This window comes from Salvia miltiorrhiza, chromosome 8 (genome assembly GCF_028751815.1).
Source record: "Salvia miltiorrhiza cultivar Shanhuang (shh) chromosome 8, IMPLAD_Smil_shh, whole genome shotgun sequence".
In the NCBI taxonomy this organism is placed as follows: domain Eukaryota; kingdom Viridiplantae; phylum Streptophyta; class Magnoliopsida; order Lamiales; family Lamiaceae; genus Salvia; species Salvia miltiorrhiza.
This window is the reverse complement of record NC_080394.1, coordinates 13079618-13219608: the sequence shown is the minus strand read 5'-3', so window position 1 is coordinate 13219608 and position 139991 is coordinate 13079618. Positions and strand designations below refer to the sequence as shown.

The following is a 139991-nucleotide window of genomic DNA, read 5'->3' as shown; positions in this document are numbered from 1 at the left end:
CCGCCAAAAGTATTCCACAATTACTATATTTGGCGTCAGCAAAAAGTATTCCACTTTCCCTTTTAAGCCATGGTCCCACCATCCACCTTTATATTTTATCCTTACAAACACTCTTTATTTACAAAAAACTCACCCCAAATTCAATCTCAACCACACATATCATAAAGTGGTGGGACTCTTTCTCCACTACATCAACATCATCACACATTTTATTAAACTCCGTGCCCGGCCAAAGTGGAATACTTTTGGCGGACGGAGGGAGTATTACTTTTTATGGAAACAAGTCTATATAAATGAGACAATTTCAAAAAGGAAAACAAGCCTAAGCATATAGGACAGAGGGAGTAATCACATACCTACGAAGCCGCACTACTATACATATGTTAAAAATAAAATGTACGAAAGATTATAAATTACTACTTTATTTATATTAACAATAATGCTATTTGGACAAAATTTGTCCGAACAAAATATGATGAAATACTTTATAAAATAAATTTATTTAAAAATTTTGATTCAAAATAAAATAGAATTTAACTAGTTTTATTGTTTTCTTTATATTGTAATCTTATACTCCATCCGTCCCACTGTATCTGAGACTCTTTCTATTTTGGGCGTTCCACTGTAAGTAAGACTCTTTCCTTTTTGAGTAAAAGTTTTTCCCTTTAAACACTTTTTCACTTTTTCACCTACACACAAAATACACCTTTCTTAATTTTCGTGCCTAAAAAAATGTCTCACTTACAGTGGGACGGAGGGAGTATTAATTAAGCCGATTACTCTAAAAGACAATAGTGATGACGTTATACTCACCTCGATATTTGAAGAAAAAGTAAGTAAATATGCAGCCCCCAATTTGTTAAACGCAAATTAAGAAAAAGGATATTTTTTGATCCCTCACTTATCATCGTGTTAAATAATAACTTAAATGATAGCTTACTTTATGAGGGGTGACCACATGGTGTAAAGAGGCTGCATTGGGGTTACATGATAGCCTACATGATTTTTTTAGTTTTGATTATTCCATTTTTCATTTAAGTTTAATTTCATAAATTTAAATCACACAATTTACTTCAAATTTAAATTGCATTAATATTGAAATCCTAAAAATTACATAAAACTTAATAAAATAAAAACAAATCCTACGGTCAAATTTTCAAACGGTCAAATTTTCGAATTGTGGAGTGAAAGTGAGGAAGAAGAAGGAGGAAGAGAGAATATAAAGAGAAGAAAAAATTATAAAATATATATATATATATATTTCGAACGGTCAAATTTTCGTTTTTTTTTTTATTGGCGCGTGTTTCACACGCGCCTTTCTTCAACGGCAAAATGGGCTACACGTTTTCGTGTAGGCAAGGCCCGCGTCGCCTTACACGATAGCGGCCTTACACGAGTAGGCCGCATCGTGTAAGCGATGCGGATGCTCTAAGTATACATTATTTGATGGTTCTCAAAAACAAAAAGTATACATTATTTGATAAATTGGGTGTAGATCGTTATTAGAATATTGCCCACTTTCTCAATCACTTAGGTACTAAAATAATTGCCATTCAAGATGCAGTATATAAAGTAATTTAAAAAAAATTAAACAAATAATACAATTAAACCCACCCATTAATTTTTAGTCTCGAGGCAACCGAGATACCAACTAGACCGCTCTATCAAGACACCAAAGTCATTTCTTTAAAAAAATATTGTCGTTAATTGAAAAGTCAAAATATGGATTAATAAATAAGCTACTGTTAAGTGGGGAGTGATGGAAATGATGTGAATTGAATTATCTTTACAAGCACTATATCTCACTTTTGGAAACCAGTCGGAATGACGATTTCTGAAAATTAAGAATATTATCTAAATATTGTAAGTGGAACTTTCTAAATATGTATATAAATAGTGGCTTTTGCACAAATACATTAGCTACCACTTATATTTTTATCAGTTTTTTTCTTGTTAGGTTACGTTCTCTTTGGTTGTAAATTTATCTTGGAAAAAGGAAGGATAAAATTTCATCTTTTAAATTCTTACTTTCTTTTCTCACATTTCCTACTTGACCTTTACTCATTCCTCATTTACACTACAAAAGAGGGATAATATTATCACACCATTTTTGGAGGGATAATATTATCCTTCCTTTGTAGTGTAAATGAGGAATTAGTAAGGATCAAGTAGGAAATGTGGGAAAAGAAATGAAGAATTTAAAGGGTGAAATTTTGTTTATCCTTCATTTTCCCATGATAAATTTACAACCAAAGAGAACGCACCTTAGAGAACATATTATACTTTGGGCCCATTCCATGCACAAAGAATATTAACTTTCAGATAAAATAATAAAATTATAGATTTTGCAATCGGATAAATCATTGGATATCTAGAGTTCGTATATAGGTCTACGTCCTCTCAATAAAATTATGCCCCAATTAAGGTATATTAATAAAAGAGCTTAATCATAAAAAAGTACCCTTTTTAGGATAATAAAAACAAATAATATCCATAAAAATTAAAACATATAAAAAGAATTTATTTTAACTGCTTTTAGACAAAATTGCCCTTATTTTAATAATTTTTTTTAATTCCTAATCAATTCACTACAAACAAATTACTATAACTCATTTTAATTAAGGAGTAAAAAAAAATTAATCCATTGAAGAAAAACCCTAACACTTCCACAACCCACCACCACACTGCCACTCGTGCACCCTTTCCTTACCACCACCGTCGAAACCTTAACCTCCCACCGGTATTAACATCCCCTCTATGTCGTCGTTGGTGAACCCACCGCCATGTCGTGCATCTATCAATGTTGTTGGCTTCTGTTGATGCTTTTGGACAGAGTTCGTCGCTGCCGTTGGAGAGAGCTCGATGCCGCAGTCATTGCTTGTCAATTTAAAGTTTGTCTATGTGTAATTACATGTTAAATTATATTCCATCTGTCCACGAAAAGTATGACACTTTTGTCATTTTGGGTGTCCACAAAAAGTATGACACTTTCCATTTTAAGACATGACCCCACCACTTTTTCTTATTTTTTTATCATTACAAACACCTCTTATTTACAAAAAATCAATCTTAATTTAATCTCAACCACTCATTTTAAATTTGGGTGGGACCCTTTCTCCACTACATAAAAATCACCACTATTTTTATTAAAACTTGTGCCCACCAAAAGTGTCATATATACTTTTTGTGGAATGAGAGAGTAGTTAATAATTAGATGTAAAATTGAAATTAATAATTTGTTAAATTATGTGAATTCCAATACAGTTGTAGTAATGTCATATGAGGGTAGCGTGGAAAGGTTTTCAAATCCAGACGGTGAAGAAGTAAATGAATAGGTAATTCATGTCCTTGTATGCACGCACGTACGATGGTACACCACTTTGAGTGAGTATGTATTCGTGCATTGTTTGTACACCATTCATAGTACTATGCACACACGAACGACACCACATCATTTTTGTGCGAGCGTACTGTCGTGCCACATACGATTGTTTATACAAAACATTATGCACACGCGCACGAGTGCACACAACTTTAAGTGAGCGCACATTGTATATTGTCTGTAAGAAGTAGTTTGTATGTGGAGAAATTATGGAATTGTGTTGATTTTGTATCGTTTATGTGATATTTCTTCTATGGTATATGTCTCATTACTTGAGTTGATGTCGTTTGGTATTCACACTTTATTGTTATATTTTTATCTTCTAATTCCTCATTACTACTAATAATATAATGTTTTTTGTGATTTTTCGGTTATTTTATTGTGCAAAGAATGAATAAAAATTAAAAAAGGCTTTTGTGGATTGGTATCACTCAAAAATTCAATATGAATGAACGACACAACATTATTGGTGACATTCGTCATAAACTAGCGGCAATGAGAGATAATGCATTACAATAATTTAGGATCAATTTTTATTTAATGTATTTGGAAGGATTTAATTTTCTTATAAAACTAGTTATTTGTTATGAATTAATTTCTGTTTAAAAATATTTGTTGTGGATGAAATGAATTTTAAACGCTTATGTTTACATGCTTGGAGGTAATTCACGCGTACATGCTGAAGTCTACATTTGTGTTTTGAAGTGTTTTGAACCATGTTCATATTTGTGTTTTGAGCATTGAGCAAATTAGCAAAACTTTGATTAACATGAGGACGTATGAAACTTGATGAAGGAGCATTTGATATATGACATAATGAGCTAGACACAAAGAGTTTGGGCACTTCAGAAGAATTCATGATCAAACTTCGAATCATCATCATCCTTTATTTTGAATCTCAAAGTTTCATCCGATCCTTAGGAGATTTTATAAGTGAATATATTCGATAAGAATAAATCTTCTTATCTGCACATACAATCCCCTCAATTTGACTTAACAACCTAGAATATGTCATACCAACCGTTGGAATATTTATATATTGTCATTGTACACCCTCATAAGTGTTGTTGTTCTATATCCCTTTGCGTGTCAAAATAATGCATACCGGCGCCATCTATCCAAAAAATATACTCCCTTCGTCCCTCAAAAGTTTGCCCCAAGAGGAACGACACATGTTTTAATAAAAGTTGATAAAAATTTACCACCTTCGTCCACGATATCATTTTCACTTTCGCCATTTTGGTCCGTTCACGATATCGTTTCCACTTTCATTTATAACAATATGATCCACAAATTAATTCCCACTCACAATAATAATGGGACTTAAACTCCACTTACAACAATATCACTATTATCAACTACTTTGTTAAAACTCATGCCGTCCACAAAGTGGAAACGATATCATGGATGGAAGGAGTATTTGATAGTGGATTACTGGGGTCATGTACAAAGATAGTGTTTAAAGGGTTGTAATTATAAAGTTGATAGTGGGGTCATGTATAAAAATAGAAAGTAAAGAGATTGGGGCAAACTATTTGGAGACACCCTTAAAGGAAATTGGGGCTAACTTTTTTGGGGACGTAGGGAGTAATATAATTAAGAAAACAATACAAAAAATATTCTCTGTCGTAAACATCTATACAATATACTATTTGAATAATATAAAATATATGAATGTGTAAATATATAGAAAAATAAAAATTTAGGAGACTAAATGATATGATTCTAATGCACGCTTACATGAAATCATGTCAGCGTGCATGAATGTTATAATTATAATTGTCTTATTATACGCCTACACATTTACACGATGAAATATTTAGTGTGTAAGTTGTGCATGCCGGCATTAACACCTAATGCACGCTTACAAGATAGCAGAACCACGAGTTCTAGCATGCAAGAGTGTTGTTCTCTATTCATGCAAAGATGAGATGAACACAAACTGAAAATACGAAATTTCTTCGATTCAATACGCCACATGTAAAACAATTTGTTGCAACAAATCGAGAACATAAATAAAGTATTTAAACCTAAAAGAACGTTTAATCGTTTATTTATATTTTAAATGAGACTGGATATATGGATTAGTGTTAGACCTTATCATATTCGTTTATTTATAATGTCTTCACGATAAGGACAAGATAACTAAATTCGTGTCAAGTTCGTATAACCTATTATCATTAATGATGTGGATGATACTATACTTTTTCTATTGGCTATGCCATCTAACCCAATAGGAAGAGATTGGGGCCGGAAAGTCCAAAATTTGTATGAAGGGAGATTTTGTAAGAGGTGGTGGACCAAAATACTGAAAAATCGATATATTGCACTTATTATACCAAAAAAATATCGAAATTATACCGAATTTTGGTAGGTATAGCACCATATCAAAAAGTTTATCAATATATATAGAAATAATATACTCACATGACCATTTTGAAGAAGGAAACACAATATTTGGCCACTAATTGAACAAACACAAAATCTGACCATTTTTTATGTTTTATGATTGTTTTGCCCTTAATTAGGGCGGATCGAATTTAGGTCGGATTCGGGTTTACGCGCGAGTTAGACACGCATGGCACTATTAGTGCCATTAGTGCCATATACTCAGTGTTGCATGAATGGTACTTATGGCATATTAGTGTCATTTGTGCCATATGAATGGTACTTATGACCATATCAGTGTCATTAGTGTCATATACTTATGTGCTGATATTATTTAGATGGGTACACTGATATGGCCATTTTGAACACTTCTCTGTAGAATTTAAATTATCCATTTAGGGTTTAGATTATCATTTAGGGTTTAGATTCCACATTTAGGGTTTAGATTCTTCATTTATTTTGCTACACAAATGGTACTTATGGTCATATTAGTGTCATTAGTGCTATATACTCTCTTATGTAGTGTTGCACGAATGATACTTATGGCCATATTATTGTCATATACTTAGATTTTTTTTTTGGGTTGGCACATATGGCACTAATAGTGTCATATGTGCCAAACCCGCGCGCAAACCCGAATTCGACCCGAATCCAGTCCGCCCTAATTAAGGGCAAAACAGTCTTTACATGTAATAAATGGCCAGATTTTATGTTTTTTCAATTAGTGGCCAAATATTGTGTTTCCTTCTTCAAAATGGCTATTTCAAAAGCGCTCTCTCTCTCTCTCTCTCTATATATATATATATATATATATATATATATATATATATATATATATATATAGGGTGTGGTTCTAGAGAGAACTATATTATTTGTGAGAACGGGAGAACCATCAAATCTAATGCATTCACTGTAAAAATTAATGCATCCGCTGTTAAAATTAATGCACTAAAAAAAATAAAAAAAATGCTCCCTTCAGGATTCGAACCCAGGATCTGCATTCATCCAACAAGATGATGCATCCACCGTAGATCTTGATGATCGAATGGCTGAGAATGGTTCTCCGGTCTTCTTTTATTTATGGTTCTTTCCTGAACCTCTCCCTATATATATATATATATATATATATATATATATATACCGTTGTTTAGGTATATACCATGGAATATTTCAAACCGGTATGTTGTACCATTTGAAATAAACTTTATATATATATATATATATATATATATGTGTGTGTGTGTAATTAGTGATAAATAATAATAAAAAAAATATAATTAATGACGACTTACAAAATACTTTACATATTTATTAATGGTTAAAAACATGAAGAAGATTTTTAATACATAATAATAATCATAATGAAAATAAGTTATATCTAAATTATTTAACTAATTAACTATGAGAATAAAATAATTATAAGTTTATAACTTATAATAGACTTTAAAAAGTAAACAAATTGAGTAAAAAGTAAAATAAGTTACATCTTTATTATTTAACTGAAGAACTTTAAAAGGTAAACAAATATATTATATAAATATACAAGTATGAGCTAAATATTTAAATCACACTATAGTAATAATTCTAGAATATTAACTGTAAATTTAGAGTAAGTTATATCTATGTTATATGAATAACTAACTATATAAAGATAATTATAAGTTATAAGTAGATTTGAAAAAGTAAATTAATGAATGGAGTAAATACAGAACACACACAATAATTACATATTACATTATTTACTAAGTTATTAATGAAGTTTAAATATTAATATAGTCAATTAATTATAACATATAAATATATAAGTATATATGAGCTACCGATATATCTGTAGACTATAACTATAATTCTAGAATAAGTTGCATTTATGTTATATAACTAACTAACTGTAAGATTGTGAAAAGATATATCTGTAGACTATAACTATAATTCTAGAATAAGTTGCATTTATGTTATATAACTAACTAACTGTAAGATTGTGAAAAGTAAATGAATGGGATAAATATAATTAAATGATTATTAAATAGAATAATATAGACTGTAACTATAATAGAATGATAAATATTCAACTTTTATGTATAATTAGAGTTGACATCCGTGCAATACACGGTAATAACTACTCCCTTCGTCCCATGATTCATTGCTCAAAACTTTTCGGCACGAGTATTTAGGAGAGTTAAAGTAGTAGGGACCACAAGATTAAGGTATTTCTTTCAACTATTTCATTCCTTAACACTTTAGCTTAATAAAGTGCTTTATACAATAAAATAAATAAAAATAATTGAAAATTCAGACAAAAAATGGGGCTGGAATAGAAACGAAAATTTGCTCTTAACGGCGGACCAAATTCCATCGCCTACGCGGTGGTGCTCGACTCCTACGCCTGCCCTAAGTTCGGCGATGACAAATGGTTGGTGTTGGAAATGAGAGGACGGCAACGGCGAGGCGGCAGTGGAGGCTTTGCGATTTGAAGGATCTAGGGTTTGGGGAGAAGGGGTGGCCGCGCTAACTCTTCCCTTTTCTGGGCATACACAACAATCCAAGCTATGGCTTCAACCGCCGCCGCGAACCCGCCAGGAAAACAGTGGAGGCATGAGGCGGTGGATGGTGGAGGTGGAGGTGGAGGCGCTATGGCTTCAGCCGCCACCGCGAATCTTAATGCCGACGAGGCCAGCCCCTTTCTTGTGAAAATTAAGCTATGATACAAAAAGCTCCAAATTACCAGAAATGAAGCTCCGATACAAAAAGCTCCAAAGTACCATATATAAATCAGGCTCTGAGAAAGAAATTCCATAAAAAAAATTGAGGCAGAGGTAGAACACGCCACGGAGGATAGAGGCAGAGGCGGTGGCTGGCAACTGGTGGAGAGAGCAGATGAAATTGAGAGGGAGAGATGAGAGAGCGGCTGAGAAGAGAGAGAATTGATGGGGTGAAAATCTAGGTAGAATTTAAGGTTTTATTCAACTATTAATTAAGTAACTAATCTACACCTAATTATGGCCTAAAAAAGAAACGAGCCAAGTAACATGGGACGGTTCAAAAAAGAATATGACCCATAAATAATGGGATGGATGTAGTATTTAATAATAATAATTAATAATAATTAAATTTGAAAGAAAATATAAATATGACAACAAAATAGTATAAGAGTTTTAAAATATTTAATTTTATACAACATTCATAGTTGTACTACAAAAAGAATAGAGTATGTAGTACATTAATAAAATAAAAACTTTAATATTTCATAAAATTTTCAAAAATGAAAATTTGCAAATGTGCTGAATAATCATATTTACTATTTTCTCAAAGTCGATCGTAGTTGTTTTTAATATATAAACATAGATATTGATATACACTTACATATATTTTTCATATATCATATAGTATATATCTATTTTCATCATTTTCATGTATTTTTAATTTTATTTCGATGACATATTTAATTTAATTCTTTAAAAGAATTATTGCATTTATTTTCATGAATATAAATAATGATTGTAGGAAAGAGAAAATAAAAGATAAAATGAGCATAGAAATAATCCTACAATTTTATGCTAATTGCAAAATTGCCACGATACAAATAATCCTTTAATTTCAGTTTACTTACAAAATTGCCACTAATTTAATTTAAAAGCAATTTGGAATTGATTTCAAATTGAATGTTGATTTTTAATATCATATAGATTCTATAATAAATTATATAGAAAACAAATTTTTGTAGCAATGGTACAGTGTAGGGAAAAAAATATAATTAATTACATTATTTTTCTAATATAAATAAAAGCAATATCAACCAATAAATTACTTCCTATCTTTTTATTAAATTATTTAATACTCACTAAATCCTAGAATATAATTAAATAAAATATATTAATATATCACTTAACAATATATCTCATAAGAACTACATAAGTTAAAATAAAAACCTTCTTATCATGAAAATATGAGAATCTTTGCAAAGAATATATAGAATACTTGCACCTATGCACTAAAATATAATGTTATCATAGATGAATTACTTTATATATTAAATGCATTTACTTTATATCTTCCATGCAAATACGTTATACATTTTTTTTTTTTGCAAATATATGTTATACTCCCTCCGTTCACCAAAAGTATGACACAATTATTATATTGGGCGTCCACAAAGATTATATCACTTTCCTTTTAAGGCAATGGCCCCACCATCCACTTTTATATTTTATCATTACAAACACTCTTTATTTACAAAAAACACACCCTAAATTCAATCTCAACCACACATCTCATAAAGTGGCGGGATCATTTCTCCACTATATCAAAATCATCACCAATTTTATTAAATCCCATGCCTAGCCAGAGTACCATACTTTTGGCGAACGGAGGGAGTACATTTTATGAAAAGGTGTTCACGTTATCGTGATAAAAAAAAATTTTATTTGAACTCTTTCCTATATATAAAATATATAGTAGTATATGATATATATATATATATATATATATATATATATATATATATATATATATATATAGGGTGTGGTTCTAGAGAGAACTACATTATTTGTGAGAACGGGAGAACCATCAAATCTAATGCATTCACTGTAAAAATTAATGCATTCGCTGTTAAAATTAATGCACTCAAAAAAATAAAAAAAATTGCTCCCTTCAGGATTCGAACCCAGGATCTGCATTCATCCAACAAGATGATGCATCCACCGTAGATCTTGATGATCGAATGGCTGAAAATGGTTCTCCGTTCTTTTTTTATTTATAGTTCTTTCCTGAACCTCTCCCTATATATATATATATATATATATATATATATATATATATATATATATATGGGGCCGCTCCAATGAGACCCCCTAATTTTAGTGAGATCTAGGGCACGATCTGGTGCGTTTATTTTATCAATCCTATGGCTGATATTGTATCTGGAGGGTGATTTTTTTTCGCAGGGTTCGAATCCTGGAGGGAGCAGAATATTTTAAATTTTGTTATTCATCAGTATATACTGCATTGTTCATCAGTATATACGGCTCTGTTCATCAATATATATGTCTTATTCATTACGAATTTTTTAATTTTTATTTTTCATCAGTATATACATCTTGTTCATTAGATATACGTTTTGTTCATTAGTATTATATGTCTTATTCATTGTACTCATGTTACACGAAAAATAGGGGGTCTCACTGGAGCGCGCCCCTATATATATATATATATATATATATATATATATATATATATATATATATATATATATAGGGGGCGCTCCAATGAGACCTCATAATTTTAGTGAGATCTAGGGTACGATCTGGTGTGTTTATTCTATCATTCATATGGCTAATATTGTATTTGGAGAGTGATTTTTTTTTCACAGGGTTCGAATCCTAGAGGAAGCGTAATATTTTAAATTTTGTTATTCATCAGTATATATTGCCTTGTTCATCAGTATATATGTCTTATTCATTACCAATTTTTTAAATTTTATTTTTTATCAGTATATACATCTTGTTCGTTAGATATGCGTTTTGTTCATTAGTATTATATGTCTTATTCATTGTCCTCATGTTACACGAAAAATAGGGGGTCTCACTGGAGCGCGCCCCTATATATATAAGATTTGTAATAGAATACCACCCAACACCAACTCAATTAAATTAAGATGTGCATGAATAATATATACTCCCTCTTTCTCAATATTGTTGGTCACATTCTTTTTGGCACGGAGATTAAGAAAATTGACTGTTATGTTTTAATTGAGTGTGGCCCACCAAAATTAATGAGTTAATTAAGAGACTTTCTTCTTCATCCACCGTCTCCCTCCTCCGGCGAAGTCACCGTCATCCACCCTCACCTCTGGCGAAGTCGACGGAATCAACCACCCTCACCCTTAAACCAGAACACATCCCTCACCTTTTTCTCCATTCTCGCCGCCGCCATCGTTAGATTCAAGAGCACCACCCCCACCACCGTCGCCTTCCTCAAATCTGCCAACAACCACCACCATCGCCACCGCCAATCTGCACTCAATCTCCAAACCCTAAAAATCTCATCTTTCCAAATCCCAAAATTAAAAATTTCCCCCAAAATCGAGAGACGAACAATGGTTGAATTGGGAATCTGGGGATTTAGGGCTCGACCCATGTTTCAGTCTGTGAGGAGAGGTGAGAGAGAGAGAGAGTTGAGGAAGGAAATTGTGGGGACGAAGCCGACCGACCTCGCCGGAAACTTCAGAGGCGGTAGCGAAGGTCCTACTGGTCTGTCGCAAACAAATCCCACAAACGGAATCGGATTCAGAGGAGAACTTAGGGCTCCGACTCCAAATTTACAGAGATCAGTGCTTAGGGCTCCGAATTTACAGAGAATAACAAAAACGAGGGAAAGGGAGGCGAAGGGGAGAGGGAGAGAGCAAAGACGAGGGAGAGGGAGGAGAAAGGGAGGGCCGGCGGCCGGCGCTGCTGTTGGCCGCTGGAGAAGAAGAGAGAAGGGAGAGATTTTGGGTCGTGCGTGTGTTTTGTGTGTGTGTGTGTGTTTTTATTTAAAGAGGGTTTAGGTTTAAGTAGAAATTTAAATTAAATTAATTAATTGAGCTTAATTAGATTAAATGTTTTCATTTTAAAAAAGTGACCAACAATAATGAGACAGATCAAAAAGGAAACGTGGCCAACTTTAATGGGACGGAGGAAGTATTGTGTTACACACCTAAAGGGAGGCAGGCGTGCATGAATCTCTAACACCCAAAAAAATAATAAAATAGAAAAGGACACGATAGACCATACATTTGGTCATAAATTATTAATGAATACATTTGTCTAAACTCTTCTTGAGATGGATAGCCCTCACCAACCCCATTACCTTAAAAAGAAGTCATGAAAATGTTCAACAACTGCTGAAATTTAAAAACATAATATGAGCTGTGAAAAGAAGAAAAATAGCAAATAAAGTGCTAAATCTAATGGAGGCTGCATCGGAGGAGCCATTTCCAGGTGATGATGATCCACCCCCTGCATATAAATGTTACGATGCAACCACGTTATAATTAATCACTGACCGTTCCTACGTTACTATAAATAAATTAACGTAATTAATGAGCCAAGATCAAATCTAATGAACATTTGGATGTTTTTACCTGAATTTGGTGTTGAACCGGGTGGAGAAGCAGCTATAATTTAAAAATGAAATAAATAAATGTAAGCATCTAATAAGTTTTAATCAAGAAATGAATGATTTGAAGGAAATATATGGTACCTTTGCAGTTGGGGGTTTGGACACTACAAGCTTTGGGGAGAGCTTGAGCTTGAGTTTGGTCGACACTCAATCCAAGAGTAGTGCTATTAATTACTTGACATAAGCACTCTGGTCGGGAGCGGGCCACGGTGTTCAGCTGCGCGCAGCACGCGGCGGAAGGGGCGGCGGAGGAGTTGCCGTAGTTGAGGCACGGCGACATGCTCACCACCACATTGGTGCAACCATCCGATTGCGCCGCCGCCCCGGAGGAAACTGCGGCGAGTATGACGAGGCTTGGAATCATTGAGAATTGTAGCTTTGCCATTTTCTGCTTCTTTTCTTCAAAATACAGGAAAAGATATTGCGGTGTTTGATGAGAAGTTTGGTTGTGTTCATATTGGGGGTATTAGTCAAATGAAGAATTGGAGTTGGAAATGGGGGTTGGTTTGGGTTACCAAATATCTCCTACCCTTTGAATACGTGTCTAAGAATTTGAATCGGGATTCTTTTTCTTTTTAATTTGAGGGTTTATTTGACCGTAAATTATCCAACTTCCATCGAATTTTGATTTTACATATAAATTTTAAAAGGCAATGTGGTAATTATTTTATTTTCATCAAATTCTAGTTTTACATACAAATTATAAAAGATAGTGTGGTAATTACTGAACTTTAATTCTTCACATTATTATGATTTTGCATATAAAATTTAAAATGTTGTGTGATAATTATCGAACTATTGATTTGATTTGATTTTGCAATCAATTGAGATTTTGATTAAATTTAATGCTGACTTAACTAGGTGAATAATTGATGTGGCATAATCGATGAGGGGATATAAAACGATGTAACATATGATGGCACACCGCAACCATTATCCGAAATTATATAAAATCATATCATTCGCCTAGCCATGTGAGTGGCGAAGATTAGCTTGAGGAATTGAGATTATGTACCTTGAGATTAGCTAGTGATGAAAGAAAAACTTGAAATGTACTGCTTACAAACTTGAGATCAGTTTACATTTATTATGTAGCATGAAGCCATTTACATTGATGGGTATGAAGTTCTTATCTGGAACTTATTATGTACGATAATTAAAATTGTAATGGATTCTAAAATACATAAACATAATTATTGTAAAGAACTTGTCATCAGATCGATCAATTCATTACACAAGGCTCGGATATTCATGTACTTTAATTTACTTTCTGGGTGGTCAGAGCGGCGCAAGTAAACACAATGCTTAATTAGATTCGAAGTAGCTCAAACAAAAGTTAAGTTATGATTTCATCAAAAAAAATTAATTTATGATGATATTATATATATTTATATATTTCTTAAAATTTAATCACATCCTCGAAGTCATTTTGCAATTAAAGTATTATTTTATACTAATTTTAATCAGGGCATTTCGGCTATATGTACTTCATCGAGCAAATAATCCTCTAAATTTGACAATAAAAAGGATCGGACAGGATGTCCGTTAATATATTTATTTAATCTTAATAAAATAAGATTTACATTAATAAATTCATAGGGATAATGCCAACAAAAGATTGAAATACTATATATTCTAATTTTATTTGTAATACTTTATATTACATGTCTAGTATTTTATATTTTTCATCTTTAAAAAAATTCCTAACTCAAGAAACTCGTTTTGAGTCTGAAAGGATGACTAATCCATGAAACATGTGGTGAAACATAGAAAATGATAACTCAGTTTGGTTAGACAACCTACATCTAGCTAGGGGCTTTGCCCATGAAAAATTATTCACTATATGAAGTTAAGATATACAAAGATTTACACAATAAGACACCATATTACTTAGCCTATACATCTTCCCAAAACCTCATCAACGGTGAATAACTAAAAGCTAGAAAACAATTGCATCTTCCCAAAACCTCATAAACGGTAAATAACTAAAAGCTAGACAACGACTAACTTCCTAGGCGCACCTAATCCCTTGAGAAATAAGAACCAACAACAAAGAAGAGTATATAACTCTTTTTACAATGTACGCTCAAGTATATAACTCACAAACACTCTTCTTCTAGGACAAATAAATGTACAGTACAAGTGAATGTACTATAGACTGCAACAAGTCGGGGGAATACCTAGTAGGAACAAGAATTCTCGACTACATTGCGAGAGTTATTAAGAACAAAATTCTCCAGCCTTCTAGAACGAAATATGGTCTTCTTATATAGCCTTCAAGTCTCTAACTTCTCTTATAGCCCAAATTAATCCTTTCAGTTGTAGATGAGAACATGAGTTTTAGCTTGATGAGATCTCTACTTGGATGATCTTGGTCTATCTGTAATTGTACTCCAATAAGGCTTTCATTACATCTGTAAATTTGTGGTCATGCATATTCATAAAAATCGTATAAAATAACTTCAAAGTATCTGTTAAATTCGCAGATACGAAAGCGCTAAATAGCTCAATCGCAACTTAGAACATCCGAAGATATTGACCAAAATATTGTGCTAACTCAGAGAAGATCATATATAAATATTATCACTTGTTTGCATAATGACAATATAATAGAGTACAATTTTACTATGCTATAGTCCAATTCATATTCAGACCCAAATCACCACCACATTTGACGATTTGCATTTGTGACGCATCCAATCCAAATAACTAAGCGTCTAACATGTCTTTCAAATTCTCCACAGTGCCGTCAATTCACGGGTGCATTGCAGTATAATTATTTTCTAATCACCCATTAGGACAATTTTGTGCATTGCAGTATAATTATTTTCTAATCACCCATTAGTACAATTTTTTCAAGAACTAGCGGAGAGTGTGTGCATTATATCCAATTTATTTATTTTATATGAATAAATTATTAGTTTAATAATCGAAATAATTTCACAATATATATTAGAATAAATCGAAAATAGAAAAATAATCGAAAATAATTTCACAATATATATTAGTTTAATAATCGAAATTATTAGTTTAATAATCGAAAATAAATTATTTATTATACTCTTCTTCTTTTAATAGAAAAATAAAGTGATACCCCCCCCACACACACACACACACATATATATATATATATATATATATATATATATATATATATATATATATATAGGGTGTGGTTCTAGAGAGAACTACATTATTTGTGAGAACGTGAGAACCATCAAATCTAATGCATTCACTGTAAAAATTAATGCATTCGTTGTTAAAATTAATGCACTCAAAAAAATAAAAAAAATTGCTCCCTTCAGGATTCGAACCCAGGATCTGCATTCATCCAACAAGATGATGCATCCACCGTAGATCTTGATGATCGAATGACTGAAAATGGTTCTCCGTTCTTTTTTTATTTATGGTTCTTTCCTGAACCTCTCCCTATATATATATATATATATATATATATATATATATATAATGTAAGATGGAAGATGAAATCAGACAGAATTTTTATGAAAATCTAATAATTTAGATATTTGTGTAATTTTTAAAAAATATATATAAATTAATACAATCTTTTAATTATGTAGAAGAATAGAAGCTGAAATCGGATAGAATTTTAATGTATAAATCTAATGAATCAATATATATATTCTTCTAAATATATTTTATTGGATATGAATATTTATTTATAAGTCTTATCAAATAGCTACAGATATACTCCCTCCGTCCCATTAATAAAGACATAGGTCTTTTGGGCACGGAGATTAAGGAGAGGTAGATTAGTTGTTAAAGTGTTGTGGCCCACCACTATTAGTGTAGTTGATTAGTTTTAATTTAGTGTATTTATTTATTTCTTTTTAATGTTTTAGTTGAATTTTAAATTTTTGTAATTAATTTCATTAATTTCAAAAATTTTAATTAATTTAAATGAATTAAATAAAAAATATTGTCTGGAAACTCAACCCCCACCTCCGACAACCATCGCCGCCGCCTCCGACAACCACCACCGCCACCTCATAAATTCAACCCCCAATTCATACCCAAAATCGACACTACCACCTCCGCCTACGACAACCACCACCACCTCAGAAATTCAACCCCCAAATCAAACCCAAAATCGGGGGAGGCTAAAATAGTTTTAATGTAATATACAATGAATTAATATATTCTTATATATAATATTTCATTTATAAGATTACATGTAATATATATATATATATATATATATATATATATATATATGGGGAAGGCTAAAATAAAAATCAAAGTTAGACTATAAAATATGAATCATTTTCAGCCCTTGGATCATAAAGATCTACGGTTAATTCATCACCTTGTTGGAATAATTCATGATCTTGAGTTCGAATCTCATAGGTAGCAAAAAATTTAATTTTCATAATTTATACATTTACACAGCGGATTCATATATGGGTGTTCTACATATAATTCATACATTTTAATTAGTTTATATATGGGAGGGCTATACAGAAAACTCCTCTTAGACTATAATATAAGAACAAATCTAGACCATTAATATCAAATCTTGGACGGATCAGATTAACTTTTAGTGGGAGGTTACATTCGAAAATGATGCACATATAATTCATAGGTAATTTTCGCATAAGGGTATCTTTGGTAAGTGCGATTTAATCTCTCTCTCTCTACGTTGATTCTCCAATCTTGAAATTAATGCCAAATCTCTCTCTAATAATTCGTACGGTATACTCAAAATATTTGCCTAATAATTCGTACTTATATAATTTTTATAGTTGATAGTTCATACAGTACATTCGAAAATACTTGCCTAATAATTCATATGCATATAATTCTTACAGTTGATAATTCATACATTACATTAAAAAATATTTGCCTAATAATTCATGCGCATATAATGTATATAGTTGATAATTCATATGATAAAAAATGTTTGCCTAATAATTATACGAAATCAAACAAACAATGCACCTATACAATGATAATTCGGTAAACTAATCATGTGAATAGTATAATTCAGGATTAAACCAATTTAATTCATGAGAGTGCATGCTAATTCATAAATAAAACGGACATATATAATTCATGACAGTTCAACAATAAAAATAAATATGTGATTTAATTCGTAGTAGTTCATAAATAAAAATATAGAGTAGTTAGAATTAAAATTGTACTCGTGATGAATTATACGTTTCATTCAGATGTTAAAAATAATTCGTACGATTTCTGGGTTGTCCATAGTCTTCGACGTGAAGTTTTCAATTTCCTAATTATTGTGTTTGATTTTGATTTAGGTATAGAGATAAAAAGGTACATGTTTCCAAGAAAATCCCCATAATTCAGGAAAACATATCTAATAAAAATTTAAAATTACTTGTTTACCCACTAAACAAAAGTAACAAAAAATTGACTGCATACATGATCCAACCGTTAGTTGAGTTAGTTTTTATTTTAGCCTCATATATATATATATATATATATATATATATAATAGGGATATAATAGATAATCTAAATTAGACGTTTTTTATATTAGTATAGATTTGTTTAATATTTCTCATCTATGTGTATATTTATCAACATAATTACTAGTTTATTTATGTATTTTGAATTCAATAGGGAAATAACTAGGAAAACTAGAACACAGAAAGTGTGCTAAAAAAAAAAGACGCGCGTAGCAATTTTTTTTTTCTTCTTCTTAAAAGTCTTATTCAACACCATATGAAGACAAGTGAAACTGGGATTAGTTATGTAGTTGGCCAAACTGCGGTGATCCGTGCAAGGTGTCATGCATATTGTTATAAGAATTGCTTCGTCTACTGTTAAATTAATGCTTAGACTCTTTTTTTAATTAATTAATGGGATAAAGCCGCAATTGATATATGACTACGTGTACATTTTGTATAACTTCGTTTTTATATAATATAGCCCGTCAACAGTACAAAAAAAAAAGTAAAAGATAAATTGTAAATTTGTAAACCATGCATATTGTATTGGAATTTATAAAATTTTATAGTATTTAGCTCAAGAGTGATGTAATATTAAAAGTGTTAGTAACTAAATAAATCTCCCTTTTTCAAATTAATTTATATCTTCTGGATTTTAGGTTCTAAATTTGTGTGTATAGGAAGAATGAGTAAAATAATTAAGATGTTATTCAATTGGCGCCGTAGCACTAAGAAAACCCATCTTAACAATATTAGGATAGTGATGGTCAATTAATCTGAATCCAAAGTAGTTAAGAAGCAACGTCATATTTGTTTGTCCAATTTCGTGGGAATTGCATCCAAGAAAAAAGGATTATCGATCCAGAGAAAACTAGGTAGCAAGGTCACCTAAGCCCCTCTAAAATACAGTTAGGGTAGTTGAGCCACAAAATCCCACTTAATATATTATCCCCTTTTTCTTACAACCTTAAACCATGCAATGTATAATTAAACCCAAGGCCCTCTCTCCTCTCATCATCATATTCACAAGCATCCATGATGAATCTAATGGCAGTGATGATGATAGCTGCTTCCCTGGTGGCTCCTTATGCGGCGGCGCAGTCAAACACGAACACAAACGCCATCTGCACGGGGCCTATGCTGCGCAGCTTCGGGTCGTGCATAGGGTTCCTGAGCACAGGGTCGAACGCGTCGTCGCCGACTTCGGCGTGCTGCAACTCGTTGAGAGACCTGATGAGCAACGGCCAAGATTGCCTGTGCCTCATAGTTACAGGAGGTGTACCTTTCCAAGTTCCCATCAATCGCTCTTTGGCAATCTCTCTTCCTAAAGCATGCAGACAATCTGGAGTCCCAGTTGAATGCAAAGGTAACACTCCTATTAGATACCACTACCACTGCATGCCATTAATTATTAACTTCACCTTAATTATTTCAATTGCAGCCACAGCCAGTCCCGTTCCAGCTCCAGGTAGTATTATATTAATGAATTCCAGAATTATGAATTTTGATGAATTAATCGGATTCATTTAGTGCTTTTTGTTGGTCTAGAACCAAGGAGTTCAACCCCTGGTGCACCAGATACAAATCCTGGATTATCTCCTCCTTCAATTCCTCAAGGTATACACTAATTAAATTTTAATTCCATTTATATGTAAGGTGTAATATAACTTTTGTTCACCACAATTTTAAAAAATATGGACCAATTTATTTGTAGGAGTATTTTACACTAACGTTATCTACTGAAGAATAGCATGCTACCATCTTATTCCATTTTCTTTTTTATTTAATCTAACATGACGATCTTCCATCTTTCCAAATTTTGCAGTTCCATTTATTCCTCAGCCCTTGACACCGCCGTCATCTGGGCGCGATGGCGGCGTGACGCCGCCTCAGACGCCGCAAGGTGGCCTAGTCCCGACGCTTACGCCGCCAGGAATGCGGCCGACATTGTCGGCTGCGCAGCCATCTCCAATTCTTTTTCCATCTCTTCTTGTAGCGATATTGATGGCCGTCTTTCAAGTCTACTTTTGTTGATATATATATATATATATATCTGGTAGTATGATTTTTGTGGATTTTGGATACCATTGATTCATTATTTGTATAAGAATTTCACGATGAAGAATAATATAATATACTTTAAATTTTGTTTAATAGTTGCGCTTCTCTGGACCTAAAAATGTGATGGTATTTGTGAATTGTCATATATTTGCGCTACAAAATTATGTGTTTCGTGTAATTTGTTTTTTATTTTATTTTATGAAATTTTATATTTCGTGTTTTTCAACAGAAGGCATATCTGAAGCACCTTACATAAATAAATAACCATATTTCTTACGTCGGTTTCATTTGCTACATCTTCATGTTTCATTTGACTGAATTTATTTATGATGCACCGAATACATACGATAATACCGTATTCCATAATTATTATACCAGTGATGGTTAAACATAAATTATGGCACAAAATAGAATCATTTTGCTGCAGGGACAGATTTTGGAAAACCATGTGTTAAAAGCATGTTATAGGATATGGGCCTAATGTGAATACATATATCAATGGGTGATTCTATTTGTAGCCTCCATTTTACACTTTATAGCCTATTATTTGATAAAATATTAAAATTATTAATATATATAATATTTTACCCTTATAGCCCCCAATTTAATTTACTTATAATTTCATCCGTAGCCTTAAAAACATGAAGAGAAAACACATTGAGATGGAGTAATTACAAACGCCTAAAGCCTCGTGATCAGTAGGCCGCTTCTCTTCAAAATGCAAACACTCATGTCAATTTCTGCGAAGACTCTAGACTGAGCCAAGAGCTTCAAAAATGAGGAATAAGCAAACACATTCATAACTGTTATGAGAGATGAAATCCTAGAACTTAAGACCCAATATGCAGTCATGAATTTTGTTGAACAATAGGTGGGCAACTTCAGAAAGTGCAATATCCTCTCCAAAGAAACGATTTTGAAGGGACTCTTCCCACTGTTTGTCTTCACTTTGAGAATTTCACAAACTTCATGGGCCAAATTTAGTTAAATCAGGTGGTGGAGGTGGCGAGGGCATCAATCGGCAGAAGATTTTCTCGACAAAATAGAAGTTGAGGGGGATCGGGGGCTGGTGGCGGCGACACCAATTGAGGATGGTAGAGCAAAGTGCGAGGTTGGAGATGATGGCGGAGAAATCTGCAAAGGCGGCACCGTGGAGAGACTACTTGAAGGGATTAATTAGAGATAATAAGGATGAAATAGTCTTTTAATTAATATTTTTAATATTTTATTAAATTAAAGGCTACGAGGAGTAAAATTAGGGCTATGAATAGAATCACCCTATATCAATATATGTGGAGTTGTGTACAGCCCATCTATTTTGGGCTCGACGCAAGCTCATGATTTCATAAACAGATTTCTGTAAAGAAAGCAAATTAAAATGCTCACAATGATAATGTTAAAATTTAAAATACCCATTCTTATAAATTGATGGTTTTTATATTCAAATTATATATCTAAAATAACCTTAATGTCAACATTACATTTGTCATTATGTCTTCCATCATCTTACAAATTTATACCATTTGAACAAAATTCTATGAGGTATGATAAAAAATAATCCTGTTTTACTCCCTCCATCCCACGAATCTTGAGTCACTTTTTTTTTTCAGTCGTCCCACAAATCTTGAGTTATTTTCTTATATGGCAAAAAAAAAAAATCTTTATTCATCTTTTCACTTTTTCACCTACCACACTTATAATACACTAAATACTATTTTCTTAATTTCTGTGCCAAAAAAAATTGCCTCAAAATTCACAGGACGAAGGGAGTATAAACTTCTTGAATTTAATGCACAGGCCACCCAACATTTACATGCCAATAGTTGACATTTTTAGGTTGTCGGCCCCTTGTATTTGAGGTGGCCGTGCGACAAATGTTGCTGAGCTTCACCCAAATTAAATAAAAAATTCTAATCAATATACTACTTCATAAATAGTTAGGTAGTCGGTTTAATTTTACACAAAATCGCTTGTACACCCGGGTCGTACCCGACCCGGGTTTGACCCGGATCTAACTTAACTGGACTATCCTACTCCAAATGTCAAGTGTTAGTGTCATTTTTGAAATAATGTCATTTGTAAAATAGAATAGTGTTAGTGTTATTTTCGAAATAGTGTCATTTGTAAAATAAAATAGTGTTAGTGTCATTCCAAGATCGTGCTCGTGTTAGTGTTAGTGTTAGTGTTAGTGTTAGTGTCAGTGTCATTTCAAGAAAAAATGGGTTAGGATAGTCCAACTGGGTCAGGATCCGAGTCGGGTACAACCGGGTGTACAAGAGACCACCTCTTAATTTTATTGTGAACCATGACATCGTCGTCATCTAGGCACACGACGAGAGCATGCCACCTCAAACGCTGTAAGGTGACCTAGTCTTGACGCTTAGGCCGTCGGGAATGCGTCCGACATTGTCAACTGCGCAATCATTTTCAATAATTAAAAAGATAAACTGACAACAATCACTGAGTTTTGACCGACATCAACAAATTATACAATAATTGTCAATTTTTCTTACAGAATTGTACTTGTGTAAGACTTTTCACAAAAACTAATGATAAACTATCAGTATCTAAGGGTGATTTAGATCCTTCACTTTAATTTGGACATAGAATCAATTTTTTATAAGAATAAACAATTTTAATTACAAATTATAAATGTACATAGACATATTTACCCACCAACACTTCTATAATTGAAATATGAAATCTTTAACCTACGATTTTAATCACTTTATAACTAGGTCAACACACACGCACAAAACATAATAATAATAGTGTAATATGATTTGATTTTCTCAAGATCTAAGTTTTATTGACTCAGAGCCTGAGTGAGAGACTATCGGCATCAATTCAAGAATGACAAAAAAATACTAATCATTTTAGGGCCAAGTTGATTTTGTCAATCTAAGACCAAAGTTTACACATTTTGGTCCTCGTTTTCAGCTTGGAGTTACTTTATAAATTTTCCCGGGAGCATGAGTTATTTTAAAAATTATTTATTGTATTCCATATTTCTAGTAGATCTCTCATTATAACTTTCCTGCAGCTTGAATTAATTCATAAATAAAACAAATGAGTTCATCTGGTGGACGTGCCGGAGTGGTTATCGGGCATGACTAGAAATCATGTGGGCTCTGCCCGCGCAGGTTCGAATCCTGCCGTCCACGTTTTCCTCTTTTTTCTTATTACCTTTCTCTTCAGTTTTGCAAGAGCGACATTTCAATCCACAAATTTTCAGCTAGTTTTTGCGGCCGATGAGCATTGAGCCATTATGGAAAAGTAAAGGGAAGGAATATGCCATATAGTTGGGGAATCAACAAATCTAGCTTCTCCTACAAAATATGATAGTATTAGCCCATATTTGGTTGGCTAATTATTTGAGGGTAATTCAATCACTCAAATTCTTACTCCTCAAAATAGAGAAAAAAAAAATCTCTTACTAGTGATTTCTTTTCATTGTTAAACCAAATACTCAATAAAAGTAATAAATATTGTTATCACCCCACCCTATTTATTTGATTTCATTTCATTTTCATTCTTCTGCTTGAACCAAACTAGCACTTAGAGGAAAAAGGGAGGGGTTGTAAAACTAAAGCTAGATATTGAGTTTATATAAGCAAACCTTACTTATTTAGATTTTATTCAGGCAAATAAAAGTCATTCAATAAAAAGCTCTCCAACAAATGTTATCGCAACAACAAGACGGTGAATAAAGTTCATAAGATTTAGGAAGATAGAAATAATCTATATATAATATAAAACACCAGTTTTTTTCCCATCAATTTGATGGTATTTTTGCAATTATAATATTAATTGAAGATAATATTTTTAAAATTAAAAGAGAGAGGGGAGAGAGGAGAGAGAGAGAGAGAGAGAAAAGAATAAATATGAGAGAAGTTACGGCAAAAGAAGAAATATGAGAGGAGAGAGAGAAGACACCTCACAGAAGAAAAAAAAAATTAGAGAGAAAAGATGAGAGAGGAAAGAGAAAAATGATGATTTTTTGAAAAATTAAAGAATTACTATATTTTATTTATTTTAAATATATTTTTATGCTCCATTAATTTAAAGATTATATCATGATTTTTAATTTGAGATGTATATTGGATATATTTTCGGTAATAACAGAATATATACAATATAGATATATATTTACACAATATATAAAAGTAGAGTTGCAACTTGCAAGATTATATTTTCTCCAACAAATTTCTATCAGTCTTCCTCATTTTTATTCTATTTTATTTTGTCTAAAAAATGTTAAATTTATTCATGAAAAAAAATTCAATATGTATCTTAATTTGGTATAAAAATCTATATATCACACAATTTTTAATTGAAATATTTTACCACTAAAATTTAAAAATTCGGGTTTTTAACCTTTAATTTATTTACTTTTTGTTTTTCTTTTTCTTCTTTATCCTTTCATTAAAAAGTTGTGTAGTTTCACTTATGATAAGATAATCAATATGTTTCTCTAATTAAAAATTATGATAAAAAACTTTAATTCGATATATAATACTCCATCGGTCCATGTTAAGTGTGGTGTGGATGAGAGGGCACAAGTTTAAAAATAGTGGAGAAAGGATTTCATTGACAAAATAATTATCGGTAAAATAGTATAAATTAAAATTTAAACACATACGAAAATAGTTGTTATCATGTTTATTCAAGTTATTTGGCATGTATTCACTCACGATTCACGGATAGCACAATTATTATCAGCTTTCTAATAAAATCGAAATCCAACTAAAATAAGTATAACATTATTAATCAGTGTTATAATTTTTTTCGAATCAATGTTATAAAATTAAATTTAATAAATTGAGCATTTTTTATTTAAAAAATAAATAAATCGTATCTTGTTTGCGAAGTTACATAGAAATAATAAGTGTAACTAAATTTCTTATATAATATTTTTCTGCATAAAAAATGGTCGAATTTAATTACTTACAAAAGATTATAATATATATATATATATATATATATATATATATATATGATAAAATTATAGTTTTTGTTGGGAACTTAATGAAATATCCTAACCCTAGTAAATAAATAAAGCCCCAATTTTATATTGTTTACGAATATGTACTAATTCTTCAAAAATCCAATGAATTCATTTACCAACATTGACATTATGTTGGTTTCTAGCTCATGCTAAGCACATTATTATACTGATTTTGTTTTAATCCAACAATTTCTTTACAATGATGGAATTTATTATTATTATTATTATTATTATTATTATTATTATTATTATTATTATTTAAAAAAACAACACTAAATACTTTGCTCAAGTCCATCAAAAGTATGTATCTATCACATTAATTATTGTCTTTGCATAAGATGAAGTGCATTTTCTTTAGCAGGGAGAGAGATGATTTTCAACTAGCACTCTTGTTATCCCTGCAAAGTAGACAATGACAGTTCTTCTAAAAGATTTAAAGAGAAAGAATCTACAAAAAATAAATTATTAACTTAAGTTATCTGCCAATTATCTTTTTCTTTTTCCTTATTGGCCCTTTATTACTTTTATGGTTCTGATACATTTTCTAATATTGAATATGCAGCAAAAGAAAGCTGTATCTGGGTGCATACTATCGCAATGCTGCATATATAGATGCAAGGTTTTTAATTTAAAGTATCATGTTGTCACTGTCTTATGATTTTATTTTAAAACTTAATAATGCAAATTGATTTGGTTTTCTCAAGAACGACCGACATAATATTGTTTTTTTCTCGTAAATTTCAAAGAGTTCGGACTAATTTTCAATTGTATATGACTACCAGTTCAAACAATATTATTCATGAACTTTTTATCAAGTAAATAACTACTAAAATATGGAGTACTTTCTAATAAAATAAGCAAAGGCCATTAGAATATCTCGTGGACGTGCCGGAGTGGTTATCGGGCATGACTAGAAATCATGTGGGCTCTGCCCGCGCAGGTTCGAATCCTGCCGTCCACGCCTTTTTTTCATCTTGCATTACCCCCTAAATTTTAGCTTCTTTTTTTTTTTTTTTTTTCCTATAGTCAAAATATAGCAATTTGATTAGATGTGATTAATTGCCTAAAAAAATATTAAAATTGATGACTCCCTCCTATTGAGCTTAAAGTTTAAAACTAATTTTTCTATAGTTAAAATATAAGAATCTGTATCCAAATATTTATATTTTATTATCGAACAATTTAATTAAATGTGATGAGTTCCCTAAAAAGAGATTTAAATTGATGGAATGTGTTGGGACCTATTGTTTTGATAATTATATGAGGAGTTACAAATCAACTAAATCCCTTTCACAATTTCATGTGACAACAAATCTAATTATATGAATATCGAACGTATTGTGATTGAATTGGTTGATTTCTTACCTATACTACAATTTTGAATTGATTGACTTCTTACCTATTACTACAATTTCAAATCTCTACCACAAGGACACATCATCTTGCACAAATTTTTATAGTGTGTTGCAAGAAGTACTGCCAAGAACCCTACAACTAAAGCTTATTGAAACAAATATTGTTACTAGTAACATGTTCTTATTGTATAAACTAGACAAAAGAGAATTGCGTAAAGGGAATAAATTTACAAAAACATATTATTATGAGGACTAAATGCCTCTATTTGTAGAGAAATACAAGCCATTCCTAAAAATATGTTGCCTCGTATAAAACCTTATTAGAAAAATTCAATAGGACAAAACCTAATCGAATGAAAAAGAGTACAACTACTTCCGGCTAAACATCATCATCATTGAGATCTTTGAGTCGACACATTCTGATCTTATATACCAATCTTTTGAATATTGATGTTGTTAATATCTTCATGAATAAGTCCGCCAGATTATCACTTGAGTGAATCTTCATGTATCATTTGAGTTGTGTGATACAAACAATTTGTCTCCAAAAAAACTCCTCATTTGACGTTATTGTTTATTTGTTCATGCCTCGTTAAAAATATCACCTTAAAAACCATAGAGAAAAATTTGGTAGAGGAAAAGAGTACAAGACATACATTTACTTATATGTTACATTAGTTATCTCGTTAAAAACCTTAACTAAGAAAACCTCGTAAAAAAAAATTAATAAAGCAAAAAAAAGTACAATTATTCTGCCTTCAGGGCCATTTGACATTCAAGGCCTAATTTTAAGAATTATTTAAAAGATTCCTTTCCTCCTCAAAAATAACAATCTTAAAAGTGTTCAATATAATTTTTGAAATTAGATAAATCATCAACATTAACCATCAATATCGAATTTCTAATATTTTTCATTACATAGATCAATATCATGTTTGTGCGAAAAATATATATTTTCATCACTCACTTTGTAAAATATCAGTCTTACCCGAAACTAAATTTATGTCTAAAACATAGTCATTACATTTATTATTTATAAAACATTGAGTTTCAATATTTTCATTTTTTTTAATCGAGTCATGAGTATTGTACCTTTAGTTGTAAGAAAAGGCCTTAAAATCTCAAGGATTTAGAGACATGAATAGAATAAATAAACAAATTTATGTGATATCAATCAAATTTGAGAAACGAATTAGAGACTGTAGAGTAGTACCTTGAAATACACCAAATGATAATAAAGAAAGGTAGAATTCTTGTGTGATATTATATTTACACTATTACATTTTTTTTTGGTTAAAAAAGGATCATTAATAATTTCTCATTTCCTCATTGATGACTCGAACTCTCAATCTATATATTGATAACATCTTGCTTGTTATGTTCTATTACATTCCACGTCGCATATTCAATTCTTGTACGTACCAATATAAACAAGTTCGAAAACATCCACTGTGCGAACAAATGGGACACATTTGATTAACTTGCAAATATGATGATTTAACAAATGATAGTTAATGCATGATGTAATTTTATGAGATTTTTTTTGGGTAATATTCCCTTTTTACTTAGTTTTTGGTGTAGTGGAACATATATATTCATGTTTTTTGGTTGTTAGTCGAGTTTGGAAGGCTCACGTGTCTTTTTAAGTTTACAAAGATAATTAAAGTCTCGATATATTTCACAAAGTGTAACATCGAAACAAATATGTTCTAACCTGTCTTTTGCTTTTTGTAGGCTCAGAGGATTTTGTTTTTTCTTTTAATTTTCAGACAAAAAGGAAAAGCAGACAGAGAATGAATGTGGAGGCACCAACAAACCAACTTTTCAGTAAAATCATTGGCAACAAGCAACAAGAAGCTTGATATTTCACTTTCATGTTAGAATGAGTGTTTATACATCAAGATTCCAATCCTTTCTTACATTGAAAACTGCAAATTTCTGAATTAAAAAAAAAGGGGGCTGCTTATTTTGAGCATGTCTAGTTCCCCACCTTGTCAAAAATCTATGATCCTATTCTAACTAATCAAAGAATCCTGAAAAAAACAACTTGGAATCTTGAGTTGTTAGGTTACATCCTGCAACAGAAAGATTTGTCTGTTAAATGAATTCAGAGAAGGCCTGAGAGAATGAGAATCTTGAGAGGAAATGTAGCAAGTTAGGAGATGATGAGTCCGCCAAAACTGAATATCTACATCTGGTAGACGAAGGACAGCAATACGGTATGGCAATGCAGCACGTACTGCGTACCCTTTGTCAAAAGAAGCAGAGTTCGGTGTAACTATGCGTGTAGGGCAACAGCTCCTCGACCTCTATTCTGGAGCTCGAGCAGCTCGTGCTTTTCCTGAACCGGTTGGGGACTAGCTCCACCTCAGCCCAGAAAACGCTAGAGACTGACCTGTGATCCGAAAATCTAGATTCGCCTCGTGCATATGATAACTGTTGGAGACCGCCTCCATACCACAAGATTCTGTCACACCTTGAGATGCACACAATGCCAACATCATTTAAATGGATCGTTTTTTCTGAGTCACATTGCTTTTAAATTGAGCGCCTTACCATGCAGGAGTTCGTCTTTTCTCCTTTGGGTGCATATCATCACCGGCATATCTGTCCGAATTGTGTGAGTATTTATACGTTGGTGGGAAGTAGATCTTCCCTTCTTTCCATCCATCAAATACTCGGCCTCGTCTCTGCTCTATCCGGAGCTGTCAGATGATAGAAATCATCAGCCTTTAAGGTTTCGTATCATCATAAAAAGCAGACGTGGTAAAACCTATATCTATAAGAACTAAATGAACAAACAAGAAATGTGTGCTATATAACATACTTGGTCTTTTTCTAACAATGCTCTCCAGTTTTGCATTTCAACAAGTGCTTTGGCAGATCGGTAGGGCAGAGCTATTCGGTAGTTCAGATCTCCGAGCCAAATTATTCGACTGCATTCAAGAATTCAAGCTTAAATCTATGGACGTAATACATCAAATTCTTCAACTTGTTTCACTTGAAACTAGAGGAGATCTTACTCATGTTCAAGGATTGTCTCGGGTGATTTTTCATCATTGATGCTGTTAATCCGCGGAAACCGTGTCTTCCTTAGGATCTCCATGACATCAGCGTTTCTACGAAGCTCGTCACCCTCCTTCTCACCAGATGTCAAGTGACTGCACACGAAGCAAAGGCTGGTCTGGTGCAGCATCATGCTGATTGAGATGGAACCCTGTGATCAAAGGATGGTGATGCCTTCTTAGTTTAATCAATGTAACTAGACAAGATTCAATTTTTTGTTATGTGATAACATAAATCAACTACCTTGTTACCAAGATAGCCCATTAATCCTCTTCCAACACAGGAAATCTTTATGTTTCTCACATGTTCCTTCATCTCACTCCGAACCCAAACAGTGAGAAAAATGCCAACCATTTGTTTACTTGCAACCAAAGAGTATCTCGATCTTCCCGGCTCTGTGTATGCATCTTCTGCGGGTGCACAACCCCTCGACTGCAAGACTGTACTAGGCGATTCGCCAGTCAGATATTCCTCGAAGTCACTAGGCCTTCTGCTGGAAGAGTAGTCACTTGGCCGGGGTCCAGACGAGTAGTCACTGGGACGAGGGCCACAAGAGAAGTCGCTCGTCCTCTGGCTAGACGAGCAATCGCTAGGTCTACAACCCCATCTCACATTCGCACCAAAGTCACTCTGCCTGTGACCAAAAATCACGCGGTCACACACACTAAGTCGCCTATCAAGGGGAGGCTGTGGGATTGACATGTCATTATCCATGTTCCAGCGTTGTGGTGGTGTTTGGAATGACCTACGTGGCAAGAAGGTCGAGGCTTTGTTCCTAGATGATCCCTCGAAATCTGCATTCCACTCAGCAACAGGATCAGGCATCGGAGATGATGTGTAGCAGCCCCCGACTCCACTAGTGCCTGGAGCATTGTCCAGTGTTCGTTTGATTAGGGCGAGCCACTTCTTAGCCGGGCCGTTGTCCTCTGCTCCAAGAATGTTGCCAGCATTCAAAGGAACTATTTCTTGAAAACTTCAAGATTGAAAAACAAAAGTCTTTAGAAGCCATAGATGAATAATTTGTAGTAGCATCAACTGCAAAAAATGATGATCATGATCATACCCTAGAACATATACATCTGCAGAAGGAGCTGAGTGCAGCCAATCGTCTAAGTTCATATTGCTCCTAGGTGGTTTTCCTCCTACATTCCACGTTGACACGAAAACACTGCTCGAAAAATAACAAGATTCTACAACATCAACCAAGAGCTGCAAACACAGTCAGTGAATCAGAATGCCTGTCACTGAGAAGAATCAAACCTGTAGTTTTGGATGTTTAAAATCTGTGGGTGATCAAGATAGCCTCTCCCTCGCCTGGACCGGGACCTTGAACGCGAAAAGGAACGCTCCATGTTCTTTGCTGAATCTTCTAGAAAACCAAGATAACAACAAAATATTCAGCATCAAAAAGACTAATGCATTTCGTGTGCAGTTTTAGGCATAAATCAATCACCTGTTTTACTTTTCTTGATTGTAAATGGCTCCCTTTCAGAGAAGCAACTTCTCCACTCCATTTCACCCCCTAAAATGAAAGCCATCAACACTTAAACCAATTTGGATGCTACTCTAATTTTGCAAAATTTCATCATTTAGCACTAACGAAGCAGAAGAGACAAGAGGTAATAAAATTTCATCATTTAGCACTAATGAAGCAGAAGAAAATGAGAAAAAAGTAGCTAATTTTTAATTGCTTGATAACAGACAAACAAGTGAGAGACAAAAGAAGACAATAAAAGATCATAAAATTGTTTCTTTCATAAGGATTTTGCTGCAGCTAATCATTAAAATATTAAGAAGTTCAAAAATTGAGGTAAAAAGAAAGAGAAATCACGGAATCACCACAAAAGGCAAAGAGAAAGTTTAGCAAAATGCGAAGAGAAATTCACTCTCACCTCCATAAACAGCTTCTTCATCAGCCTGAAATTCCTCACCTTTGCACTTAATATTGAACCATTTCCTAACCAGTTTCTTTGACCAAGAGAGCTTTACATAATACCAAAAAGAGATGAAATTTAGCATTAATTAAGTAAAAAAATCATTTCATTTTTTCAATTCAAGAATTGTTGAACCAAGTAGTAAAGTAGAAAACCTTGCTCTGTCTGCAATTTTCATCTTTCATGGCTTCCACTTATTGCTTCATGCGCAATCTTCACACACCTCCACTACCTTTCTCTCTCTGCAATGGCTTCTACATCCAACTCTTAAGTGGGCGTTCTCAAATTGCAACAAATCTTCATTTCTCCATTCTTGTTTCTGCACTCACCAATAAAGATGGAATTTTTATGCTTGAATTGCCTCTGTGATCCTCATACAATTAGCCTACACACACTGAAATATGAGTGCAGGGGAGAAGGAAAAAGGTTAAGATACCCAAATGCGAGTGACACCAAAAACACGAAAAGACCAACTTACGAACATGACAATGCAAATATAGAGAGAGGGAGAGAGGGGACCTTCTTTATTTTCTTTTTCTTTGAAAAACAGCCTCGTTCTCAGCAGCAAAATAGTTATACCAAAGTGTCGAAAACTATAACTTGAATAGAATAAAGTTCAGCCGTTGCCCCCCCTCTCTCTCTCTCCTTTACACGAAGCCCAAGGCAGGCCCAGCAGGTCGATTTGCCAATTAGACAACAGGTTACTCCATGCCATTTTTCTCTACTCAAATCAAAATTCATTAACTATCACAAACAATCCAACACATAATTTTTATTACTAATCAAACATAATGGTCGATTTCTTTGATGGAACTCACATTCCATCTTCATAAACAAAAGTCCAAACACATATCCTTCAAATTCTGATTAAAATCTCGAATTATTTTTCACAAACTTGTGCTGGTCAGCAAGAAGAGTGTAGATATGACAAAAAGGGCTAAATACAAATCCTTTTTTCAGCTGTATGTATATATCTTGTTTTGTCTTTGCCATTTGGTCTCACAAAACAAAGTTGAAAAAAAAGCAATTAAAAGAGGCACATTGTTATATGTAAAGATAAAGCTTAGTCTTCAGAGATTAACAGTGCTGCAAATCTCTGATTTTTTTTCATCTTTTCTTTTATTGGACTTTTTTAATGTTGTACTGTTGCTTTATACAATGTTGTAGAATTGTAGTAATTCTTTTTCTTGGGTTTTGGTGTTGGTTGTCTGTGAGAATTTAGGAATGTTTGGAGATGGGTTTTTGCAGTTTGTTTGTGTTTGTGTTTGTGTGTTAAGGATTCTCTTTTTATTTTAAAGTGGGATTTAGCATTAGTTATTTTCTTTTTAATGCCTTTTTGTAGACATAAATCGAATTGCTCAGATTCTGGTGATATTGGGGTTTTTTAGTGCCCATTTATCCTCAAAGAGTGATTGTGTTTCCTTCATCTAGAAAAAGGAAAGGGTACATTTAGTTTCAATTCAACATTTTTATACAACTCATAGTTAACAAGATAGGTCAAAATTGGAGCACTTTTAGTTTTAGTAGGTCCAAACCCTACTCGAATCGGACTCCAATATAATAAATGTTTTTAATTAAAACTATACCAAGATTTTATAAAGAGGACACCTGCCAATTTGACTGAATTTATCAGTGCAACATCAATATAAATTTAGTACACAATGGGCAATAATCTCTTACTCGTGTCATTTTTTATGACTGAAATGTTTTGTGTTTAAATATTATACTACATAATGTGGATACGATAATACAAATCCAGCCTTATAAAGAGCTATTTATATACTATAATTTATTTTTTGTAATAAAATTATGTAAGGTTCTTTATAAAATGAAAATAAATTTATAGAGTCGGGAGGGCCTAGAACTAAAAATGACAGAAAATTGTGGGGAATGTAGAAGAAATGTGAGGTTCGAAATATGAGATTTGCTGTCTCATGAATTTATGGGGGGCCTTATCAGTGGCCCTTCCTTTTCAATGCTCATCAATATTCTGTCTATTTGGATTTTTCATTTTGGCTTTTAATCCGTTGAGTTAATTATACAACATACATATATACAAATTAGTAGTAGTGAAATAACGAAGAGGAAGAAAAATTGTTGCCATGAGCCCATGACAAATTGATAATATCACAAAAACAACAGTTTTAATTTCTTTTAAATCCGCATGCATGCATATTATTATTATTATTATTATTATTATTATTATTGAAAGAATATTTTGGTTTGTCAAATTAATATATAACCTCTCCTCCAGAGTTGAGACATTAAATCAATAAAACTTATTTATCTACTAACGATATATATATAAACATAGTAATTCCTATGAGGCACAGCAAAATAATAGTCCTCAAGGATAAAATAATCCCACTAAGTGAGGAAGCCACAGCTTTGGGGCCCAATTTTTGTGATGATTAAGGTTTTGTAAGTCCATTTACATGGCATGTCATCTTTGTCGATATCTATCATTTTTGTGGACGTTTTAGATTTTCTTTTTCAGCTACCACTTGTACGTGCGGATGTAATAATATAATTTGGAGAACTAAACTTGGAAAAAAAAAAACGTCCTAACTCGTGCACGAAATGATAAGGCATGATTGATACAATAATTCACTTTAATCGAGTATTTAATTTGTATGATTAAACTTATGATTGATAACTCAACGCATTTAATCAATTAAATGAATGATTATTTATCACCTCAAAGTTGAGTGAATTATTTAATCACTCCTCTAATTTTATCAATTTTATTTATCTCATCCATCAAATCAAAAGCCTTGTTGTATTTGATAGTCATGCTTAGAAATAGAGTAATTAATAAAATTAAAATAAATAATATAGAAAAAATGAGATTAGCTATCTATCTAGCCTACATAAATAATATGATGGTGGATGAGGTATTACTTATCGAGATGAAATAGTAAAATAAAACCAGACCCTTTAACTATCACGGATTGACTAATTAAATAGTAATACTGAAGTACCAAACATCCATATAAACTAAAATTATTTAATAATTTTGATTTATACAGTGTACCAAACACACTCATAATATATTCTCCATAGTTGAGACATTAAATCAATAAAGCTTATTCCAATTAATATATAAAAATATAATAATTTCGTCGAAGGCACAGCAAAATAATAGTCCTCCAAAATAAAATCATACCACTAAGTGGGAATCCACAATTTTGGGTCCCAATATTTGTGAATCGTGATGATTAAGGTTTTGTATAAGTCCATTAATTACATGGGATGTCATCTTTGTCAATCTCAATTTGGTGGACGGTTTAAGTTTTCTTTTCCAATTGCAAATATTTACAAAAAAAAAAAAAATCGAAGAAATACTCTATATAAAGTTGTAAGATAAATGATCACACTGCTTAAGCTCACACCAACACCCCATAAATCCCCCACAAGCTAGTTATTAGGTATTTTTTAGTATATTCAAAGCGTAAACATTAGTATAATTTTGTGATACTATACAATTTATACATATTGAAATTCCTAACATTTGACCACAAACTTATTTATTTTTATCGTTAATGATCATAATGTGCACTTTGCAAATTATTAATTAATCACGACGAATATTCCTATAATAAATGGAAATACTACCCCATTGTACGTGGCAAGCTATTGGGTCAGTGGTTATCAATCATTTAGTGCTCGTTTGATTCAAATAGATGAATGAAAATGGAATGAAATCAAATAGAGGAGTGGAATGGTAACAATAATCATTACTTTTATTGAGTGTTTGGTTTAACAATGGAAATGAATCATTAGTAAGGGATTCCCTTTCTTTTATTTCCTCTCTATTTTGAGGAGTAACAAATTGGGTGATTGGGTTACCCTCAAGTAAGGGTAATGATTATCTCATTACTCAAACCAAACAATAAGGAATAGATTCAATTACTTGATTCCCTTTCCAACCTCTTAAAACACCCAACCAAACGTGGGCTTAATGTCGTCTCATGATGTGATTAACAATGTTGCATATACACGAAGTTGGGATAATATATACATTTTCCAAAACAAACAAACAAAACGTAATAATTTGTCGTCAAAAACTAAATTTGTGAGCGACAATATTTTAGAATCACATGGATGGGAGAAAAGTGAAAATTGGATTACACAAATAAACATATTAAGTTCGGTTTCACATTTTAATATTTCAATTCCAACACTATCAACACCAATAATATTTGCAAGTATAACATGAAATAAAATTTGTAATGTTGATGTGAAGTTGGCCTACTTGATCAAGACATCGAATAATGCAGGAAATCGAGATAGTATACCACGAAGGTGTTCGATTTTTTGGATAAGATAATAATGAGATACAATATGGGATAAGCCAAGATTAAACTTTAATTAAAAAAGTTGTTTAGTTGGAGTATTAATTTTTGTTAATTAAAAAAAATATTTGATTCACAATATTATTTAATGTTAAATTAATACAAATTTATTAATATACCCTTAACAACACTCTAGCAAGAAAGATGTCTAATATGTATGTCACTTTATTAATTTACTTAGAGCATCCACATCGCTTACACGATGTGGCCTACTCGTGTAGAGCCGCCATCGTGTAAGCCGATGCAACCTCTCCTTACACGAGTAGCCCTATAGCCCATTCAATTCAGGCGCGTGTTTGACACGCGCTATTAATAAAAAAAATCGAATTTTGAATTTTGAAGGAGCTTTGACTGCCTCGATTTGGGTGCCTTTTTTGACCGTTCGAATTTTTTTTTTCTTTTTTTCTTCTCTTTATATTCTCTTTTTCTTCTTCTTCTTCCTCACTTTTTTCACTCAACAATTCTTCTTTTTCACTCTTCCAATCTACACCTTTCAATATTTCCTTCTTTTTTCTTCCTACAATGGCGGAATCCGACCACGATTCTTCGTTTGAGTCATCCGACGGTGTAGCTCACGCGATCGTGGAGGAAATAGAGTTGCATAAACAATTGCTTGCTCACATCTACACCCAACCGGCGCCGGAGCCGGGACGTGTTAAACGTCCCCGGTCTTACGTCCACCGTGATCGTGAGAATGTCCATCTACATCTTATGCAAGACTACTTCAACGACAATCCGACGTACGGAACTACATTTTTCCGACGGCGTTTTCGAATGCAGAAGGAGCTGTTCTTGCGCATTGTCGAGGCTGTTCAAGGTAAAGATACTTACTTCCAGATGAACACTAATGCAATAGGTCGGGACTCTTTCTCCCCTTTGCAGAAATGCACGTCGGCTATCCGCCAATTAGCCATCGGCGTCAGTGCGGATACTTTTGACGAGTATCTCGACCGGGCGTCTATGCCTCAAGAAGTTCTGCAAGGCTGTCATCCGGGCTTTCGGAGCCCATTATCTGCGCCGTCCAACTCTCAGATGCACGAGGCGCAACACAGATTTTCCGGGATGCTCGGGAGTCTTGATTGTATGCATTGGGGGTGGAAGAATTGCCCTAAGGCGTGGCACGGCGCATATACACGCAGTGATCGAGGGGAGCCAACCTTGATCTTGGAGGCCGTTGCATCCCACGATCTGTGGATTTGGCATGCCTTCTTCGGTGTCGCTGGTTCGAACAATGACATCAACGTTCTCAATCAGTCGCCTCTTTTCACCGACGTGTTAGATGGAACGGCCCCGCCCGTGCTCTTTCAGGCGAACCATCGCTACTACTTGTGCGACGACATATATCCGGAGTGACGTTGCTTTGTCAAGAGTCCACAGATGCCGACCAATCAGAAGGAGGCGAGGTTCAAGAAGATGCAAGAATCGGCACGAAAAGATGTCGAACATACCTTTGGAGTCCTTCAAGCTCGGTGGAGAATCATTCGCAGTCCGGCGCGTAATTGGTACGTGGAGCACCTCAGGGACATCATGTTGTGTTGCATCATTCTCCACAATATGATTGTAGAGCACGAAGGTGAAGGAGCAATCAATTGGAGAGATGACGACGCGGGACATGGGGCGTCTAGCAGTGACTCGACGGAAAGTGGTCGAGCAACCCTAGTTTCCTTCGACGAATATATGCAAAGAGATACTATTCTCCGAGATAGGCAGTTGCACGCCGCGCTCCAATATGATTTGATGGAGCATGTTTGGGCACGTTTCGGACCTCTAGGGCCGGAATAGTTATTTTTAGGATTTATTTTCATTTTATTAAGTTTTATGTAATTTTTAGGATTTCAAAATTAATGCAATTTAAATTTGAATTAAATTGTGTGATTTAAATTTATGCAATTAAACTTAAATAAAAAATGGAAAATCAAAACTAAAAAATTCATGTAGGCTATCATGTAACCCCAATGCAGCCTCTTTACACAATGTGATTCCCCCTCATCAAGTAAGCTATCATTATATCATGTAACCCCAATGTGGATGCTCTAATGCATCTCTGAAAAAAACTCATTCCCTTCCTTTCTCCAAAATTTATCCAATTTTTCAGTCTTCCTGTTCTCTCGCTACAATGAATTGTCTAGAAAGAAAATTACAATTTTTTTCTCTACAAAATTCGCCCCTTTGTCTAAAAAATGAAAGAAACTTTATTGAATTTTTGGGGGTCGTTAGTTTATCTTCTTTCTTTACAGCGGCAGCAATTGCAGATCATGCAAAGAGGTTAGTGTTTCAGAGGAGAGGAAGGAGGCTCTTGAACAAGTCAAAGTGTAATGTATAGTAAAAATAGGCCCAAATACAAAGATGAGAGAAGATTGTGGCAAATATCGAATCTATAGAAACGGATACTACAAGAATTTGATTTCTGCTCACTATGAAAATCGTGGGATAATAATCTCACAGATAATATCATGGATTGTAATCTTATCAACCGCATATAAGCAACAATTCTATCTGAGCCTCAATCGCTTCACGATTATAACAAAAACAAGTTAAAACAAAATTCAAAACTGGGTGCTCAGCATCTACTCATACAAGCAAAATATCGTAAAACAAATAGCACATTCCAACATAAAGCTAACAGAGGCCATCTACGCCCCAACAACTTCCGTTGGCTCAGCAACCGGCTCCTCAACCGGCCTATCCAGCTTGGCACCGAGATCTTCAGTGTAGTCTCCGTGAACCTACAAAACAAACATTCATGAGTTATTCAGGTTGCACTATCATATTCAACTCTTTCAAAACTATCAAAAAAAACCAAGACATTTCAAAGAACCAGGAAGATTATATATTTCAGGAGCAAAGTCAAAAGTCCTCAGTTCAGCTATGTGAAACAGGGAGGCTGTATGCGGTTAAATTACATTCAATAGAATATGGTTTAGGCTTAATATAATACAAGTAAAAACGTACATGATAGAAAGGAAAAAAAAAGAACTTACCTCCATTAACTTGCCGAGGTCAAATTTGGGTGCTTTCAATATTTTAACTTTTCTAATATAAACATTCTGCAAGGGGTAGATGCTTGAAGTTGCCTTCTCAATTTCCTTCCCAATTGACTCGGGAATGAATTTCTGCACCAACTCCTTCAGGCTGCAGGATTGGGCCTGGTTAACCATGATCTCCCGCATCTTCCTCCGAATCTACAAAATATACAAGAATATAAATACAAAAGATTGATAATCTATTGATGGTTCATGATATGAAAATTATGGATATCATATAGTCCAATAAAACTATAATAGCAGGATTTGAAAATATTGAAGGTATTCACCTGGCGAACTTGGCTGGTCTTTGCATAACATGTAACCTTCTGCTGGTTCACACGCTTCTTCGTGAAGGCAATACAGAACATCCTCAAAGTGTAGGCATCGGTTGTCTTCACATCAATGTGAGCCTCAATGAGTGATTGCCTTTTTCTGACAAGTGATCTCAACTTGTCAGTGGTGAAGTCCATACCCTACAATTTACACAAGTGAAAAGCAGACATTTAAGATCAACAATGGACTCAAAACAAAAATCAAGTAAGAATTTTGAACTTATGCATACCCAGAAGTTGGTGAGAACATTTTTTCCTTGAACATCTTCAACTCTCAAGCGAATCTTTCTGTATGCGTGATCCTCATCACCTTGAAGATCAGCCAAGGACGCCTCGACCACACGGTGCTTGAGCCCTTCTGAGGCAATCTGATGACAACCAATAATTCCATTAACAAATAAGCAAGAACATAGGCTAGGGAAAATAAATATTTTTTGCAGAGACTAGTCAAAGCTTTACTACCTGCAACAAACAAATCATCAAAACTAATACAAAGGCATCCTGTCTATCAGAACAACATCCACAACAGCTACTTGCTTCGCAATACAATCATTTGAGAGTAGTCCAAGATAAACATTCCAACAAAACATACTTGCCTTTATAATATAATAAAGGTTAGTCGTCAAGCAAGATCAGTTTATGTTAATAATGATAATGATAATATATTAAACTATGTTATTTTTAGAGGTACGTTGATTTCTCCAAAAGCCAACAGGTTTATATTTTCCAAAACCCAATTATTCAATCAACGAGTAGAAAACCTTCCATTGCTAGCAAGCAAGACTGCCATGCAAATAAAAAGTAAAACATGGATCTAGGAGGATTGATTGGGTAATTAGCAGTTCATGTAATGCAAGATCTAGAGTAAATTAAATAGTAATCAATACACACACGATACGATCAAGTCCACTAGGACAACATTCAAATAGTAATCAATACACACGGTAATCCTTATAGCGAAAACGAAAGTAATAAAAAATGTACCTTGGTACCCTGAGTACGAGTAATTAGGGTTTTCCCGACGTTCTTGTTGCTGAAGACTGAAGGGGCTTTGATATCATACCACTCCTTCTTTGCAAATGGATCAACACTTGAAGAACAACCAATATTTAATTAGCAAAAACTTAAAGAATAAACAAATATTTAGCGTATACGAAATTGGAAGAAAGAAGGAAAAAGAATAGTCACTCACGCCTTCTTCTTCCCTCCCTTCTTTCCCTTTGAGATTCTCTTATTCTTTCTGCATCAAATCAAACAAAAAATTCATCAATCCTAGAGGAAGAGTGTAATGCATCTATAGATAAGAGTGAGTGAGACGAGAAAGAAATACCCTACTGCCATGGTGGAAGAGAAGCTGCGCTTGTGAGATGAGAGAAAGCTCTTCCTGTTTGAGATGTGCGCTAAGCAAAATAAACCCTAGCAGCAACAACAAGGCTTTGAGTTTTAATGAGGCTTTTGGGCTTTTGGTAGTGTGCTAATATGCAGTCTAGTTAAAAATTATGCACATCCAACTCGCAAGTATATAATTAGATTTGTAAATAACTATTATTGGGGTTAGTCTCTCTTAAAAAAATAAAAAATCTAAACTATTATTGGGTTTGTTTCTCTTAAAAAAATAAAAAATCTAAACTATTATTGGGTTAGATTAATAAGATGCACATATAATTAGATTTGTAAATAATTTTTTTTAAACAATTATAATACAAAGTCGAAAATATGAAGTTCTAAAATCATCATCTCCAAATTTGTTTCAATAAACAATTTCTTTAATAATTTATTATTTTTTTGAAACAATAATTTATTAACATTATTAACTAATAACTACGACGATGATGATTTCCTCAAAAAAAAAAAAAAAAACTAGACGAGATAATAATATTTGCCCACCAAAATTTCCTCAAAAAAAAAAAATATTTGCCCACCAAACTGTAGTCAAAATTTGATCCACCTTCCACTTTACTTAAAACTGTGTGGGCTAAATTAATATTGTTCTCATCCTTGAGGACCTAACTGTAAAACTCTCCTTCTTCCATTAAACAGATTTCAAGCTAAACAGAGAAGCCAAACATTTTCGGAGTCGGCGGGTTAACGCCGAAATTCTTCCTTCGCCTCCACTAAAATCTCGCGCCACCAATTTTCCCAATATATCGATATTTAGTTTTTCCCTATTGTAATTTCCCTATCATGACAACCTCCATTTGATTTGGCTCCGAACCTTGCGAAATTTACACTTTAATTAAGGATATTACTCAAATGAGCTCCTTGCTTTTCCGCAGGAGGATTTCTCCGTCATTGCTTCCCGGTAATTGACTTTTTTATTTTTTATTTTTTTTGGCCCCCTAGTTCTAGTTGGTGGTGTTCGTTGAAAATTATGAGAATGAAGAATGATGAATAAATGAATAATCATAGCTTCTAACTTGTGAGTTTGTATATAATAGGAAGGAGGAGTATAAAAAGATTTGATTCCTCTTCTTTTTTTTCTTTTTTTCTGGTTTGGTATGAACCTTTGTGGAGATGAGAAGAAAATTTCAAGTAACAGCAACGAAAAATAACAAACTTTTAAGTTTTCTTGGTAACCATGAATATGTGAGCTCTTTCTAGCAGCTCTTGGACGTGGTACTTGAAGGGGTATCTACAAACGAAGAAGAAAACGATAAATATGCGTATTTACTGAATTATCTATTATGTCAAGCTGGAGCATACTCTGCTCATATTAGATAAACTTCGCCCAAGAGTTCACAGTTTCGTAAATTGATTATTCAATTTCCATATCGACATTTTTAGTGCATTGCAGAATGATACTCAGAACTTAATGCAGTTGCTTTAAATATTTTTAATGTAAATTCGTTTGTTAGGTTATCTTCATTATTTTCTCTCTTGCTGGTCAGATAATACAGATGTCTATTACTCTAGGTGGGAGTCGAAGTTTAGAACTTCGTGTGCCATCTATCAATGCATACAGAAACTCAGCAGCTATAGAACGAGTTCGAAGTTTGATTTTACAGACCTCACGTAAGAGAAAATTATCAAGATAAAATTTGTTTCTTTGATAAACTCAATTTGCATTGTCATCTTTGGTAATACTAATTTAGCACTCACAATTTAGGCGTCCTCATACATGGTATCCTGTTGCTCGACGAAAGAAACGGAATGTAATATTACATGTTGGTCCAACAAATAGTGGCAAAACATATCATGCTCTGAAGCGGTTGGAATCGAGTCCTTCAGGTACATACATCTTGTTAAGATGCATTTTGTTGCCTTTTTAGCTCAATCGCTGGAGGTGGCATTTAGGCTTCGATTTAATGATCATGCCAACAGGTATCTATTGTGGGCCGTTGAGACTTTTGGCGTGGGAGGTAGCTCAGCGTCTGAACAAGGCCAAAGTTCCTTGTGAGCTCATTACTGGGCAAGAGAGAGAGGAGATTGATGGAGCAAAACATAAAGCTGTTACTGTAGAAATGTCAGATGTTAATTCTGATTATAGCTGCGCGGTTGTAGATGAAATTCAGGTGTGCCTATGGCCTAATATCAGGCATTATGTATTGTCTGTTTATTCCAAGATAGCATAATGTTCGTGGATAACAAATAACGTCATTAGCAAAGTAACTGTATTTGAATTGCTGGACTGTATGATTATTCTTTTAATGCTTATGTTGCCCCTTAGAACTGATCAAGATGATGTTTTCTCCTATGTCCAACTATAATTCTTAATTATAGGAAAGGAAAATTTAGTGGGGAATATTACCTTTAAGAGAAACCCAGTAACGAGAAGTCATCATGTGCTGATAATATTCTATTTAGTAGAATTTGTATTCATACGTAATATGGATAGTAAAACATAATATTTCAGGATTTGTAGGCAGAATATTATATGTTCAATAAAGATTTTCTTTTGAGCTCTTTTTAGCTTGGTATTATTACATTGGTTATCTCATCCATTTTGTTTCAACCTTTTTCACCATTAGAAGAAATTTCTACCAAGTCATCTTAGTTTCACATTCAAAGGTGATGGAGAGAACAAATCAACATTGCACTATTCTGAAAAGAAAAGTTTGAATTGGTTTCTTCCTTTCTCTCTTCTTTGATACTGCGGTTGGCTATGGACTCGATTGCTTATGTTCTCCATGTTTGCATTTGAATTGGAGCTCTTGACAGTTTAGGCATCCTTTACCGAGTTCTTTCAGCAACTTCTATTTTTTATACGGATTCTGTTCTTTAGTACTGAGTACGTGTGCACGACATATTCTGTGTTTACTCTCTCATCTTTCTCACAGATGTTGGGGTGCAGAACAAGGGGTTTTTCATTTACAAGAGCTTTACTGGGAATATGTGCTGATGAACTACACTTGTGTGGGGATCCAGCAGCTGTTCCTTTAGTTAAGGAAATGCTTAAAGTGACCGATGATGTTGTCGAGGTATGGCATTTCAGCTTTCAAATCTGTAGAATGATTTTTTATCCTTTTTCAACTTCAAGTCAGCCATGACTCTTTCAATTCATCCATGAAAGCTGCACTGTTTCCAAGTGCATGTGTTTATGTCTATCACGGGCCAATTTCCAAATTATAGAAGCGGCATGTGGTGGTCTTGTTAGTGAATCTGAACAGTACACCTTTTCCTGTTGATTCAGGTTAAATATTATGAGAGACTTTCACCTCTCGTCCCTTTGGATGTTCCGCTTGGATCTTTTTCCAAGATACAGACAGGTGATTGCATTGTCACATTCTCACGTTATGAGATATACAAAATGAAGGTATGGATAACTTCCGGTATATTTTGTTTTAGATAGGTTTATGTACTCATTGTCCAACCCTCTCCCTTATACCTACCCACTAACAAACCCCCCCCCCCCCCCAAAAAAAAAAAAAAAAATCAAAATCAAAATAATAATAATAATAATAATAAGAATAAGAATAATAATAATAATAATAATAATTATTATTATTATTATTATTATTATTATTATAAAAGATAAATAAAAAATAAAAAAAATACAGCTGCAACTTTCTGAAGCCTTCTACATTCACCATTATACAAGAACCATGTGCACAAAAAACTTTAAAAACTTATGGCTTGCAATTGCAAATGAAGAAACTACAAATAATTTATGCTCTCACTAATTTAGATTATTACTTCACATAAGCACAATACCAGACACATAACTAATCAATGAAGTATTTATAATCTAATTATATACTTGCAAGTTGGATGTGCATCTTAGTTTTGGTCGAAAGCGGAGGAGTCACTTGATTTTTGTTCGTGTATAGGTCTTCTAATATAAATTTAGAGGCTTTAAAACAATTACAATGACATTTATTTGAATCAAATTGATCCGATTTTAATGTGGTCACTAGTTCATGTTTGTCTTTTGAGTTCCCCTCATACCATTGTTGATGTTGGCAGAGACTAATCGAAGATCAAAGGCAGCATCTGTGCTCTGTTGTTTATGGTTCATTGCCTCCAGAGACTCGAAGCAGACAGGTTCTTTTTCGCTATCATTTGTCTTGCTAGGGAGTTTGTTTATTTAAATAGTTTGGTGAATTGGATAGTTTTTTTTTTTGTCTTCTCAACTTATGTGTCCTTTTGATTTTCTCCTTGCGATGCAGTTGAAATATATCCTTCTACTGAAGTCTTTTAATATTTAAGGGGTCTGCAGATCACTTTTTTTCCACAGGATTCACTTTTTTCTGTTTTGATTAATCTTATATTTTGCTTTCATCTATTTTCGATTCAAAGTACATGCCATTTTGATTATATGTCATTTTCGATTCAAAGTACATGCCATTGGTCTTACAGCAGAATCTTATTTTTCTTTCTATTTTCATTTTGATTTCTTTGTTTGATGAGGCAGAAAATGGCTGAATTAATCATTTCTTTAAGATTGCAGGCAACAATGTTCAATGACGAAAACAATGATTTTCATGTTCTTGTGGCAAGTGATGCCATTGGAATGGGTCTCAATCTTAACATATCCAGAATAATTTTTTCAACACTGAAAAAATTTGATGGTACAGAAACGCGGGACCTTACTGTTTCTGAGATTAAACAGATTGCTGGTAAGCTATTCTGTCGCCACCTGTACTTGCATTTCACTAAGAGTAATGTTGATTGGCAAATTCTTAGATGAGTCTTTGTCTAAGAGTAGTAATTTCCTAGAATTTTTGGAGTCATATTGCGGCTATGACATGTTTTACCGTTAGGGGGTGGGTTTATTAGCATTTTGCAGCCCTCTCACGTATCCTGTCAGCTGATTGAAATATACATAAACTGGTTTCTCTGGCATTTGACATCAATTATTACCATAATTGGTAATGTGGATGTAACACTAGGTAGATCATTGTCTGTTGGTGAATGTGCTTTTGTATATTTTTTATATTCCTTCTTTTCTTCTCGTGCTTGTATATGGTACCTCTCTTTTAAGGAACTTGGGCATGTCAAGAATCTCTGATTACAATTTTTTGTACATAATATATATATATTCATGGATTTTCTTGTAGGAAGAGCTGGAAGATACAAATCTAAATTTCCTGTCGGTGAAGTCACTTGTCTAAAGGCTGATGATCTACCTTTACTTCATTCATCACTGAGTTCCCCTTCTCCTACTCTGGAGGTAATTAGGGTGTTTCTCTACCAGCTTAAACCAACTTTAGCCGGAAATTTTACCTTGACAAATTCTGGTTGGACATGTCTGCGATGCAGCAAGCTGGACTTTTCCCTAGCTTTGATCTTTTACTTATGTTTTCACGTTTACATCCAACTTATGGTCTACAGCAGATACTGGTACGCCTCTGTGTGTGTGTGTGTGTGTGCACGTGTCTGCTTCAGGGTCCATTAATTGTCTGATACCTCTCTGCTCTTTCTCTTTCCTAGGAGCATTTTGTCGAGAATGCCAAGTTGTCGGATAACTATTTTATCACTAATTGCGAGCAGATGTTGGTACGCTTGCTTCCTCCACTGCTCCCCACACAAGAAATATCTACTTCACTCTCCCATATATGCTTGTTCATCATCCTTATATATTTATCATTGTAGATGCTAATCATGCGTTGTCTATGAACAGAAAGTAGCTGCTGTAATAGATGAGCTACCTCTCAGTTTGAATGATAAGTATCTCTTTGTTACGAGGTGACATTTTTGTCCTGCTATTGAATTATCTGTGTATTTTTAGTTTTTAAACAATAGTACATAGAAAACCCCTTTGTAGATAGTGATATATGTTGATCATGGAACTAACTTGCATTTTTATTTGTAGTCCTGTTGACATGGACGATGACATCTCGTCTCAGGGACTCACTCAGGTGAGATCTGCCCTGCCCACCTTGTTTAATTAATGGAACGATTTTTTTTTTTTTTTTATATAATAATTCTACCCTATTTATCTGATGGCAGTTTGCAACTAGTTATTGTACAAATCATATCGTGCGGCTTAAGGAAATATTTACCCCTGGAACACTCAAGATTCCCAAGTCGCAGAAACAACTGAAGGAGCTCGAATCAATTCATAAGGTCTGTAATACTAGTATCTTCGTGGACCCATCGTCCAAATTTAGTTGTCTCCGTTGAGTTATTCTTCTTTTGGTAACTATAGGTTCTGGATCTGTACGTTTGGCTGAGTTTTCATATGGACGACTGCTTTCCTGATCGGGAGCTGGCAGCGTCACAAAAGGCTATTTGCAGCATGTAAGTACACATGGCGTCTTATATTCTTGGTGCATTTGAAATATAATTCATATTTGTTTGCTTATGCTGAAATTCGTCTAGGTTGATCGAGGAGTTCTTGGGGAAGAGTGAATTGGAGAAGTCATTCCATAGAAAATTACCTCGCCTCAGCCGCTTGAAATGTTTGTCTTGATGATTTCTTTGGGATCACAAAAAATTCTTGAATTCTGTTTGCCTTTTGAGGGAGAGAAATTTAATTTAAATCCTTGTTGATAGCTTAGTTGTGATTAATTTTTGCTGTTTTTGTAATCTTGTAGGAAGGAGTTGCATTCGTAACATTGTACAGACAATATGCAACAGATGTTTCAGTATTTTTCAATATACAACACATTTTTCTGTACCTCGGGCTTGTATTTTACTTTTTAATTATGAGGCAATAATAAAATCCTAATAAACTCTGCATTGGAATTTATTTATTTATTTATTTTTGAGGCGGAACTCTGCATTGGAAATTAATAGATTATAATTATAGATTAATAAATCTGCATTGGGAATTAATGCACCCTAATTGGAGAGGTGCATTGTATATCTGGATGCAAGCTTTTGTAAATATATTTTTCCTCCAACTATTTTGTTCAGTGTGATTACCCAGACTATATAACGCAAAAAAGAACAGAAAGAAATAGGCATGGTTATGTCTGGCATCAAAAACAAAGAAAAGATGGAAAATGATGAGATGATCGAATCCTAGGATGGCTGAGACATCAATTCTTGAAGTTGTTGCTTCTCCTGCAGCATTCCCTTCCTCTCGAGGCCTTGAACAAGAATTTGATACGTACAATCCATGGGAACAAAGCCCTTGCGCAGCATCTCCTGGAAGATGGTAAAAGCACGATCGAGCCTCCCGTTCCTGCAGAGCCGATTCACCAACATCGAGTAGGTCCCGAGCTCCATGCCCACGTCGTTCTTGAACATGTGGCTCAGCAGAAACGACAGCACCTTCATTCTGTTCAATATGCAGCACATCTTCAACAACGGCGCATATGTGTACCTATCAGGCTTGCACCCCTCCTCCTCCATTTTCCTCAGCATCTTCAGAGCCTTCTCCTCTTCCAACCTGTTGGCAGCCATCAGGATCAGCGTGTTGTAGGTACCCGTGTTCGGGGAAACTCCCTGCCTCAGCATGTCCTCGAAGACAGCATCCGAGTCCCTCAGCCTGCCTGCTTGCCCTAGAGCCTGGATGAACACGTTGTAGAAGGCAGCATCGGGGGCGCACTCCTTCTGCTTCATCTGCTCATAAATCTGCAGAGCCTTATCCGTTTCTCTCGCCTTTGACAGCGCGTTCATTATGATAGTGTATGTCACCACACTAGGCTGCACACCGTTCCCCTTCATTTCCTCCAGCGTGGCCTCAACTTTGCGAAAATCTCTCTCACGACAGTAGCTCTCGATCACACTAGTGTAGGTGACTGCATTCGGGGAGAACCCGAGCTCCTTCATCTCATCAATCATCTTTTTAGCTTTCTCCATCTGCCTAGTTTTACACCAAGCGTGGACTAACACATTGTAGGTCGACAAATTAGGAGGGATTCGATCCATGTAATCGAGGTGGAGTCGTTCAGCATGCTCAACGCTTCCTTGCTTCACCAATGCATCCATCACCATAGTCCTTGCTGTAATGTCTTTCTCCACTCCGTACACCTCCATCTTCTCGAACACCTCCACTGCATCATCATACTTACCAGCCCTTGCAAGACGCCTCACGATCTTAGTGATCGTGTTCAAAGTGACATACCCTTCCACGCTCTTCATTTCTCCCACCAGTTCCCACATAACATCAAATTTCCTCGCCCTCCCCAAATTGTCGACCATCAAGTTGTATAGGTGAGCTGAATGAGTGCTCCCCTTGCGCATTTCGGCCCACTTAAAGAATCCAAATGCTGGAATCCAGTCGCAGCTGAACCTCCTCAACACTTGCTCAACCAAACTCTCGAACACATTCACATCACAACCCTCCAAAGCTTTCACAACTGAATCGGGGGATTCAAAGTGATGATTCTTCAGAATCTCACTCACCTTATCAATATCAGTCTCTACAATATCATTTACTACGCTTTTCATGTCAACATCTTGAGCATGAATCTTGTGATTCTCGATCCAGTAAGATACCGAGGGAGGCACAAAATCGTCATTCTTCAACCTCTTAGCACGTGTCTGCTCCGTCTCCGCCTCCTCACCAGAAGATTTAACCCAATCGGGAAGCTCAGGCGACTCATCCGCTGTTGGTAAGGCATCGGCATTCAGTGGCTCAGCAACAGTGCAAAACCTATTGAGCAATGCAGACCTAACTCCATTTACATTAATAGCATAGTCTCCTGTATAAATATTCTTTAAGGAAAATGAAGCCTGCCGCAGCGACGAACAGTTGAAAATCTTCGACTTTGACAACATTCTGATGAAACAGAGATAAAAATTGTATACCGATTAAACAAAAGAAACGCATAATATCTTTTCCATTGTTGCAATAAACGAGATATTCGTAGGCAATGATGGAAGATAGAAAATAAAATTTATGCAGAAAATTGAACGAGCATTTCTTCGAACAGATGTAGTGCACTCTCGAAATGGAAGAAATTGTAAAAAGCGCTGGCCCCAAAAGAATGCTTGAAAAAGTTTTACCTCAGTTTTCAAATTTATACAAAATGAAATTTCAACACTTCTCGTCTGCCCTGCCCACACCTTGAGAGAGAGAGAAGCACCTGAAAGTGCTTGCAGCAAATTTAATCGACTCTGAATTTCAGGGTTTCGGAAACGGTGGTGTTGAAAACCTCAAAATATAGAATAGCCTTTTTAAATAAATTTTCTACTGTTAGTCGCACGTAAATATACAAATTTTTATCGTTTTCTGAAATTTAACATGGTTTTCTTTTCTATTCACTAATACATGAACTTAGTATTTTTTCTAATTTTTGACATTAACGAGCTCTCTGGCAACTTATCTATAGTTACGTGTAAATTATTGCTTACGTATTAATTTATTTTGCTAGGATGACATTTGTTTATGACATTTTTTTCGTCTGAAATGACATTTTTCTTGCATTTTGTGTACTTAAAAAACAGAAAGTTAGGTTTTGTTTTCTTCCTCAAGGCTTCGTTCCCACGATATGATTACAGAAGGAAGCTATAGACTCTTGTTGTTTTTTTCTTATGATCGGTCTACTGTGTTGTCACGTGTGAGGATAGCATACATATTTGTTAATTGAAAGTAGGACTTTGTTGTCTAACGTATCATTTGAAGCTCGTGGTGGTCCAAATTTCTGATGTTAATTAGAATGGAAAACAGATAGGTCCCTCTTCTTTATTCTTTATTCTCCAAAAATGAAATGTATGATTTTTTATAGCTTTTTGTTTGAGAATATTCGAATCTTTCTTGGGCTTATCACATTCATGTTGAAAAGAATACATCAACATTACTCGGTATGAATTAGCGAGTAATTGATTGCTTTGTCCAAACTTTTTGTTGCAGAGACACATTTGCATTGTAGATTACGCATGGTGGAAAATTTATTGAATATTGGGGTCGAGATTTATATATTACAAGTGGTATATTTACTAAGCATCATTGTGATGTAGACATGTTTGAGTATTTTGATTTGGAGTATGTGATTAAGGGTTTAAGGTATGAGTCTTGGCTGAAATTATGGTACAAAATCCCTTCTTCTGATTATTATGATCATTGAAGAATGATCAAGATATACTTGATATGTTGAGCCATCTAACGTTGAAATGTAGGGATGCAAATATTTATGTTAAGATTATGATTAAAGTAATGGATTCTGCTCCAGTAAAAGTAGAGGACTTGAGTGCAGTTGAGCTAGATGAGCTATATGGGGAAGATTGTTTATGTAGAGTAGAAGATGACATAGCTTAATTTTATGATAAATTAAAGCATGTCCGTGCGAAGGGTAAAGGTAAATAGAATAAAACAACTGAAAAAAGAAAAGGTAAAGAGGGGTGAGCATACCATTGAATTCATTCCAACTGAGCCTAACACCAACCAAATTGACAATGAATTTACCTTAGATAATTTTTCCGATGAACCATGACAAGATGATGAGGACTATGTACCCTTTGATGATCAAGACAATGATGATAGTCTTAGTGATAATGAATTAGGATATGATGATGAAGAGTATGTGATCAATGGGAAAACTGTTAGGATAGATAAGGCCTATTTTAATGACATTAGGAAGTTTGTTGTAGTTGAGGTTGTACGAAATAAGCATACAGTGTGTGAGACTGATTATGATGATTCAATGTTAAGGTCAATTCTGATGTAGATGATGATGATGCTAGAAAAAGAAAGTGACCTATGATCCAAATTTGACCAAAAAACCGTAGAGCTTAAGCTTGGGATGAAGTTCGAGAGTGATATCCAATGTCAGAAGGCACTTAGGAACAAATCAACAACTGAGGGGCGGGAAATGATTTCAATAGGGTTTGCAAAGAGTGATGTTGGGCCAAATTCACTCCACCATGCCTCTGGAAATGCTATGGCAGTAAGGTTAAGGGTGATGAGACTTTCATAATCAAAAACTTAGAAGAATCACATAATTGTCATAGAACGGTGAAAAAACTTGCTTGCGAGTTCTAAATGGATTGCAAAGCAATATCTCAATAATCTTATGATCAAGCACAACTTCATAGTAGCTTATTTGAAAAGTGACTTTGTTCAGAAGTTTAAAGTGGATGTTGGTAAGAATAGGTTGTATATGGCCACAACTATAACACTTGATACCTTAAGTGGGACAATAGCCGAGCATTATGCTAAGCTTAGGATATACATAGTTGGGATGAAAATGGTTGATAGACAAGGTATATTTGAATTAATTTTGGGTGAAGAGTCTGTGTTTAAGGCTATATATGTTGGGTTGAGTTCACTCAAGAATTGCTTCATCAGTGGCTGCAGGCCAATCATTGGGTTGGATGGGCATCATATGAAGACTCGTATGTGAGGTGTGTTATTGTGTGCTATTGGGATTGACGAGGATGATCAAATGTTCCTTATTGTATGGGCTGTTGTAGAGATTGAGAACGCAGAATGCTGGACCTGGTTCATAAAAATTCTCATTAAGAAGCTTGAAATAAATAATGGTCTTGGAACTACCTTAATTTCATACCAATAAAATGTAGATTTATGTCACACATACATTGTTGCTTCATCATGATTGTCATAGCACTCATCTCATTCTACACTCATTTTATTCATGCAGGGTCTCATTCATGTCATTACCACATTGGCACTAATAGCAGAGCACATAAATTGTATCAGATATGCATATGCTAATTGTAAAAAACAACATAAAGACATAACACTTAATAATATGTTCTGGAATGCAGTTAGAGCCACATATACTAAACAATACCACCTGGCCATTGAAGAGATCAAAAGTGAGAAGCCTGCAACTTATGATGATTTCATTGAAAGAAGGCCACAAAAATTCTATAAGCTTTTATGAATACATTTCTTCGTTGTGACACGGTAGATAATAATGTTAGTTAAAATATTCAATCGGTACATAATAAATGTTAGAAGTAAACATGTTGTACATATGCTAGAGTAGGTGCTCATTGATGGATAGACAATACAAGAAACTTGTAAAAATTGAGGGCCTTCAGGATAAATTATGGCCTAATATTAAGAAGAAGCTGGAGAAGTTAAAGGATCAACGTAGATTTTGTATTCCACACCTCTTTTAGGTGGTTTGTTTGAAGTGGATGCGTTTGCTGATAAATTGTGAATTGTTGAAGGTAGGTCTTGTACTTATAGAGCATGAGATTTATTAGAAATCCCATGTGTCCATGCTATTTATGCCTTGTATTTTTTTGTTGCAGGATTCGACCGAGATAGTCCATGACTATTTCACGATTGAAAGGCATAAAACGACATATGAATTTGGTACAACACTATTAAAAGGTGAGAATTTGTGGCCACAAGCACAAGGGTGGGATGTTGTTATACCAAAGTGTAGGCGAATGCCACGCACATAAAATTTGAGTCTTGAAAACATTTCATAATCTAAATACTCAATGACATTGAGTTCAAAGTGAGTTTACAAATTTAGCCCATTATTTACAAAATAGACGAACATTGGATTCATGGATGATGCAATAATAAATTACAGCTGTGTATTTTTCCTCGTTATAAAAAGGAAATGCCCCACAATGAGGGCAAATAGACAAAGAAACGAAGAAACGAAGAAATCGATCACCTCTTGACAAGTTTTGTAATGGCTGAAAAACAGAGGGCAAACTCTTATGGCCCCCTACTCGGAGCAAAGCAGAAACACCCTGGTAATTGGTCTTCCGGTATCATGCCGCCGCCTCTACTCGTGTCGATCGACTCCAGCAACCTCACCACCTCGTCCATCTCTGGCCGTTTCTCCGGGTTCGCATCCCAACACCGTTTCATGATGCTTGCAAGAGAGCTTGGGCAACAACGAGGGATGTCCGGCCGTAGGTTCTATCAAGGGTTAGATTAGATTAGACTGACAATACATAAGGTCGAATCTAGTATTTGAATGACTCAATAGGGCAATGGATTCAAAGGAAAAATATTGAATAAAAGCTACCTGTTTAACAACAGCTGATGAAATATCAGCAAAGCTAAGATCAGGATAAGGTAGATCACAGCAATATATTTCCCACAAGCAAACACCAAAGCTGTACACATCGCACTTCCGGTTATAAGGCTTCCCATCGAGTACCTAAGTAGACGATAAATTTATCATTTATAAGCATAAAGGATATTGATTTCCATATTTTCTATCCGGTTATAAGGCTTCCCATCGAGTACCTAAGTAGACGATAAATTTATAGTTTATAAGAATAAAGGATATCAATTTCCAATTTTCTAGAGAAATACCTCGGGAGCCATGTAGCCTAGAGTTCCGGTTTCACCGGTCATGTCCCCCGGGTTCTGAGCTTCAACACGAGCGACACCAAAATCAGCGATTTTCAGTGTTCTTTGAGAACCTATAAGCATGTTTTCCGCTTTGACATCACGGTGTACAATCCTTTGCGCGTGCAGATAGCTTAGCCTGCAAGACGTATGATCTAAGGTGAAATGTTGAATCATAGAGCTGCTGCAGAAAATATATGTTTGAGAAAGATTTACCCTCTTGAGAGGTCCAGAGCAAGTTGGATCACAACTTTAAAGGGAAGCTTCTTTTTTCGGTTCTTGAATAAGTAGTTCTTCAACGTGCCTCCGGGTAGAAATTCCACCAGAACGCAACATGCCCTTGGTGGAAGATTCGTATAACCCTCGGATGGGTTTTTTGGAGGAATTTTCAATTGTGAAGTCCCCATTGATGCGCCAACAAACTATAACAAGAATAATGTTTTAGGAATAATTACTAAAAAATGAAGAACATATCGCGAGAAAGAAATGAAAACAGGTAGATACTTACGCTTGTGACATTTGGATGGTTGAGCTTGTGCCAAACAGAAACCTCCTGTTTGAATGATGCTCGAATCTCAGCAGCTTCTGCAGCTGTTTTCGTGCCATCCTCCCAATCCAACAGCTTAACTGAAAAAGAGGAAAAACATGTAAATAGAAATAATATCCAACCTTCCACACAAACATAAAATGTGGCACACAAAGATTTAATTTACTGTTACTTGAAGCATCTAATCCGTTGTGTTTTGAATTCAATTTTGCTGCAAATCTATGCACGAATACATGCTATGTCTAAAAACACATCAAGGGCTGTCGTTCCATGAAATACGCAGATGATGTTTCGTAGCTACAGAGTGGTGATGCAGAGAAAGGACACATCATGCGCCCTAAAAAGAATTCGCCTAACAAAGAAGACGAGCTCTCAAACTGCTGTAAGCTATTATAAAAGAAGCAATTCGTGCAAATATTACGACTTGAAAGGCAGACCAGTTTGAAGTAGTAACTGCATCTAGATTAAATACAACGACTTCAAGAACCATCACGTTATAGATATAGTAAAATAAAACAGCCAAATCAACTACAGAGGCAAAGCTCTTGATATTTAAAAGCTAAAGTAATATCAAGATCATTGCATCAGTTTTCAGTAGTATCAACCAGAACAGAAAAGCAACGAGCAGCGCCCAAACCATACTGTCTAAGATCATTAAAGCACGAACTTCGCATGTTACTCAGCTCAACAGTCTTTACAGATTGCAGATAAAAACAGTTTCAGAAAGCAATATTGAACAAATAAGCTAGATATAAAACCAACATTTTTAAACAAGAGATTGAACAAGCTATACCTGCAACATCCCGACCATCATAAGTTCCCCGGTAAACTATGCCGTAGGTTCCCTGAGCCACAAGGTATCGAATTTCTAACTTAGTAGGATCGATCTCCCACACCTCTCTAGGCTTTTGGCTGCTCTGAGTTTCCAAATTCCTAGACCAAACCTTGCTCAGATGCTTCTCAAGCTGCAAATCTAAGCTCTTGAGATCGATCTTATCAGCCCGAAAAATCATATCTTTGCTGCTAATGCTTCCTACACTCTTCTCCGACAAGTTGTTAATACTACTATTTTCCATGCCCTTCAACTCATCGTTCGTATTTGTATCCATGTTGCCCAAAACTCAGCAACAATATCAAGCCTTAAACTAGAAAATATGCAGCACAATCAACAACTCTTAACTAAAATAGGCAAACTAATCAAACCAGTATACAAAATCAAATATGTCACCCCAAAAATCATTTTTTTTTCCCAACAAAAGATCAGAGCTTCATGATCAAGCAAAACATGAATACAGATTTAGGTTCAACCTTTTAATCTCCGAATTTTGAACAACGAAAACTCTGATAAATTGCCTTTTATAAGAGGAATTCTAATACAAATAGGAATAGGTAAAACAAAGAAGTCAATTCCAATGTGGACTTCTAAACCAATAAGATTCATATAAAAGAGAGGACAAATAATCCATGAGAATTAAAAAAGAAAAATTTGACTTTTCAAGAGCCAGCCAGCAAGAGCTGGGGAAAATGCCCAGAAAGAAAAGATTTAAAAGTAAACCCTAAGAAAACGACCCCTAATATTTTTCTAATCGCAAAGACCGACTCCAACACCATCCATAAACATTCTTCTTAACAGAAAATCAAACCCAAAAGGATAAAACAAATCTTTCTTCAAGTAAAAACAAGAAATAAAAGATGCCCATAAGAAATTAACTGTTTCACATATCCCTAGGCCCAAATCAAAAGATACTAACAAAAGGGAACAATTTCATGCATATAATACGTATATCGCACGATTTAAACAGCGAAACCGCAAAATTTGACTAGATGTGAAAAAAGAATTCAAGAAAATTAATTTTAGGCCAACATATCCCCAGAAAGAAAGAAGAATTAATATGTGGAGAAGAAGAATGATGGGAGAATGAGGCTTGAGAGAGAGAGAGAGAGCGCGCGGGTGTTGCCTAAAATTGAGGTTTTATTTATTTATTTTTCTAGAGAGAGAAAGAGAAGAGAATTTAGAGTGGGACAGCATAGAAAGATACTACCGAAAAACAAATGTACTATTCCGTGCATGTCCGTCCAACTAAATTACCTGAAAAACTAGAAATACGCAGCTGGATTTACCAAATTGCCCCTCCCTTGCTTGCTTCAATTGAGTTTTTTCAATTTTGTTTGCCTGCCAGCCAATCACATTGCTATTTGCTTTTTGGACTACTATAACCCTTACTTTATCGTAAATCTCCAAAATTAATTAATAGTAATCCAAAAGTAAGTAAAGTTAATATATGAAACAAAAGATCTGATATTGCACTCTCCAATTACAACAAATAAAAGACGACGTTTGGAGCTATGGTGGAGATATCGAGATTTTCTAGGGCCATTGTATTTATATTAGATTTGGGATTTGATTATGTTTAATTATCTATATAGTTTATGGGTTATCCATTAACAATTCTATTGGTATCATGATTTATGTTTATTGTCTTCCAAATTGGTTTTGTACTATATGGATAGACTCTAGAATTTAATCAAGATAGCTTTGTTGAAAAAAAATTGTCTGTGCCCTCTAATTAATTTGATTATGTAAAACTATTTTGCTTACATTAGAAACGCTAATGTTTTCTAATTAAATTTATCGTTGAACCTCTCTTTAAGCCATTAAACCATTTAATTTATCGATTAATTAATTAATCGTTAACATAGTAAAATTAAACAGTTCAGTCATAATTAATCTATAGAATAGTATTATTGCATCTGCATCTGCATCTTGCTCAAATTTTTCATTATTGGTATTCACCTTTCCACTTTTACTTTTCAGATTTATCTCTAGGCTCTAGATATATTGATGCAGGGAAATCGTTTAATTGGTCGATGAAGATTGACAAAATATAGGCAAATAATGCATGTAAGAGTTAAATTTTGTTGATTTTTTATTAATATAAGAAGAGTTAGGAGTATTCACTATTTGATTTATATCGTAAATGAAATCGAACTAAAGTATATATATTTGTGCAGTTTGATTTGATTTACAATTTAAAAAAATTAATTTAATTTATATTTTTAAAAATTTATAATTTACGGTTTAAATTTGATTTTTAGAAAATATAAACCAAACTGCGAATTTTATTATTATTAGTATTATTATTATTATTGAATTTTTATTCAAAGAATATTAATATTAGTTTATATTCGTAACTATTTTTACAAATCATATGACTACGTAGATTTAGAAACTTCCCACTCACCTATCCTCCCATCCGTCCATCTTTGTCAGTTATCGACCGTCGCTCGCGCGTTTTTATTAATTTAGTGATTTTTTGCTAAAGAATGTCGCCTCTTAGCGTTAAAAACAGATCAACTATTTAATTCATCTCTGAGAATTCCTATTCATGTATTCTGACATTTTTAGTCTTATTTTTTTTAATAATGTCATATTTTACTCTTTTAAAAGACCTTCTAGATATTTGATTTGAATTGGTTTTAGTGCCAAACCGCACTAAATCAAAATATTTTTAAATGGCTCAACTCATTGAGTACATTAGTATTCAGTCTTGCAAATATTTTCAAAACCTTTTGCAGATTGAGCAGTTGGTGGTGACGCGCGTGCGAGGATGGCGAAGGGGTTGTTGATGTTTGGCTTCCGCTGAAATAAATTTACTTGGTGAATATTATCTGATGTCTAACTATGTTGATACTTCATGGACTATTTTATGTGAATTCCATTTTTCATTGCTTTCCACAATGATTGTTTTTCACATATATTTTATGCCTAATATGAAATGTTGTTTTGGTCTCAGACTTTCGAACTTCCAATCCCATTAGGGAGAATAATTATAACGCCAGCTTGTTATCTTTTAAATACGTCATATTTTTCAATTAAGGAGATTATGTCCAACTCTAAGGGCACATTACCCATTTAATTCAAGTAAAGCCTATCACATTCGTCACATATCTCATTTCTTATTCTCTTGAAAAATTGGGACATGATAGAATAGTATCAGAGCTTTAAGTTGAGAACTTATCTTGTAGGTCCTACAAAAGGGATGGAGATTTAGGTTCCTAACTAACCTAGTTCAACTGTTTTAATTGCCTGCACATCAGGTGAGACTTTATTCTCGAAAAGTATGTGTTGAGCTAATAAGCTCGATTTTATGAAATGTAAAAGTTGATGGTTCATGTGCTTTCTATTGGTCATTGCTTCTATCAGAACATTGTTGGCTCTGGCAACCAGAATTGTATACTTACACCAGAACCTGTTGTGTCGAGAGATTCGATGACAACCATCAGTTGTAGATATCGTCCAATAGATGAGCCAAGAAAAATATGAGCTCAGACTATTTTTAGTATGCATAGAATAACTTGTTTTGAAAACGTTCTATGTTATACTGTCTAAAGCATGAATTATCTTTTCAGAAGATAGTTTTCAAAATATTTTTAAATGGCTCAACCCACTTAGAACATTAACACTCAGTCGTGCAAATGTTTTCAAAACTTTTTGCAGATGAGCAGCTGGTGGTGACGTGCGAGTCTGAGGAAGGGATTGTTGTTGTTAATTGAAGAATGTTATATTTGGCTTCCACTGAAATAAATTCACACGAGACAATATAGTGGCAGAGCCAGATTTTCGACTTGAGGATCCAATTTTTTTCAATAAAATTAATAATTAAAGAAAATAAAAAATAAATAATAATCATTAACACAATCATTTAAATATATAACATGTAAAAGAAATAAAATAAACATAATTATTTCAGAAATCACAATATTTCTCTCCTATTTTTCACGTTTAGAAATCACAACATTTACAAATAAATCTTTTTTTTAATGTAAAATACTAAGCAATCATTCAAAAGATTGTCTCTCATATGATTGAGAAGAACACTCTTGATGATCTTCATTGCTAAATACACCAATGAAAATGTAATGTTCCCTTGTAGAAATCATCTCTTTGGCAAGATGTTCAATCCTGATAGTTCTCAAGTTGACTTTCAAGTTCATACAAAACTTCAAAAAATTTATAAAACTTTGCAAGGCAAAGCATGACATGCATAAAATTAATTACTACTTGTTGACTTCATTGAAACGTTGATTCAACTCCAAAATTTGAAGGCCAGTTATAGTGTAAAATAACTCAACTCGATAATGATAGAAATAAAATTTATATTTTTTTATTTTTAATAATATATTTACAATTTACAAAAATACTTCTAGTCTTTTATAAAGTTATATATGGGTGCAATGACCCCAGTGACCCCGGCACTAAACTTATGGAAAAAGGCATAAACTTAAAAATGTGAACTTTTTTTTTGAAAGAATTAAACTTTAAGAAAACAAGAAGCAACTCTATATCTGTTTAGTGTTTACTTTGCCTTTAATGACATCAAAAGTAGCAATAGTTGAAAGGAAACAAGAAGCAACTCTATATCTGTTTAGTGTTTACTTTGCCTTCAATGACATCAAAAATTGCAATAGTTGAATGAGATGTCAAACCAAATTCTTCTTTAAAATTTCTTCATTTAAAATAAATTATGATCACAAAGGTGGAAAATTATAGCAAAATACTATCTATAAAAAACAATGATTTTTTTATTTCAACTATACTACGTTTTAAAAAAGGGTGATTCTATTCACGACCTCCATTTTACTCTCTATAGTCTCTCATATTAAATAATAATAAAAAATAATTATAAATTTACTGTTTTACCCAATAAATCATAATTTATAAATTAAATATGATTATTTTTTAACTAAATTAATCAAATCCATGTGTATTGTATAGCCCCAATCTAAGAGAAAACCCCCCTTCATCTTCAGATCTTCTTAATCAAATTCGTGTGTTGTATAGCCCCCAATCTAAGAGAAAACTCCCATTCATCTTCTTCAATCTACCGCAACTCTTCTTTTCCGACGAAGATCACCGCCGCTTCGACCACCACCATCGGCCCTTTTTCTTTTCTTCCTCTAACCCTTTCTTTTCTTTCTTGTGATCCAGTTGACGCACGCACACAAAGAAAGAGAAACTGTCCCACCCCCCTTCAAATTTCCGATAAACAACAACGACAGGACCGTCAATTTTCGATCAACAAGATGTCAACTGTATATTACTCCGTCATTTCATATACTATTACTTTGTTGATTTTCTCAAAATTGTATTAGTGTTTAGATGACCACGTGCGTCGTCATCATCACCATAGTAGAAGAAATCGACACCTGTTAGATTCCTCAAATCATTATCATCATCTTTCCAGGCACATTAATTCATTTTTGATTTCTACCATATAGTTTGGGGTTGTACATAATTTGAATTTGGGGTTGTACATAATTTGAATTTTAATTTGATTATAATGAATTATATATATTTTTTGAGAAAATTATAATGAATTATATTTAATTTATGGCCGTATAAATTATAGAGTAAAATTGTAAATTTATAATTACTTTTATTTATTATTTAATATGAGAGGTTATAGGAAGTAAAACGGGGCATGTGAATAGAATCACCCTTTAAAAAATGTTAGACTATACGTATATTTGGTCCTACAAATTTGGCCCAAATCCACTTTGTTGTCATCGTTGACATGGCAAAGATATATTAGTTGTGTCTGCTCCAAACAAAAAAAAAGGGGATAGATTGGTTGTTGCATTTTTCCAATTAAAGAAAGAAAGAACCAAATTATATATAAATATAATATGAAAGAGGCCTTTTTTTCTATTCTCTTAGTTTTCCTCATTGTTGGGTTGAGTTTTAATCTCAACAGCAGAAATAAAATAAAACGATAAAAGACACAAGATATATGTGGTTCGGTCATCAAGACCTGCGTTCATAGAAGGTTTTCGGGTGTTTTCATTATATTTGGAAGGTTTACATTTTACATGGTGTAGAAAAATAATGAAAGAAGCTCCCTTAACTTATAACCTAAGGTCCTATTTATAAGCATTTTGCCCTAAAGTACTTGGGCCTATTTAACCTTAAAGCCCACTAATACAAGTTCCTTGGCCTAAATCTACTAATCTGCCACGTGTCTTCGACATTTCTTTAACTTTGGCTTGCATTTTCATATTTGGCTTATCCTTTTCTTTAGACTCATCGTAGCTCTGAATTGTGATGCTCAGCTTTGCTAGGCTTGGATTTATAGCTGCCTCAAATCTGCAACAATATTCAAGCGACACAAATACAATAGTTTAATTTTAGTCATGTATGATTTATATTCGGGCCATAAGTGGGCTTAACGTATCTTATTTGGGCCTTTCTTTAGAAGGACGGGAATCCCGGATTCCATCCTCATCACTCATCAAATTTTCTCTTTTCTTTTTTCTATTTTAATTCTTTCAGAAAAACTCATTATTTTTTTTAATTCTTTAAAAAAAACTCATTATCGTTGATTCATGAAAAAATATTCAACATGGACGTTAAATTAAAGATTACGAGAAAATCTTTAATTCGATAAAAAAATTATTTGAAATGATTAGTTATGATCATTAAAAATGTAGTAAAAATTAATTTTTGTTCGCTCTCATTTATCTCTAATGTTGAACATCATACTCTTTTTTCATTTTGTTCTCACTTGTTGGTGAAAAATAAGTATATGTCATTTTTTTTCCTTTCAAAAAAGTATACATGACTGTTTAATTATAACTATTTTAGATTTAAATATTTTTAAATTATAGTAATTTTTAATGCAATTAAGTAGAATGAAATTTGTATTAATTTTAGTATGAATTTATAAATAAAAAATTAGTTATATATTCCCTTCGTCCTGTAAACATAATCATAGGATGGAGTGACACGTGTTTTAATAAAATTGGTTAAGTTTATTGTGAGTGGAGAAATGGTCTCACTATAAAGGTATGGTTAATAATGATAATTAATTATATTGTGAGTGGAGAGAGTGTCCCACCATGTAGTAGAATGTGTAAATAAGTTAATATATGGAGGGTAATGTATTGTGGGGTAGTGTCTATAAATGGATTAGGACTATTTTTTGTGGACACCCCAAAATGAAAAATTATGACTATTTTTACAGAGTCAGAGGGTTTTTTAGGACAATAACTTAGGTTGATTTGGAAATTAGGACAATAACTTTCAGACTTATAAAAATAGAACACTAATTATTAAGCGTTGCACCTGCAGGACATTTATGGGCAATTATTGAATTTTGAGACTTTTTTGCACGAACCAAGCACATGACAACCCGCATGGAGGGATTGATTATGTGGCAAGCACGTCATTTTTACTGCTCCAGATAGGATGTCATGAGCTTGGTCTATGCGGAAAAGTTCGAAAATTCGATAATTGGCCGAGAAATGTCTTGTGGGTGAAACACTTATTAATTAGTGTCATATTTTTACAAGTTCAAAAGTTATTGTCCTAATTTCCAAATCAACCTAAGTTATTGTCCTAAAAAACCTTCTGACTCATTTTTACATGATGGGGGGAGTATCTTAAAATTAGAATTTAAAATATTATATATAATTATTTGATTATGTAAATGAATTATTTATTTATTTATATAAATATATTTATTGTTATATTTTTCTTTTTATATTATTCGTATTTTCCTGATTTTTTAATTAGTTTTGGGCTATTTAAATATGAATTTTTAATAATAATATAGTTTGAACTTTTAAGAGCTCAAAATTGTCTCCCTCCGTCCATGAAAATTGTATGTTTATTATTTTCAATCCACAAAGATTGTATGCTTTCATTTTTTAGAAATCACCCCTTATATTTCAAACATCATTCACACTCAATATTTACAAAATATCCAACCTTAACACATCAACTTTGGTGGGTCTCTTTTTTCAATTTTGGTGGACCATCTTCTACATTTTACGCACATCTCTCAATTATTTATAAAAAATCGTGTCATCCACTCCACCAAATAATCTTTGTGATGGAGGAAGTATATTAAATGACGACTATTAATTTTGTTATATTGATGGTTTAGTGTTATTTGCTCAATATGAGATTGGCTTATTATTTACTTTACAATCTATAAATTTAATTATTATTGTATGTATTTAAATATTATTATACAATACTCATTAAATATAATATTATACTCATTAAGTTGATATTATTGTTATTATACAGTAATATTTTTATCAATTAATCTAACTTATAAATAATGACTTTTTAACATTTTTACATAATTTATGATTTTAAAAATAAATAAATATATCATGGTTCGTGCGATTTAAATATAAATAAATATATCGTGGCATGTGCATCGCACGAGAAGGTGTACTAGTTCGATTATGAAAGTAGAGTATTTCATGAAATAGTCTTATTGTGACACATGTATAAATAAAATATAGATATAAACTCATAGCTAATGATATATTTATAATTATAAATATTAATAAATTTTAAATATATCACTAAATTTTTAAATTTAAATCTTAACCCATATCACAATAGGATATTCTATTTGTGTGTATGGCTTATAAATTGATTCAAGTAAATGGTAGTTATCTTTTATATATATATATATAAAATGCTACATAAGTATTTTATTGGGCCGTGTTGTTTTATTTTAATATATATAAAATGCTACATAAAAGGTAAAATATAAAAGGAATAATCTATTAAATGGAGCTTCAATCTGACTTTAACACGAATTGATCGGAACAAATGATAGCTTCACTGGACTGGACTCTTCGAAGGTCTTTTATAACAAGACACTGGAATTCTTTTGGTTTTATAGTGAAAATAGATGAACTATTGTTTGAATATTTGAATGTATGGGTTATTTTGAATTGCTAATAGTAAAAAATATATAATTAAGTGCCAAAGGAATTTTGCGTTTATATTGATTTGGGCGGAACTTCTGCTAAGGAATTGAACATGTGTCTACAATGGTGACTCTTGATCTATTTATAGCTATTTCAATTTAAGGGCATTTTAGTAATTTTAGCTTTGAATATGGAGGGGCATTTTCATTATTTCAACTCTATTCTTCTTGGGCCTCAAGGATAATTTCGTCTCTTTAGATCATCGAGTGTCATGTCAACTGACAATGAATATTCAGTCGCCTCCATATGTCAGGAGTTTTTACGAGACCATTTGTATAAACGATTATGGGACTACTCATAGGTGCGCCACGTAATGTCAGGTATAAAGCGCTTTTTGTATTTTTCTCCAGCTCTGCATCTCCTAGGTGCTCCTCGTAGAGATCAACTCTATTGACTGATGTTGAACCCTTTTAAGAATTTTTCAGGTTATCTTAAGCAAATTTGTATAATCGGAAGATTTGATGAGCCTTCACTTGAATATTTTGCCTCCTTCTTCTTAGTTTTCTTAAACCTTGACTTCAGCTATATATGGGTAAGCCTCCACTTTCTACCCTCGTCTTCAACTCTAGAATGATCTCCAGTCTCCTTTCTCTGGAGATTTTTCAATAAGTTTATTGGGTCTGTAGTGCATTTATTTGAGCCTATTTCATAATAAATAAATGGGCTCTAACACTATCATCATCACCTTTTTATCTAAAATATTACTCGCTCCGTCCAACAATTCTTAATCCATTTTTCTATTATGGTCCGTCCACCAATTCTTGACTCATTTTACTTTTAATTTTTCACTCACAATAAAGTGGGGCCTTCATTTCACTCACAATATACTCCACCAACTTCTTAATTAAAACTCGCGCCATTATGAAATGGGTTAAGAAATGGTAGACGGTGGGAGTAGTATTGATCCTTGTTATGTATGGAATGAAAATATAATACTTATACAATGTAAAAATCATATCCGATATTCAGATATAAATAATTATAGTAAGACACAAAGTAATTGAACACTGAGTGGATTTTGTTATTAATTAAAATATGAATTCAAAATGGGTTTTTACTAATTTGTCTTATTGCCCATTGGCCCAAAATTAAAGTTCCAAGAATCCACCACTACCCATTCAGAATCCGCTAGTCGCCCCCCCCCCCCCCCCCCCCCCCCCCCCCCCGCCCCCCTTGCCCCTCAAACGACGTCGTTAGGTTGCAGGCGATTTGCTATATTGCGATGACCTAAAACATCATTATTTCTCAATCAATGTTGACAAGAGATGATATGATCGTGGGACATTTTATGGAAATGTTAAAGGTTGAGAATACAAAACAATTAACAACAATAATAATAATCGCCTCAAAAAAAAAAGAAACAACAACAACAACAATAGTAGTAATAATAATAATAATAATAAATCTTTTTTTACAACCATAAAGCTTCTTAATTACGGATTGACTCTATTACTATAATTTAAAACTAAAATAACCCTTAATTATAAATTAATCTTTTTTTTAGAATATTATAAATTAATCTTATTTCGCCTATGATTCACACCAAAATTAATTATAAAGTAAACTTATTTTACGTACAATCTACAAAGCACTAAAAGGAATTCACGTGAAATTTCATTATGGTTCGTCGCTGCAAACATAGTTGGTATGGTCGGAGTTTGATCAACAGACAAAGAACTCCAGCAGTTTTCTGGCCTCTACCAAATTTAGTTGATCTTCATCAATTCACTTCCTTCTCGTATAAAATAGTGCATTTTCATGAATGTCTACCATTTCCATTTGATTTCTTGTTTGTGGTGGAGAAACTGCATTACAAATTAAGGTTCAAACCTTGTTTTTATTTATCTTCACTCAACCCCAATGATTTATGAATCAATTCACATACGCCTGCGCTCTACGTAACGCTAAATTCTAAAAACACAAAATCTTCTGCCAAAAAACGAGGAAATAAATATGGTAGTGAAATTTTGAAATCTAAACCAACATGTTTAAAAAAAAGAGAGAATGATATATAGATCATATTGGCAGCATCAAGTATAAATACTTTTACATATTGCCTATCATTTTGATAAAGCTGTAACTTTAACATCAATGGGTTGATAAAGAGCTCAACGTTCAAGTTTCATAACATGGTTTTTTCGCATAAAAAACGACGAAAACTGAAGTAGCTTTCCTCTAAAGAGAATGAGAAAACAAGGATCAACTATAGGTGAAGATCCTCCAGTATAAAACATCATAATATGTGTCCAACTTGAGAAACCAGTTGGGAACTGACCTCAAGAGCTGCAGCTTGTTCCTCGTGAGAAACGAGCAGTCTACCCTTTCGTCCTCATGATTGTGATGCTGCCCTTTCCACCTTCAGTGTGGATTTTAGTCTTCCCAACAACAGGTTTCCCGGAGAATGCTGATGTGGGATAAGCAGCACTAGGATCATCTTCTTCTGGTTTAGGCTTTGGCGGATTGTGTATCCTCTGGTTTATGTCCTTAAGAGTCGTGTCTCCAAGAACACCACATGGTTTGATGAACGTGAACGGATAGATCACGGATGATGCCAGTTTAGGAGGTGTGCGCATGAATGATTTTGTACCTAATTAGTGAAATGGAAAAGAGGGATGCCATTCTTGAATGTGTTGTCTGAAATAGACATTTTGTTACATGATTTACTGAAAAAAGGAAAATGAAAAAGGCTTAATTTACCTTTAAAGACAATGTTTCGAGGAGTAGTAAGGTTGTTCTCGACCAGATTAGCTTCAATTTCAGGAGCAGTTTTGCAAAGCTCTGCAATAACACGTTTACATTGCTTTGAGAGCTTTGAGAGTGGGGGTATGAAACGAAAAAGTCCAAGATGATTTTTACATTACCCGTAACATCAATTTGAACGTCGGGTGCTTCACATGCACTAGTGCTGTTGTTTACACAAAGGGCTAATCATGAACACTATTTTACTTGAGAAAAAGAAAAGGTGAAAGTGATGCAAACATACAAATCTTCGTTGCAGAGGTGCATCTCGGCCTCATTGAAGCAGTCAGTGATCCACCCTTCAGATGAAGGATCCAAGCACTCGGTGCTGGCTGCAGGCATGCCATCTGTATCATAATAAAAAACATGTGTATCTCAGACACGAGATGTGTGAGAAACGAACCTGTGAAACCAGCAACCCACTGTGACATGTCTGAAATAGCAGCTTCAAGAGTCTGTTGTGTCTCCTAAACAAGGAATAAAACCAGACTTATATAGTAGCTATGTTGGAAATTGTTGTACTAGAAAAACACTAGTTTGCATCAACCTTAGATCTCAAAAGCTCCTCGTTGCAAAGGGGTGTTTCCAAGACTTCGGACTCAAACTGTAGCATCCTGCGCCTTTTCACTTGAGAGGAGTGTTCCCTGTATAGCTCCGACTCTTTCCCTGTCGTCTCTACAGTTTTATGCAACAAGACACAACTTGAGCAACGTCAACTATTCTGTCAGTCGATTCTCCCATTTTGCACTCACACAGATAGAATAAGCAATGGTAACTTGGTAAGTGAAGAACACATGATCATGAAAACCAAACAAATTTGCTTCATCATGCAAACAAGAGTTGGATAGTGACAACGTCGTACCATTGTTGGAAACATAATAAGCTACGTCTCCGCAAGCCTTGACCGGGGTAGTCTCATTGTCAAACATATAAGAGATATGATCTACATTGTGTTCCACTTCATTCAAAAGGGATTTAGATGCTTCTGCCAGCCACAAAGGTAAGCTTCAAATCCCTCAATCAAACAAGAATTTAACAGCGAAAAACACAAGTTCGAAGCTTACCTATGCTAGTGTGATCTTCAAGAGAATAAACCTGACCTCGCCAATCCCACATGTCACTGTTATCAATTTACCCAAAAAAAAAGCAAAAAGAGCAACGGCTTAAACACAGAAAGGCACAACTGTGTGAAGAAACTAACTTTGACTTAGATGATATTTCATCTTCTATTATAACCAATAATTGCAGCTATGTGGATTATAGCAGTTCCATAATTCCAGAAGCCCGGAAACCATAAGCTCGAAGAAAATCATGCTGATGTTAAGAAATGATTGGTCAAACTATATAAATCAAGAGGTAGAAACTTTTGTCCATAAAAATTGCACTTAATATACATCCTTGTGCAGAATAAATTAGCAAATTCTTGTGAACTATATATAAGAGATGGGGAAATTGTTTAAGCAAAAAAGATCTAATAACTCAAATCTTCTAGAAAGCTCCAACTTTCTAGGGATCAGATAATCCAAGAGAGCTAAACAATAAGGATTAAGATTCTCTTTATACAGATTTAGACGTCAATGAAATGACATGACATCTATAATTGATATGAAATTAAAACACACGGGTATATATATATATATAGAGATATATACTGTAAATACAGACACAAAACCACAAAAAATTAGCTCAAACCAGCACAAACAATGAACAAATTCCTATTTTGATAGACCACAAAATTAAGAAAATCATAGAAAAATGGACCCTATTCGAAAATCAAAAGGAACGGGGGGATTGGAGAACTCACCTGCCATTGTTGTAGCTCATCTTCTCTTCCTGCAAAATTTTTCCTTCCTCCAAAAATATTTAAAAACAATAAAAGTAAACAGTGTTCTAAATCAGACAACACCGCTCTATCCTGTTAACAAAAAAACAAAGTCTTAAACTAGCCGTTATAGAGGTTAAATACACACAACATTAGTGTAATTATATCTCTGTAAGATGCAACTGCTAAATATATAAAAAAAAATACAAAAAAACAGTGCAACTACTTATACAAATACACCTTCCAAGACGGGAAAAAAGAAATATTAATGAAAAATCCCCTCTTTTGAATAATACTATATTTATATGTATTAAATGAGTGAAATCAACCCTGAAAATCTGGAGGTGGTGAACACTAAAATACCTCAGATATAAAATGTATAGATGAAACCCATATAAAACAAATACTACTATATATCATGAACCGCATATATACATGTAGGCATAAATACAGAAATTGTGTCTAGAGCATATAAAATTATTTCTTGATATGATTTGAATGAATTATATATTTTTCTTTTTGTGACTGTTTATGACAAGTCAATGTAGGTCATTCTTGGCTTCTTGCTGTTTTATTTTTCAGCAGAAATCCTTTCTTTTATACTATTATTGCAGAAATGTTTTAATGATTTATAAGCAATTATCAGACAATGAATTAATTTCCACATTAAACGGGACCGCAGTTAATTATTGTATTACAGTTGTCTGCCTTAGTATTTAAACGATCTGCGGTGTTAATTGAAGTAATTAAAATTTCACGCAGGTTGCTCCTAAAACTCCACATATATCAATGTTTTCAATTATTAGTGATTATATCAACGTACTAGTTAGAAAGATTCTGACTTTTTTTAATTGTTCTAACTTTAAAAATTAATGGAAATATTGGTTTTAGGATTTTTTTTTATTATTTTTGCTTTCGCGTTTATATTTTCTTTAGACGCAAATTTAATCATGACATTTTTTAAAATAATTCTTCCCGAAATTGAAAATTATTATTGATATCTTTATATATATATATACTCCCTCCGTCCCATCATTTTAGTCCATTATTCCATTTTGAGATGTCCCACAAAGATAGTCCACTTTTCTAATTAATACTATATAAAAATAATGTTTTTACTAAATTAACCTTATTTAATGCTTCACTTAAATATGAAAAGTATGTGTGAAAATAATAAATAAGGGTATAAAAGATAAAAATATAAAAATTAAATGCATTTTCTTAATATGTGTGAAAAGTGGGAGGGAACTAAAATGGTGGGACGGAGGGAGTAATATTTTGCAAATAAGTAGACTTAATAAAATGATACACAATCAGATGATTCAAATACCTGACGGCGCATGTAAAACAAAACCACCGGTGACAATTGTGGCATATATATTGATTAAATTTTTATTTATTTATTTTTTATCATTTTGTAGATATAATATATTTTTCTCCTTTTCATGTAATCATATTTCAAATAAAATATATAATATATATCTTAAATGAAAGATAATGAAGTGACTTTTAACTTGATATATATGGTGTGCGGAAATAAATTTAAAATGAACAAGTTATAATTTAAAGTTTTAACATAGTATTAGATACTGTATATTTTTAACTAATGATATTTATATATTATATAAAAGAGCAATTTAACGACTATTTTTCCGCCATAATTTAAAATTTCAGTTATTTTTAAAATTTCAACTATTAAAGTATATTTTAATTCAATTCTACCACGTTTTAGGTGGAGGAGCATTCTTTTTTTTCCAAGTTAAACTTCTATTCTTATTTGCTTTTATTGTTTTTAACTGTTTTCTTTCTGTTTTTTCAAAAATCGTGTAATTTAAGTAACAATAAAATATTCAATATGCATATCAAATTAAAGAACATGAGATTAGCTTTAATTTGATACTATAATAGATATAATATAGATTTAAGATAATAAAAATATTGAAATTTCAAATTTCAAATTAAATTGTCTTCTCTCTCATCTCTCTTATTTTAGTTCTTTTTCTTAAATGATCTATTTTCATTTGATTGATTTTGTTTTATTATTTAAATGTATATTATATATATATATATATATATAGAGCAAATATATAAAACTGGCCACTTTCATATTGTAAAGATAAAAAATGTCCACTAAGATAAAAATGATAAAAACTATCCACTTTGTAGTTGAAAAGACAGAAATATCCTCTCTTAAATACATGTACTCTCTCTTTCTCTCTCTCATTCTCTTCTCTCTCCCTCCACGCATCTTTCTCCTCTCTCTTTCTCCACGCATCACCGTCGCCGACCTCCGCCGCATCTTCCCCATGTGCCCGGAGCTCCTCACCTCCTCCTCCACCGCCGTCCGTGCCACCACCTTCCTCCTTTGTGAGGCCCGCACGCCGCCGACCTCCTCTACGTCGTCCACCGCCGCCCCTGCCTCATCGCCTGCGGCGTGGAGTGGTAGATCTAGGGTTCCAGACTATCTTCATCTCCATCGCCGCCGCCGTCTATCTCCACCGCCTTCATCTCCGCCGCCGCCTTAATCCTTAGGTTGCTGGTTCAAATCCGGCAGTGGTTGTGGGGGGATGTTGCAGATCTAGGGTTCTAGACTTCCAGGCGTGGTAGATCTAGGGTTCCAGGCGGCTTGGGGCTTGAAATCCGAAGCGTCGCCGCCTCGGCCTCGTCGCCTCCACCATCTCCTGCTTCGCCCCCTGCCGCGAAGCGCCGCCGCCCCCGACCTTGTCGCCTCTGCCATCTTCTGCTTCACCCCCCGCCGCGAAGCGCCGCCGCCCAGGCCTCGTCGTCTCTGCCCCGGTCTCGTCGCCTCCGCCATCTCCGACGTCAGGTAGGGGCGGCGCTCCTTCGGCTTCTTCTTCTCCTCCTCCTCTTTCACGGTACAGAACGGAGGCGGTGTTGCTGAGGACAGTGTTTGGCATCTGGCAGAGGCTGCCGGAAAGTGGTCTCGGCGGCGAGAGGAAAGGCGCAGTGCAGCGCGTTTTCCCAGTAAAAAAAAAACCTTAATTCCATATCTGAGTAATTTTGGGGATTTTTGTTTTACTTCCTTGAAAAAAAGTTTAGATCTGATACGTCTGTGAATGATTTTCGTTCTAAGATCTGTTGAGATTGTTGATTCCGAGATTGAATGTTGAGATTGTTGATTCAAAGGAATTGTTGTATTTTAATTGTAGATTGAATTGATTCGAATAATATTTTGTTGTATTTTGATTGTTGATTGAGCTGTATAATTATTTTTTTAATGTTCTTAAATTCACAACCAAATTTATGAATTCACAGAAGCTTAATGTTTTTGAATTCACGACCACATCTATGAATTCACAACTTAATATTCTTGAATTCACAACCAGATCTATTAATTCACAACTAAAACTCGAATTCACAATCAAAATAAATTACAGTTTTAATTGTGAATTCAAACTTTAAAAACTCAAATTCACAACCAAAATAAATTTTAGTTGTGAATTAAATTCAGGTTGTGAATTCACAATCGACTGATTGTGAATTCACAACCAACATAAATATGGTTGTGAATTAAATTTTGATTGTGAATTCGTTTGGTGTGAATTCACAACCAAAAAAATTCTAGTTGTGAATTAAATTTTGGTTGTGAATTCGACTGATTGTGAATTAAATTTTGGCTGTGAATTCGACTAGTTGTGAATTCACAAACAAAAAATTCTGGTTGTGAATTCGACTGGTTGTGAATTCTCAATTCACAACTAGTGTAAATTCACAACCAAAAAATTTTGGTTGTGAATTCACACGGGTTGTGAATTGCGGGATTTTTTAAAGGGGTGATGTAAAGTGGACATTTTTTTAATTTTTAATGTGAAGGGTATTTTGGTAACAATGGACATTTTTTAAGTTTTTTTATCTTAGTGGACATTTTTTATCTTTACAATATGAAAGTGGCCATTTTAAAAATCCACTCTATATATATATATATATATATATATAGGGGCCGCTCCAATGAGACCCCCTAATTTTGGTGAGATCTAAGGTACGATCTGGTGCTTTTATTTTATCAATCCTATGGCTGATATTGTATCTGGAGGGAGAATTTTTTTCGCAGGGTTCGAATCCTGGAGAGAGCATAATATTTTAAATTTCGTTATTCATCAGTATATACTGCATTGTTCAACAGTATATAATGCTTGTTCATTAGTATATATGTCTTATTCATTACCAATTTTTAATTTTTTTTTCATCAGTATATACATCTTGTTCGTTAGATATACGTCTTGTTCATTAGTATTATATATCTTATTAATTGTCCTCAGTGTTTCACGGAAAATAGGGGGTCTCACTGGAGCGCGCCCCTATATATATATATATATATATATATATATATATATTAAGCTTGTATTCTGACTTGGAAGTTGGAATTTGGAACAATAGCAAAATACATATTTTTAGCACACATTATTGAGTTTTTTAGATAAATGTATTACGTGCGAGATCCATATTATTTAAAATATTATTTTAAATTTTTTCTCATTCAAAATTGTGAAATGCGTATATTCGATTTGAATCAAATAGTAGGAAATCGAATCGAATAGTAGGAAAATTCGAATTGAATATTCGATTTATATTATTTAAAACACAATTATAAAAAATTAAAATAAATATTCAAATCGATTCGAATATTCTCAAATCAATGTACGAATCGAATAAAAATATTAGATGAGATTCAAAAAAAATATTTGAATATGGATTCAAATATGCAATTGTTTAGGATAATTCGAATATAAATATCTATGTTTAAGAAGAAAAGGCGTAACTTATTGATTCTGAATTACTTTTCTATCATGAGATAATACTGTTCACAAATAAATTCTGAATGCTTAAACTGAATCCTATCATAACATGCGAATTATAAATAGTATTCTCTTCGTCCTGTTGAAGTTTATGCGTTAATTTTTTTTTGGCATAGAATTTAAAGAATTAATGTTTAGTTGTTTAAATATATTTGTAGATTTGTGGTTAAGTCATTATCCAATTCTAATTAATAATTTTGAATTATTTTTAACTCAAAAATTTAAATAGAATAATATGAAATTTATTTTGATTTTTGATTTAATATTATATTTTTTTAAAGTATGTTTGTAAATTTATGGTTAAATCAATTATATGCTTAATTTCTCTACCAAATATAAAAACGACTCAACTTCGTTAGAACGATCGGAAAAGAAATACGACTCAACTTCGGTGGGACGGACGGAGTAATTGTTAAAAACCTGTCATAATATATATCATGATGTATTCATAATAGGTTATGGTTAAAAATCGCATAAATAAACCTAAATAAAAAAAAAGAAGCACGCGAGCTTATATATATGAATCAAACTAATTTGCCACCTAATTCAATTAGTTGCACTATGAAAAAATATATTTCCAAATATTATACATATATTCTCGAAGTCAAGATTCCACTACACTGAGGAATAATACAAAGTAAAAAATAAATTCTTAAACATTAGACTTAGAAAATAGTAACGAGACAAAAAATTTGGTGATTGCATTTATTAATATAGTAATTTTTCTTATGTTTGGACAAAACCCCAAAAATTATAGTATTGTCTCCACTTCCATGTTGGACAAAAGGCCCATTTTCCTAGCAATGTCACACGCTTAATAATACGCAATAAAAATTTATTTTGCGCGATGCATTGGACTTTGATTCGATAATACGAACACTAATTTAGGTATTTGGTCAACTTGGATGTGTTTAATAAGTAATAAGTTGTACTTTAACTAACCAAAAAGTCGTGGTCCATGGAAGACAGTTTTCAGTTCTAGATCAGATCAATGATATCATGATTAAAGTGATGTTTGTTGGCAATACAAATATTTCAAGAATATTAACTTTGATGGACTCCCTTTGATTTCTTTTTTGCGACTTTGGAATTGTTTATCTACTTTGATTTACCTTTTTATTCTTCCTGCCATTATTTACTTTTTGTATTTCTTTACCCAATATATACCAAAAGAGCATCAATGCAAATAATTTACTTGATATTGTGTTTTTTAGATTTTTAATTTTAGTATTAGAATTATGATTTCATCTTTACTTGTTTTAATTGTTAGAGTAGGATACTCTATTCTTAATTGTCATTTATATAGCCTTGATTTCTGATACCAAACGTGATAACAGAAGTGATACCGTACTGCTGACGAATTTCTCTTAAAGATTCTCTTATAGATAAGATCATATCTTGAGGATCTTTGTTTCCTTGTTTGTGAAGATTTTCGTAGAAGTTTTGAATGCATCTTTTGGATTGGCCTGCAAGACCTAAAAGAAGAGTTCTTAATTATCATAGAAGGAAACTTTGGATTTCTCTCATATATAAATCGAAAGTTTCTTGGAGCTAGGGTTGGAGATTTTTCGTGCCTTCTTTCAAGCTGTTTTTGAGCGCTGTACTCTCAGGGAAAGAACTTTGTTGATCTCCTCCAGCATTCAGGGTTCAGCGATTTGTGCATTTATTTGAGCAGTTCATGAGCGCAGCACGTTTTTGGGAGTAAGAACATCTTTCTTGGAGTGTACGTATGTTCTGCTTCTTATTACTTTGCATTTAATCTTGTTGGTAGCAAAGTATTTGTTAGTTTATCTCCATTGTAAGTTGAATTTCGAGTTGTAAAGGAGTAAGTGTGTTCGTCGGGGTTCACACTTAGTAAGTTAGTGTTATCTAGCTTTCAACGTTTCTCTAGTGCTGATGTTTTGGGAAATTATAGAGGCATAGAAGGTTGAGTCGTTGTAAGTCCTGCTATAATTTAATCTCTCATAGTGGATCGTTTTCCCTGGGCGAGGCCCCCAGACGTAGGTGTTCTATAATCGAACTGGGTTATCAATTTCATGTGTCCATATTTATTATCGTTTCTGTTACTTGCTGAGTTACAGTATCACGCTTGGTATTAATTACGTTGGTATCTGCAAGATATTATATGTGTATTTGGATAGGGAGAGGTCTTTCGTTAATAATTAGAAAAACCACAAAATTGGTACCATAACTAGTTTTATAACAGTATATAAGTAAAAAAAAAAACAGTATATACATAATTATTTATTAACAAATTGAGGAAAATATTTATGTTTTCTAATTTAAAAACTAAAATAATCAATCTGCTGGTGGGGATGCTTGGATTTATTTTGGATGTTTCTATTTTATTTTCTATGTACATTAGCTATAGTGATCTTCGAAACTATAATATTTTAGTAATAAATTATTAAAAGAGTTATAAAGCTTTTCTGAGTATAATGAATTTATTCGTCAGTCGTGATGGAATTACTTCGTATATATAACTATTCTGTGTCATTCTTAAATATCGACATAATCTCTTCATGAAATAAATTAAACAATAAATTAATTTGTGTTTAAGAATGAGAAAGAAACTTGAATATCATAAATCAAAATGTCACGTGCTAGACCGGACATGCAAGAGCTTTATAGTATGCAGAGAATGTAGGTAGAAGTATATACAAATAACATAATTTTGTTTACTATTAATTTCAGAGTTTGACACTGTACTATAATCAAATTTTGGAGAGGAAGAAGATGGTGAGGGTGTCACGTGACATTAAGGGCTATGTCCATTGTCCAAAATATATTCGGGACCACAAATAAAAGCAGCTTCCAATTTAGAAGGGAAGAAAAAAGTTACGAAAAGAATAAATAATTGAGAATTAGACAAAGTGAAAGGGGTTAAAGTAAAAATCAAAAGTTGGTAGATATCTCATATATATCTTCTTTTAATAATATTATTTGGACAAAATATGTTCACAGACCAAAAATGGTTACATACTTTAAAATTTTGATTTATTTAAAAAAAATTGGTCAAAAAAAAAGATTTAGTTAGTTTTATTATTTCCTCCACATTGCACTTTTTTGTAATGTTTTTTTTTAAAAATAATTATTTGAGTGCAAAAATTACATGCCTTTTAAATGTGAACAATTTTATTCAAATAAATCAATTTTTAAAATATTTAACTTTTTTTATTGTTCGAACGTATTTTATCCAAAGAGTAATGCTAAACAGCCACATTGTGGCTACCCACAATTTACCTAAGTAGAAAATAATTTAATTTATTTAACTTATTTTTTAAAATAAAAATAAGATTTAGTTATTTTATCATATTCTTTATATTATAGTTATTTTTTTGTAATTTTTTGGTAACTTTTTTATTTTTATTAAAAAATAAATTAAAAATAAAAAATGCAAAAAAAAATTAAAAAAAATAAGTACAATGTAGAGAATATAATAAAATAACTAAATCCTATTTTTATTTAAAAAAATAAATTAAACAATCAAGATTATCCTTATTATATTAGTGTGTGGGTGACCACAATGTGGCTGCATAGATTTATTGTTATCCAAATAGCACTACTCATCTCCTTGTTTTCATTAATTTATTTGGTGCAATGATCATCTTTTTGTGCCATGATGAAATTAATGCACACTAGCTACATAGGCGACCATAAATATCTATCCAACTTTTTCTTCTAGTAGAAACATTATTTTTTTTGAAAAACTCGTTACCAAAGATTGAATAGTAATATGAAGCATTACATTTTACTACTACTCCTTTTAAGTCGAATAGTAGTTCCAGTGTCATATTTCCAACTATATAAAAAATAAAATCTCTAAAGTGACGTTTACTTTGAATGATATGATAAATTGATAATGCATAATATTGATTACGTGGAAAATAAAATTATCAGATAAACTCAAAATTAATCAATCTGTCAAAACAAATGATTAATTACTTTATAATATATTTATTTATTCATCCTATCACTCAAAATAAACTCTCCCTAAATACACACATTGCAATAATAAGCACACGATGATCTTCAAAATGCTGGTACAAGATTCTTATTATACATTTTTCATGTTTTATTATTATTAATGTATGCTGCACAATCTCGCCAAGTAATTTCTTTCTAATTATTATAAAATTGAAAACATATTTGTATTTTAAGTGATCATAAGCAAAAGTCTTCATCATCAAACCTCAATTGGATGGAAATTAACTTTTTGAAATTAATATCAAACTTCAAATATAGAAAATGTACGTTGCCAGAAAATCCTTAATTTTCCACTTATATGTGCACCATCGTAGCTACATGTATATTATTATATGACATGATATCATAAATATATAATTGACGTGTATTGCAATAATAAAATAAAAATATATACATAATATAATAGAGAAATTAAAATGTACAAAAATGTATTTATACACGACTCAAAGTGTTCATCAGCTGATTTGAATGAGGTCGCTCAATGTGCCATAAGTATATGCCACAAAATTAATGCGATAATTGTTCCATTCGAATGTTCTAATTAGTTGAATCGACATTCTCACAATTAACATGATATATATTTTTTCAAAATACTCGTACGTAATGCGAGATCATCACAAATTAATACAGTATATGGGGGGTTTCACAAAAATGAATAATAATAGTCCGAATGCGTAATTTTAACAAAATAAACCTTTTTTTAATGCCTTTTAACAAAAGAAAGTTAGTTAAATATTTCACGAGCGATGCATTTACACCTCAAATGCTGTAACAGTAAAAAGTAAATATAAATATATGTAGTATTCGGTTGTATAAAGATAGAAAAATAATGATCGAACCAGACAAAATTACTTAGTACATTTACCAATTTTGTTTACTTTTACCTAGTAGGCAAGAATTTAACATGAATGTCAGATGTGCAATTGCACATTTGTACCAAAAAGAAAATATATAGATCTAACTGGTCTCTTCTGATCTGAATTTCAAAACCAATGAGGCAATGCTTAAATGAAATAACAAACTTCAGTTATGATAAAAGATGTCAAAGAAAGATCAAGAATTTATGACTAGAAATTTACGACAAGAGAACTATTTTTCTGGTCTCTTGATATATGAATAAAATATCTTATATCATCAAAATACCCTCTTGATAATTGGGCCTGATATAAATTAATCACATGATTAAGTAATGAATCCTCTTGTCCCCAAGAGAACATCCAAACGGTGAGAACTTCTGTTTGTAAACAGTAAGGTTTAGAGTTCAAACTTACCACTCCCCCTCGTTCAAGTCAAAAAAAGAGTAATTTGCATGTGCGGGTGTTGGCTTGGCGGTAGAAGGTTAATGCCCAAAACCTTGAGGTCCTTGGGTTTGAGTGCGGTCTTAAATTTCTTAATTTATATATATAAAAAAAAGTAATCTGCCAATCATTTTTCAAATTTGGCAAATTGGTTGGCAAAATCAAATGAAAGTGGAAGCAGAGTAATTACCAGACAAATATTTAAACAATAATGCTATTTGGACAAAATTTGTCCGGACAAAATATGGTTAAATACTTTATAAAATAAATTTATTTAAAATTTTGGTTCAAAATAAAATAGGATTTAGCTAGTTTTATTGTTTTCTTTATATTGTAATTTTTTGATAACCTTTTTAATTATTATTATTTTTAAAGTACACAAACTACAAATAAAATAACAAAAAACAAAAAATTTGTTAAAAAATTACAAAAAAACTACAATATGGAGAAAACAATTAAACTAACTGAATCCTTTTAAATTTGAATCAAAATTTATAAATAAATTGATTTTTAAAAATTTGTAACCTTATTTTTGTCCGGACAAATTTTGTCCAAATAGCACTAGTGTTAAAATTTAATACTAAAAGTTAAATACTAATTTGGAGGCTATTATTCCCTAAAAGAATTGTACTTAAAATCTCAGTTACCAATTTTGCTGACACGGTCATTTCCAAAAAAAATGAGTAGAAAAATTTAATGTGTCGACCAATCTAACAAACATAAATGTGAGAGCAATAAATACATAATAATTGATGGCGAATGTAATAATAAATACTAATTTCACGAGAAGTATGTTGTCGCGTTGAAGAATTTCTCAGAGGTTAGATAATTAGGTGCTGGCGGGACCATGGTTAGTAATTGTAGACCTCACGTGGCCGATCACGTATGGTCCCACCCGTTTAAATTCTCCGGCGCGCCAAACATTAATGCGCTTTCTACTATTTTGGCATGTTTTATAATTCTATTTTTATTATTGTTTATTTATTATTTTCGCGATGCATTCACCAAATCTTGGTTTCCTTCTACACAAACTCTAATAATTATTGGATAATGCATGCTTACGATTTTTAGGATTTCAAGTCGATACTAAAAAAATACATGATATTACAAGTTGTTTGATAGGTTGGAGTTTGTTTGTGTATCCATATTATTGATATTGAATAACAGTGTCACCATAAAACACAAAATTTAGGATTTAAAAAAGAAGTAAAATTCTTGATAATGGGATGGCATTAGGCGGATGACCAACTTAAAGGCATCATGAAGTCAAGAGACATGTAGCACTCTTTCATTTGATGCTACTTAATTAAATATATTATAATTTTTAAATATTAATATTCTAGATAATTATTTATTTCAAAAAGTAAAAAATGCGAAAGCTTTTTCTCTATATATGGAGCCCCATTTTGCTATAGTTTTACACAACTTACAATCATATTTTCTATCTTCATCTAGCTCATATTTCTTCTTCTTTTGAAACTATGGATCCAAAATCACTCTAATTATAAGTTTCTAAATGTCTGGTATTTTAAAAAAATTATGAGTTTTGAAAAATATATTTTTATCTATTTTAATATAGGGTTGAATTGTGCATGTGAAGTGAATAACAGAAAAATGAATATTTTGTTTGCGTATTCAAATAAAGGAGATCGCCACTCCAAATAATCTTAAATCGTTCTTAATCTGAACTCATATTTGCAAATTGCAATTTTTCTATTTTGATTGCGTTTACATTCAGTTCTTAGGAGGTGATTGGTACGATGGAATGGAATAAAGGTGGAATGTAATGAAAGTAGTAATGCAATGAGGTTGTGAAATGAATGACAAATCTTAGTGATTTCTATGCTTGGTATGCACAAGGAATACCAAAAGAATGAAATTGTGATTCTTTGTTTAATTCAGTTCCTATAATTGGTAGCTAGAAATAAAATTTAGGAATGAAATGAAATTATTTTATTTTATTAATATCAAGCCATGTATATGATTGTGTAATGTGTTGCATCAATTTCAATCCATATATTAGACTATTGCTTATATAAAGTTGATAATATTTTATTTTTTCTAAAAATATTTTTGTATCAATTTTTTTTTATAAATATATTTTGAGTAAATAATAATAATAAATAATGTATATTTCATACAAATATACATGTCAAACATAAATTTAGAATGATTAAGAATGTAATTGAATGGAATGGAATGGCTAATACCATTGTAGGTGAAAGGAATGGTAATTCCCATAGATGTAGGAATGGTGATTCCAAATGGAATGATGATTCCTACCAAAAAAATATACCAAGCAAATGAATGGAATGAAGGTAGGAATCACCATTCCATTCTCACCTTCATTCCATCATAGCAATCTCGATTTGAAAGTGTTCTCTAATAGGCCACACACTCAAAATTCATTTTAAAAAGTGTGGAAATTAAACATAATTATTTATTTATTTTGGTTACTTTGTAGAGCAAAATATTGTTCAAATATAATTTATGTTGCTATACTATTAGGGTGCGTTCACTTTGATGGATGGGAAAAATGAGGGATAACAAAATTTTAAACCTTAAAATGTCTTATTTTTTATCCCACATTTTACACAAAAGATGAATTCACCATTTTTTTCTTCCTTATTTTCACTTCAAATAGGGATAATATTATCACACCAAAATGGAGGGATAATATTATCTATTCTTGAAGTGAAAATAAGGAAGGAAAAATGGTGAACTTCTCTTTTATGTAAAATGTGGGATGAAAAGACATTTTAAGGCTTAAATTTTTGTTATCTCTCATTTTCCCATCCATCAAAGTGAACGCACCCTTATTCTATTAGTGTAAGAGTATAAAGTATATATATGGTAAATATCATTTCAAACTCCAAATTATTTTCGCACTATTAATTATATTTGTTTTTGAATTTATTGAAAATAATTTTTAAAATCATAAACTATCGATTTTGTATCAATTGTACCATCCGGTCATTTTTTTTACTCAAAAAGTTGACGCGACTCGCCGAATGTCACTATAAATTTAGAGTTATTCTTGTTAACTTACGTGGCACAAAATGACATTATTTTGTATTTTATAATTAAAAAATCCAAGCTAGATTTACAAAAGTGAATATTTTTCAATTAGTAAAGTAAAATAAAAAATTTAAATTAATAAAAATAATAAATGTTGATAGATATTCGGCGAGTCACGCCAACATTTTAAAGTAGAAAAATAAATAAAAGATATAATTGATACGAATCGATATTCATAATTCACAAGAAAAGCATTATAATAATTTAAAATATTATTAATAGTGCCAAAAAATTATTTAACTTAAAATATATGTCTACTTTTTCTTATTCTTTGCTTCTCCTTCAATCCATCTTTTTCTTTCTTTTTGGTTTTATTTTTGTTTTCTGTTTTCCTTGATGGCTATTTTGAATGTTAAAAAGTTAAAACAACCAAACCTAGGGGAAATGACTATAATTCCTTAGCCGTCATGAAGGGCCGTAAAGTAGACAGAATCATTAAAGAAAAAAAAAAGAAAGAACAAATTGTGTTTGCAAAAATAATTAGTAGAATCACGATAAAAATTGCACCAACATAAAATCATGACCGTGCCCAAACCTTAATCCTAAATATCACCGAATGAAGTGTGGGACCTAACTAGTAAGAGTAAATTGGCAATATGAATAGTAATAAAAAAAAATAATAGTAACGTATAATTATTCGAAAATGATATCTACAAATTAATTATTTCCAATAAAGTTATTAAGATTGGGAGGTTACTAATTTCCTGAACACAAAACCTTAAGTACAATTAGTGTACCGTACAATAAAGTTAACCTACAATAGAGTGTAATCTGATCATACGGTACACCCGATTGTACCCAAGATCACTTCTTTATTAATTGGGTTCTCGCACAAGACATGATAAATCACGAGTTTAAGCATATATAAGAAAAAAAAGAGAATTTGTAGTTCAGCAAATATATTTTGCATGTAACAGATCCTGACTAAAATAGTACTAACAGATGGCAAAAATGTATATTTTTACTAGTAGTTAAGCCAATGATTGAGAGCACTAATGACTTTCTTAAATGAAAATTATTCCGTAATTAACAAAAACAATATACCCGAACAAAACCGCCTCCCACATAATCAAAAGCAATTCGTAAAATTTCGTAACTGAAAATTCAAATCGGCTAAGAAAAAGAAAAAAAAGGTCACCGGAAATGAATTTCGTTGAATAGTTGTGAAGAAAATGAAGATAATCAAAGAATATCTGTAAAAATGGCAGCACATCTTCGATAATAAACATGTATATATATTTGCCATTAAATTTCTTCAGCGTTATTTACGTTACTTTTTGCTGTCGCTGTTTTCCCTCCCAACAACAACAGCCCTTTTTTGGCTTAGTTTGCTGTGCATATATAACTTCATCCACAATGCAACACAGCAGCAACTGTATTTTTTCTTTCTAAGTTTCTTTTATATTTGTTGGGGTAGTGGGGTCTCGATTTTCTACTTGAAGAAAAATCCCTTCTTTATTTCTTTTTTCTTTGCTGACCTCCGTTTCCCGCTCCTTTCTTCAATCTCAGCCACTTTCGTTTGACTCCTTTGTTTCTTACAAACCAAACAAAAGAAAAGAATAGTGTGTCTTTTTTTGTGTGTGTGTGTGGTTGTCTGATTCAGACAGGCAATGCAGAGTTAGATAGAGAAATAGATAGAAGGAGGTGATGGGGGATTGTAGAGGGGAGAGAGAACTCATGGATACTCCAGAGAGAACCAACAACACCCAGATCGCCACTTCCATTGCCAAATTTGAGGTTTGTTTTCGTTTTATTTCAACACTTTCTCAATTTTTATTGTGTGTGTGTTTTCTGTATTGCTTCTGAATTGGTGTATTGATTAGGAAGTAGGAACTGGGTTTGCAGGTGATTTGGCCGAAACATGCAAGATACTATCATTTTTTAACTTTTAATTTGCTGGGTGAAAATTGTTAATTTTGATGTTTGATAACATAAATTTTAGTTTTAAAAAAACTTTCTTTAAACTGAATTTGGTTCATTGATGTTGAGTAAGTTCTTTTGATTACTTGATTGATAGATTATATCGTATTCGAGTTCTATTTTCTTGCATTCTTCTGTTTTTTTTTGTGCCACCTGCCAAGTTTTTGTTACCACTGGATTTCATTGCCAGCTTTTATCTTGTTTTTCTTGATTCCTTCAATAACTGGTTCTATTAATGGACTTGGCCAAATTTGGCATGCATTTTCATTTGTTTGCATAAATTTGAAAATTTACAAGTCCCATTACGCATATTATGTGGCAGTAGAGTAGATCCCAGATTCACCTTAAGCTTCTTGGGAATAAGTTCTCTCTTTTATGCCTTTTAATTCTGTTTCACATAATGAGTTGATTAGTAGTTACTATCATTTAGCAGTTCAATTTACTTGAAATATTTCAAGAATCTACTTAACAGTTCTGAGAAATTGATGATATTTCTTTAATTGCTGTATTTCTTGTTAGACAGCACATCGACCTTCCAAATTTGAGGAGTTTGGTTATTGCATCCAATTCTCCCAGTATGATGGTGCTTACATTCATAAACTGTGTCTACATTCAAATGAAGCTCACATTCATATACTATGCCGTTATATACCTCATTTTATACTTGTTATCCATTGTGAACGAATATCTTATGCCTAATAAATATGTGTGTGTGTTCATTTTGTAGGCTTTGAGTTTTCAGTGATATTGTTTTCTGATGATTCCCCTATTTGCATGCAGGACTCCCCTGTCTTTAACTTTCTCAACAATCTTTCCCCTATCAAGCCGGTTAAACCGGTACACATCTCTCAGACGATAAATCCACTTAGCTTCTCTTCCCTTCCATCCGTGTTCAGTTCACCGCATCTTACTTCCCTCAGGGAATCTAGATTTCTTCGCAGGTAACATTTCCATTTTTTGTAAACTCTTTGTCCAATCTTGAGTTTACGTATTCGTATTTTATTTTATATATTTTGTTACCTATGTCCAGGCATAGTCTTTCAGATCCATCAAAACCCGAGTTCTCCTCTGATGATGGGAACACAGTTGATCCAAACATGCAAGTCGCTATGAACTTGGACGAACAGAAGGAAAATCTGGATGCAAATTGTGAAAATGCTGGTGAGCCATCTTATGGATGCTCAAAGCTTGTAGTTGAGTTTGCAGAAACCCTAAATTGTGAGTTGGACATTGTGAACTCGAGCTTGAGTTGTCTTAAGGCCAAACGTGTAGCAGAGTATGCTTGCACTTCTTCAGCATTTGTGGAAGACCAAAGGAGCGTAAACATGGGTGAGGCGAATCTGGAGGAGTTAGTCAATACCAATGGAAACAGTTGGGACAGTTTGATTGCTGATGCATCTGATCTATTGATCTTTGAATCACCAAATGCAGAGGCTTACAACGAGCCCGTTGATCCTGCAACGACTTTCTATAGGAGCATTAGAAATGCCATACAGAACGCGCAATCCCTTGGTGCAGTGGTTTGTGGTGAACGAGGAAACACAGCTGAAAACATGCCTCGTCAGCCTGAAGAAGGAACTGAGATGATTGAAAATGGTGATGCTTCATTCTTGAATTCCAATCAAAAGATGGATTATGAGGTAAAAATTACAAATTAGAATGTTTCTGTAAAATTCTTCACAATGTAACTTCATTTCTTTACATTGACAGAATCTTTCTGGTCTATGCCGTGGTATGAGAAGGCGCTGTCTCGTCTTTGAGATGGCAGGAGGTCGTAGGAAGCATATGGAGGACGGATCAGCTTCTGATTCGCCTCTTCTGCTAACAGCGTCTGATGGCAATGCTTCCTCTGACAATCAAATAGCTCTGACTAAGACAGAAAATGATTGCTCTCGTCTATTGCCTGGGATCGGCTTGCATTTGAATGCTCTGGCAGCAACTCCCAAGGACTTTAAAATTGTCAACCACGAGTCTTCAGCTTCTGGCAGATTATTGATCGGACCGAGCTCATCTGCCAATTTGCCTCCTCCAACTACTAGCCAAGACTTGTTAAGCGACTACTCGTTAGAACGAGAAATTGATACCTTCGAAAGTGGTGGTCTTCTCGTGGAAGATCATAGCCGGGAATCTGGATATATCGCGAATGAAGATATCAATCCGAGTAGTCCAAAGAAAAGGAGGTATGTATGTGAGCTTGTTTCTTGTTTTTCATTAGAAGATATATAGTTTTTATTCAGCCATCTTTCTTATTCGGTTGAATATGATTATTTAGGCGTAGGTCGGAGCAAGTTGGAGACGGCGAATCTTGTAAGCGATGCAATTGCAAAAAATCAAAATGTTTGAAACTGTAAGTTCCACATTTGCATAAGCCTAAAATGGCAATGGCAGTATTTGTGAATATGTTTATCTAATTTATAGTGTGAATGTAGTTACTGTGAGTGCTTCGCTGCTGGTGTCTACTGTGTGGAGCCGTGTGCTTGTATAGACTGTTTCAACAAGCCCGTGCACGAAGACACTGTTCTTGCCACGCGCAAGCAGATTGAGTCTAGAAATCCTCTTGCATTTGCTCCCAAAGTGATCAGGACCTCCGATTCTCTATCAGAGATAGTGGTATGAAACCTTGAACTCGGGACTTTATGCTTGCTTGTCGTGTCTGCACACACGTTTAAGACCTTTTGCTGCGTCTCGTGCAGGATGACTTCACCAACACTCCTGCTTCTGCTCGCCATAAAAGAGGATGCAACTGCAAAAAATCCGGCTGCCTCAAGAAATACTGTGAATGCTATCAAGTTAGTAATCTTTTCCTACTTATGCTATATTCTGTGTCGTTTTCCTTTCCTTTGTCTTGTTATCTGATGGTGAACCTTTCGACTCTTCAAGGGAGGTGTTGGATGCTCGATAAACTGCAGATGCGAAGGTTGTAAAAATGCATTTGGCAGAAAAGATGGTGAGAGTCTTAAACACACTCTCCTCTTCCTTATTTGCTTTTTTCTTGGCTAACTTGAGTTTCTGTATATATCAGGTTCAAGTGCATCAGCGTCGGAGCATGAGCACGAAGAAGATGAAAACGGCACTACTGAGAAGGCTACACTCGACAGAAGAAGCATCTATAAGGCTGCAATCCGCGATGATCTTGATCAATGCATGGATACCGTGCCCCCTGCAACACCTCTAGGAGGTGGGAGGTATGCAGAGTTGACACGTTTTTCTCAAGTTGTGCATGCTCGATGCAAACGCGAATTGAAAGATGAAGTTTTTTGTTTTTGATCTTGCAGGCAGCAGCAGCCATTTCAATCATTCTCAAAGAAGAGGCCACCTAGAGCCTCTTTTCCTCCCATCTGCTCATATTCTGGCTTTGGAAAATCGAGTTTAGTATTTCCACAACCGCCTAAATTGAGGACTTGCTTTGAGGAGGAAGAGGAGATGCCACATTTTCTGGTAGGAGGAGCAGGGTCGCCTATCAAGTCGTCCTCGCCTAACAGGAAAAGAGTTTCTCCGCCTCAGACGTCGTCTGGTCTGAGGAGCAGCCGGAAGTTGGTGCTTCAGTCCATCCCATCATTCCCATCCCTCACACCGAACCAGTGAGACGAGCTCTCTTCGTCTGATGGAAGCTTCTTGTTTATGTGCATTGGTAGTTATGTTTGGTCTCAGTTTTGTTTTGGCCTTTCTGCTTTGCTTAATAATGGCAGCAGTTTGTTGCTGTTCTCACTTTTCCTGAATAAAATGCTCTCTCTGTCTCTTTGTGACTGTTAATTTCTTGATTCTTTTATTGTTTGAGGAAATGTGTTTTTTTTTGCCAAAGTTATGTACATGATTATCTTTACACTTGAGTGGTACTTTCTTGACATCAATCATCCTTTACATATCAAAAGAAAGAGAGAGTGACAGAATCCTAAAATGTGTGATTTGGGCTTGTGAAAATTATGGACTCCGAAATATAGCTACCATTGCAATAGTGGAGTATAATTTAGAGGTAATATATGAAATTAGCCTATTTCTTATTATAAATTTAAAAAATAGTTTATGGAATAAAAACTTTAAAAATTGATCATTTTTTTGTGTAAAAGTATAAAATTATCTCTAACATAAAAAATAAAAAAATGGGCCGCTCTACTTCCTTACATAAAAAATAAAAAATGGGCCACTCTACCCCTCTCTCTCTTGAGTAACAGAAGAAGCAATGAATGTTCTTTTTTTTGAAGTCTGCTTGGTTGATCACGCAATTGGAGATTTATACACAACTAGTACCCCCTCCCGTGCGTTGCACGAATCATGATATATTTTATATTTTTTTAAAAATATCATTATTTATGACTTCGATCAATTGATAATAAAAAAAATACTTTTTATTCATTTAAATATTATTCTATTTAAAGTATTGTATAATAATACTATTTTCGATTCAATAAATATAATATTAAATTTAATGAGTATCTTATACTAATAAATAAATTATAAAGTACAAAAATAGAATCATAATAATAGTAACACAATTTAAGTTTATATATATATATATATAAACCTATTATTACATATACAAATATAGATTTTATTGTATACAGTCTATTTTATACTCCCATGTCCCAATTCAATATTCCACATTTTTTTAATTTGGACGTCTGATTTCTATAGGTTATTTCATAAAATAAAAAATCAATTCATAACAAATACCATCATATAACTCATTATTGACATTAAATGTCATCATGGTCCACAAATAATTAACTCTCTTTTCACTTAAAAAATAATATTTTTATTTCACTCTCCTATTTATTTTTTTGAAAAGAATATAAACACAAAAAGTCCTTTTTCTCATATTTTATTATAAACTAAAACAGTAAATGTAAATCATATTTCATTTTATATATAAATGTTAATCTAAAATTAAATTTATATAAAAACATATAGAAAATATATTTATATAAATAAATAAATATTATATAGAAAAACATAACTAAAATATAGGAAACATAATATAATTAATATAGAAAAGGATAAAAAAAGATAGCAAAAACCGTATGTTGAAATAAGAAAGGAGAGAGAAAAAGTTTTAAAACTTTAATGAAAAGAGAGAAACAAAATACTTTAAAATTTAAATTTATCATAAATTATTTATTTTAATCACAAATAATTTACAAAAGGGTGAAACATAGTCCAATTATGGTAATATAGATAAAATCACAAGATCAACAATAGTGAAACTGATTCAAGAAAGATTTAATATGTCACTACTCTAGCATAAAAAGATGCAATGGATTTTGACTTAACCAATTTATCATAGATTTACAGCAAGAACAATTAAGACATATGTCATTTAAAGAGATAAGCAATTCAGAAAAATAAGACATGTCACTTACCAATATCATCGTTGTCCATCACATAAGCAAATGAAGAGCACAAGTCTAATGAGATAATATGGGAAAGGGAAAATCCACAAAACATTAGAACACAAATCCTGCAGCCAAAACGCCTTAGTAACCACCCTTGAGATATCATTAACTTTTCCCTGCGTCTTTGCATCAGCTTTCAATTTGTCATTCTTCTTTATCCTCTCCTGGATCTTCTCATGGCACCTAGAGGGTTGAACATGTTCCACTCGGACATGGATTCTCTTCCTTATAATCCTGTTACCAACCTGCTTGTTGACTTCGACACTGACGCGCATTTGGCGACATTCCAGACACGACCACGACCGGTGCGGCCATGGTAGTACTTGATGGGCAAGCCCTTGTGGATGGAACCGTTAACCTTAACGTCGACATAATCGCCGATTTTGAAGATGCAAAGGTAGGTGGTGAGGTGGGTTGGACCCTTCTTCGGGAAAAGGAATCTCTGGTGCGCGACCTCAAACCGTGACCGCCAAGCTCTTTGCTGTGTTTTTCAGCTTCCTTAATGTGTGACGTGTGCGAAATGGGGGTTCAATTTACAGCAAAAACAAATCTAATCAAAACTTCCCAAATGTCAATGCAACTTTATTCATCAACATAATTAATAACAAATAACAAAAGAACTTAGTTGCAGACAATCACAAATAATAAACAAAAAAACTCCAATAGGCTTCGCAATTATTTCCTCGGGAATAGGTTAAACATAAAAGAAAAGAGATTCAATACTACTTATTCGCCTCACATCCCCCCGCAGTGCATCGAACTACCTGCAACATCATTCTATATACACTTTAAGTTATGCACAGAAGAATATCATATCAATACAAGGCACATCATATCGATACCCCCACAAGACAAAATCGATATACTTCTCAGAGAGCTCATAATGGCAGTATATCCCAAACAACTAACCAAGAACGAACACACACACATAATGAGTTAGAAGAATCATGAACTTTGTCCATCACCAATGACACCGCCTTTTCTGAGTCACACAAGGCTGCAAAATATAGCTACACACAATCTTAATTTCATCAAGCTAGCATCACAAAGAGTATTTGCGAGCGCGACAATTACCAAAATCACAGTTTTAAATTACAATACACATTAATTTCCAACTACTTATGCTATGTATTACAGCTTTCTCATACTAATACTCATAAACAAAGGCTCTGCGAGTCAACTATTCAAGCATTCAACAATAGATTGCCACTAAAAAACATTTTCAGTTTTATCATCGTAGATAAATGATCTAATTTGGGAATCAAAAACATCAATAAATCCACGCACCAAAGGCAATAAGCAATGCTATCAATATGCAAGCAACAAACTTTTATCAATCAATCCAACCATCAACAATACATAAGCACACATTCAATGCTCCTTTGTGCAAAACTCATTCAAAATAAATGCTAAAAGAGACTTCCAAATCTAACAATAAAATAATTGCAACATTTCTTTATATCAATTTCCATAAAATTTCCGCTGTATAATTCCATAAAAGATCCCATCAGAATCAATTTCGCAAATGATCAATTGAACTTTTAACAAATGAAAAAAACCAAACAAAACTTCAATCCTAAAATCATAAAATTGAAACCTGTGGTGTGGAATTTTCCGGTAAAAGGATTGACTTATTTATGACGCAGAGGTTTTGGCCACAATTCTAGTAGATAACTCATGAGAAATTTGCATTGGATCGGTCGTATTACAATCCGCAATTTTACTCACACTTTTATTTTTTTCAAAGTGGATTGAATCCACGAGAAGAAAAATAAAATCACATATCGATAAAAATTCTGGAGAAAAGAGAATGGATGGAGCGGAAAAAACTCACAGTGTGTAGTGTACTCTCGATTCCCATTCCCTGAAAACATACACACAAACAGATTGCTATAAACATATTGCCTTGTTCTAATATTGCAACAGAAGATAGATCTAATCAAAATTTTAATCAAAAGCAGAAATTGAGAGATTGCCATTATTGTGTTGTTGTTGAAGAAACCTTAGATTATCTCTGTTACCGGATCAAAATTTTAGTTCAAAGTAGAAATTGCGAGATCACCTGTTGTTGCTGCAGAAACCCTAGATTCTCTCTCTTCATAGTTAAGCTGTTGAAGAACGGGATGAGCCGCGTCGCATGAAGTTTTATATGAAGAAGATATAAATGATTCTCCTTAAAATAACTGATCACAATTCACACAATATCACACGATTTTGTGAAATAAGCTGTCAAATTTGGTGCACAAAAAAACTGCTCCAAAACTATGTTTTCAGAGAGATTGGGGGAGAACGTGTGTGAGAAACCGTAACTTTAAATTTTGCCGGGAAAATATATCCGTTAAACTGATGTTTTATATAATATATAGATTATCTTTTTCATTGCTGTAGATTGGTATATAATCGTGAAGTTGATTATCAAAGAAGATTTTGCATAACCTTTAAGTGGGGAAAAAAGAGTGATGTATAACTTCAGTTGTTGTGCCCTAAAAAATCAATTGTAACAGAAAACAATAAAGAACACGAGATTTACGTGGTTCGATCGAAAAGATATACGTCCACGGGTTGCCTTTGATATTCTTTTACTATGATAGAGAAGAAAATACTGAATGAATAATATAAAGATGGTTTCCTTTATTTATAGACAAATTAATAGAAAATCTAATAGGAGAAGGATTCTTTGACCTAGTTCTACTTGGGATAGTATTATCGGGAAGACTTCAAATGAACAAATTTAACTTTTACCTTGCAGAAACATTTATTTTGTCAGGGTTGTCCGATAAATATGACGTCATGGCCTAAAAAAGTGACACTATGGTTAGACGTGGTGCCATGTGGTTATCCACGTTTCTGCGCGTGTGAAACCTTTCATCTTCCCACGCGCTTATATTTTCTACTTGCAAATATCTACTCGCCTCTGATTTAATATTGGCCTACTATTTTACCATTTTTTCAACAAAAAACCCTTTCACCACCATTTCAAATTATTACTCTTCACTTTTCACCTTCATCTTCCCCGTGATGTTGGTTCGTTTACCACTTTCTCCTTCCGACCATACTTTCCGGCGAGCATTCTTAGGTTTTCAGGTATCCTCTCAATCTTCCCCTTATTTATTAATCATGCCTCGCCGTGTTGCCGATATCAACATGGATTGTGGAAATTTAGGACCTTCTTCACTTTTCGAATTCGAACTGGTTCCTTTAAGGGAAATACTCCGTCTGCCCCACCCCGATTTTATTCTTCATACTCAAAGTGTGAACTTTGGACAGCCAGACGATGAGGATCTTTCCCCGACTATTATCCCTTTGTGGGAAACTCAAATTTTGTCAGGCCTCCGACTACCGCCGCCTCAATTTTTGATCGAGATGTGCAATTTCTACAATATTCCTTTCTTTCAACTCTCGCCTTCCGCCATTAGACGAGCTTTAGCCTTCCACATAGTATTGACTTACCTTGGGTGCCCAATACTGCTAAGGTATTCTTCAAGACTCAAGCCTTGAAGAAATCTGACATCTTCTATTATTTTTCTTCTATTTCTTCATTTAATATGCATTTCTTGGATTGCTTGGATTATTATGATCGAAACTGGAAAAACCGTTTTTTCTTTGCGGAAGTAACCCAGGGTGATTGGGCTAAGATTTTTGACCTTTATCGTTTTAGGTGGCAGACATAAAAGGAAAACTATTCTCTCCCCAATACCTCTCCTGCTCCTTGGGTACTTGACCTTTTACCAGCAATATCCGTTTAAACATTAAATACATCTACCGAGAAAACTCGGCCCTAGCTGCCTCAGGGCTATTCGAATTGTTTCCTCCAGATCAAATTGGTAACTTCTATTAATGATTTTACTCTTTCTTGAAATGCTGGTCAATTTCACATTTTCCATAGTTGAATTTGTATGCCTCTTTATCTTACAGACATGAACTGGCGAGAACGAGCCCAACTGCGCAGGGTTGAACAAGCAGGAGGGTCTGCCGGTAGTGGTTCTGCTGAAGGCATTGTTATTTCTACTTCTTATTCTACTCCCAGTAGGGAGCAATCCGGACTAGCTGGGGATTCCAGCTTTGGAGGTGATTCGAGGGGCGTACCTATTAGTTCTCCGCCAGTTTCAGCATTTCCCCTTCCTCAAGTGCCCTTGTCTCCTTCAACATCCAGCAGAGGTGTCATTATTCGTTCATCTCCTCGTGGAGTTTCCATAGGGAGACTATTTCAGGGCCTCGACAGCTCTACTGCTCTTGCCGACACTGGGGATGAGTCTGGCCAAGCAGTGGAATTGGAGACTACAGTTGTCCCAGATTAGCAAAAAATTGCCATGGCATCTCAGGGCTCTCGTCCTTCGAAGCGGGCTAGGACACTTTCAGGCCAAGGGATTCTCTAAATCAGCTAGAAAAGAGGCTAATCCAGAGGAAGATAATGATTTCGGTCCCATCTTTCAGATGGAGGGACCTGCTTTGCTCCATCTTTTTATGAATCACGGTCATGCTGTCGATGTGGCCAAGGTTCGTGTTGAAGATACCTGACACTATGGTGACTGAGGCCGTTATGGATTATCTCCGAGTGAGTTTCAATCTTATGTTTTTATCATCCTCTTTTTTTTGTTATACTTCACTTGTATATTTTTTTTCTTATTTTTGTATTTATCCTCTTGTAGGCTGAGGCAAGGTATCGTGACATGGTGCTGCGTTGTCAAGAATCTGATCAAGCCAAGGCTGAGCTAGCTCAGGTTAAAGCTCAACTTCAAGAAAAAGACCAGGGTATAGCTCATGCTATTGAACAGCTGAGTGGCCTAGAGATGGAGATTGAAACACAGAAAGCTAGCCTCTATGATATGTCTGCGAAGGTTAGCTCTTTGGAAGCGGAGAATGACCGGCTGCGAGCATTCATAAAAGAAAGCTTGGCCAAGCAAGGAGAAGATCACCGGCAGCAGCTGCGTCGCTTAATGGAAAAACATTTCTTGATAGTGCAGAAAGAGCGTCAACAGGGTTATTTAGCAGGGGCCCGTCATCAACGCAGGGAAGTATTCTCTTCCCCTCAAGGAAGAGTTATTTTAGGTACCCAATCAATGTTTGGGACCTTCAACATTAGTCAGTGTTCCTTTTGGAACCCAAATCTGCTTCAGAACTGGTCGTCGCGCTGGTCCTCAGTGTTTGACTGGTCGTCTGACTGAAGCTGTTGATTCTTCAGTTAGCACATGTGCCTTCGTTGGTTGAGCTTTCTTTTTTGGAGCCTCTTTCTTGTAGTAGTTTTGTCTATTGTGAACTGAAGGTCTCATTTGCTTCATTGTGTATCTTCCTTGAGATACAGAAGTCATTCTTGACTGATGGTGTCTTGACTGATACTGAGGAGCATAGAACTGATTTTGTGAGTGAATTTGAGCTCGCCTGGACTTGTCATTATCTTGTCTCCATGGCTGCTGCTCTTTCCTGAACTGAACTGGTTTCAGTTGCTGATAGCTCTTGTTGATCTTCCCCCTTAACTGATGAGGAGGACTCCGTTTCTTTGCTCCATGGGCTTGCTGTTGCTTCAGTCTGGATGTTCCTTCGCCATATTTCGACTGGAATCTGCTCTCCAGTCTTTTCAGGAGGGCAAACTGATTTGGTGCCTCCTTTGCTCATTTGTAGTTCTGTGGAGGATGAACATTCTGACTCACCATCATATTTCTCTTTATGATTTCTTTTTTGTCATAATCCATTGGTTCTTCTGTAGAATTGTCATCAGATGCTTCAGCTGCATCCTGGATTATGACTTTATCAGCTCGAATCACCTTGCCTCCTATACTTTCCACAAGTGATCTTGATGGAAATATAATTAATAGGGGGTGTTTACTTTGCATGGTCGATAAGATGCAAGATTGTGTATTGTTTATCCTTAATAGTAGGATTTCTCTAATCCCACACTTTCAATGAGATGCAAATTAAGCAAAACTAGACTAGCTTAAATGATAGAAATAATCAAGGGCCTTGAGATATCCTAAAATTTCAATCCATCAAAATAAACAAGGAATTAATCCTACAAAGTAAACGCCCGGCCCCTTTAATAAATATTCAAATGAAGGAAGATTATTGTCATCTCACCCTCTATGTTGTTAGTTGTTACTACTATTTAATTTTTTTAAAAATAAATAAAGTCGTTTATACCCAAATCTCTCACCTCTTTGTTGTTAGTTGTTACTATTTAATTTTTTTAAAAATAAATAAAGTCGTTCATTCATACCCATGTGAATGACTATACATTATAGGGACTTATCAAAGAGGTGGACGATACAATAACTATTTGAACGACCCACTTAGACTTATGGTCTGAAAATCACACCAAGAAACAATAACACAATTTGGATGTTACACATAACTAATATATCTATGTATCTATATGTTTTATCACTTTATGCAAGCAATTTGTGGACAGACGCGTTTGGTGGGTGGGAAATAATGGATATTGTCTGTGATATGTTGATTAACTAATTAATTAATAATTGGGAATATATGTGCCAATTATTTCCTATAACATAGATATGATCTGACTTCTAATTAAAACTAACATCGATCTGGTGAGTGAACGGTTTATTTTTTAAATAAAGATAAAAAAAATTTCAATCATGAAATTTTTTAAACATTTTTTACCTTCACTAGCTCTGTTGTCACTCCCCAACCGACACCATCAATCTTTCCCAAATCATTCACACAAGTCTCAATATCCTCCTTCACATATTCTAAGAGTGTGCATGAATGAGACTGTGTATTGGTAGAGAACTTAAATGACTTGATAAGTGTTAATTATATCAATAATATGCTTCTTCTCTTTTGCAATGACCACTTGAAAAAAAATTCAAGTTTAAGCACTATTGACTTAGAGCAATTTCAGATACGTGATCCACTGAGAAGTTTATGATAAAATGTGAGATTGAGGATAAAACACGCTAAATTTGGAGCCATGTCATTACAGTCGAAATTCTGACAATCTTTTTTTAATGAACGAATTTTAGGTCGTTAAAAATTTAAGACCGAATCAGTATTTATAACTAGATTCCTAGCCATGTCAAACTTGTATTGTAGTGTTGATTGGCATTCCTGATGCCTTGATTCCTTTTCTTTCAATAAAAGTTATATTTTACTGATCAAAAAAAAAAAAAAATTTATAACTAGAGCTGGCAAAATCGACCCGGCCCGACGGGCCGGCCCGGCCCGCCCGTGTTTAGGGCTGGGCTGGGCTGTACAAAATATAGGCCCAAAAAAACCCGGGCCTAAAAAGCCCGCCCAGTGAGCCCGCCGGGCTGACCGGGCTTTGGGCTAAAAAGCCCGGGGTTTTCGGGCCTAAAAGCCCGCCCACTCTTTTATTTTTATTTTTTATTTTTTTTTGATATTATAGTATAATTTCTTACTTTCTTTCACTAAATTTCCCGTAAAGTCTCCTTACTCTCCTTTCATTCCAAGTCCAAAGTTCAAACTTCAAACAAAGTTCAAAGTTTAAACATTCTCACTAATTGATTATCGATCATCTGTATATGGAGTCATAGACTATAGAGAGACAATGCAGTTTATATTTTAGTATTAAAAATTACAGAGTGCTATATATTTTTTACAGAGTGCAATCTTTTATATAGAGAGAGACTGAGTGCTATATATTTTTTAGATGCATTCAAATTAACTAATGCATTTGCTATAATGATTTCTTGTAAAAAAGACATTAGATTTGCTGTAATATACTAACAATTAGACTTGGAAGTCAAAAATTAAAATTTGCTAATGAGTTGCTGCTAATGATTTCTTGATTTTTATACAATAAAATCATTAGCAAAATCAAAAATGTTAATTTGCTGTAATGAAATCAAAAATAGTTAATTAGACTTGCAAGTCAAAAAATATACTAATGAATTATTATTTGAATTTATTTTAGTTTATTTAATTTTTTGTAAAAAAATAGGATTTAGTGAAAAAAAATTATTGGGCGGGTTTGGCCCGACCGCCCGATGGCCCGGTCGAGGCTGGGCTGGGCTTGAAAATCGGAAGCCCGGTCGATTTCGGGCCGGGCCGACCTGGCCCGGTAAATCTCGAAAGCCCGCTGGGTCGGGCCGGGCCGGTCCGGCCCGCCCGATTTGCCAGCTCTATTTATAACAATCAAATTTTCAATTGTTAATTTGTTGTTAAATTAACGATCGAAAATTCGATTGTTAATTTAACGATCTGACTTTAAAATATTGGAATTACGCTATTTGTCCCTTAAACATCTTCCTCTCTTTTTATTTTGGCCGTCCCCAAAACATCTTCTTAACTTACTTTTGGAAATAATTGTATTCACTATCTCTTACAATCTTCACTTTCTGTGGGACTCATTCTCCACTTATCAAATACACAATTAACTTTTATTAAAATTTGTGTCACCTAAACGAAGGAAGATGTTTGGGGGAGGGAGGGTGTAGGTCATAAATCTTTTTATTTGCAGTAAATTCGATCTTGTCAGTCATTAATAAGTTGATGTGGCTCATTTTCAGTTCCACGTGCATATATTAGGGTTCTGATTAATACATACGATGTTGTTATATCCTAGGTATCACTCAATTCATCACTGTTATATTAATGTTGTTTTAATTTCCACTGATATATAGTCTATATCTTAAAACGACGTAGTTTAAATTCGAAACCCTAGTATGATTTATACTCTGTACTATATATGATTACTTCAAAAGTAGAGCAAAAAATTTGTGTTGTGTAAAATATCAGTTAGATATCTTATCTTACCACCAAATTCCATATATTTAATAAATGATAGTCCCACATATATCGATAATCGATTAATGAGTAGTATTTCATAAAAAAATAATTCATGACAATGAGTATAGTATCAAAATTGAACGTGCAAATAAAATTAAAATAATGTATTTGCTGAAAAAAGAGTGAATGTTCCTTTATGAGGTAGAGGGTGACATAACTACAAAAATGAATCATTCACATGCCAAATGGACCCTGTACAATTAATTGTTCACAAATACAGGCTGCAACCAACACGTTCGCAATCATAAATTTATGTCTTTTAATATTCATACATTAGAATGATCGGAATCATTCCGATCCATGGCCGTATTTTCTCACTTTAATTAATTTCTTTTCCATTCATATATTATTTTATTATTTAGTCAATCATTCGATTTCGAATGGATGAAGAAGGCCTCATATTATTCCATAGATAATGTCGCTAAACGGGACTAGTCTGTTTCGATATTGTTTGGTTTTTTAGATGAGTGTTTTTTTTTCCTCTTTAAATTTTAACGAGACCCAAATTTTGAGTTTGTTGTTTGTGCTGTCCAAAACTTTTAGAATTTGACTTTTCTCTCTTTCTCTTTTTCTATATATATGTTACCTAATTTCATCATTCGTATCATTTTATTATCATGTATTAAGTGTATAATTGCACATGTTTTCCACCAAATTTATCGTATTGTAAAACATAATAATCTCATGATAATGTAGAGGATATGATTTATTTTAGAATAGCACCTATCTTATTCAATGCTAGTGTTGCAGCGCCGTGTGTGTATGTGTATATATATAGGGTAGTGCTATTCAATAAACTTTCCTTAGTCTATAAAATAAGACTTAATTTTGAGCGTAGATTAGAGGGTAATCAACAGCTGTGATTATTGATTTGGTAGATTTCACTGTTCATGAAATAGTTACCTATCCAATTGCATAAACCTCGCAACCACAATATATCAAATAACGTACCACACAAAGTAACAGTAAATGTATTACGGAAAGTAAGAACACTGAACACCAGAATTATTCACCCAGTTCGGTGGTAAAACACCTACATATGGGGGCCCACGCCCAAAGGTAGCAAAAATTTATTTTTCACAATTCATACCTTTATACAGTGAATTCATAAGTGTTCTACATAAAATTCATACATCAAAAATTGCTTTTATTTCTTATTTTAAGATGTGTTCTCACGGTAGCCCACCCCTATATATATATATGGTCGCGTTTTACAGAAACAGAGTTTATATAGGAAAATCAGAAACATTGAAAATGACAGTTAATGTTGTTGAACGTACAAATAATTTGTTGAACTTTTGGGGTACTGGAGGGTTAATTCGATGGTTGTTCATGTTTAACAAAATTTCGCGTTGAACGTTGAACGAATGAACGTTGACTGTAGATAAGATGAAAAGTTGAGATTCCATCTCCTTTCTCCGTCTATATTTGCATTTTTATAGAACTTTGCCCTTCTATTGACAATCCATCAAAATTGCTAATAAGCTTAATGAACCTATGCATCATTTAAGAAGTCATACGGTCTATTATAATCATAAAAATTTAAATACTCACAACACTTGACAAACCACAATTTATATATAAATCCAAAACACAGTTCTGAAATATTAATAAAAGCATAATTATATCATAACTAATTTTAATAGAAACTACGATTGTTATTCTAATTAATAATGTGCATACATTATAAAATAAAAAAGTATCATGTTTAATTAAAAACCAGCAATAATTTTTTAAATTCAATAATGTGTGATTAATATTAGCTTATTCATATAAATTTTGTGATATTTAATTTGTAAGATATTTTATATTTGAATTATTAAATGCAAAAGAGACTTTACTTTTCAATATCATCTACTCCATATTTGATTACTTTTATAAAATATAAAAAATAAAGAATACAAAGTTTCGGGACGGGGTGAATTTTAATAAGTAATGTACCATAATTAGTGAAAGGGATATTTTTTTCGAAATGAAAGGGAGATTGGAAAATTTAAAAGAATAATCAAAATACAAGGTTGCATTATACCACGAGACTGAGAGGCAAAAGGTCAAATTTCGATATCTTTTTGGTTAGGGAAAGTCAATTTTTTATCAATGCAAGAAGCCCCCACAACTTTTTAATATATATTATTAATAATCAATCTGGTGCCTTAATCATTGAAACGAATATGTGTACAACTCATCTTTTATTTTTGGCAACAATTTTGAAAAGTTGCCCATAAACTCCATTTCTATGTCATGCACACAACTAAATGAGATAAATATATGGTCCACTTCTGATTTTTTTCAATTATTGCTAGAAGAAATTATATTCCATAATTGATTGCGATGCTATCTCTATACGTATAGGATTAAGTTATGTGAGCTATAAAATTTGAAAATTTAAAATTACAAATATATTTTCGTTTTTTATTATATTTGTCTATTTTGGGAAAAGACTAATCCATGTCTATTGTCTCGTAAGTAAAACAAAAGTAAAGCATTCAAGTGTGTTTTTTCTATTAATGGTTGAAAAGAGCACATATAGGTGATAAAATGGATTTCGTATAATTATATATATACATCTCATATCTTTTTATCCAATACATTTTATTTAAAATATAAAATATCGTCCTACACGCGTGGAACCAAGTTTCGAGCTGGTCACATAAATGCATTCTAATACATAGTTTTTAATAGTAAGTGATTCGAATTTTCTATTGATGCTTTGCTAACACGTTGCTTAATTTCTTGAAATATAGTACTATGAGATTATTTTCTGTATAATTTTGTGGCAAATCAAATTTTATTGATACCCCTTCTAGTTATAGGTCTAAATCAAAGGGCATATTAGTCAAATTTCCACTGTCGTCAATCACGCTGAAATAGCATTTTAGAAGCCCAAGATTAGGACAATTGAAAATCCCAATTAAGGAAATTATAACGTATATTTTCCAGCATTTTTCGACCATCCCATATTTCGTACTTACACACAACACACACAGAGTTAATCTTACATGTTGATATATACATACCTGAATTTATACAAAGATAAAAATTGTAATATAGTGTACTTTTTCAGATTTTACAGTTCATTCTGAGGTTTGTCTGCACCAACCAGAACCCGTGCTTGATAATGAAAATGCAGACTAGACTTTAGAGAGAGAGAGAGAGAGCAGAGCACAGTGAGAGAGCTGAGAGGAAAAAAATGGGGTAAAGTGAAAATTAGCGGCTGGTGTGGATCATATCAACAGCTGCTGATAAGAATCTGTTTCTTTGCTATTAATTTGTAAGTTCTTAGTAACGGTTTATGTATTCATTTTCTCTTCTTGCGTTGGAATGTAAAGATTGCTCTTTTTGAAGCTTTGTGGGAGGCCCAAATGCAAAGATTCAACTTTTTTGTTGCTTTTTGAAAATCCCATTTGCAAAGATTTGATCTTGCGAAGTTCTGTGGAAAGCACATTGTCATGCTTGTATTGTTTGGTTGCTCTAATTTTGTGAATGTCTATGAATTTGTGGGTTCGTGTGAATTTTTCTTTCTTTTACTTTTCTTAAAATTCACTTCTGGAAATTAGTAAGCTGTTGATCTGAATTTTTGTGAAGATTCGGGTTTTCTGGACTTTTAATGAAGTCATTGGCATGAAAAATAGTCTCCTTTTGTCGAATAAATTTTCTTTATAGGATATGAACTCTTTGTGTTGCCAGATTTGGTAAATTTTAGAATGTCTTGGAGCTATTTTCTCTCTAAAACTTCATAAATTGATGCTTTCTTAAGAAACTTTGCAACAAAAATCTCTACTTTAAGTTGGATGAACATTAGCATCTTTATTTGACATTGACGTATCAATAGGAGTTGTTGAAATCTTTTTAGTTTCTTTGTCTTGCAATTAGTTCATTCCTCAAAAAGTCAGTTCTTAATAAAGTTGCTTTTCATTTCATTTCCTTTTTTCTCACCATTTACAACGAATTATTCTTTGCAAAATCTCCTACCAAATTCAGGTAAATCCGTACTCAGATATGCTGCATATGTGTTTATCTTTTCATTGCTATGACATTTCCACTGATTTGGACTTTGACATTATGTTTCTTGTTTCAGTAGTGATATTGGCATGTGATGGTAATACTCGTGTGAATCTTTGAACTCATCGTTTTGCATCTTGTTAGGTGTGGGACAGTTCTGTGTTAACTGAGCATTCATCTACGTGTTGTTCTGCTACGGGTATACAAACACGCTGTTTTCTCAGGGGGTGAAGGGAGTTGCATTTGTGTTCTCTGCTGGAGTTATGGCCAACTTATCTCATTCTGAATCGAGACGATTGTATTCATGGTGGTGGGATAGCCACAACACCCCAAAGAACTCAAAATGGCTCCAGCAAAATATCACAGGTATAAACTTAACTTTTGTGTTGATGGAAATTGGCTATGGATCTGCGTGTGTGTGTGTGTTCTGTGGCTAAATACGTTATTAGAATGATGGATGAGAATATATAATGTAGTACAGTTGCATTTCTTCTTCTGAGAGCAATGCACTTCATAAATCATGACTTTTGTTTCACGTTGTTGTTTCTAATTGTCATATAGAATTTATTTTGTAATTTGTACAAGTAATATACGTTATACATGTGATTGTTGTTCTCATATACAATGAATGAAGCTTGTCGTCTCAAGGAGAGTGTTCGTCGTGTATTTATAACATTAGAGCTTATAAATGATGTTGAAAGTAGCGGTGTCTTTTTCTCTTGTATAATAAACTTATATCTTGTTGGTTCATAGATATGGACGGCAAGGTGAAGTGCATGATCAAACTCATCGAAGAAGATGCAGATTCATTTGCTAGACGGGCTGAAATGTACTACAAGAAACGCCCAGAGTTGATGAAACTGGTTGAGGAGTTCTACCGTGCCTACCGTGCATTAGCTGAAAGATATAACCATGCAACAGGGGAGCTCCGCCATGCTCATCGAACAATAGCAGCAGCATTTCCTGATGAAGTTCCTTTTGAACTTGTTGATGAGGGCGATGTGGATCACATGCTTGAGAACACACGGGCGAGTTCTACGTCTGATCAGGAAGATTCTGATGGAGGCATGAAAAAAAGGGGTTTAAAGCAATTGCAAGAGATGTTTGGACTCAAAGAAACGTCGCCTCAAGGTTCAAGTTCAGCTGACATAAGGTCCAGAAGAGGCCAAAAAAGAGAAGAAGGATCTCAAGATGCTGTAGTGCAGTTGTCAACTGAGAATCAGAATCTTAAAGATAAGATTGTTAGTGAGACTGAAAGAGCAGGAAAAGCTGAAATCGAAGTTTGCAGCTTGAAGAAAGCACTTGCTGACATGGAAGTCGAAAAAGAGGATATCCTGCTTCAGTATCAGCAATGCCTCAAAAATCTGCTGGAGATCGAGGGAGAGCTGCGCCATGCGCAAATGGATTCAACGAGGCTCAATGAGAAGGCCGGTAGAGCTGAAATCGAAGTTCAAACTTTGAAGGAATCCCTCATTCAGTTAGAGTCTGAAAAGATTGCTGGAATGGTGAAAAATGAAGAGTATTTGGAGAAGATATCTCATCTCAAGGCTATGGTTTCTCGACTGCAAGAAGATATGAAGGGCCTCGACAACAGAACATTTGCAGTGGAGAGTGAAGCACAAACTCTGAAAGATGAAATGTCGAGATTAGAGCTTGAAAAGAAAGCAGCAGCGTGTAGGTACGAGCAGTGTCTTGGAAAGATATCAGAGTTGGAAAACATAATCTCTAGTAAGGAAGACGATGGGAGGATGCTTAAGAAGCAAGCAGAAATGGCTGAAATCGAAGTCTCAAAACTGAGGAAGTCCGTTGCCGATCTAAACAAGCAGAAAGAAGCTTCTGCTTTTCAATACAAGCAATGCTTAGAAACGATATCCAAGCTTGAGGGAGATATATCTAGCGCAAAAAATGAAGTTGAACGCCTTAACCGTGAAGTCTTGATTGGAACTTCGAAGCTCAGGACTACGCGAGAGAAGTGCACTCTGCTTGAGATGTCTAACCAAGCATTGCGAGTTGAGGCTGATGATCTGGCAAAGAAGATTGCAATGAAAGATCAAGAGCTCTCGAGCAAGCAGGAGGAGCTCGAGAAACTTCAGTCCGGTTTACATGATGAGAGTGCCCGTCATGCGCAAGTTGAAGCCACGCTCAAGACTCTGCAAAGTTTGCACTCTCGGTCCCAAGATGATCAGAGAGCTCTTGCCTCGGAGCTCAAAGACATGCTTCGGATGCTAGAAGACGTGGAGGCAAGCAAACGTGGTTTGGAGATGGAGCTTCAGCAAGTTAGGGATGAAAATCATGATATGAGTCAATCTTCGTTCTCTTCAGCCGTGTCTATGGAGAATATGCAAAATGAGATCTTTAGTTTGAAGGAGATTAGGGAGAGGCTCGAAAAGGAAGTATTGCACCATATGGAAATAAGCATATCCCTTCATCATGAGATTTCATGTTTGAAAGAAGAAATCGAGCGCTTGAACAAGAGCTACCAGGCTTTGGTTGAGCAAGTGGAAGCAGCAGGTCTCAACCCGAAATGTCTTGGGGCTTCTATGAAGAGCTTGCAGGATGAGAACTCGAGGCTTAAAGAATTGCATGAAGAGGACAGCAACGAAAAGGAGATTCTGTTGAAAAAGTTAGAGAACATTGATGAAATCTTGAAGAAGAAAGTGGCAGCCGAGAGGTCCCTCTCGGACTTGAATGGTGAGCTGGAGATGTCGCGCGAAAAGGTTAAGGCGCTGCAAGAATCCTGCAAACTCCTCCATGGAGATAAGGCTACTCTTGCTGCTGAGAAAGCTTCTCTTCTATCTCAGCTGCAAGCAATAACCGAGAGCATGAATAGTTTAGTGGGACAAAATGCTGTTCTTGAGAACTCGTTGTCTGCTGCAAAAGTTGAGCTTGAAGGCTTGAGGGAAAAATCCAAGGGATTAGAAAATATCTGTGATTTGCTCAAGAATGAAAGGTCATATCTTTTATCTGAAAGGGACAGCTTGATTCTTAAGTTGGAAAACGTGGAGAGGAGACTTGAAAGCCTAGAGAAGAAGTTTACACGATTGGGAGAGAAATACGCGGACTTAGAGAAGGAGAACGAGGCCATGCATTTTCAAGTGGAGAAACTCAAGGTCTCGTTAGGTGAGGAGAAGCTGGAACGAATAGGTTCACAGCAACTAAGTGAGACGAGGATGGCTGGACTTGAAACCGAGATCCATCTCCTGCAAGAAGAAAACAAATGGAAGAAGAAAGAATCCGAAGAGGAACTCGAAAAGGCTCTGAAAGCTCAGTTTGAAATATCGATATTTCAGAAATTCATACAAGATATGGAAAACAAGAATTACTCTCTCATCATCGAGTGCCAAAAGCATGTTGAGGCGTCTAAATTGGCGGAAAAAGTGATATCGGAGCTCGAGAGTGAAAGCCTTGAGCAGCAGGTGGAAGCTGAGCTCTTGTTGGATGAAATTGGAAGCCTTAGGTTAAGCATATACCAAATTTTCACGGCCCTCGAAAGCAGTCCAGATTGTGCACCCGAGGACAAGGTCGAGAGTGAGCAGACTTTGGTGCATCAGATTCTTGGAAGTGTTGAAGAAATGAAATGCGCCATCTCGAAAAATGAGGATGAAAAGCAGCAGCTCTATGTTGAGAATTCGATTCTTGAAGCCCTCCTCGAGCAGTTGCAGTCCAAGGGCATGGGGATTGAGTTACAGAAGCAGCAGTTGGAGCAGGAGGCTGAAATCATGGCGAAGAAACTTGCCATTGTGAACAATGAAAAGGAAGAACTCCTAGAGATGAACAGGCAGTTGAAATCAGATTCGAGCAAGGGTTCTCAGGCGACTTTGGTGCTTCAGGCTGCGTTGGCGAGTCTTTGTGTTAGACAAGGTGATCTGCAGGCGGCTTATAATGCATTACATGAAGCACACTCTCGAGAAAAGCAGGAAAATGCATGTTTGCTGAAGAAGTTATCTGATCTGATAGAGGAGAAACGTCGAGTGGATCAGCATAACGATGATATCCTCTTGGAATTCTTGGCAACGGCCAATCAATCTGTCTTGTTGAAGAGCTTCGTAGCAGAGAAACTTATGGAGCTAAGATCGCTACTCGAAGATCTGAACAATCAACACGAGGTGAACAGTTGCCTCGGAAGAGAAATGAATGAGTTGGGGGGCAAGCTCGACCTACAGAAGGCTGAAAATCTAGTCCTCAAAGATGCCGTGTGCAGATTGGAAAGTGAGATCCAAGAAATCAAAGAATCTAACTTTCAAATGAAGCAGGACATAGAAAGTAGTACGGAGAGCTTACTTCAGACAAAGACGAAGCTCTTTGACACAGAAATGCAGCTTGAAGCTACCGAGAAGCTTAACTCCACGTTGTTTGTGACTGTAGCGGAGCTGAAAATTGGCATTCATAGGTCACAGCAGGTACGAGAAGATCTAGAGAAGAACATGGCCCGTCTCTTGGAAACTAATTCCACACAGATGAAGGAGATTCAGACCCTTCACAAAGTCAACAAAAACTTAGAATCTGAACTTGGCCTACTTCATCAAGAAATCGAAGAAAATGTAGTGAGAGAGCAGACACTTGGTATAGAGCTCCAAGGCATGAACAATGAGTTCGAACTCTGGGAGGCCGAAGCAGCAAATTTTTGTTTTCGATCTTCAGGTCTCTTCTGTCCAAGAAGTTCTGTTAAAGGATAAGGTGCAGGACCTCACCGGGGTGTGCCAGAATCTTGAGCTTAAAAATGCTGCAAAAACATCAGAGGTTGAACAAATGAAAGGAAAGATTTGTCTGATGGAGAGCGAAATCAAGGGACTGAAATCCAAACTTTCAGCATATGATCCAGTCATAGCTTCCCTAGGAGATGATATAACACTCATAGAGCACAATCTACTACTTCGTTCCAACCTTAAAGCTGCACATAGTCAAGAGACAGAGGTAAATACTCTTATATCACAAGTAGATGGAATTTTTCATTTCTTCAAGTTCAAGATATTTAGTATTTACTGCTTCCTTCCATTGTTAGCAGTTTCTGGAATTTGCTCTTCAAGCTAGTGAAGCCACATCTCTGATACCTTCGGAAGATCAATCCCTTCTTAGTTTGCAGAATTTGCAGATGAGAGCTAAGGTAGTCAGAAAATTGATGGAAGACACAAACAAACCTGCTTTGCGGAGAAGATCAAATTCAAAGAGCAAACAAGAACCTGTGATTGGTGAGGTTGACCACTCGAAGATGCAGCCCAACTCAGGTAGAGACAAGCATGAGCGCAGCAGCAAGAAAGCATATTCAAGTGAGCTGAATGACTCTCCCAAGTTGCAGAAAGCAAAAGCCAAAGCCTCAGAAGCCCGAAATGTGATGCTAATGAAAGATATTCCTCTTGATCAAGCCTCTGATAACTCCATGAGGAAGACTGGTAACGCTGGCTCTGATGATCTGATGCTTGAGCTGTGGGAGACTGTCGAGAATGGAAACAGAGATCAAACAATTGGAGAATCTCTTAGGTTGACGGGCAGATCAAAGGGAAGGGAAAGAGCTTATGATCAATTACTACCATCCACCGACTCAGATATGGAGAAAGAGTGGGCCGTGGATAAGCTGGAGCTGTCGGCTAGATTCACCGAGCCTAATCAAGAACTGAACGACAAACACATCCTCGCGAGACTTGCCTTCGATGCTGAGAAGCTGGAAAGTCTCCAGACAGCACTGTATGACTTGAGAAGGAAACTGGAGATGAACAAGAAGAATAGAAAGGCCAAAAACGTCGATTTTGGAGCAGTTAAGGAACAGTTGCAGGAAGCAGAGGACACACTAGTTCATCTGGTTGATTTGAATGTACAGCTGGTGAAGAACATAGAAGAGTGCCCTCCTGAAGAAATGGCTTCTCCAAGGCTGAAAGAGACGATGAAGACATGGAGAGTCAAGGTGATGGAGCAAGCTGAAAAGGGGTCCGAGAGGATCAACGTGCTCGAACTAGCCGTGCAAAAGATTCAATTCGTGCTGTCAAAGGTGGAGGATGAAGGCAAAGGGAGCAACAGATTCTTGAGAAGCAGAACTGTGATTTTGAGGGACTTCATTCACAGTGGAAGGAAGAACAGCGGAAGGCGAAAGAAAGGGCCCAACTGTGGGTGTTTCAAGCAATCAACTAGTGGAAACAGAAGCCGTTCTTGAGTTTTCACTTTGTCTGAAAGATTGATTCTTGGAGGTGTTGGTAGGTTTGTTTCTGTTAAGATAGTTGGAACTGACTCATCTCATAAGTTGAGAGGAACTGTAATAACTAGATGTTGCTCTATTTGTGTATTTTCAGCTCATCATTATGTTGGTCTTAGAAATATTGGTGTTTCATATGCAAGAAAACCAGTTAAGTTATTCGATTTTGTTGCATTATTAACTATTGATGGCATCTTTATCCACTTGATGTGTGTTGTTGGTATTTTGTTATTTGGGGGAAGAAAACAGTAGAGCCTCGAGAGAGGTTTCAGCTAAATGGCTATCTCCGAGTTGCAAGGATGGTCTATCCTTTCTCCTAGCCTTCAAAATTTACCATTTGGAAAGCATCTCGTGCAAAATTTATTGCAAGTGTGTGTTTTCATCACTTCATGCTTTGTCTAATTGTAGACTCCTAAAACAAGATGGCAGATATCACTTCTTCTGTGATAAATTCTTCTTATAAGAGTCGTTTAAATTAGTACCAGGAAGACATTGTGCAAATGAGCTAAATCATAAACATCCATTTTCTTCCAATACAGTACTTGAAACAACACACTAAGTGCTCGTTTGGTTCAAATAGAGGAATGAAATCAAATAAAAGAGTGAAATGGTAACAATAACCATTACTTTTATTGAATGTTTGGTTTAATAATGGAAATAAGTCATTAGTAAGGGATTCTCTTTCTTTTGTTTCCCCTCTATTTTGAGGGGTAATAAATTGGGTGATTTGAATTACCCACAAGTAAGAGTAATGGTTAACTTATTACATAAACCAAACAACAAATAATGAATTCAATTAATTGAATCTCTTTTCAACCTTTAAAAACACCCAACCAAACGTGGGCTAATTCTAAACTGATGGCCATCTTTCGTTACACTTACATTTTCTGATCAATTTACTCTATGCCATTAATCCACCTAATTCTTATCCATTTGAGATATATATATATATGATTAGTTGGTTACTCAAACCATATGAAAACATTGAAATGTCGCATCTGTTTTACTTTTATGTTTAAACTGCTACATGCGAACAATAACAATGCTTTTCAACTTTTCTAAGTTATTTTCGAGCACTCAAAATATAGGAAAACAAAAAACAAATCGACTCAATAACAAAAATACAAAATTGAGTGTTGCGCATTTATAAATATAACCACCACATCAGATCAGACAGATTTATCAATAAAACTTACCAGACTCAGGAAAAACAAAATCTCTTACAACAAAAACTCCTAAAACAAATATAGTATCGATTTCAAGATAATACAAAACCAGTAAACATGACATAAGTTCAAAACAAGGGAATCTATCAGGCACCAACAACTTCAGTTGGCTCAGCAACTGGCTCCTCAGCAGGCCTATCCAACTTCGCACCAATATCTTCGGTATAATCACCATGGACCTACACAACAAATATCCATTAATTATTCAAGATGCAGTGTCATATTGATGTTAACAAAGATATTTCAAGTAATCTAGAAGATAAGATATTCAAGGGCAACTCAAAGTCAGCAATTCAGATTTGTGAAACACAGTTGAATCATATTCAAGAGAAAACTGTTTAGGTCAAATTGATAACATATTACAATTAAGAACACTCAGGATAGAACGAAACAAAACTTACCTCCATTAACTTTCCAAGGTCAAATTTGGGTGCTTTCAAGATTTTAACTTTTCTAATATAAACATTCTGCAAAGGGTAGATGCTTGAAGTTGCCTTCTCAATTTCCTTCCCAATTGACTCGGGAATGAATTTCTGCACCAACTCCTTCAGGCTGCAGGACTGGGCCTGGTTAACCATGATCTCCCGCATCTTTCTCCGAATCTACAAAATATACAAGAATATAAATACAAAAGGTTGATAATCTATTGATGGTTCATGATATGAAAATTATGGATATCATATATAGTCAAATAAAATTGTAATAACAGGATTTGAAAATTTTGGAGGTATTCACCTGGCGAACTTGGCTGGTCTTTGCATAACATGTAACCTTTTGCTGGTTCACACGCTTCTTCGTGAAGGCAATACAGAACATCCTCAAAGTGTAGGCGTCGGTCGTCTTCACATCAATGTGAGCCTCAATGAGTGATTGCCTTTTTCTGACAAGTGATCTCAACTTGTCAGTGGTGAAGTCCATACCCTACAATTTTTACACAAGTGAAAAGCAGACATTTTAAGATCGACAATGTACTCAAAACAAAAATCAAGTAAGAATCTTAAAATTGTGCATACCCAGAAGTTGGTGAGAACGTTCTTTCCTTGAACATCTTCAACTCTCAAGCGAATCTTTCTGTATGCGTGATCCTCATCACCTTGAAGATCAGCCAAGGAAGCCTCGACCACTCTGTGCTTGAGCCCTTCTGAGGCAATCTGATGACAAGCAATAATTCCATTAACAAACAAACAAGACCCATAGGCTAGGGAAAAGAATGCAGAGACTGGTCACATCTTTACTACAACCATTAACAGCAACAACAAAACATCAAACTAATACAAAGACATCCTGTCTACCAGTACAACATCCATACCATAACAGCTAATTGCTTCGCAATACATTCATTTGAGAGTATTTCAATTTCAAGATAAGCATTCCAACAAAAACATACTTGCCTTTATAACACAGTTTAGGCATATAATAAAGGTTACTCATTAACAAAGATCAGTTTACGTTAATAATGAAAATAAATTGAACTATGGTATAAACAAAATTCTGTGTACTAAAATCATTATATTTAAAGTAAATTATTCGAATCTGAGAGCAATTCGACCGCTGCACCTGCATTTGATCTCGTTGGTTTCATTCCAAAATTTACACACCATTTTTCCTTTTTTTATGCAAAATCACATCCTAAACACTACGTACCACAACTCAATAAAATAAACATACTACGTTGCAATTAAATTCACCAAATTATCAACCTCCAAAACAAAGGTCAAACATCCATTTCTGAAGAAGATGTCACATATAAAATTTAAATGCCAGAAAAATGTAAGAAAGAAAACCATATATACACAGAGAGAAACAGTCAGTCCATTATCAAATTCCATGAAACAAAATTTCATATGTAAACTGCAAATGCAAATAGCACCATTGCTGTTAAAGTCATTCATTTTTGCCAAAATTTGAAGAACTATTATCATCAACATATGCAGCTCACATTTAACAAGGTAGATATATAGACAACAATTTGTGCTTCTATCGCAATGAATACAATTCAAGAGCTCCCGCTCACAAAGCTCAAGCTGGATTAATTACCACAAATATTGATTTGAAAGCAAGATTCTTACTACATAACCATTAAAATACTAAATTCATATTTCAAGTTTGAAAAGGGGGAAGGCGAAATATAAGGCTGTCAATCAAAATCCCAAGCTATGTTACAAACACATTCAATCAAAAATCAAATTCATATGAACATCAGCAGAAAAGATAGTGCAATTCAACTAGAACAAAAGAAAACTGCTCAAAATTGAAGCAATAAAACAACGGCATAATCGCCACTATTATTCTACATGAAATTCAAAATTAAGCATTTCAGTATCAGAAAGAAGTAAAAATAGTAGATTATATTCACCACATAAAAGGATTTGCACTAATTCAAATAAAACCCAAATAAATAAGGAAAAGGGGCACAAAAACAGGGTAACATTAGTAATCCTTTTAACAAAAATGCGAAAAGGAAAGTAATAAAAATTGTACCTTGGTACCCTGAGTACGGGTAATTAGGGTTTTCCCAACGTTCTTGTTGCTGAAAACTGAAGGGGCTTTGATATCATACCACTCCTTCTTTGCAAACGGATCGACACTACAAGAACAGCGAATATTTAGTTAGCAAAAACTTCAAGAATAAACAAACATTTTAACGTTAAAAAAAATAAAATAATAATCACTCACGCCTTCTTCTTGCCTCCCTTCTTTCCTTTTGAAATCCTCTTGTTCTTGCTGCATCAAATCAAATACAAAATCATCAATCATAAAAGAATTAAAAAATTTCAAGAATCAGCAGTTATATTGAAAGAGGGTAATGACTTGTGCGGCTAAAGACATAGGCAGTGAAATGAGAGATACCCGACAGCCATGGTGAAAGAGCAGCTGAGGTTCTGAGGTGGAGAGAGAAGGCTCTTCTTGTCGAAGATGTGCGCTCAGCTAAAACCCTAGCAGCAACCCCTGCTTATTTCTCGTGGGCTTTGAGTTTTAGTAAGGGACCTTTTTGGCGCTTTGCTCGTGCTAAATAGTAACGGGCTTAGGGCCCATTTGGTTTTCAGTATAGGATTAATCAGGATAAAATTTATCCTGATAATTTAGTGAGGATTAGTCTTAATTTTTTATCTCACATGGGTGTGTTTGGTATTATTAGTTATTAATCCCATAAAACTGTTTGGTATTCCTTAGAATAGATTGGATTAACAACTCAAAAACCTAAATTGTCCTCCCATATTTTCCTAAATGCCAAGCGTGCCCTCAAAAATAGGGCTGAATGCAGCGCCAATTTTTTAGATCAAATTATTCAATCCTTTGGAATAGTAACGGACGCATCTCACAAGTTTTTGCTGGAGAAGAAAAGATCTCCACAGCTTCCATTGCTGCATTTGGTGAACTTATCTTACTCAAACAATGAGCCAAGCAACCGAAGGTAATCATTCCTCTATTTCTCACGAATGTTTTTTGTGTTGAAACCTTGTTTGTGAACCATGCTTTGTCGCTGCTGCAATATTTCGATTTTTAGAGTTCTTTAAGTCATTCTCTACGATTTTTAGAGTTGCAGTTTTGGGTATTTGTTATTACCATTATGATTTCGCCGAAACACATATAGGTGAGATTCAGTTTACAGTGCGAGATCTCTCATTGATGCGTTGAGAACTTATTTCTTTGTGGTGTTGTAGGAAGTAACGGCACGGCACGTTCTGGCAAAGGCGGCAAGACGGACCAAAAGCGTCGTTCGTGGTCGACACACGAAGAGCATGTTTTGCTAGCATCGATGAAGGAGCTCGTTGCACAAGGTTGGAAGTCGGATAACGGCTTTCGTGGCGGCTATTTGAATAAACTCGAAGAAGCTATGCGGAAGGAGTACCCAATGACGGACATAAAAGGGACGCCCCACATCAACTCCAAGGTGACAACGTGGAAGAAGCTCTACTATTCGCTGTGGAACATTCTCAAAGTTAGCGGTGTTGGCTTCAACGTTAACGGCAAACATATGATTGATTGTGACGACGAGCAATGGCAAGGCTTTGTGGCTGTAAGTTTTCAGTGACTAGATTCATTTGAATATGAGTTACTATGCGTGCTTCTAGTTCCATTCTCGAAAAGATGTTGCAAGATATTCGAAGTAGTTTTCACGATTTTTGTAAATGTCATTTAATATGCGTGGCTGTTATTCTTGTTACTATATTTCAAATCTTTGTTGTGTTGTGGCTGTCCGAACTGTTACATCCTCAAACTAATGCGTGTTGATTGTTACTAATATACATTTCAAACTTGTTTTACAGGCCGATAAGAGCGTGATGAATTTCCATTACAAGAGTTGGCCATATTACGAGGATTGGAAGCTTCTCTTCGGCAAAGATCGGGCAACGGGCGAAGAGGCGGAGGACCTCATGGAAGCGGCTCATGACATGTACTAGAAGATAAACCTTAGCCCGGTCAATGATAGCGGCGACTACCATGTCTCCTTAGAGGGGATTTTCGAGAATGAAATTTCAGGAGACAACGTAAGCCAAACCTTTAATCGTGACGAGCCGACCCCCGTTGAAAAGGAGGCTCCAACTTCAAGTAAGAAACGTCGTCGTAGTGTAGGCTTTGATGACAAGTTCTTTGAGGCTTTGCGCGAGGTTGGTCGGGGCACGGATTCGAGGCTTGAAACTATCTCCAACCGAATGGGGTACGATTTCAACGTGTCGAAGGCGCGCAAAGAAGTGTTTTCCAAATTGAGTGGCATTGCGGGGCTTACACGAACCGATAAGTACATTCTATGCAACATGCTTGCCGAAAAAACGGAGTTTCTTGACATCTTTTCAAGTCTCCCCGAAGATGAGAAGGAAGGGTACGTGTTGTTCCTCCTTGCTTCGAAGAAAATGTGACTTTGCGTGGCTCTCATTTGCATCGTGGGTGACACCATCAAATCTTAGTCATCGCTGCTGCTTTTGTTTTGTTTGTTTTGAAAGCTTGACATTGGCCATCTACATTGCTTTTCTTTAACTACGCTTTGTTTGGTTGTTGTTGCCTAGTAGCTTCATCATCTATTTCATTTCTGCATCGCTAAGACTTTTTTTTCGCTCGAATGTGGTATTTGTTGTTTTTCCAGCCGTTGACTGTTGTACCTTCATCAGATTTTGGTTTCTGGTGTTATGAATAGTGGTTTGAGTTTTTGAAAATTTGTTGGTTTGATTGGAGCAGTACCACATTTAGCCCTTGATTTCTGGCAACTTATGATTATTTCAAGAGCATGTGATACAGTTTGTGATTCGCTTATAGCAATAGCCACCTGTTATTTTACATCAAATAACATCTCAAGCCTATTATTGACCCATGAATTCGCTGGCTCATGTGTACAGCAAAAGCAAATATTTTAGAGTGGTTTGTCAGCTATAGTTGATTCCCACAATTTTGTGAAGCATTATTTCCCGTCGACCAAAACACATATCTTTCGATAAAATGTCGAACACGATTGGTACAATGACTACAGCACACAAACATACCATAAATTGCTGAAATGAAAGAAAATGAAAGTTCAAACACTTGCAAAACGAGAATCATAAACAACCGCGTTCAATCCCAATGAAATGGCGATAACTTCGGCTACTTGTAAGGAGAAGACGATGCACATGAACTTCCACCCTCGTTCTTCTTCACGGGTGGGTTGGTTGGTCGTTTAAATTTGCTTGTAATTGTCTTCCAAGGATGAACAATCTTGCTTTTGAATGGATTTGGAACGGACGGCGCCACACTCGAACAAGCATCCTCGACAAATAGTTTTCTAGCGACAGGTTTTGGTACCGGCGAAGTAACCTCATCGTCGCTTGAACTCGATTGCTTGGTCACAGTAGTCGAGTCGTCGATTACGATGAGCGTATGGGAATTCTCATTTTTCACGTCGTGAATCCCGAACAGGTTGCACAAAAGTAGGAATGTCGGCTCACCCTCATGATTATAAGCTCGGGACAATGGATTTTCCTTATAACAAAAATGTGATATCATTAAAAGAGAACCAAATAAAAAAGGAAAATAAATAAACCAACGTGCTCTAAACTAATGAGAATACCTTAAACAATCGTACCCACACGTCGTCAACGGCGTGAACAAAATTGCTTCGTTGATCGTAATACGTCTCTTTCACTTTGCACAACCATTTGAAGCATATGTACCGATCATGTAGAAAGGCGACTCGTCCCTCCACTTCATTCAATGAGACATCGGCATTTAATTGCGAGTTTAGTTTCTTCATAGCGTCAATGAATGCATGTGGCGAGAGGTGTGGTGGTGTGGGGCGACATTCTTCAGTTTTTTGAATTAAAGAAACAATGAGCAATTCGTCCTTGCTTGCATCCCATTTGCAAGGATAAAGGTATAGTGTTTGGGAGCCGGGAGGTGGGAATGTCATTTTGGGGAAGAAAATAATGAAAAGTTTGCAATATATCTAAGGAGATGTGCTTTTGTGAGGCCAAACAAGTAATGGGGGATGGAATGATATGAGTTGCTATTTATTGATATCGTTGATGGTAGTTTATGATAGTGATTAATGGGAGTTTGGTGGTGGTTATTGGATGTTGGTCTTGCATGACAAGAACCACCAATAGTAGCTATTGTTAAATAATATAATCAAGTTTGACTACATCTCCTTCGATTTACTCCTATGTTTGAATAAGTTGGGTTTTTTTAGCAATTCCTGATTCCAATTGATTTTGGTCTTGTAACCAATTCTATTTTCTTTGCAGCGGTTTCCGAGAGCAGATATTCAAAATTGGAGCATTGGTCCTCATTCCAATTTAATAAAGTGTAATGTCATCTATTTTGACTAACTTCGAAATTAGGGACCAAAAATTTTGAGAATTGAACTTCCACACTCATGGACCTATACAGTTTAAAGAAAACGAAAGATAATAGCGGATCAATCCATTCAAATTATGGCAAATTTTGGCCTCATAATAGCGGAATCCACATTACAAAGTTTCGGACTATTCATCATATCAAAAAAATGAGATTCGATCCCAACATATTACATGAATTTGCCAATCAAAATACTAAGAACTAGCACTAATATAGTGAAGCAAAGTGCGGCTCTAACGAACTCGAAAACTCCACATTGCGGGCCCAATCCCATGCACGATCCGAACACCTCACCCCCCTTGACAATGTCCGGTGAAACATGCGGCGACAAGACACTTTGGCTGCCTACTTGGGTTGTAGAAGATCCGGGCGTCCGAGGTACTTCGTGGTAAAATAGGAGATGATACTCGTCGTACCAATAGAATCCCTTTTCATGGGTAATGCCCGTTGGACACTTGTAGTAGAATCGGCCGGGGTTTCTAGACCGGAAACCGGCGCACTTCAGATTCATGATCCCCTCGCCACAACTACATTGAGGTACTTGGTTCGATAACTGGGACGGGAACTCCATCATATGCTGTTAAACAAAGAAATGAATTCACAAAAAAATAGTTCCAAATCTCGAAAGCTAGCATTTTTAAACAAGGCAGCCATCACAAGTTCCACCCAAAACTATTATCAAAATGCAGATATCACTATCCCCATGTCATTCACCAACAGTGTTCATCACAAGTCACAAAAAAATAGGTACAAATCTCGGAAGCTAATATTGTTAAACAAGGCAGCCATCACAAGTTGCACCAAGACTATTATCAAAATGCATACATCACTATCACCATATCATTCACAAAAAATAATGCAGAGATATGATAATAACTTCATTGGCAGTAAACTAGTGAAATTCTGAGAACAATCTCAGTGCTCAAAACAAAAGCATAAAATCATCACAAACTCATCATTGTTTAAACAGAAGATAGAAAACATTCTCCACTAGTTTCCTCTTCACCAACATGATCAAGAGGCCAGCAAGATTAGATGCATTCTTCACATATCAGTGCAGTGTTTTAAAGAATACAACAGTTTGCAAAAGTACTAACTAAATGCAGCCACCAAACATCAAACAAATAATAACACATGTCAAATTTAAACTCAACGACATTATCTCAAATTAAAGAAAAATGAAGTCAAACAAATTAAGTGGGCAAGTTGTTGTTGACATATTGCAACCACATTGCGTCGGCTAAAGCATTCCTAGCGGCGTTCCATTGGGGGGAGCTTTCAACATGCTCTATGAAGTCATCGGGTGGCCCATCTAAGTTTGCACCGTTGTCTTGGGGCATTGCATCTAGTTGTTGCTCAATAGGATCTACCGACATTTCCATTCGAATAAAATTGTTGAGTAGAAAGGATGCCATGATGAGTCGATTTTGTACTCGAATTGGATAGAAAGAGGGTGACCTAAGAATACCCCATCGCATCTTCAATATCCCAAATGCTCTCTCTATGGCGTTCCTTGCTTTGCTATGTCTTAAGTTAAAGAGTTCCTCTTTATTTTGAGGGCGTGCATTGTTCAGTCCCCACTCTTTTAAATGGTACCTAACGCCTTTGAACGGCGTTAGGAAACCGTCACTATTCGCATAACCGTTATCACACAAGTAGTACTTCCATATCAACATAAGAATCAAATGAAACAACTAAAATTAATTGTGATGTTAACAACAAAATATTTATAAATATTAAATTTAGTTCAAAGCATTATGTACCCTTTGGGACCTTAAGGCCATGAGGTCTACTAATTGCATCTCGTAAGATTCTAGAGTCCGCAGCTGAACCTTCCCAACCGGATAAGACATAACTGAAATTCAAATTGCGGTCGCAAACACCCAACACATTTGTTGATATTTGCCCTTTCCTTGTTCTATATCGGGGTTTGTCCTCATTACCGACCATAACACTCACATACGTGCCGTCTAATGCCTCTAAACAGCCCTATATACACGGCAAAACATATAATTAATGCACCACACCAATCAAATCTAAATATTGATTTAGTAAAAATAAATAATATACATGCAAGTGAATAATACCTTAAACCATCTCCACCGTGGATCATTGCAATCCGCGGTAACAGCTTCTGGCTTGGATAAGAACAAGTCATGTAGCCTTATAACAGCCCCTAGAACAATATGTATGTAGTGTGAAATTGTCCAACCGGATCGCCAAAAATCAAACCGTACAACTCTATTATTTTTATGGTGTGCTAAAACCGAAAGAAACATGGCTACTTGTTCTTCTACGGTAACAAATCGGCCATCAGCCAAACCCCCCCGTTCTCGCAAAATAACACAAAGTTTAGAGAAAGTTCTACTGTCCATGCGGAGGTTGGCTATACAGTCAGCGTCACTAACACCATATAAACGACTTAAATGTTTTTCTTGGTCTGGCAATTTACTGACTATCTCATATTTTAATTCTCCGGTTGCACGCAGCCTTTTTCCTAGTCTAGACTTACGATAGTAGGCCATTATCAAGGCTACTTGTATCACGTGCATGCGCAATATTTCCTTTAAGGCCACAAATTGCATATCAAGAATACGTGCGTCTTCATTACCAGGCATTGCTTAAAATCAATGGTATAATTAGTTGGGAGGTGAGTGGCCTATAAATAAAGAGAAATTCGACCATTATTAAAATTGAATGACGAATAGAGTGTCACATAATAATGTTACGAAATGCAAGCAGAACATTGAAGAACATAAAATAATGGCAAATGGTATCATACCCTTCAATCACAAAGACTTGATCCCTCATAGTTGCATGACCGCATAGGTAGATCAATTGATATTAATGGCACAAACAAACTAAAGCTGAAGCCTATCAATTCATTTGTGTAACACACGAAAATGAACCTATTTAAAATACACCTCACTCCCAAATTCTATGATGTCTACTGTTTTATTCTTGTCTACTATTTTTATTCTTCTGAAAATTTGTTCAAACCGTAAAATCAACAACTTATTTCTTTCACCACATGACTTAGTAGCAACATCTTTCAACTGGTAATTTTAGTTTCAACTCTTTTATGTTCTTTTCATGATTTCAGGTAGCAAAAATAAAATGCTCATCTCTCACAACCAAAACTCCCATAAAAGAAAGATCTTGTTTAAAATATGTATACGAATTTCTGCAATTCTATTTGCAACTCGAAGCTAATAACAACCAATAGGAAATTCAATGGCACCCACAAGAACAAACGATTACACAGGAGCATAATGTACAAGGCGCATATTCTGAACTCACACCGATGACTCAATTAAAACAAAGTAAGTCGAATTCTGTCACAGCACAAGTTTAGCATCATGACATACCTTTGATTATGGAGAACTTGTGAAAAAAATGCTCTTTATGGTAGCCTAAAAGGCGTCGGGGAACACATTAGCAGGTGACTATGAGTTTTGCAAATCTAAATAATTCAAACTTATTAAAAATTTGATTATGAAAACAGAATCGAAGCAAAGCTATCGCAAATCGGAACAAAGCGAGGAAAGAAAGAGTGATTTTAATTTCGATTGTTGTATCAATTGGGTATTACCAGATGTGCGGAATAGATCAGAGCTCACGAACGATCTTGGCGGCAACAGCACAAAAGTCTCAGGTGTTGGCGAGGGAAGACGATGCACAAGCGACGACGGACAGGAATCGCGATATGGGTACTTTATTTTCAGAAAACTTCGCAGAGGGAAGTGAGGATGGTGGAGGCGGTGGAGAGACATACTAGGGCTTCGGAAAGTCATCTCGATAATGGAGCCGGAGGGTATTCAAATTTTTGATAGAAATCTGGATAAAAATAATCGCATGGGGGGGGAGGTATTATTAAGCAGGGTTTATCATGGCAAATAAGGCGTTGACTTAGGATAAATCATGGCAAAGCCGCATTACTTGCACCCAATACCAAACTCAGTACAAACCAGTACTAATTTAATTTATACAGGGTATAACCCAATACCAAACGGGCCCTTAGAGCATCCGCAATGGGCTTACTTGATAGTGATTGTGTTATTGAGTAGGTAGTGCTGCATTGGGGTTACTTGATAGCCTACTTGATAACATTAATTTTGATTTTTATGTTTTTTATTTAAATTTAATTGCATAATTTAAATAACATATTTTTCTAATAGTTAAATACGCCATTAAACATAAAATTTAAAAACACCTAAAACATAAAAAAAAAAAATTACATAAAAATTAACAACACCTAAAACATCATATTACCCCATCATTAAAATGACATAATTAAAATCCTAGTCTAGACCACGACGCCTGAGCATGTCGGCGACCATGGACGCGTGCAATGCCCTTTGTGCGTTCGTCATGTGCGTCGTATCCGCGTTCAGGAGCTGCATATCGAGCTCTCTCTCCTTGATATCGTTCCTCCACTGATACTGGGCGGTGAATGCCCTCATCTGTTGGTCGGACATGTCCAACCTCTCCACTATTTCCGGTGGAGGCTCCGAGCTCGTATGCGACGCTGATGCCTTCCCTTTCCCCTTTGCCGCCTTCGCTGCCTTGTTACCAATGGGTCGGGAAGAAGAGATCTCCTCGCCCGACGCCGAGGTGGTGAAGCCGCCCTCTTCCGTAGTCTTTGTCCTCTTTGAGGCATGCACGTCTCCAACGAGGTACATCGACTTGAACTTGAGATTGTTCCGAAGAACTTTCCACGCGTTCCAAAAATTGAATGCGGCCTTTTGTGGGCTTCGAGCCTTGAAGAGTTTTTGGGCCTTGTCACGAAGCATATCATCGGAATGACCGGAGGGCCGATTGTTGCGCGTCTCCACCCAAATAGCTTCCCAGAGACGCACATCCGCGCTCACTCGGGCCCAGTGGCCTTGAAGTTGCCGGATCTTAAGGTCGACGCCGATGATGGGGTTCACACGTGCGCGGATCCGGCCCCAATACGCCTCTCCCTTCTGATCCGTCCCACGGATGGCGTCGTTGGTCTCCTCCGCCCAAACTTGGACGATGAGATCCGTATGCTCGGGAAGGTAAGTATGACGGATCCTTACTTCCTTGCTGTGCTTGATTTTGGTGGCCATTTCCTTCTTCCGGCCGCCCTTCTTTGGTTTGGAGGCACTCTGCTCTGCACTGACCGGTTCCTCCTCGGGTGGGGTCTCCTCCAAGTTGATTCCTCCCATATTGGGGTGATAATCGGAGGAGAGATCGGGGCACCAATTAGGATCATAGAAAGGGTTGTGTGGATCCATGAAGGAAGAAAATTCTTGAAGAGAAATGGAGGAGAAGAAAATTGGAGAAGAAGAGATGTGAAGAAGAATGGAGGAGATGGGGTTTTTTAAAGAGGAAAAGAAGAAAAAAAAAAATTGGAAACGGTCGGTCAAAGCACGCATATCGAGGAAAACCAGTCAAAATTCGAATTTCTCTATTTTTTTTAAATTAAGGCGCGTGCATTGCACGCGCCTTCCCTATCCACCCGATCGAGCATACTCGAAGGCTCGAGTACCGCACGTCTGCAACGCCTTACACGAAGGCAACGCCTTACTCGAGTAGGCACTCGAGTAAGGCGTTGCCGATGCTCTTAGTTATATTTTGCCGCTATTATCATGCTTTAACTTTTACAGTATTATTTTAAAAAAATAACCCGAAAAAAAAATTATATTCCGAACAAACCAACGTTTTCATATGGATTACATGTAAATACACTAATTTTTAGGGGTGTCAAATCGGGAGGTGGGTATCGGGTATACCCGACCCGGCCCCGATACCCGTGCAGGTTTCGGGTACCCGATACCCACTTTTCACGGGATGCGGGTTGGGATTGGATATTGAAATCCCAAAATATGCGAGTATCAGGTATACCCGTCGGATATCGAGTATGCCCGAATACCTGCCTAAATTATTTAATTAATATATATTTTTATGTATAAATTAATAATATCTTAATATCAAAATTCAAAATTCTAATTCCTAAATTGAAGAACAAAATCTCTTCTGCCTTGCGAATAGAATTGAAGGCTGAAGCCTGATTATATATACACCGAAGGAGCCTGCAGATGTTAGTTGGGAGAGGTTGTGAGATGAGAGTCTTTGAGTTTGTAGGTATTGAAGAAGAAAAATATGGGTCTTACTCTTAGAGATGGGATCGAGTTTTGAATTGGAGATGGATAGTGAAGACTGGCGAAATAGATTTCCATTGCTAAAAGTAATTCCACACATCACTCATTACACATTTACACTTTCTAGCAGAAATTTGAAAACTAATAGACAGAAACAAACATACAACAGCGAAGGAGCAAATATGGTGCAATACAATAGATATATCCAAAATTAATTACATTACATATGAATAAATTATCTAAAGAAATGGATTAAATTGGAGTCAATGGACATATATTATTATGTTGTTTCTTGGATCGAATTCAGGTAGATTAGCCTAAATAAAAATGGATTAAAATTTAATTTATTGATTAGCCAAAAAAAATTGAAAAATTTGAATTGCTGGTATGTGGGTACCCTAATACCCGCGTCGGGTACCCGTGTCGGGTATTAGGGTACCCGACAGTGAAGTCGGGGTCGGGACCGGGTAGGAAAAATTAGGAATTTGCGGGGTCGGGTACCCGCAAAAATCGAGTAGGGTACCCGACCCGTCCCGTTTAGACACCCCTACTTTTTTTTGATAAGAGAAGGAATTTATTGAAAAATAAAACGAAGGTACCAACAGTACCAAAAGTTCATTACAACATCACAGGAGTTGAAACACCCGCAATCCAGCCATCTAAGCTCCGTTTAGACACCCCTACTAATTTTTATATGTCAATACATAAATTTCGAATCTAGTATGATTTTAAGAAAATGGTGCGAAAAATTTCGCTTTGTTTCATTATTTTATCTTAAATTTATGCACTATTTATCTGATTTCTTCAAATTTTTGGATTTTAGCTTGATAGACTTTGAAATAAATTTAAATTTAATAATTTAGTTTCATGGTAGAATCATAATAAATTAAAAATTTATATATTGCCATACTAAAACTAAAATTTATGTGCAATTTATGAATTAATTAAAAGTTTGTGTTAACATACCAATTGTATACGTAATATTTACAATCTCACTTTCACTCACACTGTTTATGGTTGTATGTGTAACAATGATTGTATATTGTGTTGTTTGTATTTTTTTAAAAAAAATTATTTTATTTATAAAAATCAAATTATAAAAAAAAATTCAGGTATTTATCATCCGGTCTCGGGTAATAAAAAAAACTATGCAAACCCACTATCCAATTAATTGATATTCTATTAATCATATACGGATTGGGTACAAAACGATGTGGTTTGTAATTATTGAACAATTGAAATCATATAGTCCTAACTTTTATTAATACTTTGACAATGAAATGCAGTTTAGTTAGTAAGACGTTTTTCTTGTAAAGTTGTAATCAATAAGTTGGGGTGGGTTTGAGTCACCGGTGGAGAAAATGACAACTCGTTATTGATCCTCTTTTAAAAAACTGAAAAAAAATAAAAAAAAAACTTTTATTAATACTTCAAATTGTTTTATAAAGAATTTAAAGGAAGGTTGTTTTATAAAACCATTAGGCGAAATGAAATAATCTTTATGTTTTGGGGAAATGGTGGGAATTTTTACTTTTTAGGGGATCTTTTTAATTTTGAAAATATTACTAATTTTACTATAGTTAGTCATATAAAAAGACATTCAACTTCAAAAAATATAAATTATTTATATTTTTTACTAATTTAGTTAAATAATTATCATGAGCAAAACTAATATTATATTAAAAGTTCATTAATAGGACACCATGCGACTATTATAATAGATAGCAAATTATTATTATTAATTTGTTTTAAGAATAAAATTATACCACATTTACAAAAGGATGTTTGGTAATTGATCAATCATTTATTTAAATTAAAAATAATAATTATAAATTATATAATCAATGGAACTAATTATTAAAAGTTGACTTTTTATAATAAATTAATCACTAAACAATTATTTTTCCAAAATATATTTAAACAAAATGAAATTGAAAGTCAAATGAAGAAGTTGATGTTAAGTTACCTAGCAAAATTCTAGGTACATTATTATTTTTTATTTAGTTTTAAGCTTCCATATAAATTAGAACACGAAATGAAGAAAAGTCACCTAGCAAAAAATCCTAATGTTGCAATTTAATTCAATGTGAATTGGTGACACACAATTTCTATTATAGAAAATAGATAATAACGGGTAGTATTAATTTATCTATTTGAGTTTTAAAATTACTAATTATTAGAAACAATAAATAATTTTAGGTACATACATGTATATGTATTAGAAATTGTGTTAAAAAGTCAATAATAATAATAGTATTTATATAACGTACGTTTTTAAAATATATGTGTATATACAGTATAAATGATTTTCGAATCTCACACTTGGACGTTGGCATCTGAGGGCAGAGCAAGAATAGCAAACTCAGCATTACAAGAAAATACGCAGCCACTACTAGAAAAGCTATCAAGAAATAAAGAATTAATGAGGAAGAAGACCAAAGAAGTGAAGTTGAAGGAATTGTGAGCCGCGGATGGACAGTATCAAGAAATTATATTTTTAGTTTTTCTATATATATATATATATATATATATATATATATATATATATATATATATAGGGGAGAGTTCAATGGAGACCACTCCCCTATATAGAGAATGAAGACCAAATCTGGTTCCTTGATCTAACTTAATCTAATGGTGGTAATTTAATTGATTAATTTTATTAATTTTCATTTATTTTATAATCAAAAGGTTAAGCATGTCATTTTCTATTTAACCCTAATCTCACACTCTCTCTCATTCACGCTCTCTCTCTATCTCTCTCTCAATCACTCTCCCCCCCTCCCCCGCCGCCTCCATCTCTGCTGCTCTGCCGCCTCCCCATCTCTCCTACTGCTCCGCCGCCTCCCCATCTCTCCTGCTGCTGCTCCGCCGCCTTCCTCCCCGCCACCTTCCTAATCGCCTCCATCTCTCCTGTTGCTGCTCCGCCGCCTCCCCAATCTCCCCAAGCCGCGCCAGACCAGCAGCGCCGCTCCCCCACGTCCGTCCCTCTCTCCTCAAAATCGACATCCCTTCCTGCCTTGGTAATGGTCGTCATCGCAGGTGGAGCCACTGCCACCGCACCCTAGATCCCTAAATCTGCACCATTTTCTTTCGATCTCCGGGATCTCCGGCGACCACCGCAGGTGCCATGACCACCGCCCTCCAGTTGTCGCCGCCTTCTCGCACCAGTTCCAGTCACCACCGTCCATGATCTGCCGCCTCCAATCCCAGATCTACCGCTTCCCCTCCATGATCTGCAGCGGCCTCCACGCCTTAATGGAGACCGATCTCCCCTACCGAGTTAAAACAGCGCTGGACAGAGAAATCACCCCCTATTTTCGATTTTGTGAGATGAATTTTACCATTTTGGTGGTTCTGTGCTACAAAATTCGTAAATTCTGTTGGTTGTAAAGTCCAGTTGGGTGTTAAAAGGTAGAACCTTTGTATAAATTCTGTTGGTTGATTTCTACAAAAATAATGGAAAAATTTGGTTGATTAAGGAGTTTGAACCTAATGTTCGTAGAAAATATTAATGAACGTACTAATGTTCGTTGATATGTTCGTAGAAAAATGAATGAACATACTAATGCTGGATGATATGTTCGTAGAAAAACAAATGAACATATTAATGTTCATCGATATGTTCGTAGAAAAACAAATGAACATACTAATGTTCATCAATATGTTCGTCGGAAAACAAATGAACATGCTAATGTTCACCTATTATGTTCATTGACGGATCAGGTCCCAGAATTGGAAGAGAGTAATTTTCGGGATTTGTTCAACCAGATGCCATAATTCGTGGATTTGAGTGGACGTTTTTGCCCTTTTTGGATTAAATAAATGTAATTAACCATTATTTAATTACATGAAAAATCAAATCAGGAAATAATCTGGATCATTGATTGGATTGAGATGAATGGCCTTGATTTGGTCTTCATTCTCTATATAAGAAATGGTCTCCATTGAATGCGACCCTATATATATATATATATATATATATATATATATATATAGGGGGCCGCTCCAATAAGACCCCCTAATTTTAGTGAGATCTAGGGCACGATCTGATGCGTTTATTTTATCAATCCTATAGCTGATATTGTATCTGGAGGGTGATTTTTTTCGCAGGGTTCGAATCCTGGAGGGAGTAGAATATTTTAAATTTTATTATTCATCAGTATATAATGCATTGTTCAGCAGTATATACGGCATTGTTCATCAGTATATATGTCTTATTCATTACCAATTTTTTAAATTTTATTTTTCATCAGTATATAAATCTTGTTTATTAGATATATACTTTTTGTTCATTAATATTATATGTCTTATTCATTGTACTCATGTTACACGAAAAATAGGGGGTTTCACTGGAGCGCGCCCCTATATATATATATATGTATGTAGAGTATATACAAATCTATATTGTTGTGGTGATTCTTTATCACAACAAATTAAACTCATAAATAAAATTTGGTGAAGGAAGATAATCTAGTCGAGGACGAATATTCAATCGTAAAAGATGACCAAATACAGGAGAATCGATGGGGACAAGTAAACTAAAAACCACAAGAACTATGATCACTGAAGAAAATTTTTTGTTTCGATCTTCAGGTCTCTTCTGTCCAAGAAGTTCTGTTAAAGGATAAGGTGCAGGACCTCACCGGGGTGTGCCAGAATCTTGAGCTTAAAAATGCTGCAAAAACATCAGAGGTTGAACAAATGAAAGGAAAGATTTGTCTGATGGAGAGCGAAATCAAGGGACTGAAATCCAAACTTTCAGCATATGATCCAGTCATAGCTTCCCTAGGAGATGATATAACACTCATAGAGCACAATCTACTACTTCGTTCCAACCTTAAAGCTGCACATAGTCAAGAGACAGAGGTAAATACTCTTATATCACAAGTAGATGGAATTTTTCATTTCTTCAAGTTCAAGATATTTAGTATTTACTGCTTCCTTCCATTGTTAGCAGTTTCTGGAATTTGCTCTTCAAGCTAGTGAAGCCACATCTCTGATACCTTCGGAAGATCAATCCCTTCTTAGTTTGCAGAATTTGCAGATGAGAGCTAAGGTAGTCAGAAAATTGATGGAAGACACAAACAAACCTGCTTTGCGGAGAAGATCAAATTCAAAGAGCAAACAAGAACCTGTGATTGGTGAGGTTGACCACTCGAAGATGCAGCCCAACTCAGGTAGAGACAAGCATGAGCGCAGCAGCAAGAAAGCATATTCAAGTGAGCTGAATGACTCTCCCAAGTTGCAGAAAGCAAAAGCCAAAGCCTCAGAAGCCCGAAATGTGATGCTAATGAAAGATATTCCTCTTGATCAAGCCTCTGATAACTCCATGAGGAAGACTGGTAACGCTGGCTCTGATGATCTGATGCTTGAGCTGTGGGAGACTGTCGAGAATGGAAACAGAGATCAAACAATTGGAGAATCTCTTAGGTTGACGGGCAGATCAAAGGGAAGGGAAAGAGCTTATGATCAATTACTACCATCCACCGACTCAGATATGGAGAAAGAGTGGGCCGTGGATAAGCTGGAGCTGTCGGCTAGATTCACCGAGCCTAATCAAGAACTGAACGACAAACACATCCTCGCGAGACTTGCCTTCGATGCTGAGAAGCTGGAAAGTCTCCAGACAGCACTGTATGACTTGAGAAGGAAACTGGAGATGAACAAGAAGAATAGAAAGGCCAAAAACGTCGATTTTGGAGCAGTTAAGGAACAGTTGCAGGAAGCAGAGGACACACTAGTTCATCTGGTTGATTTGAATGTACAGCTGGTGAAGAACATAGAAGAGTGCCCTCCTGAAGAAATGGCTTCTCCAAGGCTGAAAGAGACGATGAAGACATGGAGAGTCAAGGTGATGGAGCAAGCTGAAAAGGGGTCCGAGAGGATCAACGTGCTCGAACTAGCCGTGCAAAAGATTCAATTCGTGCTGTCAAAGGTGGAGGATGAAGGCAAAGGGAGCAACAGATTCTTGAGAAGCAGAACTGTGATTTTGAGGGACTTCATTCACAGCGGAAGGAAGAACAGCGGAAGGCGAAAGAAAGGGCCCAACTGTGGGTGTTTCAAGCAATCAACTAGTGGAAACAGAAGCCGTTCTTGAGTTTTCACTTTGTCTGAAAGATTGATTCTTGGAGGTGTTGGTAGGTTTGTTTCTGTTAAGATAGTTGGAACTGACTCATCTCATAAGTTGAGAGGAACTGTAATAACTAGATGTTGCTCTATTTGTGTATTTTCAGCTCATCATTATGTTGGTCTTAGAAATATTGGTGTTTCATATGCAAGAAAACCAGTTAAGTTATTCGATTTTGTTGCATTATTAACTATTGATGGCATCTTTATCCACTTGATGTGTGTTGTTGGTATTTTGTTATTTGGGGGAAGAAAACAGTAGAGCCTCGAGAGAGGTTTCAGCTAAATGGCTATCTCCGAGTTGCAAGGATGGTCTATCCTTTCTCCTAGCCTTCAAAATTTACCATTTGGAAAGCATCTCGTGCAAAATTTATTGCAAGTGTGTGTTTTCATCACTTCATGCTTTGTCTAATTGTAGACTCCTAAAACAAGATGGCAGATATCACTTCTTCTGTGATAAATTCTTCTTATAAGAGTCGTTTAAATTAGTACCAGGAAGACATTGTGCAAATGAGCTAAATCATAAACATCCATTTTCTTCCAATACAGTACTTGAAACAACACACTAAGTGCTCGTTTGGTTCAAATAGAGGAATGAAATCAAATAAAAGAGTGAAATGGTAACAATAACCATTACTTTTATTGAATGTTTGGTTTAATAATGGAAATAAGTCATTAGTAAGGGATTCTCTTTCTTTTGTTTCCCCTCTATTTTGAGGGGTAATAAATTGGGTGATTTGAATTACCCACAAGTAAGAGTAATGGTTAACTTATTACATAAACCAAACAACAAATAATGAATTCAATTAATTGAATCTCTTTTCAACCTTTAAAAACACCCAACCAAACGTGGGCTAATTCTAAACTGATGGCCATCTTTCGTTACACTTACATTTTCTGATCAATTTACTCTATGCCATTAATCCACCTAATTCTTATCCATTTGAGATATATATATATATGATTAGTTGGTTACTCAAACCATATGAAAACATTGAAATGTCGCATCTGTTTACTTTTATGTTTAAACTGCTACATGCGAACAATAACAATGCTTTTCAACTTTTCTAAGTTATTTTCGAGCACTCAAAATATAGGAAAACAAAAAACAAATCGACTCAATAACAAAAATACAAAATTGAGTGTTGCGCATTTATAAATATAACCACCACATCAGATCAGACAGATTTATCAATAAAACTTACCAGACTCAGGAAAAACAAAATCTCTTACAACAAAAACTCCTAAAACAAATATAGTATCGATTTCAAGATAATACAAAACCAGTAAACATGACATAAGTTCAAAACAAGGGAATCTATCAGGCACCAACAACTTCAGTTGGCTCAGCAACTGGCTCCTCAGCAGGCCTATCCAACTTCGCACCAATATCTTCGGTATAATCACCATGGACCTACACAACAAATATCCATTAATTATTCAAGATGCAGTGTCATATTGATGTTAACAAAGATATTTCAAGTAATCTAGAAGATAAGATATTCAAGGGCAACTCAAAGTCAGCAATTCAGATTTGTGAAACACAGTTGAATCATATTCAAGAGAAAACTGTTTAGGTCAAATTGATAACATATTACAATTAAGAACACTCAGGATAGAACGAAACAAAACTTACCTCCATTAACTTTCCAAGGTCAAATTTGGGTGCTTTCAAGATTTTAACTTTTCTAATATAAACATTCTGCAAAGGGTAGATGCTTGAAGTTGCCTTCTCAATTTCCTTCCCAATTGACTCGGGAATGAATTTCTGCACCAACTCCTTCAGGCTGCAGGACTGGGCCTGGTTAACCATGATCTCCCGCATCTTTCTCCGAATCTACAAAATATACAAGAATATAAATACAAAAGGTTGATAATCTATTGATGGTTCATGATATGAAAATTATGGATATCATATATAGTCAAATAAAATTGTAATAACAGGATTTGAAAATTTTGGAGGTATTCACCTGGCGAACTTGGCTGGTCTTTGCATAACATGTAACCTTTTGCTGGTTCACACGCTTCTTCGTGAAGGCAATACAGAACATCCTCAAAGTGTAGGCGTCGGTCGTCTTCACATCAATGTGAGCCTCAATGAGTGATTGCCTTTTTCTGACAAGTGATCTCAACTTGTCAGTGGTGAAGTCCATACCCTACAATTTTTACACAAGTGAAAAGCAGACATTTTAAGATCGACAATGTACTCAAAACAAAAATCAAGTAAGAATCTTAAAATTGTGCATACCCAGAAGTTGGTGAGAACGTTCTTTCCTTGAACATCTTCAACTCTCAAGCGAATCTTTCTGTATGCGTGATCCTCATCACCTTGAAGATCAGCCAAGGAAGCCTCGACCACTCTGTGCTTGAGCCCTTCTGAGGCAATCTGATGACAAGCAATAATTCCATTAACAAACAAACAAGACCCATAGGCTAGGGAAAAGAATGCAGAGACTGGTCACATCTTTACTACAACCATTAACAGCAACAACAAAACATCAAACTAATACAAAGACATCCTGTCTACCAGTACAACATCCATACCATAACAGCTAATTGCTTCGCAATACATTCATTTGAGAGTATTTCAATTTCAAGATAAGCATTCCAACAAAAACATACTTGCCTTTATAACACAGTTTAGGCATATAATAAAGGTTACTCATTAACAAAGATCAGTTTACGTTAATAATGAAAATAAATTGAACTATGGTATAAACAAAATTCTGTGTACTAAAATCATTATATTTAAAGTAAATTATTCGAATCTGAGAGCAATTCGACCGCTGCACCTGCATTTGATCTCGTTGGTTTCATTCCAAAATTTACACACCATTTTTCCTTTTTTTTTATGCAAAATCACATCCTAAACACTACGTACCACAACTCAATAAAATAAACATACTACGTTGCAATTAAATTCACCAAATTATCAACCTCCAAAACAAAGGTCAAACATCCATTTCATAAGAAGATGTCACATATTTAAATGCCAGAAAAATGTAAGAAAGAAAACCATATATACACAGAGAGAAACAGTCAGTCCATTATCAAATTCCATGAAACAAAATTTCATATGTAAACTGTAAATGCAAATAGCATCATTGCTGTTAAAGTCATTCATTTTTGCCAAAATTTGAAGAACTATTATCATCAACAATAGCAGCTCACATTTAACAGGGTAGATATATAGACAACAATTTGTGCTTCTATCGCAATGAATACAATTCAAGAAGCTCCCGCTCACAAAGCTCAAGCTGGATTAATTACCACAAATATTGATTTGAAATCAAGATTCTTACTACATAACCATTAAAATACTAAATTCATATTTCAAGTCCGAAAAGGGGGAAGGCGAAATATAAGGCTGTCAATCAAAATCCCAAGCTAAGTTACAAACACATTCAATCAAAAATCAAATTCATATGAACATCAGCAGAAAAGATAGTGCAATCCAACTAGAACAAAAGAAAACTGCTCAAAATTGAAGCAATAAAACAACGGCATAATGGCCACTATTATTCTACATGAAATTCAAAATTAAGCATTTCAGTATCAGAAAGAAGTAAAAATAGTAGATTATATTCACCACATAAAAGGATTTGCACTAATTCAAATTAAACCCAAATAAATAAGGAAAAGGGGCACAAAAACAGGGTAACGTTAGTAATCCTTTTAACAAAAATGCGAAAAGGAAAGTAATAAAAATTGTACCTTGGTACCCTGAGTACGGGTAATTAGGGTTTTCCCAACGTTCTTGTTGCTGAAAACTGAAGGGGCTTTGATATCATACCACTCCTTCTTTGCAAATGGATCGACACTACAAGAACAGCGAATATTTAGTTAGCAAAAACTTCAAGAATAAACAAACATTTTAACGTTAAAAAATAAAAATAAAATAATCACTCACGCCTTCTTCTTGCCTCCCTTCTTTCCTTTTGAAATCCTCTTGTTCTTGCTGCATCAAATCAAATACAAAATCATCAATCATAAAAGAATTAGTAAAAAAATTCAAGAATCAGCAGTTATAATGAAAGAGGGTATTGTCTTGTGCGGCTAAAGACATAGGCAGTTAAATGAGAGATACCCGACAGCCATGGTGAAAGAGCAGCTGAGGTTATGAGGTGGAGAGAGAAGGCTCTTCTCGTCGAAGATGTGCGCTCAGCAAAAACCCTAGCAGCAACCTCTGCTTATTTCTCGTGGGCTTTGAGCTTTTGAGTTTTAGTAATTCCGGTTTGTTTCATTACTAGTACGACCATCCGTGCGATGCACGGCGAAATCGAAATTAAATGATATGTTTAAATAAATATATATATATATATATATATATATATATATATATAAATATTAAACAGAAATAAAATATAATAAATGCAAAATATGATTTAAAAATAAAATACTAATTACTCAATAAAATTTCGAATTTAAAAATGTAATTTTCAATTATGTATAAAGTGTAATGATAATTATAGTTATTAAATTATTTTAAATTATTTGATAATGAAAGTTAATATTACACATTATTATTATAGAGCATTTCACACATAATAATAATAAATAAATATTTTCATTCACAAACATAAATAAAAAGTTGTAAAATTTTAACAAATAAAAAGAAAATAAAATATTTTAAAATTTTAGTAACCTGTTTGTTTTAAATTCATTTTTGATAATTTTTATACCATATTAAACATATTAAAGATCTTCTGACAAACTTAATCTTAAGATGCACATTGAATATTTTTTTATAAATTAAATTTGACCATGTTTAGAAAAGAATTAAAATCATAAAAAAGAAAAGAGAAAAAATATAGTTAAAAAATTGATAGGAGAAGAGAGATAAAAAATGGAGGGAAAAAATGGATGGAGAAAACTCCTCTTTTATATATTATATTTGACCATGTTTAGAAAAGAATTAAAATCATAAAAAAGAAAAGAGAAAAAATATAGTTAAAAAATTGATAGGAGAAGAGAGATAAAAAATGGAGGGAAAAAATGGATGGAGAAAACTCCTCTTTTATATATTATATAGATTTTAGCTTAAATTTGTACACTATTTATCTTATTTCTTCAAATTTTTGGATTTTATAGCTTGACAGACTTTGAAATAAATTTAAATTTAATAATTTAGTTTCATGGTAGAATCGTAATAAATTAAAAATTTATATATTGTCATTACTAAAACTAAAATTTATGTGCAATTTATGAATTAATTAAAAGTTTGTGTTAACATACCAACTGTATACGTAATATTTACAATCTCACTTTCACTGACACTGTTTATGGTTGTATGTGTAACAATTAATGATTGTATATTGTGTTGTTTGTATTATTTTTTTAATTTTTTATTTTATTTATAATAATCAAATTAAAAAAAAAAATAATTTTTCAGGTATTTATCATCGGATCTCGGGTAGTAAAAAAACTATGCAAACCCACTATCCAATTAATCGATATTCTATTAATCATATACGGATTGGGTACAATACGATGTGGTTTGTAATTATCGAACAATCGAAATCATATAGTCTTAACTTTTATTAATACTTTGACAATGAAGTGCAACTTAGTTAGTAAGACGTTTTTTCTTGTAATCAATAAGTTGGGGTAGGTTTGAGTCACCAATGGAGAAAATGACAACTCATTATTGATCCTCTTTTAAAAGAAGAAGGGAAAAAAAAAACTGTTATTAATACTTAAAATTGTTTTATAAAGAATTTAAAAGAAGGTTGTTTTATAAAACCATTAGGCGAAATGAAATAATCTTTATGTTTTGGGGAAAAGGTGGGAATTTTTACTTTTTAGGGGATCTTTTTAATTTTGAAAATATTACTAATTTTACTAGGGATGTCAATCCAGTCTGAAATCCGTCAATTCGAGAGGGTTAAGGTTGAAAATTTTCAACCCGATAAAAATTACAACCCGACTAGCCCGTAACCGAATAACCCGGCACCCGATAGGGTCGGCCCGGCTAACCCGATGGCCGATGGGCTAGCCCGAAAACCCGAATACATAACATAAATTATTTAGATATAAAAATTAGAAAATGATAAAATATTATAAAGTCTCATAATTTCGCTTTTTTGTATTTTTGAGATGCTTTGATTTTATGAGTTCAAACTATTGTTGGATATTTTATTGTTTTTTCTTTAACAAAGTTGAACATTTTATTGTAACCAACTTATTTTATATGTTATGTAATCTTGATTTTTTTTTCTTTTTCTTCTTCAATATTTTATATTTTTGCATTTCATGCTTGCTAGTTGCTATATAATTTAGTGTGAATAGGGGAATCAAAAGTTGAAGCACCAAATATTATCAATGTTGAATAAGAGTGTTACTCAAATGTTTAGACTTTATATTTATTTTTGAGATGCTTTGTTTCTTTAATTTCAAATTATTGTTGAATATTTTATTTTTATTTTTTTAACAAGTTGAACATTTTATTGTTATTAACTTATTTTATATGTTATGTAATCTTGAATATCTTATATTTTTGCATTTCATGCTTGCTATATAATTTATATTTTTTATATCTACGTATATTTTATACATTATACATTAAATTATTAAGAATAATAAAATACAAATGATAATTTTATTTTTACGCCTTTAACCTGATTAGTAATGTTAACGGGTGACACACAATATAACGTACGTTTTTAAAATATATGTGTATATATAGTATAAATGATTTTCGAATCTCACACTTGGACATTGGCATCTGAGGGCAGAGCAAGAATAGCAAACTCAGCATCGTCGGCTGAGTACAAGAAAATAGCCACTAATAGAAAAGCTATCAAGAAATAATTAAAGAATAAGGAAGAAGACCAAAGAAGTGAAGTTGAAGGAATTGTGTGCCGCGGATGGACAGTATCAAGAAATTATATTTTTAGTTTTTCTAAAAATATGTATATAATTTTTTTTTTATCAGTAAAAATGAAGCTTTCATTAATGTAAGCAAAAACATGGCACCGGAGATGTCATTTTAAAACAACATGGAGAGTTTGAATCTCTTAGAACACCATGAGGTGAATGGTACTCCCAACTCCACAACTTTGAAAACCTCATTCCAACTCCATAGCCTACTCTTAATTTGCAATGCTAGTCTATTAATATCCCATACCTTGTCCTAAAATCGACTTTCATTTCTGCTTTTCCATAACAGCCAAATTGTTCCCACCCACAGCGCTTTGAGCAATCTCCTGCATTTCTTCCCTTTTTCCTCGGAAATGAAGGAGATGAAATGTTGTAGTATATATACCTCTAGGTTTTGCCGTTTTGATGTCGAGCCATTGTTGTATCTGATCCCATAACGCCTCTGCTTTCGGGCAATGTAAAAACATGTGTTCCGCCGTTTCCTCGCACGACACACAAGCGTTGCACCATCTCTCTTAAATGGCGACCTGTATATTTCTTCTTAGCAAATTATCGCACGTTGTCAATCTATTTCTCAAACATCTCCAAGCAATCACCTTGGCTTTATGCGGCGTCGGAGCCTCCCAAACCTGAGCCATCTCCATTGGCTGAACTTGTTGCTCTCCTTTGGCCACCGCGATAAGTTTGTATGCCGACTTAGTTGTGAATAAACCATCCGTTGTCGCCGTCCATCTCCACCCATCGATTGAACCTGTGCAAGGAGCAAAATCAGATACAAGCCAACATTAGTTCCTCCACCATCCCTTTCTCCCTCTCCCTCAACTTCCTCCTCCACTCCACCGCCCACACCCACGATTCTCCCTCCCAAAACCCGCTCTCCCCGACCAACCCTTTCTTATTTAAACCCAAGTTATACAATCTCGGAAACACAAATTTAAGAGGTTTGTTGGAGACCCACACGTCATCCCAGAAATAAGTGCCCCAAGCCTACGTCGGTATATACAAATCTATATTGTTGTGGTGATTCTTTATCACAACAAATTAAACTCATAAATAAAATTTGGTGAAGGAAGATAATCTAGTCGAGGACGAATATTCAATCGTAAAAGATGACCAAATACAGGAGAATATATCGATGGGACAAGTAAACTAAAAACCACAAGAACTATGATCACTGAAGAAACTTTGAAACAACATTACTATAACTAAGGAAAAAATCTCACAATATCCAAAATGTATACAACTAACTTTTATTATAATTCGTGTCACTCTTCTTTAGGAAGATATTTGATGAACGGAGGGGGTATATTTTAAAGTTGAGGCCATTTTTACAAATGAAAAATGATCACTTTAAATTAAGTTCGGATCATTTTTTACAAATGACTTTAAAATTTAGGTCATTTTTTCGTATTTTTTTAAGTTCAAGTCATTTATATAAGTGATTTTAAAGTTTATATTATATTTTTTGTATTTTTAAAATTCGGATCATTTTTATAAATAACTCCAAAGTTTAGGCAATGAACTACTGCTAACTTTTTTTTTTTTTTCTGCAATAATTAGATACGAGCATTATCTCAATAGCTGATACGGAAATTTAGCAGACGAATATGTAGAAAGTACGACTGCTCGTATATCCAAATCCATTTATAAAAATAGAATTAATTAAAGATTAATTAAAATGTACATGGCTAGTAGTCATACACTCGTATATAGCGTAATCAATTATTTTTCCTAAAGCTATATATGTAAAAATCATGTAGCGGTGCTGTAAATATCGTCCCCTACAAACTAGCAATAACTCAACAACGTAGAAATTTCGATCTTCTAGGTAATGACTAAAGCATCTTTTAACAGCTGAAATTTATAGTAATATTTTTTCAATACACTACGCAACAAGTTTGTACAACAATTTATTAATTGCTCCATCGTGTCATCTTTTTTCTTTTTCTTTTTACTTTTATAATTTCAACACATACATCATTGTAAATAAATCGATAAAGTCATAGTAATTAAGTAGCTTCCCCTAAAATCCTAAGAAATGAAGTTCACTGTTGCTATGACCCTTGAGCTATGATATGATAGTCGCTATTCAATTTCAATTGATGATAATAATGATTTGAATGCTAATCACAAACTCTACTAATAATGATATGATAGTCAATGAATTAATTGAATTGGGTAGATTGACGATTTGATGTGACAGAGAATATGGATTCTAAACCCATTCAACATGAGGGGCCCGGCCCCAGCTAAGCAAAAACTCTATATGACTAGAACCTAAAATTTTCCAATCATAAAGAAAACCCTTGTACTTAATTTTTTGTCAAATTCTGAAACAGCTAAAAACCTCAGAAGTTGTGATCGATTATTTTGGTGCAAGGATGGCTAAACTTGGATACGCTGCTTTTGTTATTGCATTTATCGTTGTTATCCAGTTTGCGACTGCAGATGACGACACTCCCCCCTACAATCCCATTTTTGGTCACACACTCGACTCGATCAATAATATTAATCTTTAATTTCTTTGTTGTTTCTGAAATAATTAATGTTATTTTGATGCAGATCCGTGCGAAACAGTTGGTGTGTGTGGGAGGGGAAGCTGTGTGCATGTAACCAGTAACACTCTTGGTTTTGTATGTGAATGTGAGACTGGTTGGCGACAGGCTCGCCTTCAAGAAGATGCTTTTCTCAGCTTCCTGCCTTGTGTCTTCCCTAATTGTCTGCTCTCTCTCGCTCTCGATTTCTTTATTCCTGCATCTTTTCATTTCTAATACGTAATTCTGTTTTTATTTGAAAATATTTAGGTACACTTAACTATACGTGCTCAGACAATGATCCACCTCGTCCCGGCGACTATGATTATCAGGGCCGAACTAACATTTCAAACACAGACCGTAATAATTATTTTCAGCATTTAAATATTATTTGTTCTAATCCATAATTTAATTATCTGGTTTAATTAATTGTTATTGTGTATGCGTTGATTTTAGCTTGCTACACGGCCAACTGTGGTGGTGGAAGATGCAACATTACATCTCCGTTCACGCGTACCTGTTTGTGCGAAGATGGGTTTCGCAATTTGCTGAATTCCACTACATTCCCATGCTACAGAGAATGTAAGTATATTAATATTCATCTCTCAAACACACACAAATTAAAAGTGTGTTGTACATAAATTCTGGTTATGTGATGATAAACTATGATATTATTAGGTGCATTTGGAGATGGATGCTCAGGTCTTGGATTCAGCACAAATACTTCCGTTATAAATCCTTTCGCTCCTCTTTCGAACAACAACGGTAAGACTAAAATCTTTTTTATTAAATTCAATTTTATTATTATCAAATATAATATGGTGGAGATTAAATACTACTTCCTGATCTACAAAATGTAAGTTTAGACGCTAGCTTCTTCAAAATCATAAGCTGTTTAACATAAACGAATTTATTAATTCACATACTAGCTAATACTCGCACGTATAATTTTTCATTTTAATTAGGACCTCCACAAAAAATAATTTTATTCAATTTGTAGACATGCTATGCAATAAATTAATACATATATTATTCTTAATATATCAATTTATTCACCGATTCTGTCGTATATATATATATATATATATATATATATATCACTTATCCACTTTATCCATACGTACTCTTAATTAAGATTGATCAATTTCTCCACTCACAATACACTCAACTGCAATTATTAAAATTTGTGTCATTCCCTCCAAAAGAAGGAGTATTTAATAACCATAAATTTGAATAAACTAGTATTATACCCCGTGTGATGCACGGAATAAAGTTTAACGAAAAATACAATATAAGTTAACATTAACAATATAATAATTAATTAATCTAATATATTATATAATGACAAAAAGATTAAACGCAAATATTAAGTGAAAATATTTAATTTCGTGTACGTGGGCATATATATATATATATATAATGGTTTATTTTTCAAAAAGAGAATTAATAGTAAAACAATACATGTATATATAATGGTTTATTTCCTAAAGATAGAATTAATAATAAAACAATTTAAGTGGACCTATAAGTAGGGGTGAGCATCAAGTTGGATCCGGACCGATCCGTCGGGACTGAAGACCCAAAAAAAAAATTAAAAGGTGGAATGACCTGAACCGAAATGCTTTTATCTAGGATTGACCTTGGACCAGACCGAACCCGAACCCGAACATCGGATCCTGTTCGGTCCGTGTTTGATCCATCGAATTTTTAGATTTTTTTTCCTTGTTTTACACTCAATTTTCAGATATAAAATGTAAAAAAATTCATATGATAAAATTTTGCGATACACGGCTTAGAAATGTACTTTTG

At 34.3% G+C, this 139991-nt stretch overlaps 15 protein-coding genes and 2 non-coding genes across 33 annotated transcripts in view; 8 read left to right on the top strand and 9 right to left on the bottom strand.

Moving 5' to 3' along the window:
* Window positions 1-12481: 12481 nt before the first annotated feature.
* On the bottom strand, window positions 12482-13484 carry LOC131001149 (non-specific lipid transfer protein GPI-anchored 5-like). 2 transcript variants are annotated; one of them, XM_057927420.1, is made up of 3 exons: window positions 13007-13484; window positions 12888-12920; window positions 12482-12762 (listed from the first exon to the last, which is right to left on the bottom strand). In XM_057927420.1, the coding sequence occupies exons 1-3, from the start codon at window positions 13308-13310 to the stop codon at window positions 12638-12640; spliced, it is 462 nt and encodes a 153-aa protein (XP_057783403.1). In that variant the 5' UTR covers window positions 13311-13484; the 3' UTR covers window positions 12482-12637. The 2 variants fall into 2 exon arrangements, with proteins under 2 accessions (XP_057783403.1, XP_057783404.1); XM_057927421.1 differs by lacking the exon at window positions 12888-12920 and having other exon boundaries at window positions 13007-13465.
* Window positions 13485-19181: 5697 nt separating this feature from the next.
* LOC131001148 (non-specific lipid transfer protein GPI-anchored 21-like) lies at window positions 19182-20513 on the top strand. Of its 2 annotated transcripts, XM_057927418.1 has the most exons (4): window positions 19182-19725; window positions 19801-19827; window positions 19908-19976; window positions 20185-20513. In XM_057927418.1, exons 1-4 carry the CDS (start codon window positions 19395-19397, stop codon window positions 20391-20393), a joined length of 636 nt encoding a protein of 211 aa, XP_057783401.1. In that variant the 5' UTR covers window positions 19182-19394; the 3' UTR covers window positions 20394-20513. The 2 variants fall into 2 exon arrangements, with proteins under 2 accessions (XP_057783401.1, XP_057783402.1); XM_057927419.1 differs by lacking the exon at window positions 19801-19827 and having other exon boundaries at window positions 19321-19725.
* Window positions 20514-23502: 2989 nt separating this feature from the next.
* On the top strand, window positions 23503-23584 carry TRNAS-AGA (transfer RNA serine (anticodon AGA)). Its single transcript has one exon. It is a non-coding gene; the product is annotated as a tRNA-Ser (tRNA).
* Window positions 23585-26307: 2723 nt separating this feature from the next.
* Window positions 26308-26389, top strand: TRNAS-AGA (transfer RNA serine (anticodon AGA)). The gene has a single exon. It is a non-coding gene; the product is annotated as a tRNA-Ser (tRNA).
* Window positions 26390-28619: 2230 nt separating this feature from the next.
* On the bottom strand, window positions 28620-32748 carry LOC131001138 (type IV inositol polyphosphate 5-phosphatase 6-like). Of its 4 annotated transcripts, none has more exons than XM_057927396.1 (11): window positions 32303-32748; window positions 31939-32177; window positions 31742-31832; window positions 31303-31371; window positions 31110-31218; window positions 30913-31017; window positions 30093-30822; window positions 29807-30000; window positions 29611-29719; window positions 29340-29488; window positions 28620-29259 (listed from the first exon to the last, which is right to left on the bottom strand). In XM_057927396.1, exons 2-11 carry the CDS (start codon window positions 31966-31968, stop codon window positions 29037-29039), a joined length of 1809 nt encoding a protein of 602 aa, XP_057783379.1. In that variant the 5' UTR covers window positions 31969-32177; window positions 32303-32748; the 3' UTR covers window positions 28620-29036. The 4 variants fall into 4 exon arrangements, with proteins under 4 accessions (XP_057783379.1, XP_057783380.1, XP_057783381.1 ...); XM_057927397.1 differs by having other exon boundaries at window positions 31939-32102; XM_057927398.1 differs by having other exon boundaries at window positions 31939-32102; window positions 32220-32315.
* A 5794-nt stretch (window positions 32749-38542) lies between these two features.
* On the bottom strand, window positions 38543-41012 carry LOC131001147 (40S ribosomal protein S3a-like). Its single transcript, XM_057927416.1, has 7 exons — window positions 40827-41012; window positions 40689-40736; window positions 40481-40586; window positions 39727-39864; window positions 39452-39637; window positions 39120-39320; window positions 38543-38864 (listed from the first exon to the last, which is right to left on the bottom strand). The coding sequence occupies exons 1-7, from the start codon at window positions 40835-40837 to the stop codon at window positions 38772-38774; spliced, it is 783 nt and encodes a 260-aa protein (XP_057783399.1). The 5' UTR covers window positions 40838-41012; the 3' UTR covers window positions 38543-38771.
* A 463-nt stretch (window positions 41013-41475) lies between these two features.
* LOC131001142 (DExH-box ATP-dependent RNA helicase DExH16, mitochondrial-like) lies at window positions 41476-47555 on the top strand. Of its 3 annotated transcripts, XM_057927407.1 has the most exons (17): window positions 41490-41798; window positions 42385-42508; window positions 42603-42724; window positions 42818-43008; window positions 43774-43914; window positions 44127-44249; window positions 44900-44977; window positions 45384-45552; window positions 45994-46106; window positions 46196-46276; window positions 46367-46432; window positions 46557-46621; window positions 46749-46794; window positions 46886-47002; window positions 47085-47176; window positions 47258-47337; window positions 47473-47555. In XM_057927407.1, coding segments are annotated over exons 1-17 (1659 nt in total). In that variant the 5' UTR covers window positions 41490-41749; the 3' UTR covers window positions 47475-47555. The 3 variants fall into 3 exon arrangements, with proteins under 3 accessions (XP_057783389.1, XP_057783390.1, XP_057783391.1); XM_057927406.1 differs by having other exon boundaries at window positions 41476-41798; window positions 47258-47555; XM_057927408.1 differs by having other exon boundaries at window positions 41505-41798; window positions 42394-42508; window positions 47258-47555.
* A 201-nt stretch (window positions 47556-47756) lies between these two features.
* On the bottom strand, window positions 47757-50129 carry LOC131001140 (pentatricopeptide repeat-containing protein At3g22670, mitochondrial-like). Its single transcript, XM_057927401.1, has 2 exons — window positions 49835-50129; window positions 47757-49607 (listed from the first exon to the last, which is right to left on the bottom strand). The coding sequence occupies exon 2, from the start codon at window positions 49604-49606 to the stop codon at window positions 47903-47905; it is 1704 nt and encodes a 567-aa protein (XP_057783384.1). The 5' UTR covers window position 49607; window positions 49835-50129; the 3' UTR covers window positions 47757-47902.
* A 3079-nt stretch (window positions 50130-53208) lies between these two features.
* LOC131001136 (serine/threonine-protein kinase STY13-like) lies at window positions 53209-56681 on the bottom strand. Its single transcript, XM_057927392.1, has 6 exons — window positions 55457-56681; window positions 54625-54743; window positions 54333-54538; window positions 54081-54255; window positions 53788-53922; window positions 53209-53678 (listed from the first exon to the last, which is right to left on the bottom strand). The coding sequence occupies exons 1-6, from the start codon at window positions 55770-55772 to the stop codon at window positions 53472-53474; spliced, it is 1158 nt and encodes a 385-aa protein (XP_057783375.1). The 5' UTR covers window positions 55773-56681; the 3' UTR covers window positions 53209-53471.
* A 9761-nt stretch (window positions 56682-66442) lies between these two features.
* On the bottom strand, window positions 66443-69479 carry LOC131001135 (protein XRI1-like). 5 transcript variants are annotated; one of them, XM_057927388.1, is made up of 10 exons: window positions 69380-69479; window positions 68999-69109; window positions 68259-68314; window positions 68057-68179; window positions 67742-67869; window positions 67598-67661; window positions 67439-67541; window positions 67317-67360; window positions 67153-67233; window positions 66443-67042 (listed from the first exon to the last, which is right to left on the bottom strand). In XM_057927388.1, exons 2-10 carry the CDS (start codon window positions 69016-69018, stop codon window positions 66771-66773), a joined length of 891 nt encoding a protein of 296 aa, XP_057783371.1. In that variant the 5' UTR covers window positions 69019-69109; window positions 69380-69479; the 3' UTR covers window positions 66443-66770. The 5 variants fall into 5 exon arrangements, with proteins under 5 accessions (XP_057783371.1, XP_057783373.1, XP_057783372.1 ...); XM_057927390.1 differs by having other exon boundaries at window positions 67439-67526; window positions 69380-69478; XM_057927389.1 differs by lacking the exon at window positions 69380-69479 and having other exon boundaries at window positions 68057-68176; window positions 68999-69321.
* Window positions 69480-83480: 14001 nt separating this feature from the next.
* Window positions 83481-87967, top strand: LOC131001134 (protein tesmin/TSO1-like CXC 3). 2 transcript variants are annotated; one of them, XM_057927385.1, is made up of 11 exons: window positions 83496-83933; window positions 84897-85057; window positions 85147-85445; window positions 85548-85756; window positions 85827-86296; window positions 86389-86463; window positions 86546-86726; window positions 86810-86905; window positions 86997-87063; window positions 87139-87301; window positions 87392-87967. In XM_057927385.1, the coding sequence occupies exons 1-11, from the start codon at window positions 83844-83846 to the stop codon at window positions 87699-87701; spliced, it is 2121 nt and encodes a 706-aa protein (XP_057783368.1). In that variant the 5' UTR covers window positions 83496-83843; the 3' UTR covers window positions 87702-87967. The 2 variants fall into 2 exon arrangements, with proteins under 2 accessions (XP_057783367.1, XP_057783368.1); XM_057927384.1 differs by having other exon boundaries at window positions 83481-83933; window positions 85147-85756.
* A 1479-nt stretch (window positions 87968-89446) lies between these two features.
* On the bottom strand, window positions 89447-92024 carry LOC131001133 (uncharacterized). 3 transcript variants are annotated; one of them, XR_009093864.1, is made up of 3 exons: window positions 91569-92024; window positions 91341-91370; window positions 89447-90283 (listed from the first exon to the last, which is right to left on the bottom strand). XR_009093864.1 is itself a non-coding variant. In XM_057927383.1 (3 exons), the coding sequence occupies exons 1-3, from the start codon at window positions 91605-91607 to the stop codon at window positions 89744-89746; spliced, it is 330 nt and encodes a 109-aa protein (XP_057783366.1). In that variant the 5' UTR covers window positions 91608-91855; the 3' UTR covers window positions 89447-89743. The 3 variants fall into 3 exon arrangements, 1 of the variants encoding a protein (XP_057783366.1); XR_009093863.1 differs by having other exon boundaries at window positions 89447-90270; window positions 91569-91958; XM_057927383.1 differs by having other exon boundaries at window positions 89447-90004; window positions 91569-91855.
* Window positions 92025-101169: 9145 nt separating this feature from the next.
* On the top strand, window positions 101170-108617 carry LOC131001132 (protein NETWORKED 1A-like). The gene is given in 5 exon segments (XM_057927382.1): window positions 101170-101543; window positions 102419-102640; window positions 103028-106896; window positions 106898-107188; window positions 107277-108617. Coding segments are annotated over 4 exon segments (5406 nt in total). The 5' UTR covers window positions 101170-101543; window positions 102419-102537; the 3' UTR covers window positions 108420-108617.
* A 1019-nt stretch (window positions 108618-109636) lies between these two features.
* Window positions 109637-112711, bottom strand: LOC131001131 (40S ribosomal protein S3a). Its single transcript, XM_057927381.1, has 7 exons — window positions 112535-112711; window positions 112361-112408; window positions 112166-112271; window positions 110698-110835; window positions 110420-110605; window positions 110086-110286; window positions 109637-109863 (listed from the first exon to the last, which is right to left on the bottom strand). The coding sequence occupies exons 1-7, from the start codon at window positions 112543-112545 to the stop codon at window positions 109771-109773; spliced, it is 783 nt and encodes a 260-aa protein (XP_057783364.1). The 5' UTR covers window positions 112546-112711; the 3' UTR covers window positions 109637-109770.
* A 14477-nt stretch (window positions 112712-127188) lies between these two features.
* On the top strand, window positions 127189-128938 carry LOC131001130 (protein NETWORKED 1A-like). 2 transcript variants are annotated; one of them, XM_057927379.1, is made up of 2 exons: window positions 127189-127509; window positions 127598-128938. In XM_057927379.1, exons 1-2 carry the CDS (start codon window positions 127345-127347, stop codon window positions 128738-128740), a joined length of 1308 nt encoding a protein of 435 aa, XP_057783362.1. In that variant the 5' UTR covers window positions 127189-127344; the 3' UTR covers window positions 128741-128938. The 2 variants fall into 2 exon arrangements, with proteins under 2 accessions (XP_057783362.1, XP_057783363.1); XM_057927380.1 differs by having other exon boundaries at window positions 127194-127509; window positions 127601-128938.
* A 958-nt stretch (window positions 128939-129896) lies between these two features.
* Window positions 129897-133009, bottom strand: LOC131001129 (40S ribosomal protein S3a). Its single transcript, XM_057927377.1, has 7 exons — window positions 132857-133009; window positions 132680-132727; window positions 132484-132589; window positions 131018-131155; window positions 130740-130925; window positions 130406-130606; window positions 129897-130183 (listed from the first exon to the last, which is right to left on the bottom strand). Exons 1-7 carry the CDS (start codon window positions 132865-132867, stop codon window positions 130091-130093), a joined length of 783 nt encoding a protein of 260 aa, XP_057783360.1. The 5' UTR covers window positions 132868-133009; the 3' UTR covers window positions 129897-130090.
* Window positions 133010-137962: 4953 nt separating this feature from the next.
* LOC131001128 (uncharacterized) overlaps window positions 137963-139991 on the top strand; it is a 4115-nt gene continuing 2086 nt past the window's right edge. For both annotated transcript variants that reach the window (XM_057927376.1, XM_057927375.1), the window contains exons 1-5: window positions 137963-138129; window positions 138211-138366; window positions 138453-138542; window positions 138639-138764; window positions 138861-138947. In XM_057927376.1, coding sequence (XP_057783359.1) covers window positions 138030-138129; window positions 138211-138366; window positions 138453-138542; window positions 138639-138764; window positions 138861-138947 — 559 coding nt within the window. In that variant the 5' untranslated portion in view covers window positions 137963-138029. The remainder of the gene's footprint in view (window positions 138130-138210; window positions 138367-138452; window positions 138543-138638; window positions 138765-138860; window positions 138948-139991) is intronic.

Excerpts from the sequence above, each read along its gene's own strand:
- LOC131001149 (XM_057927420.1), bottom strand. The coding sequence starts at position 13,310 with ATGGCAAAGCTACAATTCTCAATGATTCCAAGCCTCGTCATACTCGCC. Across the intron at positions 12,921-13,006 it reads CCAAACCCCCAACTGCAAAG|CTGCTTCTCCACCCGGTTCA; the intron begins GTACCATATATT and ends TTTAAATTATAG. Across the intron at positions 12,763-12,887 it reads CGGTTCAACACCAAATTCAG|GGGGTGGATCATCATCACCT; the intron begins GTAAAAACATCC and ends ATTTATATGCAG.
- LOC131001148 (XM_057927418.1), top strand. The coding sequence starts at position 19,395 with ATGATGAATCTAATGGCAGTGATGATGATAGCTGCTTCCCTGGTGGCT. Across the intron at positions 19,726-19,800 it reads AGTCCCAGTTGAATGCAAAG|CCACAGCCAGTCCCGTTCCA; the intron begins GTAACACTCCTA and ends TTTCAATTGCAG. Across the intron at positions 19,977-20,184 it reads TCCTCCTTCAATTCCTCAAG|TTCCATTTATTCCTCAGCCC; the intron begins GTATACACTAAT and ends CAAATTTTGCAG.
- LOC131001138 (XM_057927396.1), bottom strand. The coding sequence starts at position 31,968 with ATGAAAGATGAAAATTGCAGACAGAGCAAG. Across the intron at positions 31,372-31,741 it reads TGAAGAAGCTGTTTATGGAG|GGGGTGAAATGGAGTGGAGA; the intron begins GTGAGAGTGAAT and ends CTTTCATTTTAG. Across the intron at positions 29,489-29,610 it reads CATTGTTAGAAAAAGACCAA|CTCCGGATAGAGCAGAGACG; the intron begins GTATGTTATATA and ends ATCATCTGACAG.
- LOC131001147 (XM_057927416.1), bottom strand. Across the intron at positions 40,587-40,688 it reads AAGGGAGGGAAGAAGAAGGC|TGTTGATCCATTTGCAAAGA; the intron begins GTGAGTGACTAT and ends TTGTTCTTCAAG. Across the intron at positions 39,865-40,480 it reads CTCGTACTCAGGGTACCAAG|ATTGCCTCAGAAGGGCTCAA; the intron begins GTACATTTTTTA and ends GGTTGTCATCAG.
- LOC131001142 (XM_057927406.1), top strand. The coding sequence starts at position 41,750 with ATGAGCTCCTTGCTTTTCCGCAGGAGGATTTCTCCGTCATTGCTTCCC. Across the intron at positions 43,009-43,773 it reads CGGTTGTAGATGAAATTCAG|ATGTTGGGGTGCAGAACAAG; the intron begins GTGTGCCTATGG and ends TCTTTCTCACAG. Across the intron at positions 45,553-45,993 it reads TGAGATTAAACAGATTGCTG|GAAGAGCTGGAAGATACAAA; the intron begins GTAAGCTATTCT and ends ATTTTCTTGTAG.
- LOC131001140 (XM_057927401.1), bottom strand. The coding sequence starts at position 49,606 with ATGTTGTCAAAGTCGAAGATTTTCAACTGTTCGTCGCTGCGGCAGGCT.
- LOC131001136 (XM_057927392.1), bottom strand. The coding sequence starts at position 55,772 with ATGGATACAAATACGAACGATGAGTTGAAGGGCATGGAAAATAGTAGT. Across the intron at positions 54,744-55,456 it reads TGATGGTCGGGATGTTGCAG|TTAAGCTGTTGGATTGGGAG; the intron begins GTATAGCTTGTT and ends CCTCTTTTTCAG. Across the intron at positions 53,923-54,080 it reads TAGGCTACATGGCTCCCGAG|GTACTCGATGGGAAGCCTTA; the intron begins GTATTTCTCTAG and ends TCGTCTACTTAG.
- LOC131001135 (XM_057927388.1), bottom strand. The coding sequence starts at position 69,018 with ATGAGCTACAACAATGGCAG. Across the intron at positions 67,234-67,316 it reads CGTTCAAATTGATGTTACGG|AGCTTTGCAAAACTGCTCCT; the intron begins GTAATGTAAAAA and ends GTGTTATTGCAG. Across the intron at positions 67,043-67,152 it reads TCGAAACATTGTCTTTAAAG|GTACAAAATCATTCATGCGC; the intron begins GTAAATTAAGCC and ends TTCACTAATTAG.
- LOC131001134 (XM_057927384.1), top strand. The coding sequence starts at position 83,844 with ATGGGGGATTGTAGAGGGGAGAGAGAACTCATGGATACTCCAGAGAGA. Across the intron at positions 86,727-86,809 it reads ATTCTCTATCAGAGATAGTG|GATGACTTCACCAACACTCC; the intron begins GTATGAAACCTT and ends CGTCTCGTGCAG. Across the intron at positions 87,302-87,391 it reads ACACCTCTAGGAGGTGGGAG|GCAGCAGCAGCCATTTCAAT; the intron begins GTATGCAGAGTT and ends TTGATCTTGCAG.
- LOC131001133 (XM_057927383.1), bottom strand. The coding sequence starts at position 91,607 with ATGAAGAGAGAGAATCTAGGGTTTCTGCAGCAACAACAG. Across the intron at positions 91,371-91,568 it reads GGTTTCTGCAGCAACAACAG|GGAATGGGAATCGAGAGTAC; the intron begins GTGATCTCGCAA and ends GTATGTTTTCAG. Across the intron at positions 90,005-91,340 it reads TCGAGAGTACACTACACACT|GAAGCTGAAAAACACAGCAA; the intron begins GTGAGTTTTTTC and ends TCACACATTAAG.
- LOC131001131 (XM_057927381.1), bottom strand. Across the intron at positions 110,606-110,697 it reads ACGTTCTCACCAACTTCTGG|GGTATGGACTTCACCACTGA; the intron begins GTATGCACAATT and ends TAAAAATTGTAG. Across the intron at positions 109,864-110,085 it reads ACCTTGGAAAGTTAATGGAG|GTCCATGGTGATTATACCGA; the intron begins GTAAGTTTTGTT and ends TTTGTTGTGTAG.
- LOC131001130 (XM_057927379.1), top strand. The coding sequence starts at position 127,345 with ATGAAAGGAAAGATTTGTCTGATGGAGAGCGAAATCAAGGGACTGAAA. Across the intron at positions 127,510-127,597 it reads CACATAGTCAAGAGACAGAG|CAGTTTCTGGAATTTGCTCT; the intron begins GTAAATACTCTT and ends TTCCATTGTTAG.
- LOC131001129 (XM_057927377.1), bottom strand. Across the intron at positions 131,156-132,483 it reads CCCGTACTCAGGGTACCAAG|ATTGCCTCAGAAGGGCTCAA; the intron begins GTACAATTTTTA and ends GCTTGTCATCAG. Across the intron at positions 130,926-131,017 it reads ACGTTCTCACCAACTTCTGG|GGTATGGACTTCACCACTGA; the intron begins GTATGCACAATT and ends TAAAAATTGTAG.